The 144,179-nt window shown below is 39.1% G+C and overlaps 3 protein-coding genes across 22 annotated transcripts; 2 read left to right on the forward strand and 1 right to left on the reverse strand.

Annotated features, from left to right (window-relative positions):
* Positions 1-2,970: 2,970 nt before the first annotated feature.
* Positions 2,971-108,084, forward strand: LOC139984633 (uncharacterized). Of its 20 annotated transcripts, XM_071998589.1 has the most exons (24): positions 2,993-28,242; positions 29,867-29,920; positions 31,259-31,600; positions 33,881-34,438; positions 37,502-37,909; positions 38,919-39,428; positions 39,910-41,118; positions 41,653-42,783; positions 43,156-43,851; positions 44,259-45,059; positions 45,579-46,493; positions 47,176-47,655; positions 49,718-50,071; positions 60,083-60,100; positions 60,964-60,996; positions 88,778-88,963; positions 91,616-92,095; positions 92,477-93,286; positions 93,664-94,464; positions 94,839-95,648; positions 96,026-96,826; positions 97,201-98,001; positions 98,376-99,176; positions 99,549-103,012. In XM_071998589.1, the coding sequence occupies exons 1-24, from the start codon at positions 3,102-3,104 to the stop codon at positions 100,508-100,510; spliced, it is 39,102 nt and encodes a 13,033-aa protein (XP_071854690.1). In that variant the 5' UTR covers positions 2,993-3,101; the 3' UTR covers positions 100,511-103,012. The 20 variants fall into 20 exon arrangements, with proteins under 20 accessions (XP_071854703.1, XP_071854704.1, XP_071854705.1 ...); XM_071998585.1 differs by lacking the exons at positions 88,778-88,963; positions 91,616-92,095 and adding an exon at positions 65,195-69,130 and having other exon boundaries at positions 2,996-28,242; XM_071998584.1 differs by lacking the exons at positions 88,778-88,963; positions 91,616-92,095 and adding an exon at positions 65,192-69,130 and having other exon boundaries at positions 2,997-28,242.
* LOC139984461 (uncharacterized) lies at positions 71,780-79,875 on the forward strand. Its single transcript, XM_071998376.1, has 2 exons — positions 71,780-79,506; positions 79,772-79,875. Exons 1-2 carry the CDS (start codon positions 71,919-71,921, stop codon positions 79,873-79,875), a joined length of 7,692 nt encoding a protein of 2,563 aa, XP_071854477.1. The 5' UTR covers positions 71,780-71,918.
* Positions 82,584-86,371, reverse strand: LOC139984462 (uncharacterized). The gene is made up of 3 exons (XM_071998377.1): positions 86,365-86,371; positions 82,762-84,885; positions 82,584-82,713 (listed from the first exon to the last, which is right to left on the reverse strand). The coding sequence occupies exons 1-2, from the start codon at positions 86,369-86,371 to the stop codon at positions 82,973-82,975; spliced, it is 1,920 nt and encodes a 639-aa protein (XP_071854478.1). The 3' UTR covers positions 82,584-82,713; positions 82,762-82,972.
* Positions 108,085-144,179: the final 36,095 nt, after the last annotated feature.

Here is a 144,179-nt window from a genome sequence, read left to right on the forward strand (position 1 = left end):
CTACATCTGGAACATCAGTATCAGGCACTTCTGTTTCTAAGGAACAAAGTACAACATCTGTAACCGGTACAAGTCCTACAGTGACTTCACATGAAACTACATCAGTCTCTGAAACAAGTCCCAAATCCACTCCAGGACCTTCATCTACATCTGGAACATCAGTATCAGGCACTTCTGTTTCTAAGGAACAAAGTACAACATCTGTAACCGGTACAAGTCCTACAGTGACTTCACATGAAACTACATCAGGATCTGAAACAAGTCCCGAATCCACTCCAGGACCTTCATCTACATCTGGAACATCAGTATCAGGCACTTCTGTTTCTAAGGAACCAAGTACAACATCAGTTACTGGTACAAGTCCTACAGTGACTTCACATGAAACTACATCACTCTCTGAAACAAGTCCAGAATCCACTCCAGGACCTTCATCTACATCTGGAACATCAGTATCAGGCACTTCTGTTTCTAAGGAACCAAGTACAACATCAGTAACCGGAGCAAGTCCAACAGTGACTTCACCTGAGACTACATCAGTATCTGAAACAAGTCCGGTATCTACTCCAGGACCTTCATCTACATCTGGAACATCAGTATCAGGCACTTCTGTTTCTAAGGAACCAAGTACAACATCAGTAACTGGTACAAGTCCAACATTGACTTCACAAGAAACTACATTAGTATCTGAAACAAGTCCAATATCCACTCCAGGACCTTCATCTACATCTGGAACATCAGTATCAGGCACTTCTGTTTCTAAGGAACCAAGTACAACATCAGTAACTGGTACAAGTCCAACATTGACTTCACAAGAAACTACATCAGTATCTGAAACAAGTCCGGAATCTACTCCAGGACCTTCATCTACATCTGGAACATCAGTATCAGGCACTTCTGTTTCTAAGGAACCAAGTACAACATCAGTAACTGGTACAAGTCCTACAGTGACTTCACATGAAACTACATCAGTATCTGAAACAAGTCCGGAATCCACTCCAGGACCTTCATTTACATCTGGAACATCAGTATCAGGCACTTCTGTTTCTAAGGAACAAAGTACAACATCTGTAACCGGTACAAGTCCTACAGTGACTTTACATGAAACTACATCAGTATCTGAAACAAGTCCAGAATCCACTCCAGGACCTTCATCTACATCTGGAACATCAGTATCAGGCACTTCTGTTTCTAAGGAACAAAGTACAACATCTGTAACCGGTACAAGTCCTACAGAAACATCAGAAACAACTACATCAGTCTCTGAAACAAGTCTGGAATCCACTCCAGGACCTTCATTTACATCTGGAACATCAGTATCAGGCACTTCTGTTTCTAAGGAACAAAGTACAACATCTGTAACCGGTACAAGTCCTACAGTGACTTCACATGAAACTACATCAGTATCTGAAACAAGTCCTGAATCCACTCATGGACCTTCATCTACATCTGGAACATCAGTATCAGGCACTTCTGTTTCTAAGGAACCAAGTACAACATCAGTTACTGGTACAAGTCCTACAGTGACTTCACATGAAACTACATCAGTATCTGAAACAAGTCTGGAATCCACTCCAGGACCTTCATCTACATCAGGAACATCAGTATCAGGCACTTCTGTTTCTAAGGAACCAAGTACAACATCTGTAACCGGTACAAGTCCTACAGTGACTTCACATGAAACTACATCAGTATCTGAAACAAGTCCTGAATCTACTCCAGGACCTTCATCTACATCTGGAACATCAGTATCAGGCACTTCTGTTTCTAAGGAACCAAGTACAACATCAGTAACTGGTACAAGTCCAACATTGACTTCACAAGAAACTACATCAGTATCTGAAACAAGTCCGGAATCTACTCCAGGACCCTCATCTACATCTGGAACATCAGTATCAGGCACTTCTGTTTCTAAGGAACAAAGTACAACATCTGTAACCGGTACAAGTCCTACAGTGACTTCACATGAAACTACATCAGTATCTGAAACAAGTCCCGAATCCACTCCAGGACCTTCATCTACATCTGGAACATCAGTATCAGGCACTTCTGTTTCTAAGGAACCAAGTACAACATCTGTAACTGGTACAAGTCCAACATTGACTTCACATGAAACTACATCAGTATCTGAAACAAGACCCGAATCCACTCCAGGACCTTCAACTACATCAGGAACATCAGTTTCAGGCACTTCTGTTTCTAAGGAACCAATTACAACATCTGTAACTGGTACGAGCCCTACATTGACTTCACATGAAACTACATCATTATCTGAAACAAGTCCTGTATCCACTCTAGGACCTTCAACTACATCAGGAACATCAGTATCAGGCACTTCCGTTTTTAATGAACCAAGCACAACATCTGGTACTGGTACTAGTGTTACTTCTGGATCCTCTCGTACATCTGTAGGATCAGTATCATATACTTCCCTATCAGTATCAGAGACCAGTCCTGTTTCCACTCCTATTACTTTTAGTGAAAGCACTACAACATATACACCGATGACTACTCCACTGACTTTACCATCAAAGCCAGATACAAGTTCTATTACTTTAATAACAAATACACCTATCTCAGATCTGACCACAAATGTATCCAACCCCCTTCCAACATCAGCTGGCTTGACTACAATTACATCTGCTGCATCAAGCAGCGACATCACAAAAGCACCAACACCATCCATGATTTCAACAACTGCAGTCAGGTTAAGCAGTGTAATGTCCTCATCAGAGGGTAGTACCATCACATCCAAACCAACAGTCACATCAGTAACAAAAAAACCAACCACAGAAGTATCAGCTACACTGACAAGTGAAACTACAACACCAGAGGGAGGTATTTCCACTATTAGCACAAGTGGTAAGTCAACCTTATTTTCTCTAAGTACAATATTAAATTCTGCCTCTTCAGGTATTAGTACAGATTCAAGAACAGAAGAAACATCTTCCTCTTCATTGACTTCCAGTGATTTGACACACAGACCATCAACTCCAGCTAGTTTCACACTCACAGCGACACTAGCTCCCTCAAATACAGGTTACACAATTACACCAACTCCACTGTCCACTCCAACCAGTTCAGTTACTAATGAAGTAACAGAAATGCTCACTAGTAAACTTAGACCTGAGGTAAGTACCACTAATAATGTTCCTTTGATTAGCACAACGTCCTCTATTATAACTCAAACTACTGAAAGACTGTTCCCTCCAGATGCAGTTTACACCGAAATCACACAATCATCAGATGTTTTGGTAACTGCATTACCGTTCCACTCTTATCACACAACAAACCAAGTATCAACCCATAGCACAACACCATTGCCTCACACTCATTTACTCAGTGAAGGAGTCCCAACAGAAGAAATACCTTCTACTTCAAATAATGAAACATCACTATCTACAAGTAAGACATCATCTTCAATATCCAATTCACTCACTGAAATGAGCCCAGAATCTACTGCAGGACCTTCATCTACATCTGGAACTTCAGTATCAGGCACTTCTGTTTCTGAGGAACCAAGTACAACATCTGTAACTGGTACAAGTCCGCATACAACACATGAAGAAACTACATCAGTATCTGAAACAAGTCCCGAATCCACTCCAGGACCTTCATCTACATCTGGAACAACAGTATCAGGCACTTCTGTTTCTAACGAACCTAGTACAACATCTGTAACCGGTACAAGTCCTACAGTGACTTCACATGAAACAACATCAGTATCTGAAACAAGTCCACAATCCACTCCAGGATCTTCATCTACATCCAAAATATCGCTATCAGGCACTTCTGTTTCTAAGGGTTCAAGTACAACCTCTCTAACTGGAACAAGTCCTACAGTGACTTCACATGAAACTACATCAGTATCTAAAACAAGTCCACAATCCACTCCAGGATCTCCATATACGTCAGGAACTTCGGTATCAGGCACTTCTGTTTCTAAGGAACCAAGTACAACACCTGTAACTGGTACAAGTCCTACGATTACTTCACATGAAACTACATCATTATCTGAAACAAGTCCAAAATCCACTCCAGGACCTTCATCTGGAACATCAGTATCAGGCACTTCTGTTTCTAAGGAACCAAGTACAACATCTGTAACCGGTACAAGTCCTACTGTGACTTCACATGAAACTACATCAGTATCTGAAACAAGTCCAGAATCCACTCCAGGACCTTCATCTGGAACATCAGTATCAGGCACTTCTGTTTCTAAGGAACCCAGCACAACATCTGTAACTGTTACAAGTCCTACAGAGACTTCACATGAAACTACATCAGTATCTGAAACAAGTCCCGAATCCACTCCAGGACCTTCATCTACATCTGAAACTTCAGTATCAGGCACTTCTGTTTCTAACGAACCTAGTACAACATCTGTAACCGGTACAAGTCCTACAGTGACTTCACATGAAACTACATCAGTATCTGAAACAAGTCCAGCATCCACTCCAGGATCTTCATCTACATCTAGAATATCGCTATCAGGCACTTCTGTTTCTAAGGGTTCAAGTACAACCTCTCCAACTGGAACAAGTCCTACAGTGACTTCACATGAAACTACATCAGTATCTAAAACAAGTCCACAATCCACTCCAGGATCTTCATATACGTCAGGAACTTCAGTATCAGGCACTTCTGTTTCTAAGGAACCAAGTACAACATCTGTAACCGGTACAAGTCCTACAGTGACCTCACATGAAACTACATCATTATCTGAAACAAGTCCCGTATCCACTCCAGGACCTTCATCTGGAACATCAGTATCAGGCACTTCTGTTTCTAAGGAACCAAGTACAACATCTGTAACAGGAACAAGTCCTAAAGTGACTTCACATGAAACTACATCAGTATCTAAAACAAGTCCACAATCCACTCCAGGATCTTCATCTACGTCAGGAACTTCGGTATCAGGCACTTCTGTTTCTAAGGAACCAAGTACAACACCTGTAACTGGTACAAGTCCTAAGTTTACTTCACATGAAACTACATCAGTATCTGAAACAAGTCCAGAATCTACTCCAGGACCTTCATCTGGAACATCAGTATCAGGCACTTCTGTTTCTAAGGAACAAAGTACAACATCAGTAACTGGTACAAGTCCAACAGTGACTTCACATGAAACTACATCAGTATCTGAAACAAGTCCGGTATCCACTCCAGGACCTTCATCTACATCTGGATCATCAGTATCAGGCACTTCTGTTTCTAAGGAACCAAGTACAACATCTGTAACCCAAACAAGTCCAACAGTGACTTCACATGAAACTACATCAATATCTGAAACAAGTCCAGAATCCACTCCAGGACCTTCATCTACATCTGGAGCATCAGTATCAGGCACTTCTGTTTCTAAGGAACCAAGTACAATATCTGTAACCGGAACAAGTCCAACATTGACTTCACATGAAACTACATCAGTATCTGAAACAAGTCCAATATCCACTCCAGGACCTTCATCTACATCTGGAACATCAGTATCTTCAGTTTCTAAGGAACCAAGTACAACATCTGTAACCCGAACAAGTCCTACAGTGACCTCACATGAAACAACATCAGTATCTGAAACAAGTCCCGAATCCACTCCAGGACCTTCATCTACATCTGGAGCATCAGTATCAGGCACTTCTGTTTCTAAGGAACAAAGTACAACATCTGTAAGCGGTACAAGTTCTACACTGACTTCACATGAAACTACATCAGTATCTGAAACAAGTCCAGAATCCACTCCAGGACCTTCATCTACATCTGAAACTTCAGTATCACATACTTCAATATCACTGTCATCAACGTCTACTTCTGTAAGTGTTACAAGCACCTCTCAAACTTCAGAAAGAACAACTTCGACAGTATCAGAGGAACAAACTACATTGAAGCCTACTGTAACTAGTGTTAAGATTTCAACCATTGGATCAAGCAGCGAAAGAACAGGAAGTGTTACACCATCTACATTTACAGAGTTTAGCTCAACAATCAACCAAACACCATCAACACCGGAGTCCACTACTTCATCGACTGATGAAGGTACCACACCTGTTGTGATTGTTACTGGAAGTGTTAGTCAAACAACTCAAGAAGGTAGTACTCCAACACAACCAACCGTTACTCCCAGTCTCACGTCAAGCTCTCCTTTAACAACCACTTCTGCTCTAACAGTTGGTACTACCCTTCCAGTCACAGTAATTTCATCAGTTGAAACTTCTACACCAGTTCCTGAAGTATCAACTTCAGTTATAACACCTTCAAGTAGTCTTGTTACAACTCCACCTGAAATTTCAACTATCTTTTCAAGTGTGGGTACACCAGCAACACCTGTAAGTTCTACAGTAACAGGCCATACTGATGAAACAGTACCTAATACAACAGGCATTACACCCAGTACAAGTACAGGTATAGTATCTTCAGCAGGACCCACAAGTACAACAATAAGTACATCCTCAAAGAGTGTATCAACTCCATTGTCGACCTCTGCCACAAATGTTCCAACAACAAGTAAAGTATCCACCTCATTTTCAACTGTTACAATAGCAAGTAGTGACACCCCAATATCAACAACAAGTACACTAACAACAGTAACTCATGCTTCTGTTCCTACACATATACACACAACTGAAACTACAACAACTGAGGAATGTGAAACAACAACACTACCATCGGTTACCCCATCTACCATTAGTGAAAGCAGTACATCAACAAATACTCCTTTTACACCCAGTTCAACCATCAGTACTATTTCAAATACACCACCTGTCACAATATCTACAAAAGATACGACACCTAAGGGAACAAGTCCATCCATTCTACCAACGGAGACAGTACCAACAACTTTCAGCACACGAACACCACAAGAAGGAACTACACCAATCACACCTATATCACAGAAACTAAGCACTACATCTATCACAACTGAAACTACAACAACTGAGGAATGTGAAACAACGACATTACCATCGGTTACCCCGTCTACTATTCATGAAAGCAGTACATCAACAAATACTCCTTTTACTCCTAGTTCAACCATCGTTACTATTTCAAATACACCACCTGTCACAATTTCTACAAAAGATACGACACCTAAGGGAACAAGTCCATCCATTCTACCAACGGAGACAGCACCAACAACTTTCAGCACAAGAACACCACAAGAAAGAACTACACCAATCACACCTATATCACAGCAACCAAGCACTACATCTATCACTCAAACAAAACCTACAGAAACATCAGAAACGACTACATCAGTATCTGAAACAAGCCCAGAATCCACTCCGGGGCCTTCATCTACATCTAGAACATCAGTATCAGGCACTTCTGTTTCTAAGGAATCAAGTACAACATCTGTAACCGGTACAAGTCTTACAGCGACTTCACATGAAACTACATCAGTATCTGAAACAAGTCCCGAATCCACTCCAGGACCTTCATCTACATCTGGAACTTCAGTAACAGGCACTTCTATTTCTAAGGAATCAAGTACAACATTTGTAACTGGTACAAGTCCTACAGTGACTTCACATGAAACTACATCAGTATCTGAAACAAGTCCCGAATCCACTCCAGGACCTTCATCTACATCTGGAACATCAGTATCAGGCACTTCTGTTTCTAAAGAACAAAGTACAACATCTGTAACCCGTACAAGTCCAACAGTGACTTCACATGAAACTACATCACTATCTGAAACAAGTCCTGAATCCACTCCAGGATTTCCCTCTACATCTGGAACATCAGTATCAGGCATTTCTTTTTCTAAAGAACAAAGTACAACATCTGTTACCGGTACAAGTCCAACAGTGACTTCACATGAAACTACATCAGTATCTGAAACAAGGCCCGAATCCACTCCAGGACCTTCATCTACATCTGGAACTTCAGTATCAGGCACTTCTGTTTCTAAGGAACCAAGTACATCATCTGTAACCGGTACAAGTCCTACATTGACTTCACATGAAACTACATCAGTATCTGAAACAAGTCCTGAATCCACTCCAGGATTTTCCTCTACATCTGGAACGTCAGTATCAGGCACTTCTGTTTCTAAGGAACCAAGTACAACATCTGTAACCGGTACAAGTCTTACAGGGACTTCACATCAAACTACATCAGTATCTGAAACAAGTCCTGAATCCACTCCAGGATTTCCCTCTACATCTGGAACATCAGTATCAGGCATTTCTGTTTCTAAAGAACAAAGTACAACATCTGTTACCGGTACAAGTCCAACAGTGACTTCACATGAAACTACATCAGTATCTGAAACTAGTCCTGAATCCACTCCAGGATTTCCCTCTACATCTGGAACATCAGTATCAGGCATTTCTGTTTCTAAGGAACAAAGTACAACATCTGTAACCGGTACAAGTCCTACAGTGACTTCACATGAAACTACATCAGTATCTGAAACAAGTCCCGAATCCACTCCAGGACCTTCATCTACATCTGGAACTTCAGTAACAGGCACTTCTGTTTCTAAGGAACCAAGTACATCATCTGTAACCGGTACAAGTCCTACAGGGACTTCACATCAAACTACATCAGTATCTGAAACAAGTCCCGAATCCACTCCAGGACCTTCATCTACATCTGGAACTTCAGTATCAGGCACTTCTGTTTCTAAAGAACCGAGCACAACATCTGTAACTGGTACAAGTCCAACAGTGACTTCACATGAAACTACATCAGTATCTGAAACAAGTCCCAAATCCACTCCAGGATTTTCATCTACATCTGGAACATCAGTATCAGGCACTTCTGTTTCTAAGGAACCAAGTACAACATCTGTAACCGGTACAAGTCCTACAGTGACTTCACATGAAACTACATCAGTATCTGAAACAAGTCCAGAATACACTTCAGGGTTTTCATCTACATCTGGAACATCAGTATCAGGTACTTCTGTTTCTAAGGAACCAAGTACAACATCTGTAACCGGTACAAGTCCTACTGTGACTTCACATGAAACCACATCAGTATCTGAAACAAGTCCAGAATCCACTTCAGGACTTTCATCTGGAACATCAGTATCAGGCACCTCTGTTTCTAAGGAACCCAGCACAACATCTGTAACTGTCACAAGTCCTACAGAGACTTCACATGAAACTACATCAGTATCTGAAACAAGTCCCGAATCCACTCAAGGACCTTCATCTACATCTGGAACTTCAGTATCAGGCACTTCTGTTTCTAAGGAACCAAGTACAACATCTGTAACAGGAACAAGTCCTAAAGTGACTTTACATGAAACTACATCAGTATCTGAAACAAGTCCTGTATCCATTCCAGGACCTTCATCTACATCTGGAACTTCAATATCAGGCACTTCTGTTTCTAAGGAACCAAGTACAACATCTCTAACCAGAACAAGTCCTACAGTGACTTCACATGAAACTACATCAGTATCTGAAACAAGTCCCGAATCCACTCCAGGACCTTCATCTACATCTGGAACTTCAGTATCAGGCACTTCTGTTTCTAAGGAACAAAGTACAATATCTGTAACCAGAACAAATCCAACATTAACTTCACATGAAACTACATCAGTATCTGAAACAAGTCCAATATCCACTCCAGGACCTTCATCTACATCTGGAACATCAGTATCTTCAGTTTCTAAGGAACCAAGTACAACATCTGTAACCCGAACAAGTCCTACAGTGACCTCACATGAAACAACATCAGTATCTGAAACAAGTCCGGTATCCACTCCAGGACCTTCATCTACATCTGGATCATCAGTATCAGGCACTTCTGTTTCTAAGGAACCAAGTACAACATCTGTAACCCGAACAAGTCCTACAGTGACCTCACATGAAACTACATCAGTATCTGAAACAAGTCCAGAATCCACTTCAGGAACTTCATCTACATCTGGAACATCAGTATCAGGCACTTCAGTTTCTAAGGAACCAAGTACAACATCAGTAACTGGTACAAGTCCTACAGCGACTTCACATGAAACTACATCAATATCTGAAACAAGTCCAGAATCCATTCCAGGACCTTCATCTACATCTGGAGCATCAGTATCAGGCACTTCTGTTTCTAAGGAACAAAGTACAATATCTGTAACCGGAACAAGTCCAACATTGACTTCACATGAAACTACATCAGTATCTGAAACAAGTCCAATATCCACTCCAGGACCTTCATCTACATCTGGAACATCAGTATCTTCAATTTCTAAGGAACCAAGTACAACATCTGTTACCCGAACAAGTCCTACAGTGACCTCACATGAAACAACATCAGTATCTGAAACAAGTCCGGTATCCACTCCAGGACCTTCATCTACATCTGGATCATCAGTATCAGGCACTTCTGTTTCTAAGGAACAAAGTACAACATCTGTAACCGGTACAAGTCCTACAGTGACCTCACATGAAACTACATCAGTATCTGAAACAAGTCCGGTATCCACTCCAGGACCTTCATCTACATCTGGAACATCAGTATCAGGCACGTCTGTTTCTGCGGAACCAAGTACAATATCTGTAACCGGAACAAGTCCTACAGTGACTTCACATGAAACTACATCAGTATCTGAAACAAGTCCAGAATCCACTCCAGGACCTTCATCTACATCTGGAACATCAGTATCAGGCACTTCAGTTTCTAAGGAACCAAGTACAACATCAGTAACTGGTACAAGTCCTACAGTGACTTCACATGAAACTACATCAGTATCTGAAACAAGTCCCGAATCTACTCCAGGACCTTCATCTACATCTGGAACATCAGTATCAGGCACTTCTGTTTCTAAGGAACAAAGTACAACATCTGTAACCGGAACAAGTCCTACAGTGACTTCACATGAAACTACATCAGTATCTGAAACAAGTCCCCAATCCACTCCAGGACCTTCATCTACATCTGGAGCATCAGTATCAGGCACTTCTGTTTCTAAGGAACCAAGTACAACATCTGTAACCCGAACAAGTCCTACAGTGACCTCACATGAAACAACATCAGTATCTGAAACAAGTCCCCAATCCACTCCAGGACCTTCATCTACATCTGGAGCATCAGTATCAGGCACTTCTGTTTCTAAGGAACCAAGTACAACATCAGTATCTGGTACAAGTCCAACATTGACTTCACATGAAACTACATCAGTATCTGAAACAAGTCCAATATCCACTCCAGGACCTTCATCTACATCTGGAACATCAGTATCTTCAGTTTCTAAGGAACCAAGTACAACATCTGTAACCCGAACAAGTCCTACAGTGACCTCACATGAAACAACATCAGTATCTGAAACAAGTCCGGTATCCACTCCAGGACCTTCATCTACATCTGGATCATCAGTATCAGGCACTTCTGTTTCTAAGGAACAAAGTACAACATCTGTAACCGGTACAAGTCCTACAGTGACCTCACATGAAACTACATCAGTATCTGAAATAAGTCCGGTATCCACTCCAGGACCTTCATCTACATCTGGAACATCACTATCAGGCACGTCTGTTTCTGCGGAACCAAGTACAATATCTGTAACCAGAACAAGTCCTACAGTGACTTCACATGAAACTACATCAGTATCTGAAACAAGTCCAGAATCCACTCCAGGACCTTCATCTACATCTGGAACATCAGTATCAGGCACTTCAGTTTCTAAGGAACCAAGTACAACATCAGTAACTGGTACAAGTCCTACAGCGACTTCACATGAAACTACATCAATATCTGAAACAAGTCCAGAATCCACTCCAGGACCTTCATCTACATCTGGAGCATCAGTATCAGGCACTTCTGTTTCTAAGGAACAAAGTACAATATCTGTAACCGGAACAAGTCCAACATTGACTTCACATGAAACTACATCAGTATCTGAAACAAGTCCAATATCCACTCCAGGACCTTCATCTACATCTGGAACATCAGTATCTTCAATTTCTAAGGAACCAAGTACAACATCTGTTACCCGAACAAGTCCTACAGTGACCTCACATGAAACAACATCAGTATCTGAAACAAGTCCGGTATCCACTCCAGGACCTTCATCTACATCTGGATCATCAGTATCAGGCACTTCTGTTTCTAAGGAACAAAGTACAACATCTGTAACCGGTACAAGTCCTACAGTGACCTCACATGAAACTACATCAGTATCTGAAATAAGTCCGGTATCCACTCCAGGACCTTCATCTACATCTGGAACATCAGTATCAGGCACGTCTGTTTCTGCGGAACCAAGTACAATATCTGCAACCGGAACAAGTCCTACAGTGACTTCACATGAAACTACATCAGTATCTGAAACAAGTCCAGAATCCACTCCAGGACCTTCATCTACATCTGGAACATCAGTATCAGGCACTTCAGTTTCTAAGGAACCAAGTACAACATCAGTAACTGGTACAAGTCCTACAGTGACTTCACATGAAACTACATCAGTATCTGAAACAAGTCCCGAATCTACTCCAGGACCTTCATCTACATCTGGAGCATCAGTATCAGGCACTTCTGTTTCTAAGGAACAAAGTACAACATCTGTAACCGGAACAAGTCCTACAGTGACTTCACATGAAACTACATCAGTATCTGAAACAAGTCCCCAATCCACTCCAGGACCTTCATCTACATCTGGAGCATCAGTATCAGGCACTTCTGTTTCTAAGGAACCAAGTACAACATATGTAACCCGAACAAGTCCTACAGTGACCTCACATGAAACAACATCAGTATCTGAAACAAGTCCGGTATCCACTCCAGGACCTTCATCTACATCTGGATCATCAGTATCAGGCACTTCTGTTTCTAAGGAACAAAGTACAACATCTGTAACCGGTACAAGTCCTACAGTGACCTCACATGAAACTACATCAGTATCTGAAATAAGTCCGGTATCTACTCCAGGACCTTCATCTACATCTGGAACATCACTATCAGGCACGTCTGTTTCTGCGGAACCAAGTACAATATCTGTTACCGGTACAAGTCCTACAGTGACTTCACATGAAACTACATCAGTATCTGAAACAAGTCCCGAATCCACTCCAGGACCTTCATCTACATCTGGAACATCAGTATCAGGCACTTCTGTTTCTAAGGAACCAAGTACAACATCTGTAACCCGAACAAGTCCTACAGTGACCTCACATGAAACAACATCAGTATCTGAAACAAGTCCCCAATCCACTCCAGGACCTTCATCTACATCTGGAGCATCAGTATCAGGCACTTCTGTTTCTAAGGAACCAAGTACAACATCAGTATCTGGTACAAGTCCAACATTGACTTCACATGAAACTACATCAGTATCTGAAACAAGTCCAATATCCACTCCAGGACCTTCATCTACATCTGGAACATCAGTATCTTCAGTTTCTAAGGAACCAAGTACAACATCTGTAACCCGAACAAGTCCTACAGTGACCTCACATGAAACAACATCAGTATCTGAAACAAGTCCGGTATCCACTCCAGGACCTTCATCTACATCTGGATCATCAGTATCAGGCACTTCTGTTTCTAAGGAACAAAGTACAACATCTGTAACCGGTACAAGTCCTACAGTGACCTCACATGAAACTACATCAGTATCTGAAATAAGTCCGGTATCCACTCCAGGACCTTCATCTACATCTGGAACATCACTATCAGGCACGTCTGTTTCTGCGGAACCAAGTACAATATCTGTAACCAGAACAAGTCCTACAGTGACTTCACATGAAACTACATCAGTATCTGAAACAAGTCCAGAATCCACTCCAGGACCTTCATCTACATCTGGAACATCAGTATCAGGCACTTCAGTTTCTAAGGAACCAAGTACAACATCAGTAACTGGTACAAGTCCTACAGCGACTTCACATGAAACTACATCAATATCTGAAACAAGTCCAGAATCCACTCCAGGACCTTCATCTACATCTGGAGCATCAGTATCAGGCACTTCTGTTTCTAAGGAACAAAGTACAATATCTGTAACCGGAACAAGTCCAACATTGACTTCACATGAAACTACATCAGTATCTGAAACAAGTCCAATATCCACTCCAGGACCTTCATCTACATCTGGAACATCAGTATCTTCAATTTCTAAGGAACCAAGTACAACATCTGTTACCCGAACAAGTCCTACAGTGACCTCACATGAAACAACATCAGTATCTGAAACAAGTCCGGTATCCACTCCAGGACCTTCATCTACATCTGGATCATCAGTATCAGGCACTTCTGTTTCTAAGGAACAAAGTACAACATCTGTAACCGGTACAAGTCCTACAGTGACCTCACATGAAACTACATCAGTATCTGAAATAAGTCCGGTATCCACTCCAGGACCTTCATCTACATCTGGAACATCAGTATCAGGCACGTCTGTTTCTGCGGAACCAAGTACAATATCTGCAACCGGAACAAGTCCTACAGTGACTTCACATGAAACTACATCAGTATCTGAAACAAGTCCAGAATCCACTCCAGGACCTTCATCTACATCTGGAACATCAGTATCAGGCACTTCAGTTTCTAAGGAACCAAGTACAACATCAGTAACTGGTACAAGTCCTACAGTGACTTCACATGAAACTACATCAGTATCTGAAACAAGTCCCGAATCTACTCCAGGACCTTCATCTACATCTGGAGCATCAGTATCAGGCACTTCTGTTTCTAAGGAACAAAGTACAACATCTGTAACCGGAACAAGTCCTACAGTGACTTCACATGAAACTACATCAGTATCTGAAACAAGTCCCCACTCCACTCCAGGACCTTCATCTACATCTGGAGCATCAGTATCAGGCACTTCTGTTTCTAAGGAACCAAGTACAACATATGTAACCCGAACAAGTCCTACAGTGACCTCACATGAAACAACATCAGTATCTGAAACAAGTCCGGTATCCACTCCAGGACCTTCATCTACATCTGGATCATCAGTATCAGGCACTTCTGTTTCTAAGGAACAAAGTACAACATCTGTAACCGGTACAAGTCCTACAGTGACCTCACATGAAACTACATCAGTATCTGAAATAAGTCCGGTATCCACTCCAGGACCTTCATCTACATCTGGAACATCACTATCAGGCACGTCTGTTTCTGCGGAACCAAGTACAATATCTGTTACCGGTACAAGTCCTACAGTGACTTCACATGAAACTACATCAGTATCTGAAACAAGTCCCGAATCCACTCCAGGACCTTCATCTACATCTGGAACATCAGTATCAGGCACTTCTGTTTCTAAGGAACCAAGTACAACATCTGTAACCCGAACAAGTCCTACAGTGACCTCACATGAAACAACATCAGTATCTGAAACAAGTCCGGTATCCACTCCAGGACCTTCATCTACATCTGGATCATCAGTATCAGGCACTTCAGTTTCTAAGGAACAAAGTACAACATCTGTAACCGGTACAAGTCCTACAGTGACCTCATATGAAACTACATCAGTATCTGAAATAAGTCCGGTATCCACTCCAGGACCTTCATCTACATCTGGAACATCAGTATCAGGCACGTCTGTTTCTGCGGAACCAAGCACAATATCCGTAACCGGAACAAGTCCTACAGTGACTTCACATGAAACTACATCAGTATCTGAACCAAGTCCAGAATCCACTCCAGGACCTTCATCTACATCTGGAACATCAGTATCAGGCACTTCAGTTTCTAAGGAACCAAGTACAACATCAGTAACTGGTACAAGTCCTACAGTGACTTCACATGAAACTACATCAGTATCTGAAACAAGTCCCCAATCCACTCCAGGACCTTCATCTACATCTGGAGCATCAGTATCAGGCACTTCTGTTTCTAAGGAACCAAGCACAACATCTGTAACCGGTACAAGTCCTACAGTGACTTCACATGAAACTACATCAGTATCTGAAACAAGTCTCAAATCCACTCCAGGACCTTCATCTACATCTGGAACATCAGTATCGGGCACTTCTGTTTCTAAGGAACAAAGTACAACATCTGTAAGCGGTACAAGTTCTACACTGACTTCACATGAAACTACATCATTATCTGAAACAAGTCCAGAATCCACTCCAGGACCTTCATCTACATCTGAAACTTCAGTATCACATACTTCAATATCACTGTCATCAACGTCTACTTCTGTAAGTGTTACAAGCACCTCTCAAACTTCAGAAAGAACAACTTCGACAGTATCAGAGGAACAAACTACATTGAAGCCTACTGTAACTAGTGTTAAGATTTCAACCATTGGATCAAGCAGCGAAAGAACAGGAAGTGTTACACCATCTACATTTACAGAGTTTAGCTCAACAATCAACCAAACACCATCAACACCGGAGTCCACTACTTCATCGACTGATGAAGGTACCACACCTGTTGTCATTGTTACTGGAAGTGTTAGTCAAACAACTCAAGAAGGTAGTACTCCAACACAACCAACCGTTACACCCAGTCTCACGTCAAGCTCTCCTTTAACAACCACTTCTGCTCTAACAGTTGGTACTACCCTTCCAGTCACAGTAATTTCATCAGTTGAAACTTCTACACCAGTTCCTGAAGTATCAACTTCAGTTATAACACCTTCAAGTAGTCTTGTTACAACTCCACCTGAAATTTCAACTATCTTTTCAAGTGTGGGTACACCAGCAACACCTGTAAGTTCTACAGTAACAGGCCATACTGATGAAACAGTACCTAATACAACAGGCATTACACCCAGTACAAGTACAGGTATAGTATCTTCAGCAGGACCCACAAGTACAACAATAAGTACATCCTCAAAGAGTGTATCAACTCCATTGTCGACCTCTGCCACAAATGTTCCAACAACAAGTAAAGTATCCACCTCATTTTCAACTGTTACAATAGCAAGTAGTGACACCCCAATATCAACAACAAGTACACTAACAACAGTAACTCATGCTTCTGTTCCTACACATATACACACAACTGAAACTACAACAACTGAGGAATGTGAAACAACAACACTACCATCGGTTACCCCATCTACCATTAGTGAAAGCAGTACATCAACAAATACTCCTTTTACACCCAGTTCAACCATCAGTACTATTTCAAATACACCACCTGTCACAATATCTACAAAAGATACGACACCTAAGGGAACAAGTCCATCCATTCTACCAACGGAGACAGTACCAACAACTTTCAGCACACGAACACCACAAGAAGGAACTACACCAATCACACCTATATCACAGAAACTAAGCACTACATCTATCACAACTGAAACTACAACAACTGAGGAATGTGAAACAACGACATTACCATCGGTTACCCCGTCTACTATTCATGAAAGCAGTACATCAACAAATACTCCTTTTACTCCTAGTTCAACCATCGTTACTATTTCAAATACACCACCTGTCACAATTTCTACAAAAGATACGACACCTAAGGGAACAAGTCCATCCATTCTACCAACGGAGACAGCACCAACAACTTTCAGCACAAGAACACCACAAGAAAGAACTACACCAATCACACCTATATCACAGCAACCAAGCACTACATCTATCACTCAAACAAAACCTACAGAAACATCAGAAACGACTACATCAGTATCTGAAACAAGCCCAGAATCCACTCCGGGGCCTTCATCTACATCTAGAACATCAGTATCAGGCACTTCTGTTTCTAAGGAATCAAGTACAACATCTGTAACCGGTACAAGTCTTACAGCGACTTCACATGAAACTACATCAGTATCTGAAACAAGTCCCGAATCCACTCCAGGACCTTCATCTACATCTGGAACTTCAGTAACAGGCACTTCTATTTCTAAGGAATCAAGTACAACATTTGTAACTGGTACAAGTCCTACAGTGACTTCACATGAAACTACATCAGTATCTGAAACAAGTCCCGAATCCACTCCAGGACCTTCATCTACATCTGGAACATCAGTATCAGGCACTTCTGTTTCTAAAGAACAAAGTACAACATCTGTAACCCGTACAAGTCCAACAGTGACTTCACATGAAACTACATCACTATCTGAAACAAGTCCTGAATCCACTCCAGGATTTCCCTCTACATCTGGAACATCAGTATCAGGCATTTCTTTTTCTAAAGAACAAAGTACAACATCTGTTACCGGTACAAGTCCAACAGTGACTTCACATGAAACTACATCAGTATCTGAAACAAGGCCCAAATCCACTCCAAAACCTTCATCTACATCTGGAACATCAGTAACAGGCACTTCTGTTTCTAAGGAACCAAGTACATCATCTGTAACCGGTACAAGTCTTACAGTGACTTCACATAAAACTACATCAGTATCTGAAACAAGTCCTGAATCCACTCCAGGATTTCCCTCTACATCTGGAACATCAGTATCAGGCATTTCTGTTTCTAAAGAACAAAGTACAACATCTGTTACCGGTACAAGTCCAACAGTGACTTCACATGAAACTACATCAGTATCTGAAACTAGTCCTGAATCTACTCCAGGATTTCCCTCTACATCTGGAACATCAGTATCAGGCATTTCTGTTTCTAAAGAACAAAGTACAACATCTGTAACAGGTACAAGTCCTACAGTGACTTCACATGAAACAACATCAGTATCTGAAACAAGTCCCGAATCCATTCCAGGACCTTCATCTACATCTGGAACTTCAGTAACAGGCACTTCTGTTTCTAAGGAACCAAGTACATCATCTGTAACCGGTACAAGTCCTACAGGGACTTCACATGAAACTACATCAGTATCTGAAACAAGTCCTGAATCCACTCCAGGACCTTCATCTACATCTGGAACTTCAGTATCAGGCACTTATGTATTTAAAGAATCGAGCACAACATCTGTAACTGGTACAAGTCCTACTGTGACTTCACATGAAACTACATCAGTTTCTGAAACAAGTCCCAAATCCACTCCAGGATTTTCATCTACATCTGGAACATCAGTATCAGGCACTTCTGTTTCTAAGGAACCAAGTACAACATCTGTAACCGGTACAAGTCCTACAGTGACTTCACATGAAACTACATCACTCTCTGAAACAAGTCCAGAATACACTTCAGGGTTTTCATCTACATCTGGAACATCAGTATCAGGTACTTCTGTTTCTAAGGAACCAAGTACAACATCTGTAACCGATACAAGTCCAACAGTGACTTCACATGAATCTACATCAGTATCTGAAACAAGTCCTGAATCCACTTCAGGACTTTCATCTGGAATATCAGTATCAGGCACCTCTGTTTCTAAGGAACCCAGCACAACATCTGTAACTGTTACAAGTCCTACAGAGACTTCACATGAAACTACATCAGTATCTGAAACAAGTCCCGAATCCACTCAAGGACCTTCATCTACATCTGGAACTTCAGTATCAGGCACTTCTGTTTCTAAGGAACCAAGTACAACATCTGTAACAGGAACAAGTCCTAAAGTGACTTTACATGAAACTACATCAGTATCTGAAACAAGTCCTGAATCCACTCCAGGATCTTCATCTACGTCAGGAACTTCGGTATCAGGCACTTCTGTTTCTAAGGAACCAAGTACAACACCTGTAACTGGTACAAGTCCTACGATTACTTCACATGAAACTACATCAGTATCTGAAACTAGTCCTGAATCCACTCCAGGATTTCCCTCTACATCTGGAACATCAGTATCAGGCATTTCTGTTTCTAAAGAACAAAGTACAACATCTGTAACCGGTACAAGTCCTACAGTGACTTCACATGAAACTACATCAGTATCTGAAACAAGTCCCGAATCCACTCCAGGACCTTCATCTACATCTGGAACATCAGTATCAGGCACTTCTGTTTCTAAAGAACAAAGTACAACATCTGTAACCCATACAAGTCCAACAGTGACTTCACATGAAACTACATCAGTATCTGAAACAAGTCCCAAATCCACTCCAGGATTTTCATCTACATCTGGAACATCAGTATCAGGCACTTCTGTTTCTAAGGAACCAAGTACAACATCTGTAACCGGTACAAGTCCTACAGTGACTTCACATGAAACTACATCACTCTCTGAAACAAGTCCAGAATACACTTCAGGGTTTTCATCTACATCTGGAACATCAGTATCAGGTACTTCTGTTTCTAAGGAACCAAGTACAACATCTGTTACCGATACAAGTCCAACAGTGACTTCACATGAATCTACATCAGTATCTGAAACAAGTCCCGAATCCACTTCAGGACTTTCATCTGGAACATCAGTATCAGGCACCTCTGTTTCTAAGGAACCCAGCACAACATCTGTAACTGTTACAAGTCCTACAGAGACTTCACATGAAACTACATCAGTATCTGAAACAAGTCCCGAATCCACTCAAGGACCTTCATCTACATCTGGAACTTCAGTGTCAGGCACTTCTGTTTCTAAGGAACCAAGTACAACATCTGTAACAGGAACAAGTCCTAAAGTGACTTTACATGAAACTACATCAGTATCTGAAACAAGTCCACAATCCACTCCAGGATCTTCATCTACGTCAGGAACTTCGGTATCAGGCACTTCTGTTTCTAAGGAACCAAGTACAACACCTGTAACTGGTACAAGTCCTACGATTACTTCACATGAAACTACATCAGTATCTGAAACAAGTCCAGAATATTCTCCAGGATCTTCATCTGGAACATCAGTATCAGGCACTTCAGTTTCTAAGGAACCAAGTACAACATCAGTTACTGGTACAAGTCCAACATTGACTTCACATGAAACTACATCAGTATCTGAAACAAGACCGGTATCCACTCCAGGACCTTCATCTACATCTGGAACTTCAGTAACAGGCACTTCTGTTTCTAAGGAACCAAGCACAACATCAGTAACTGGTACAAGTCCAACATTGACTTCACATGAAACTACATCAGTATCTGAAACAAGTCCTGTATCCATTCCAGGACCTTCATCTACATCTGGAACTTCAATATCAGGCACTTCTGTTTCTAAGGAACCAAGTACAACATCTGTAACCGGAACAAGTCCTACAGTGACTTCACATGAAACTACATCAGTATCTGAAACAAGTCCCGAATCCACTCCAGGACCTTCATCTACATCTGGAACTACAGTATCAGGCACTTCTATTTCTAAGGAACCAAGCACAACATCTGTAACCGGGACAAGTCCAACAGTGACTTCACATGAAACTACATCAGTATCTGAAACAAGTCCGGAATCCACTCCAGGACCTTCATCTACATCTGGAATATCAGTATCAGGCACTTCTGTTTCTAAGGAACTAAGTACAACATCTGTAACTGGAACAAGTCCAACATTGATTTCACATGAAACTACATCAGTATCTGAAACAAGTCCAATATCCACTCCAGGACCTTCATCTACATCTGGAACATCAGTATCTTCAGTTTCTAAGGAACCAAGTACAACATCTGTTACCGGTACAAGTCCTACAGTGACTTCACATGAAACTACATCAGTATCTGAAACAAGTCCCGAATCCACTCCAGGACCTTCATCTACATCTGGAACATCAGTATCTTCAGTTTCTAAGGAACCAAGTACAACATCTGTTACCGGTACAAGTCCTACAGTGACTTCACATGAAACTACATCAGTATCTGAAACAAGTCCCGAATCCACTCCAGGACCTTCATCTACATCTGGAGCATCAGTATCAGGCACTTCTGTTTCTAAGGAACAAAGTACAATATCTGTAACCGGAACAAGTCCTACATTGACTTCACATGAAACTACATCAGTATCTGAAACAAGTCCAATATCCACTCCAGGACCTTCATCTACATCTGGAACATCAGTATCTTCAGTTTCTAAGGAACCAAGTACAACATCTGTAACCCGAACAAGTCCTACAGTGACCTCACATGAAACAACATCAGTATCTGAAACAAGTCCGGTATCCACTCCAGGACCTTCATCTACATCTGGATCATCAGTATCAGGCACTTCTGTTTCTAAGGAACAAAGTACAACATCTGTTACCGGTACAAGTCCTACAGTGACTTCACATGAAACTGCATCAGTATCTGAAACAAGTCTCGAATCCACTCCAGGACCTTCATCTACATTTGGAACATCAGTATCAGGCACTTCTGTTTCTAAGGAACCAAGTACAACATCTGTAACCCAAACAAGTCCAACAGTGACTTCACATGAAACTACATCAATACCTGAAACAAGTCCCGAATCCACTCCAGGACCTTCATCTACATCTGGAGCATCAGTATCAGGCACTTCTGTTTCTAAGGAACAAAGTACAACATCTGTAACCCGAACAAGTCCTACAGTGACCTCACATGAAACAACATCAGTATCTGAAACAAGTCCGGTATCCACTCCAGGACCTTCATCTACATCTGGATCATCAGTATCAGGCACTTCTGTTTCTAAGGAACAAAGTACAACATCTGTTACCGGTACAAGTCCTACAGTGACTTCACATGAAACTACATCAGTATCTGAAACAAGTCCCGAATCCACTCCAGGACCTTCATCTACATCTGGAACATCAGTATCAGGCACTTCTGTTTCTAAGGAACCAAGTACAACATCTGTAACCCGAACAAGTCCTACAGTGACCTCACATGAAACAACATCAGTATCTGAAACAAGTCCGGTATCCACTCCAGGACCTTCATCTACATCTGGATCATCAGTATCAGGCACTTCTGTTTCTAAGGAACAAAGTACAACATCTGTAACCGGTAAAAGTCCTACAGTGACCTCACATCAAACTACATCAGTATCTGAAATAAGTCCGGTATCCACTCCAGGACCTTCATCTACATCTGGAACATCAGTATCAGGCACGTCTGTTTCTGCGGAACCAAGCACAATATCTGTAACCGGAACAAGTCCTACAGTGACTTCACATGAAACTACATCAGTATCTGAAACAAGTCCAGAATCCACTCCAGGACCTTCATCTACATCTGGAACATCAGTATCAGGCACTTCAGTTTCTAAGGAACAAAGTACAACATCTGTAACCGGTAAAAGTCCTACAGTGACCTCACATCAAACTACATCAGTATCTGAAATAAGTCCGGTATCCACTCCAGGACCTTCATCTACATTTGGAACATCAGTATCAGGCACTTCTGTTTCTAAGGAACCAAGTACAACATCTGTAACCCAAACTAGTCCAACAGTGACTTCACATGAAACTACATCAATACCTGAAACAAGTCCCGAATCCACTCCAGGACCTTCATCTACATCTGGAGCATCAGTATCAGGCACTTCTGTTTCTAAGGAACCAAGCACAACATCTGTAACCGGTACAAGTCCTACAGTGACTTCACATGAAACTACATCAGTATCTGAAACAAGTCTCAAATCCACTCCAGGACCTTCATCTACATCTGGAACATCAGTATCGGGCACTTCTGTTTCTAAGGAACAAAGTACAACATCTGTAAGCGGTACAAGTTCTACACTGACTTCACATGAAACTACATCATTATCTGAAACAAGTCCAGAATCCACTCCAGGACCTTCATCTACATCTGAAACTTCAGTATCACATACTTCAATATCACTGTCATCAACGTCTACTTCTGTAAGTGTTACAAGCACCTCTCAAACTTCAGAAAGAACAACTTCGACAGTATCAGAGGAACAAACTACATTGAAGCCTACTGTAACTAGTGTTAAGATTTCAACCATTGGATCAAGCAGCGAAAGAACAGGAAGTGTTACACCATCTACATTTACAGAGTTTAGCTCAACAATCAACCAAACACCATCAACACCGGAGTCCACTACTTCATCGACTGATGAAGGTACCACACCTGTTGTCATTGTTACTGGAAGTGTTAGTCAAACAACTCAAGAAGGTAGTACTCCAACACAACCAACCGTTACACCCAGTCTCACGTCAAGCTCTCCTTTAACAACCACTTCTGCTCTAACAGTTGGTACTACCCTTCCAGTCACAGTAATTTCATCAGTTGAAACTTCTACACCAGTTCCTGAAGTATCAACTTCAGTTATAACACCTTCAAGTAGTCTTGTTACAACTCCACCTGAAATTTCAACTATCTTTTCAAGTGTGGGTACACCAGCAACACCTGTAAGTTCTACAGTAACAGGCCATACTGATGAAACAGTACCTAATACAACAGGCATTACACCCAGTACAAGTACAGGTATAGTATCTTCAGCAGGACCCACAAGTACAACAATAAGTACATCCTCAAAGAGTGTATCAACTCCATTGTCGACCTCTGCCACAAATGTTCCAACAACAAGTAAAGTATCCACCTCATTTTCAACTGTTACAATAGCAAGTAGTGACACCCCAATATCAACAACAAGTACACTAACAACAGTAACTCATGCTTCTGTTCCTACACATATACACACAACTGAAACTACAACAACTGAGGAATGTGAAACAACAACACTACCATCGGTTACCCCATCTACCATTAGTGAAAGCAGTACATCAACAAATACTCCTTTTACACCCAGTTCAACCATCAGTACTATTTCAAATACACCACCTGTCACAATATCTACAAAAGATACGACACCTAAGGGAACAAGTCCATCCATTCTACCAACGGAGACAGTACCAACAACTTTCAGCACACGAACACCACAAGAAGGAACTACACCAATCACACCTATATCACAGAAACTAAGCACTACATCTATCACAACTGAAACTACAACAACTGAGGAATGTGAAACAACGACATTACCATCGGTTACCCCGTCTACTATTCATGAAAGCAGTACATCAACAAATACTCCTTTTACTCCTAGTTCAACCATCGTTACTATTTCAAATACACCACCTGTCACAATTTCTACAAAAGATACGACACCTAAGGGAACAAGTCCATCCATTCTACCAACGGAGACAGCACCAACAACTTTCAGCACAAGAACACCACAAGAAAGAACTACACCAATCACACCTATATCACAGCAACCAAGCACTACATCTATCACTCAAACAAAACCTACAGAAACATCAGAAACGACTACATCAGTATCTGAAACAAGTCCAGAATCCACTCCGGGGCCTTCATCTACATCTAGAACATCAGTATCAGGCACTTCTGTTTCTAAGGAATCAAGTACAACATCTGTAACCGGTACAAGTCTTACAGCGACTTCACATGAAACTACATCAGTATCTGAAACAAGTCCCGAATCCACTCCAGGACCTTCATCTACATCTGGAACTTCAGTAACAGGCACTTCTATTTCTAAGGAATCAAGTACAACATTTGTAACTGGTACAAGTCCTACAGTGACTTCACATGAAACTACATCAGTATCTGAAACAAGTCCCGAATCCACTCCAGGACCTTCATCTACATCTGGAACATCAGTATCAGGCACTTCTGTTTCTAAAGAACAAAGTACAACATCTGTAACCGGAACAAGTCCAACAGTGACTTCACATGTAGAAAGTACATCAGTATCTGAAACAAGTCCTGAATCCACTCCAGGATTTTCATCTACATCTGGAACATCAGTATCAGGCATTTCTGTTTCTAAAGAACAAAGTACAACATCTGTAACTGGTACAAGTCCAACAGTGACTTCACATGAAACTACATCAGTATCTGAAACAAGTCCTGAATCCACTCCAGGATTTTCCTCTACATCTGGAACATCAGTATCAGGCATTTCTGTTTCTAAAGAACAAAGTACAACATCTGTAAATGGTACAAGTCCAACAGTGACTTCACATGAAACTACATCAGTATCTGAAACAAGTCCTGAATCCACTCCAGGACCTTCATCTACATCTGGAACTTCAGTAACAGGCACTTCTGCTTCTAAGGAACCAAGTACATCATCTGTAACTGGTACAAGTCCTACAGGGACTTCACATGAAACTACATCAGTATCTGAAACAAGTCCTGAATCCACTCCAGGATTTCCCTCTACATCTGGAACATCAGTATCAGGCATTCCTGTTTCTAAAGAACAAAGTACAGCATCTGTAACCGGTACAAGTCCTACAGTGACTTCACATGAAACTACATCAGTATCTGAAACAAGTCCCGAATCCACTCCAGGACCTTCATCTACATCTGGAACTTCAGTAACAGGCACTTCTGTTTCTAAGGATCCAAGTACATCATCTGTAACCGGTACAAGTCCTACAGGGACTTCACATGAAACTACATCAGTATCTGAAACAAGTCCCGAATCCACTCCAGGACCTTCATCTATATCTGGAACATCAGTATCAGGCACTTCTGTTTCTAAAGAACCAAGCACAACATCTGTAACTGGTACAAGTCCTACTGGGACTTCACATGAAACTACATCAGTATCTGAAACAAGTCCCGAATCCACTCCAGGATTTTCATCTACATCTGGAACATCAGTATCAGGCATTTCTGTTTCTAAAGAACAAAGTACAACATCTGTAACCAGTACAAGTCCAACAGTGACTTCACATGTAGAAAGTACATCAGTATCTGAAACAAGTCCTGAATCCACTCCAGGATTTTCATCTACATCTGGAACATCAGTATCAGGCATTTCTGTTTCTAAAGAACAAAGTACAACATCTGTAACTGGTACAAGTCCAACAGTGACTTCACATGAAACTACATCAGTATCTGAAACAAGTCCTGAATCCACTCCAGGACCTTCATCTACATCTGGAACTTCAGTAACAGGCACTTCTGTTTCTAAGGAACCAAGTACATCATCTGTAACCGGTACAAGTCCTACAGGGACTTCACATAAAACTACATCAGTATCTGAAACAAGTCCTGAATCCACTCCAGGATTTCCCTCTACATCTGGAACATCAGTATCAGGCATTCCTGTTTCTAAAGAACAAAGTACAACATCTGTAACCGGTACAAGTCCTACAGTGACTTCACATGAAACTACATCAGTATCTGAAACAAGTCCCGAATCCACTCCAGGACCTTCATCTACATCTGGAACTTCAGTAACAGGCACTTCTGTTTCTAAGGAACCAAGTACAACATCTGTAACCAGTACAAGTCCTACAGTGACTTCACATGAAATTACATCAGTATCTAAAACAAGTCCCGAATCTACTCCAGGACCTTCATCTACATCTGGGACATCAGTATCAGGCACTTCAGTTTCTAAGGAACCAAGTACAACATCTGTAACCGGTACAAGTCCCACAGTGACTTCACATGAAACTACATCAGTAACTGAAACAAGTCCTGAATCCACTCCAGGATTTTCATCTACATCTAGAACATCAGTATCAGACACTTCTGTTTCTAAGGAATCAAGTACAACATCTGTAACCGGTACAAGTCCTACTGGGACATCACTTGTAGAAAGTACATCAGTATCTGAAACAAGTCCGGAATCCACTCCAGGACCTTCATCTACATCTGGAACATCAGTTTCAGGCACTTCTGTTTCTAAGGAACCAAGTACAACATCTGTAACCGGTACAAGTCCTACTCAAACTTCAGAAAGAACAACTTCGACAGTATCTGATACTTCTGTTGTCAGTGGTACAAGTTTAACCGATACAACACAGGAACACAGCTCATCACTATCAGGAACACCGCTCCCATCTCATGGCCTCACATCTTTTAGCAGTTCTTCTGCCACTGTTGGTGTCACAAGATTGACCTCAAAATCTCCATCATCAGTTTTGGATACATCAAAATCTCCCACATCGGTGTCAAGTACATCTGTATCTCAAGAGCCAAGTACCACATCTCTATCTAGTGTTAGTCCTGAAATGACATCTGTTAGTGGCACAAGCCCATCATCAACACAAGTACACACTACATCATTTTCTACAAAATCTGCTACATCAGTTTCGGGCACACCTAAGCCAGAAGGATCCACTATTTCTGTGTCAGAGTCTGATACTTCCCCAGAAGCAATGTCATCCAAAGACTTTTCAAAATCTTCTTCATCCATTACTTCACATTACAATACAATATCTGCTAGTACCAGGTCTTCATATGACAGCATATCAATAACATCTTCTCAGAGTGCATCATCTTTTTCAAAAGGTGTGTCTGAAAGTACAGGAGGTAGTTCATCTTCTCCTGTCACCAAACACAGGCCTTCTGCCCCAGGGACATTCTCAGAGACAATCTATACCTCTGCTCAGACTTCTCATAGTCTTTCCCAATCCTCACCCAGTATTGACAGTACCACGCTGACTGCTTGGTCCCCTTCTTCCATATCACCCATGACAGACTTCTCCAGTAGTAGTGAAAGTACAAGTCTCACCTCAACTCGCAAAAGTTCTTCTGAGTTGTCCAAAGAGTCCTCTACTTCCCTCTCCCCCTCATCATCTTCTGTTAGCCACTCTCCATCAGGTATGACAAATCTTTGCTTTTTAACTACAGAGATTATTTTAATTATTCATAATTGCTCCTTTCAGATGATTTTTGTCAGGTATAAGTTGTTAAAGGTGGTTCTAATTTACAATATTTTGTTTCATATTTTGTTTTTCTCCTCTTTTGAGAGTCATAATGACCTAGGTGATTGAAAATAGTTTTAAGATTCTTGTTGCTGTTATCTTATTTTGAGAATTTTGAGATTCTTTTACAGCCAACAAGTGATGGTCTACAAATCAAATCTGACCTGTGAAAGATTTCAATCTGACCAATGAGAGCTTCTCTGCCCACTTTATTGCAATGATTATATATATAGTCCCCCTAGTTCTGTAGGCTTGAGCGCCATATCATAAACTGAGCCTTTCATGTGCACGTTGTTTGATCCATGTTTAGTGTGACTTTAGTTCTCTCTGGCCTGCTGCCCCAACCGAGTTTCTCTCTGGCCAATGCATTCAAGTGTAGTAGTAACCCTTTGTTGTGTTCTGATATAATTACAATCTTATTTCCATATGTAGTGTAGTCACAGCAATATCACATAATTTGCCATCATTCAATTCTGTAGCCTCAGCAAGTCATTAGAAAGTTACATCTTTATAAACTTGACTGACCTCTCTTCCACTGTAACCAATTTCATTGTGGTGGTTTGGGTGATCATACAATCATAAACCATTATCAACAGGACTGCCATTCTGTTTCAACATCTTCATTACATCTTTGGAAAGCCAGCAAATGTATGGTTTCATCATGTAAAGGAGCACTGATGCACTCCATCAAACAGTGGCACTGCAGCTGCAAAATCACTTGGTATGAGACAGCAGCCACAAAATATGTCCCAGGCAGCCTGGCTGCAGTGAAGCTGCAGTCCCTACTTTTGACACAATGCCTGGTACACATGTTTAATGTGAAAAGACCACAGGAATTATTCTGTCAATATCTGTGGAATATAGTTTATACAATGATAACATTGTATATTAAGTAACATGCAGATCACTGGAGTTGAATGTTAGAGATATGGTCTCTGTAGCAAAGTATGCCTTGTTAGTTTAGTGAAGGAGCATCTTCATCGGATTAAGACATTCGAGCGTCGAAGGTTTGTATAACATATCACCTTTCAATGTGTGCTTTCAAATAACAGTTCTGAAGAGCATGATATAGTCAGGTTAAACTTAGTTCACCAAAATCAGGAGGTAGAATTATTTTTCAAATTCATATCAAACTAATAGTACTTTGCATTATTTTACAGCTAATCTTGATTGTTTCTGCAATATACTGTCTAACCTGTGGGATAATATAAGAACATCATCATGATACAATTGGAATTTCATCACAGTTTGATGTTGTTTTGCTTTTTTTTTTTTTTAATTCATAGTGTCAGTGGAAGGATTCAATCCATGGAACAAGTCCACTCATATAGCTAAAGTTTAGATTTGAGGATATGATGGTTGCTATGTTGTACCATCATCAATGTTAAACATATATTTTGCCACATACTTTTTCCATAGTTACAGAGTAATTTAAAGTTTTTTTTTCTCATTTCTTTACTTTATTCAAGTTTGTGTAATTTCCCAGGCAATTTATTTGTTTTTCTTTTCTTTGCTTACAGTTAAGACTACCACCATGATGACCAGTAGTCCTACCACTACCATCAGCAATACAAGTAAGTTTTCTTTTATATTATTCATATATAATATCAAGTACATGTGCTTTTTGCAACAGTTTTCTAACTATATTTGATAGACTGATTTCGTCTTAAAGAAGGGTGGCTTTTATGGTGTGCCAAAACACTGATTCATTCCTAGTTTATCTTTATAAATAAAGCACCAAACAAAACTTATTCATACCATAAACAAGCATTTTGACTAGTAATACTAGGATAAAGGGTATACAAAGTATATGTTATGTATCTCCTCAAGTTGCCTCACAGAAACCTGGATGTCACCATTGTAAGATTTGACATAGGCAAATCACAAAACTGACTCCATGGTCGGCATCAAAGGGATGTCAGCTCAAATGAAGTATGGGCTGCATTCTGTTTATTTACATAAGTTTCATACTATGGTGCTTCTCTTAAAAAGTTACCCAGCCCCTCTTACACTCCCCCAACCCCCCTCCACCCATCAGAACAGAGAAAGGCTAAAGAAATTCCCTTGGAACTTGGTCTTAACCTTCTTACATTATTCAAGTTGTGACTATGTTACTATAGTGTTTTTCTGACAACTATTTGACCAACTGGTTTGACTTAACTGACTATGGACTCTGCTGACCATTGGTGTGAAGTTATTTCCTTTAACGAATGTAGAAGTAAAGGTGGGGAATGAGAGGTCTATATATTATTTTATTCCTGAATTAGACAGGTTTAGAGCACTCATCCAAGCAAACAGTCCACCTTAATTTGCTGCTTGAAGCTAACAAATCTTAGACTAACTTCAATTCTAGCATCATGAATGTATATTTATCACCTTTTGGTGACATTATTTTGTTCTTGTTTTAAGTTTACTACTTTTGTTTTTTCTTTCTTTTTCTTTTGTAAAATGAATCATCAGTTTCCTTTTATCAACTGCATGATTGTCAGGCCTGCCTATAGAAAAAGCCCTCCTCAAATTCACTGATAATTTGTTACTTGACAGCATAAACTACCCAAATACTGCCATTAGGATTCATCCATGAGCACACCTAATTAATTGACCAGTCACCTGTATAATTGTAAATACAATTGCTCAAATGGCCAGCACTACATTTCTGTGTGTGAAGACAAGTTTGGCTTGACCACTGAAATAGTACACTATGTGTTTGATCATGAATTTGTTCAGAGGAGCATTCAGTATGGCTAGTATTACCAACTCTGGTTGATATTCAATCACCCCTGTTTTTGTCCAAAAATAGGGGACTCGGGTGGTACTTGCTATGGTCAGGAAAGATCATAATGTGAAATAGGAGTGAAATAAATGGTCCACTGATTAATTAAGCCAAATGATATCTTAATCTCATATTGCAGCTCCTTTGTGCTACAGAGAAGTTTGCGAATATTCAGATTGGCACAGCGACGAAGACTTCAATGGAAATGTTATTACAAATCTGACTTTCCAAGAGACAGAGCTTATCTCAGACCTTACTGAAATTTACATTGACATTTGTACTGAACCGCGTGAAATAGAATGCAGAAAAGTTGACACCGAAGAAGATTTCTCTTCTACCGGCGAAGAAGTACACTGCGACACAACTGATGGACTTACTTGTACTAACAATCCTAATACGACCACTCATTGCTCTGACTATGAGATTAGGGTAGAATGTTGCAGACAGGTGGAAGTTCCTTGTACATCTCCACCATCCTCACGTAAGTTTTCGTATCACACAGCTGTCGATCATCATGTCAATAGGACATGCTGTCGGGCTAATGTGATCATAAAACAATTCAAACAATACGTAGAATTAAAAGAAAGATATGATTCTGTGAAGTATTATTTTCAACCTTTCCCATGTACACTTTTTTTATGTAAGAACTGGCAATGACATTTTGTCACTCTAAAAACCTTTTGAATTGTAATATGCTTGCCCAATTGCTTATTCCAATGCTGAAACAGGTAAGTTTTCATTTGATTTGTGACAAAACAGTTACCCTTTGAAAGATGTTTACGATACTGCTTCATTCCAAGTGTCGTAACTTTTGTTTGGTAAACGACAACAATCACTGAAGGATTAGCAAATCTTATTTTGCAATTCAGTTTTTACTTGGGTGTATATAAAGAACAGGTAAGTTTCAGTGAAATTGTGGAATTATGATTTTTGAATTCAGTATTGCTTGTTAATTTGTGTATGTATTCACATGCCACAAGTTAAATGGTCGTTTGAAATGCCTACTCCATCTTGACTTTAGTTTGAGTTATAAGTTCTGTAATGATTCGAAAAGGCACATGAGTCAATCTCAACTGTATCCGCATATCTGTGGCTTCAGTCGTAAATGCCCATATTTTTTAGTATACTGACAAGTAATCAGTCTCTATATCTATCACGGCGACGCGAGCTGACATTGGGATTTATTGTCACTCCATATAAAAAAAAAATCACTTGGTCAGTTTTTATACCATGTTGAAATGAATTTTTTAGCAGTGATGCAAAAGCCTTTGTATTTGACGGAATTGCATGTATGAACGTAAAGATCCAAACATAGATTTGCTCCACGTTCAGTGCAGGATGCATCTCACAAAGTGACGTTGCCTCAGTCGTAGCCAGTGTTGTAAAAGACATGCACTGATCCACACGGTTCATTTAATCATCAAGTTGCATTCGCCAAGGACTCTGAGTGCTATAGCTCAACGATCGCAATAAAAATCTTTTCTAAATGAAAGGTAAAAAAATTACTGAGTATTCCTCTTGCATGCTTGTTTTCCTGTACATGTCTTTGATATTTATTAGTGTCAGGGTAGAATCAAGAGTGCATCTCAAACATGCACTGCTTCGTTCATTTCTCGTAGACTGAACTATGTGCCAATTTTTATCTCCCATAGACTGCAATGTGTGTTAAATGTAAATTCCCATAGAAGGCAATATTTGTTTAAATTTTATCTCCCATTGACTGCAGCATGTGTTAAATTAAATCTCCCATAAACAGCAGCATGTTTTAATTTATTCTCCCATTGATGGCAATGAGTCTAAAAAATTAAATCTTCCATCTTTTGTTTTTATGCAAAATTGCATCTGTTTGTGTGTAATAGTATTCCATAGCTCCCTCATGAATTACATTTATAAGATGAAGGTAGATATGATAAAGGTACAGTAGATAAGATGAAGCATATAAGATAAAGGTAGATAAATTTGGTTCTGAGGTGGCCTTTTGCCTCCCCCCTCTGCCACTGGTACACAGACCAAAAATGGCTACCAACAATGTTAACAATCAAGTATATTTCCTTGGTTTTTTTTTGATAATCTGGCCATATTTTTAGAATTCAAACACGAAAGAATTCTTTTAAAAAAAAGTAGCAATTTTTGCAGCAGGTTAAAATCTGGAGGTAATGCATATGGTTATGTGAATGAAACTCCTAAAGGCCATATGTATCTGCCCCAAGTGAAAGCAGGTTAAGAACTGCTTTTAGTTTTTAAAAGTGTTTTCCACGGGGGCTCCGATCCTCCAAATTATTGTGAGCCATTTGGTGAAGAGGTACATTAGACAATTAAGTACCTCAGTGTTCATAAATAGTTATGTGTGTCAATAACGTGGTTGTTCAAAAGTTGAGCTTGGGTGATCTGACAGTCTTGTATATTTGGGGGTATCATTGATGATCTTTAAATGTGCTGAATTATAATATGTTGTGGCCAACCATGAGATTCTCAAAGTCAAAACATTTTTCAAGAGCTTGGATACACGGTGAAGGTTTATGGGACTGATAAAATTATACACCATAATTCAGAGAATTAAACTTGGTCAGAAAATTCTCATTCTGCCTTACAAATGAAGGGTAAATTGTAGCATATACAGGCCTATCATTAGTTGTTAACTTCATCTGCTGTAGTCAGTTGAAGTTTTGGAAGTAGGCATAGATAGTAGGGCAACAAGCAATTCTGTGAGTCTTTCAATGGCAGGTCTAACCAGGTTTTTTGGCATAAACATTTCTTTCAGTGACAACAGTTCCTGAGTTCACAAGTGAATCACAAACAACATCTAATGAAGCAGAAACAACTACTCTGTATAGTGAAACAACTACAAAGCTTACATCAACAAGTACAACATCACCACCAGTAGAAGAGACCACTGCAGAGGAGGTAACAACTTACCCACAGGAAACGCCATCTGTCACAAACAGTCGTTCAACAACTCACTCCACAGCAGCACCGACATCACCTACAATGACAGCAACCCCAACAACCAGATCAACAGAAACACCCGAAGAGACCACAGGCCCAGAAACAACAATGGAGACTACAAAAGTCCCCACAGAGACCACCTTTAAGACAGTAGTACCTACAACTGTCTCAACAACATTTGGACATACGCCATCTGTGTCAACATCGACTGTGGTAGTTACACCATCCCCTACCACAACCCGTGGACTGGAAGAGACAACGTCGCAAGAAGAGGTGACTACATCTGGTGTAACTCTGACACCAGAGGTAACACCAACTCAGGAACAAACTACCGTTCCTTCAACTGTCACTTCACCTAGTACAACCAACCATAGTAAGTAAGATAAGACCTAAGGATTAGCGCCAATAGATTTATATCAAATGCAGTGCACACCAGTCTCCACTATACACATCCGGAAGACAGTCATTAATGTAATCAACCCATATATCTCATGTTAGCAGAGTATGAAATGTATTACCTAAAGTAAATCTGCATAATTGCTAATGAAGTTTCATTAAATACAACTATCAAATGGTTTGCATATGTTTTGTGTCATGTTTCCATGCCTCCCTCTCATCTCCTCTCCCCACCCTCCCCAATTCCTCTACTAACATCCCCATCCCTGTCATTAGTGCATAGTCTTTCATTCATAGCTACCTACCCTCCAAACCCCTAATTTTACCCAAATAATGTCAACGCTCACCAGCAACTTTTCCATCACATACCAATCAAGAACTGGAGAGCTTGTAATACTTGAACCTGTAACATTTACCTCACATGCAGGTTCATGTACATTATTTCACGTCTACCCTACCATCCTCTCCCTCCCTGCCATCCTGCCCTGTCTTCCTATGTATGTATGACAGGGTAGTTACTTGTACCTGCACATTTAGTCCTCTAATTACCTACCTCAGGTTTATCAGCCATTTCTTTCTCCCCTCAGTATCTGCTTTCATGGGCTAATAATAATTATCAGCCCCACTGCTGTATCCAAAACTTCCATGTTATCTATTTTTCCAAAGATTATAGACATAAAATGGTTGTACTGTAACAATTATCAGCGATTCTTTGATGATCACTTCTTTGCCGCAACATATTTATTCATAAGAGGTATTTTTTTTAGAGATTACAGGCGTAACAGCCTCAGGGATATCTGTAAAAGCACAACATGTGACACTTAGATTTTATGTGCGAGTTAAAACAGTGCATACCAGGAAGATCGGAAACTTTCCTTTTCATATAAGTAGAGGCAGTGTACACCTTTGCACCTTAACTTGAATAAGATGTTTGTAACTTAACTGTTTATAGACTGACATTTGATATCTGTACTTACAACCCATTATAATTCATGCACTAATTGTATAAATTAGCTCATTCATTCATTGCAAACATGCAACTGCTATCCTATATTGATTGTGGTTTCAGTGCTGGTTTTTGAGTTGTTAAACATTTGAACTTATATTTGGAATTGCTGTCTTAAACTCAGATCAAGAGTTTGTTTGACAATAATTCATTGACATGCTTTGCTCTCTTTTATTTTTTTATTGGCTTGGACCATTTTTACAACTAGTTTGTCTATGATACAATATTTTAACTTCAAGGTGCATAACAGGATCTTGTTGTGACTGGGGATCAAAATATGTTGTAAGATTTTTGCAAGGAGACCTTTCAGTGCAATAAGGTTCCTTTGAGTGTGAGTTTTAAAGCAAAAATCAAGGCTACTAGGCACCATCTTATTTCCTACTTTTAATTGCCAATATTGGCATTGCAATGTATCAAGGTAAGTCCGAGGCTGTAATAGACTTGAGGTATTGCTTATATACTGTCTGCCAGTTTTCAAGAATTCTTTAGGCTAGAGTTGAGTACTACTGTATATAGCTTCTTTTTCTTTTTGTTTAAGAGTTGATTAACAGATAATTATATTTTAGAGATGATTAAAATAGCTTACTTTTAGTGTAGAGTTGATCAATAGTTTATGTTTCATTTGGAGTTGATCAACAAGTAAGTTAAGAGTAGAGTTTGACAGTAGTTCCTAGTCAGAATACCTTTCAGGTGTTTTCTGTTTATTTTCTTGGATGTGACACACCTCATTTACAAATTGCTTTTCATGTAGTGCTTTAATTGTACTAAAAGTGTGTATCATACTTCCTTTTAATTACTACCACTGACCATTACATTGTCTTTATGGTCAAGTTTGTAGCATATTACAAACGTTTTTAGCTTGATACTTACCTGATGCAAATAGAAACCTTGCGAGCTTGGATTTTCAATTTCATAGAAAGTTTTCTGTAATTTTTAAGCCTAATTACATTAAAAATGGTGACAGAGGTCATTTTTGGTTAGGAAAGTTAAGAAATAATACCACAGTTTTGAATTTTAGTATCTTAAAGTGAAGGAGACAATAATTAAAAATACTTCAATGTCTGGAGGAAACCTTTTTTTCTCACTTTTTTGCATCAAATTGTCTGGATCCACCTGGCTACAATTATCAGGAATTAGCTTATCATACATACTGCATTAGTTTAGACTTAGTTTTTAGTTTCCATTTTGCATCACTTTGGAACAGACATAGAGTGAAGTAATTTCAAATATTTGGCAGTAGAATCAAATGTCACGTCATTATATGCATCACTATACAGTCACATCTCAACAGCTTCATCTCTCCTTCATATGGACCAGCAACTGATGCCCAATCCATCACCATTTTCAGAGCATGTCAAATAATAAAGGTTTTAGCCATTTCCATGAAGGAAATTTATCATTTTAGACACGATATTCTTTAGAAGGTAAGATTTTTAATCTTCATTATATTCTTAATTATTAACTTGTAATCATTTTGTTGTAAAATTTACTTTATTAGTTATATACAAAAAATGCAATTAGATGTAGCTTCATAATGTTGTATTTACTAAAACAATTTATAGAGAAAATAACAGGAGAAAAGGATGTAAATTTTGGAAGAAATTTTTAAGTTTCATTACAAAGTATAGCCTCCTTAGAAGATTGTATTGGTAAGTAATACAAATATGCAATAATACATGGTTTAAGTGTTGTATCTAACTAAACATGTTTAGAAAATTATGTGAATAAAGGATGTAGAAAAGGATGTTGGGAATGTGGAGTTTGATCATTCAAGATTATGACGAAGTATTAACCTTATTGGTCATGTTTATAGTACCATTTGAGTAGATGTAAGACCTGCTCAGTCTACCTTCCAACCCAACATGTCGATTTAATTTTAGACGAGAAAGGAAAAAAAACTTTTCTTAGAAATGATTTGAAATTTAAATGCAATTGATATCTATATTGTGAAATAATCATGTTGCACACGCTTTACTTTTTCAATATAAAGAGGAGAAATTGTTGATTATGTCTCATTGTATGCTCATTTGCTAGCTTGCCGTGAGAAGATTTGTGAATGGACCGAATGGTATGACGATGAAAATGGCAGTCCGATAAGCAGGAATGCCACACATGAAATTGAAGATATTCATGAAATTTTGGAAGACAACATGGAGCTGTGCAAGTATGTGGAAGACATAGAATGTCGAGATGTAGATGATCCTGAAACACAATTCAAAGATATCATAGGCCAAGAAGTCTGTTGTGATCTTGATGACGGTCTCGTCTGCGAAAATCTTTACTATGAAGGACACCCATGCTCTAATTACAAAGTGAGATTGTTTTGCTGTAGATATGAGCCATGCTCTGAGACCACGACTCCAGCCACCACCACTCCTACTCCAGTCACCACCACTCCTACTCCAGTCACCACCACCAATCCTCCAACCAAGCAGACTACACGTTAGTTCTTGTTTTCTTATTAGAATTCGTTCCTTTCAGTGCCTGGTCACGTTGATCCATTAAATATATGTTGTTTTTTTTGTGATTCTAGATAAAGAAAATAACTGGATAATTGTTTACCATCATGATTTCCTTTTTGATTGGTTCATATCCTTTCCACATGTCATTCATGGTCAGGGTGAAATCTCATGAGATTTCTGGTGTGAGAGGTGATAGTTGGATTGTGACACTGGAGGTTGTGAGCATTCCTGGGGAACAGAGGGAGTCTGGGGGAATAGTCACAAATAAATTGTTCTTAAACATCCTAATGTCAATCATCCTAACAAACAATAAATTAGATAAATTTCTGATGTTAAATATGCATATTTATTTGTTGCTATAATTTAGTGATTTTCACAGCCAGTTTGCCATGTCATGATGGCATGGGTTGAGAAAGTTGGATTGCACTGCACTCATTGCAACTTTGATTCCTTCTCTGAAACAGTGAGGTTGCGATGTTGGTAACATTTTAGCGAGGCGGTCACAGAAATCAGAGAGCATCCATCTCACAAAATAAAAACAGCACGGGAACCCTTATATTTCATGCTCCTTAAGCATGAGCTGGGTGGCCACTGTAGCAACTATCATCCAGTGTTTAGGGGACCCAACCTATTTACAGTGTATGTGGACTACTAGGGTACTTAATTACTTGCTTGATGGGCTCAGCTGCTTGCCATTTTTCTGCTTGAGTGAAAGATGACATATCAAAGTCACTAATGGGGAAGTGAACAAAATGTACACAATAGTTGTAAGGCATACAATGTGTAATAATGGATATTTCAGCTTTATTTCTTGCACAGTATAATGAAAGCTATGGGGACAATCCCTGATACAGAGCTGAGTCAACGTGTAACATTTGATCAGTGAATACGTCTTAAAGTTTCCTTTGTTCCATCAGGACTTGACATCCAGTTTTATTGTCATTGTTTACTTTATAAAGGTAAATTTTTAATTGAATATCTCATTACAGCTTGTCTTGTCCAGATGTGTGATTGGACTAGTTGGTACGATGATGAAAATGGTGGAGATGTAGATATACTCCTCCCTTACGAAACCGAGGACATCCACTCAGTGATAAACGCTCATCCCAGCATGTGTCGCCACGGTGCCTCAGAGGTCGAATGTCGCATTGTGGACGACCCATCTACCCAGTTTGATGAAATCGTCAATCAAGATGTCACCTGCGACGTGAACAGTGGTCTAGTTTGTGAAAACTACGGTCCCCAAGGCTATTTCTGTTACAATTATGAAATGCGTTTACGATGCTGCCATTATGAGCCCTGTGAAGATGTCATTGACACTTCTCCTCCTGTAAGCACGCCCCCGATTTTTACAAACACAAAACCAGCTCCATCGTCGTCGACGACGATGACAACAACCTTGGAAGAAGAAACGACTCAAGAGGAAGAGATGACGACCAGTGGAACGTCAACCTTGCACCCAACAACAACTCTGATGCCATCTTCACCTCAATCAACAGGTACAAACTGTAAAACTCAGGAAACTATTCTTGAAATCAGAACTTGAAGCAGTCATTCAATGCAACATCCTTTTCCTTTCTTTGAGACTTTTGTGGAATATGATTGTAATTTGTGGCAGATGCATTTTTGTTGAATAAAAGTGACCCTCTGTGAAAGTAAGATGTTATAGCAAAGAAGTCTTGAAACAAAGAAGCAGATTAGTCTATTTTTATGAGATAGATTGCAACGCTCCCCCTCATACAACTCGAGCTCCAATCTCTCCCTTCCCACGACCTTGAACTGCTGTGACTAGGTTAAGATGATCATCTTAATAATATCTTATTATATTTTGGTTCCTCTTTGTTGTGACACAAACCGTTCGAGCGGCTATTATACATGTATGCAGTTTCATTGATGCCAGGTACGAACAATGGTTTGATGCTGTGTAATATTTATCTGTGTGTATTTATCTTCACTTCTTTTACGTTTCTTAAATTGCAGAATGTTACGAAAAAGTTTGCGAATGGACACATTGGTACAGCGATGAAGGTGACAGTGACCACATGAACTACACAGGTTCCAAAGAAATTGAAGATATTAACGAAGTGATTGAATTGAACCCAGACATTTGTGGAGAACCGGAGGATATAATGTGCAGAATTAAGGAATATCCTGATTTCCCATTTGAAGATATCGTTGATCAAGATGTTTGCTGCAACCTCACCCACGGGCTTATTTGCAAGAACCATTGGCGACGTGGTATTCTATGCTATGATTATGAAATTCGAGTGCTTTGTTGTGAATACATTCCATGTGGTGCAACTAGTTCACCAACATCAGAAGTAGTGGTCTCTACAACCACCTTGCCAACTACTTCTCTCTCCACAACAAAACTAACATTGCCACCAGACACAACAGCTGAGGAAACTACAATGGAAGTTACTGAAGTGCCATCAACACCCAGTAAGGGCACTACTACCACAATCACCACTACGACTGCAGCTACCACTACACATCCCACAACAACACAGCCAACACCTCCACCTGAGACAACAGCAGAGGAAACAACTATGGAGTATGTTGAAACAGAACCGACTACCACCACCAAGGCAACAACAACAATGCCAACTACCACACCTGCAACTACACATCCAACAACAACACAGCCAACACCTCCACCTGAGACAACAGCAGAGGAAACAACTACGGAGTTTGTTGAAACAGAACCGACTACCACCACCAAGGCAACAACAACAATGCCAACTACCACGCCTACAACTACACATCCAACAACAACACAGCCAACACCTCCATCTGAGACAACAGCCGAGGAAACTACAGAATTTGTTGAAACAGAACCGACTACCACCACCAAGGCAACAACAACCCTGCCAACTACCACTCCTGCAACTACACATCCAACAACAACACAGCCAACACTTCCACCTGAGACAACAGCAGAGGAAACAACTACGGAGTTTGTTGAAACAGAACCGACTACCACCACCAAGGCAACAACAACCCTGCCAACCACCACGCCTACAACTACACATCCAACAACAACACAGCCAACACCTCCACCTGAGACAACAGCAGAGGAAACAACTACGGAATTTGTTGAAACAGAACCGACAACCACCACCAAGGCAACAACAACCCTGCCAACTACCACCCTGGTCACAACATCTGCTTCACCAGTGGTGACAACAGGTAACAAAATCTTACCATGATTTCTAAGTTTTCCATTTTGTTCATCTTAGTTTATTATAAGCTCACATTTAGAATTAACATTGCCACTGCTGTCATTGCAATTCCAGTTCAATGTGTCCTAGTAGCTCAACAGTGAAATTATTTGAAGTAAACTGCTCTAGACATAGTTTAATGATAGGGTAAAGCAACAGACAACTCAATTGGAAAAAGACATCAGAATTTTGTAACATGAATTATTAACACATTTACAATCTATCAAACATTTGGCAAGAAGGGAAAATACATGTGCTCTTGTCTTCATCCTTAAAAGCTAACAGCAAACAGTTTGCCTAAAGTCACCGTGTAAAGCTCTTCACTGTCACAAAATTAAATTATTCCATTTGAAGATGAAAATTTCTTAACTAACACATCAACATAATTTGATCAACTATGTATATGGTGGTGTGTGGTTAACTTGATTCTCTAGGACACATAGATTCCCAACCTGGTGCTAAGCTGTCATTTGAATATACTGTATCTGCTCTTTCATAACAGAATGTTTCAATACCATTTGTGATTGGACTGGCTGGGAGGATGATGAGAATGGTGGCAAGCTTGACTACAGCCTACCAACGGAGGAAGAAAGTATTGAGGATATTGCACATTTATATCCAGGGATATGTGGTGAAGTCGTAGATATTGAGTGTCGAATTTATGACTTGCCTGGATATTCATTCGAAGACATTGAAGGACAAGACGTGACCTGTGACCTGGAAAATGGTTTGCTCTGTCATCAAAATCTAGCAGAAGGATCAATCTGTTTCAATTACGAAGCAAGAATCAGATGTTGTAGAAGTGTTCCATGTGAGCAGACCACAACTACTTTGCCAACCACTATTCCGACCACAACAGTGGTGACAACTACTGCCACAACAACTGAAGCAACGACAACGCTGCCAACAACTACATCTACCACAACTAGTCCTACCACATCTGCAGCAACAACAACTTCACCAACCACAAGACATCCTACCACCACAGAGCCAACACCACCCCCTGAGACTACAGGAGAAGAAACCACAGTGGAGGTTACAGAAACACCACCTACCACCACAAAAGCTACTACAACAATTTCAACAACTTCTCCAACCACAGTTCCGACAACTACTGTTGTGACAACTATTCCAACAACCACAACAGAGACAACAACAACGCTGCCAACCACAACTGCAGCAACAACAACTTTACCAACCACAAGACATCCTACCACCACAGAGCCAACACCACCCCCTGAGACTACAGGAGAAGAAACCACAGTGGAGGTTACAGAAACACCACCTACCACCACGAAAACTACTACAACAATTTCAACAACTTCTCCAACCACAGTTCCGACAACTACTGTTGTGACAACTATCCCAACAACCACAACAGAGGCAACAACAACGCTGCCAACCACAACTGCAGCAACAACAACTTTACCAACCACAAGACATCCTACCACCACAGAGCCAACACCACCCCCTGAGACTACAGGAGAAGAAACCACAGAGGAGGTTACAGAAACACCACCTACCACCACGAAAGCTACTACAACAATTTCAACAACTTCATCAACCACAGTTCCGACGACAACTGTTGTGACAACTGGGCCTACTACAAATATCCCTACTACAGCTCCAGAAGGTAAATTTCATATTCTTAATGTTGATTGGCAAACTTAATTAAACAATTAAAAAAGAATATTCCGCATTTTTCATTGCAAAACCAATTTCATTCCTTGCTCCCGTAAGTTGATCACAGCGATTTGTGTGTGATGTTATCAGAGCATGTGTTCTTTCTAAAGCATCATATTCTTTCAAATGAGAGATGGAGATGTAATTGATTAGTTCTGGTACCAATGATCTAAAAACAGTAAAGGATTTATTCTCGGTGACAATCCATTAGGACTCATGCTGATGGTAGTTAGGAGGGAGTGGTATCTCAAAACAATTAGTCATTAGAATTTTTTCTTTTTTTTCTGACTAAGACAAGCCATATATTTTCCTTTCTGCACAGGTTGCTATGATTTAATTTGTGAGTGGACTGGATGGGAAGATGATGAAAATGGCGGCAAAGTGGATTTTCAACAACCGACCGAAGAAGAGAACATTGACGATATTCGACAGCTGTATCCGGACATCTGTGGTTATGTTGTAGATATCGAGTGTCGTTTGCATGGATTTCCGACGTATCCATTCGAACAAATAACAGACCAAGATGTTTCATGCGATCTGGAGAATGGACTACTCTGCCATCAGGATGTTTTTGCAGGCGATGTTTGTTATAACTACGAAGCAAGAATCAGATGCTGTAAAAAGGTGCCGAGGAGCTGTGAGACCACAACTCTAAGCACAACAGCAGGAACAACAACAACAGAACAATCAACAACAACTACAGGGGTTACAACTACCATCTCAACCACCACTCGTGGAACCACAACAGCACCGACAGAACCACCAATTGTGACCACGATGGAAGAGACAACTGCGGAAGAGACAACAGTCTACACGTCTACTAAACCGACTACCACAAAACCAACCACCACAGTGCCAACCACGACCACAGAACCAACCACCACTGTAACAACCACAGTGCCAACCACGGTGTCAACCACGACCACAGAACCAACCACCACTGTAACAACCACAGTGCCAACCACCACAGTTCCCACTACATCAACTGAAGCAACAACCACCATTCCAACCACCACTGGTAAGTGTCATTTGTTAATATATGGAGACAGAGTGGCATTATTGTGATGATCATCTTCTCAAATTATGTCTGGAAGTCTGAATTCTGGTCATGTGCAAGACTCACACAGTACTATTTATCACAATTTAAGACCAATACATTTCTTGTTAGGTAATAAATATGCTTACTATGACATACTTTGAATATTAGGAGTTTATATGCAAGCATGTAGTGTGCCCCTGTAGAGGAATAGCTATGTTCCCAGTGAATAGAGTTACGTTTGTCTGATGGAGTCTTACATCTAAGTCATGTCGGGATAGGACAAGCTGATATTTTTGGTACCGAATTCCTTCATCAGGTACACTTGTAGGCTGGAATAAACTTTGCGGCATTTATTTCTTGATCTTGTGTTGAAATTTACTTCACAGCTTGTGTAATGGAAATATGTGAGTGGACTGACTGGTGGGATGATGAAAATGGAGGCAAGGTGGATTGGTTGAAGCCTACAGAGGAAGAAGACGTCGAAGATGTCGTAGATGGTAATCCTGAAGTATGTGGGGGAACTGAAAATGTTGTCGGAGTAGAATGCAGAATAGCTGCTATGCCAGATTATCCATTTGATGATATTGAAGGACAGCAAGTCACATGTGATGAAGGTGGTCTTGTGTGTCACAACGTACTTTACCTAGCATTGTTGTGTTACAACTACGAAATCAGAGTAAAGTGTTGCAGAACGGTCCCTTGCATAGAGGATACAACTACAGTTACAGAACCAACCACAACGATGAGTACAACTGTTTTGACCACGACCACAGTGGTGCCAACAACTTCACCAGAGACGACCACAGTGGTGCCAACAACTACACCAGAGACGACAACTGCAACTACTACAGCAAAGACAACAACGACGACCATACCACCCATAGATACAACTGCAGAATTCACAACAGAAGAAGGCACAACAGAAGAAGCCACAACAACTTTGGCACCTACAACTACAACCCTAGGGACCACAACCCCAGCAACCACAACACCGGCTACCACAACCCCAGCTACTACAACACCGGCTACCACAAACCCAGCTACTACAACACTCGCTACCACAACCCTGGCTAGTACAACACCGGCTACCACAACACCAGCAACAACAACACCGGCTACCACAACCCCAGCTACTACAACACCGGCTACTACAACACCAGGGACCACTACACAACCTCTAACTACACGTAAGTTAATGGCTTGACCCACATGCATATGACTTAATGTTCCGTCAAATTAGAGATTAGAGTCATAAGGCTTGAGGTTATTATTTTGTTGTTTGAATGAAAGTATGAAAGATTGATGCTATTATTGCGTATGAGAGCATCTTTAGCTGATTTTGATAAAACTTTATGCTTGTTAGTTCTAACATCTGGAAACAACATATATTGTTAACTTGTTTGTTAAGTTTCATGTCAAGCAATGAAGTAAGAGGTTTTATGTATAAATCATTAATACTAACAGAGAAAGATGTCTTGATAATGAATTTGTTGATATTAGAATGGATTAATTAAATTACTTGCTAATTAGCCTGTATTTACTGGTGAAAAAAAAGACTGTAGTTTTCATTTGAATAATTGTACTGTTAGTTTGAGTAATAATCTGTCAGGTTTTCAAAAGAAAAAGTGTAAATTAGTGAAGATATTGCGTTTTGAGCTATAAAGTCACATTTACAAGAATTTAAAATGTTATTTCTTTACCAACAGCCTGTTTTGTCAGAGTCTGCGAGTGGACCAGTTGGGAGGATGATGAGGATGGTGCTCCCGTGAATCACAATCTTCCAACAGAGGAAGAATTGGTGGAGGACGTTATAAAACTACACCCAGATGCCTGTGGGTATCCTGGATATACTGTTGATATTGAGTGCCGTATGGTCAGTATGCCAAATGTAACTTTTGAAGACATCTCCGGTCAGGAAGTTTGCTGCGATTTGGAAGATGGATTGGTTTGCGAAAACAGACCGGATGCCCTGTGCCCGAACTATGAGATAAGGCTGAGGTGCTGTAGGCACATACCTTGTGATGAATACAGCACAGTAGGTACAACAACACCTGCCACAACACACTCCACTACCCAACCGACTCTGCCTCCTGAAGAAACAACAGCAGAAGAAACAACAGCAGAAGAAACGACAGTGGAAGTTACCACAACCCTTCCTCCTACAATAAAAACATCAACAGCAGAGCCAACGACTGTTCCAACCACTACGGTCTCCACAGCAGCGCCAACTACCAAACCAAGTACTACCAATGAAGAAACAACAGCAGAGGATACCACTATGGAGGAAACAACCACTACACCCTCTACTGCTGCACCTACAACCACCTTACCCTCCACGGCTGCACCTACAACCACAGCACCTTCTACGGCTGCACCTACAACCACAGCACCTTCTACGGCTGCACCTACAACCACAACACCCTCCACGGCTGCACCTACAACCACCACTCCTTCTACGGCTGCACCTACAACCACCACACCTTCTACGGCTGCACCTACAACCACAACACCATCTACGGCTGCACCTACCACAACAGCACCAATTTCAACATCATCCCTGCCAACTCCACAAATCCTTACCTTCCCAACCCAAACCAATCCTCAACAACAGAAGACAACTGGTGAGTTTCTCGTATCTTTATAGAATTCCAGCTTAAATTAATCAATAATGCTGTAATTATAGGACATAGCAGTCTAAAAATTGTGACTTCATTTTGTATTTCTTTTGTCATATATCTTGAAAATAGAAAAAAATAGTTAAAAGAAGCAAAATCTTGGTAATATATCTGGTTATTTTTTATCCTACTAACCAAAATTTTTGTTAATATGATATATAATATATATATATATATTTGTTAATATCACTTTTTGCCTGACCCTTGAAATAAGATACTGTCCATTTGCTTTTAATAAGGAGAAAGTGTGTGTTCCGTTGGGGCAGCTTAGTGAAGCCTTATAGGAAGAAGTTTTCAATCTTCAAAATACTATTGTTGCAACTGAATACAAAATTAAATCTTTGGTGACAATTTTGAGAACTGTATTTTCCAGATGCCTTCCTTACAGTAGCAAGTTCAGGTGTTTATGTAGTTAGCTGTTTGTCAGGGATGTGGAGAGCCAGGGCAGGTACACGGGACAATATATATCTTCATCCCAGTTTACCCCAGGCCCCTCATTGATCTAATCCACCCAGCCCATTCCTCCCTCTCTTCAGGCCTGCTGTTAGCTGTTTTGAAAAGAACGTTTTTTATTAAAGTACTAACTGTAACAAATATTGTTTATTGATCTTTGTTTTATCGTTGCCAGAGTGTTATGTGGAAGTCTGTGAATGGACAGACTGGGAAGATGACGAGAATGGCGGTAAAGTCGATTACAGTAAACCGAAAGAAGAGGAGAGTATCGACGACATGAAACAGCAAAATCAGGATATTTGTGGAGAGGCTGTAGACATCGAATGTAGGATTCAGTCCATGCCAGATTTCCCATTTGAAGACATAACAGGACAAGAAGTGACTTGCGATTTAACAGGCGGTTTAGTATGTTTGAATGACCTCCAGCAGTTCTCGTTCTGTCACAATTACGAAGCTAGGATTCGTTGTTGTCGAATGGAACCTTGTGGTACCACACCGGTGGTGACCACGACGAGTCCGACCACAACAACTGTGCCAACCACCACCGTGGTGACGACAGAACAGAGCACAACAACTCTTCCTACCACAGTACCCAAAACACCCACCACTAACAAATTAACCACAACGGTGTTGCCAACTACACATGGAACGACCCGTAAGTACGAAATTAACCTTTGCCAAAAGCTGGCTGCCTGCTGTGTATGCGGATTGCTCATACAACAGAAACACTGCATCTTCCATGAGAGCTATTGCCTCCATCACCATCGGTTACTACGGTAACAACCACAACGCCTTACTGCTCTAACCCACTCATGACTCCATGTATATAGAATGCAAAGAATTGCATATCAAATGCATCATCTTGATGAAAACCATGGTAAAGTATCGGACATCTTCAAGAGAATTAGTTGATTGCTTTGCATTGTACACTTAATACATAATATATACTCTATCTGATCACTGTCACGTATTATTCAATCATGCATTCCATGCTCGCAGTTAAATAAATTCACCAATACATCTGTGTACTGTATTTATTCCAGAGTCATGTGTGCTAGTATAGTGTACTGCTTAGAATATTTCCGGGTATGAATTGACTGCAACTAATGTTCAATGATGTGATTTAAGGCCACCCTGTCAAAGGTACTGTAGTATGCTGTAGCATTATGCAGCCTGGCCATTAACCTTCTGTGATCTAGTCACACAATGGGCACATGCTGGGAGTACCTCATTTGTTTGATATTAATTCAGATTTCTGCTATTTTCCTTTTTTTCACGCAGTATCTAATGTTTTTTTTGGGGGGGAGGGGGGGGGGAAAGGGGAAACTTTCATTAGATGAAATAGGAAGTTGCTAGTATGAAATAGTATGCTCATATAGATCATAATAGATCATGAAGAATAAAGCAGTTATGTAGTGCCTACAATAGCATCGGTAAATTTTATTCAAAAGCTCTTTTGCAGTCATTCGGAATTTCAATGCCATACATATATAGATGTATATATATATATATATATATATGTATATTTATTTATATCTACATATTTATATATATGAATATTCATCAACCGTTAAAAACCATTGGTGGAGGAACTTGTAATTGTAATTAACAGTATCAACCGCTTGCTGCTGTGCTGGTTTGCCCGCCGCATCCACACATGTCATTACTCATGGGTTATAAATGAAACTGTTCTTGGGTATCGCTCAAAGATAGGTACCACGACAGTATGCCATTGCACAGTCATCATCGCATATCCTCTCACTCTACCTACAAGACAAACTGGAGAGGCTTGTAAACTTCCAGTGGAACTATACCATTACTACAACCTAACCCTTCTCTCACCCCTGGGCATGTTCATAACTCCTTGCTAGCCTAACAGTAGTTTGGCTGAAAGTCAATGTAATTCATAACAATAGTCATTTGTCATATCATGGGATATGTTATGTACATACATATACTCCTAAACCATCGCATTGCTGCTGCTGGTAATAGCATCTTACAATTTTAATGTTGATAATATGCTATAAATGGAACATTTAATATAATTTATATCCCATAGTGATATTGTTATCTATGATCAATTGATTTACCATCATAAATCTAACAGCATTGTGCTATTCATGCTGAACAGAAAAAAAAATTGATTTAAAATTATTATACAATTTGAATTGCTTTCCATTAAAATAATACTGCTTTAACACAGTATAGATTATCTTGTTACATGTTACATGAAATTATAATCAGAGAATGAGTTTGACACGCTGACAAATGATAGATAGAAATATTCTTGTTTTTATATATATCGACTTTTCTGGGATTGAATGGTTTTGAATGATAATAAACTCATTCTTCATCCTTTGTCGCTTTTATGTCAGCATCAAACGATATTATGATTATATCAATTGAGATTCCTCCCATGAAAGAGATGATTGGTGGGTCAATTTTATATCTAAATCTTCATCTATAATGCTGTCGTTATTATTTAAAATATTGCAAATAACCAAAACAAATCCTAACAGAAACTTTGAACTACACAAGCGTGTGGAAATGACATTGGATTAGTATTTAATTCTACCCCCCCTCTACACTTTTTGCCCCTTCCCATCATGCCTCCCTGGACTGATTTATGTGAAATATTCCTCTTTATCGGCCCGGTAGATACTATATATTTTCTTGCCTTCAAACATTTTCCGGTTACATCATTTGTTCCCGTCCAGCTTGTATTAAACGAGTCTGTAATTGGACGGATTGGTATAATGATGAAAATGGAGGAAAACTCAATCCGTTTGATCCGTATGAGAGAGAGGAAATCGATGATGTCTTAGAAAGCAATCCAGACATGTGTGGACGTCCCGTGGATGTTGAATGTCGCATAGCAGCACAGCCGGGACTTCCGTTCGAAGACATCACCGGTCAGCTCGTCACGTGTGACATAGAGAATGGCCTCGAGTGTCAAAGTGATCTGTCGTCTGGAATGTTTTGTTACGATTACGAAATGCGCGTTCGATGTTGTCATTACGAACCCTGCGGAATCACTACTCCAGAAGTTACTACGCAAGCACCGACCACGAGTGAGTAAATCAGTGTTAATTGTTCATCTGTGAGATTATCAGGTAGGCTAAAATACCACCGCAGCCATAAGATGTATTGGGGACTTATTTTCCCCACGCAAATGGAGAGTATTATGTTTCAATAGAATTGTACCCAACTGGTTATTAAACATCTACATTTACACTGGAGATTGATGTAAGCTTGGTAGGGCAAGTTTAGCATGAATTACTTATTGGGAATCATCCCACTGCTGACACCATGTGTTAAAGTAATTCCACCTCAGGCTGCTCTACTGGTCTCTGTGCTGGTTGTCAGTAATGATCATAGATTGATGGATCATCTATTTGCTAACAGTTGATCAACTGGTGTGTACACTGGAGGTTACCAAATCCAGAGCTCAGTAATACGTAGTACAAAATTCATATCAAAGTTTAGCTTATAATTCTGCCACCACCGAGAGAGTCCCATGGTTTGGTGTAGAAAACTAGTGCTGAACTTAGCAAGGGATGTTAAATTTGTTACATTGTGTGCATGTAATCTCTGAGTGTAAGTAGATGTTGAGGTACAGTTTACTGTAATGTATGCATGTAACCAGAAAGTGGATGAACGAATTAACAGTAATGTAAAAAATATGAAATATTCATATATTGTGGTAGACTAGCAATTACACCCCGTACCATCAAATAAGGTAAGTGTAAACGTATTAAATTTTCTTTGCAATTATAACTTGTGTAAAAGTAAGTTGGCCTGACGTTTCGATCCGTTATAACTTGAAGTGAAGTACTAAGTCAACATATAGGCCTATTTCAATATAATTATAATAATATCAAAATTCTGATTTTGATAAATATTAGAGAGGGAACAGACACTGTATGCACCTTGATGTGGAAGCTTGTATTTTTTTACTATTATCTACATAAACATGTTGACCATATTATTCAATGAGCTGGGCTGACTTTATCTGTGAGTCGTGAATGCATTGTTGTAACCAATCACAGCTTTTGTTTGTTAGCAGTTTTAACTAACAAAAGACCAAACAGGTCACAGTGAACATTTTGGGGACAACCATGGATGTTTCCAGGACACCTGGGGTTAACCTGGGGAATGTACATGAAATCTGACCATCTGGTCAGCTTTTGTGTTGAGTGCATGAAATGGATTATTTCATTTCTCAAGAATATCTAATTTTTTTTATATATTTTTTTAAAAGTTTGACCGGCATTCGACCGGGATACAGGGTACATTTCCTGCTGCAAACACTATGGCTTTATTCACAACCGTGGTGTAGTAGATGCCTATGTGCTGCTGCTGCTTGTGTATTGGTGTTTTTTCAGTATTTTATATGAACAGCTGCATCCTGTAACAGTGAGTTAAGCTGGTAAAGTAGGCCTTTTTTATTTTCCATTGTGGATGGCAGAAACACTTCAGTATACTATTATTTTATTTTTTTAGTCAATGAGATAACCCTCTAGTTGTAGTCAATATTTAAGGCATTAACCCAATCTGTAATCTTTTTCATATATTTGAATACCCACAAGATTGCGAGCCCCCTCTCCTCTGCCTCCTTCAGATCCCCCTCTCCTCTGCTCCCTCTGACCCCCCTCTCCTCTACCTCCCTCACATTTCCCCTCTCCTCTACCTCCCTCAGATCCCCCTCTCCTCTGCCTCCCTCAGACCCCCCTCTCCTCTGCCTCCCTCAGACCCCCCTCTCCTCTACCTCCTTCAGATTGCACTCTTTTCTACGTGCCTCAGATTCCCCTCTACCTCCCTCACATTCCCCTCTACCTTCCGTCCGACCCTCCTGTCTTCCTGTCGGTGTCTCTTGTTTTGAAACATGATCTAACATGGAGTTTGCATTTTACAGTTTAATAGACACATTCATTCCATCTGATGTGACATTGATTCCCCAACTCACTGTTTGTTTAGATTTCGTGTTTGTTTCCTATCAAAGTTTTGCCCTCTTACATCTCCTACTACCTCAGTGAAAAGTCTTGCCACTGTACTACATGTGGCTGCTTATTGTGCATGTAGCTGTACAAGATTTTTGTTCTTTTTGATCCCTTCCTCTGACTCCTATTTAATACCCTCCTACTGCCATCATCCCCTATCCCATCCACCCCTGCTCTGTCACCCTAATTTCCAGCACACCATTCTCCCATACCCATTGTTCCAACAATTTCACCTCCTTTGCCTTTGTGCCCCACCATTCATTGCTGTTGGTTTTAAGTTTTGTCGTCAAATGTCAGACGGACGTGGATCTCATCATATATGATACCTTGCCTGCCCATATATGCAGTTTACATGGTATTGTCCCTCACTCTTTACCTATTCCAATGTATTTTATTCCATTTTTCACTACCCCTTCCATTTCTGCTTCCCAACTTCCAGCCATTCACATTCTAGTAACTTCTTTCATCAGTGCAATATTTTTGCTCATATCCACTCAGCCAATAGTAAAAGTTGTTATATGTTAAAATCAGGGGTGATCGAGGCCAGACTTCTTTTTTAGGTGGGCCCAATCTTTCCAAGGGGTCAGAGAGAACCTATTTTCTCAACAACAACAAATTTAAGACCATCTTTGGAGGGCAGACGAATATTTATGGGATCCTATTCCCCCTTGCAGCCACTCCCCCTTTGTGGCTACGCCACTGGTTATATCTGTTGTATCACTATCCCAAAACAGGTTTGCCTTTCGACAGATCTTTTCGAAACCGGCTGAGTGTCTTTCGATGAATTTCAACATTTCAGGTTCAGGTTTGATTTCCTTACCTGAATGTAAATAATTCTAAATCAATTGCACAAACTTTTAATGAATAAGCAAAATATTCACTTATATCTCAATGGATTTAAATGCAAAAGTCACAACTATTTCCAACTCTGTATTGTTTTTTTTCTGTGGAATTACATGCATCGTGACAGTCTGTCACCCCTTGTTGACAGTTGCATAAAATCCCAAGCACTTAATTGGTGACCTTTTCAATGACTTTAATTCTGTTGAAATAGTCAGATTGTGGCTTGCCTGCGTCTGCATATCTCATAGCCACAGTCAATGTTTGTTTTCTACAACAAATAGCTATAGACTAATAATACATTCAAATAAATTGTCTCTATTTCATTCAACACAGTAAATGAACTCTCTCCCTCTATTGCACTCCACCCTCCCCCCAACATGCCCATAGCTATCTTCCATTTCCAACATTCATCCTGTTTATATATTATTCCATTGTGTTCCTCCATCTATGGAGCATCAGTCACTCATTGTCAAGATTTACGTCATAACTCCTCTGCCCCTCACCACACTCCTTTCCTTTCTCATTTCGTTGAGACAATTTACAATACATCAAACCCTCACTGTAAACATGTTCCCCAGTCTTGAAGGTCCCCTCTTCTCACCTTTGTCTAACTTTCAGTTGATGACCCAACATCAATTTCTCGTCGTAACTTTTTCTTTTGTCCCACACTATATGTTTCCCTTCTTGTCCCTCTGTGTTTACATTTGAAAACTTACACAAAATCAATCCTTAACTTTTTCAACAGTTTTTTTGATATTTTTTTATCCTACTTTCAAGAAAGACTACATTAATGTTCTTATATGAATTATACACTCTCCCTATTTTAGTGTTTAACTTTTTATAGAACATCGATGATTTCACAACGAGTTCACATAAATTGCAACACAGACTATATTACGTACTGTTATCAAAAGTGGAACAATGTGTTTCTCACCTTTCCATTGGGTAGACTAGTGATCTTGAAATGCAATACTCAAAACCAAGTCGCTTTGACCATTGTTTTTTCTTGTTCAAGTATGGCCTGCATTGGTTGTTTTCTTTGTTAGCTTCCATCTGCGATTGGACGCAGTGGTATGATGACGAGGCAGATCTCAACAACACTATGTCCGTAACGTACGAACGAGAATTGCTCCACGAATTGAGGGCGCTTCATACAGAACTGTGTAGTGAACCTAGAGATATCCAATGTTTGGTCAAAGCCAACAATGTTAGCTTTGATGAAACCGGGGAGAACGCCACCTGCCTTCCAAATGTTGGCCTGCGTTGCATGGCTCTCGGTGAAGGAGAGTGTTCAGATTATATTGTGAGGTTCCTCTGTTGCAGATCTACCATCGCAATTGTAACAAAAATATCGACAGTCGTTCCTACCCTCCCGGGGAGCAGTGAGTAAAGCTAAACCTTGTTATACCCCTCAGAGAACAAAGAAACCCTCGTCTCTGTTTCGCTCTCCTGCACGACCTTACCCCCACCATCCCAATCATGCCTGTCAGCTAGGTATTAACACAAATCAGTTTCTTCTTCTTTGATATTTACACAATTACTTTGAACTTGTCTTTCACTTTTTTGTTTCCACATATTTTAGCTATTTCAGTTGCGATAGTTAACTATCTGCTTCTGTTTTCTCATTCCCCCTCATTCTTTCAGATCCCTTTTACAATATCTTCTCAATTTCTCCATTTTCATGAGCAGTGATCAATTTAACGCAAATCAATCGAGTCTCATCAAGCTCAACTATGTTCTCTAGAAGTTTGCTTCCAATGTATTGATGGATTTGACATCAAAGTTCCAGTTTACCCTAGTTGCTTTCAACTCTGCCCCCTACCTTTTGATTAAGTTCACATAGAACTTCGCTTCTAGCAATTTATTGAGCGATTTAACATCAGGTTCAGATTGATATAATGCGCACATACAAGGTTGCATTCAACTCTGCCCCCTACCTATTGATTAAGTTCACATAGAACTTTGCTTCTAGCAATTTATTGAGCGATTTAACATCAAGTTCAGATTGAGATAATGCGCACATACAAGGTTGCATTCAACTCTGCCTTATACCTATTGATTAAGATCACATAGAACTTCGCTTCTAGCAATTTATTGAGCGATTTAACATCAAGTTCAGATTGATATAATGTGCACATACAAGGTTGCATTCAACTCTGCCTTATACCTATTGATTAAGTTCACATAGAACTTTGCTTCTAGCAATTTATTGAGCGATTTAACATCAAGTTCAGATTGATATAATATGCACATACAAGGTTGCATTCAACTCTGCCTTATACCTATTGATTAAGTTCACATAGAACTTTGCTTCTAGCAATTTATTGAGCGATTTAACATCAAGTTCAGATTGATATAATGTGCACATACAAGGTTGCATTCAACTCTGCCTTAAACCTATTGATTAAGTTCACATAGAACTTTGCTTCTAGCAATTTATTGAGCGATTGAACATTAAGTTCAGATTGATATAATGTGCACATACAAGCTTGCATTCAACTCTGCCTTATACATATTGATTAAGTTCACATAGAACTTTGCTTCTAGCAATTTATTGAGCGATTTAACATCAAGTTCAGATTGATATAATGTGCACATACAAGGTTGTATTCAACTCTGCCTTATACCTATTGATTAAGTTCACATAGAACTTCGCTTCTAGCAATTTATTGAGCGATTTAACATCAAGTTCAGATTGATATAATGTGCACATACAAGGTTGCATTCAACTCTGCCTTAAACCTATTGATTAAGTTCACATAGAACTTTGCTTCTAGCAATTGAGCGATTTAACATTAAGTTCAGATTGATATAATGTGCACATACAAGCTTGCATTCAACTCTGCCTTATACCTATTGATTAAGTTCACATAGAACTTTGCTTCTAGCAATTTATTGAGCGATTTAACATCAAGTTCAGATTGACATAATGTGCACATACAAGGTTGCTGTCAACCTGTTAAGTTCACATGAAATGCTTAGTTCACGTAGAACTTTGCTTCTAGCAATTTATTGAGCGATTTAACATCAAGTTCAGATTGATATAATGTGCACATACAAGGTTGCATTCAACTCTGCCTTAAACCTATCGATTAAGTTCACATAGAACTTTGCTTCTAGCAATTTATTGAGCGATTGAACATTAAGTTCAGATTGATATAATATGCACATACAAGGTTGCATTCAACTCTGCCTTATACCTATTGATGAAGTTCACATAGAACTTTGATTCTAGCAATTTATTGAGCGATTTAACATCAAGTTCAGATTGACATAATGTGCACATACCAGGTTGCTGTTAACCTTTTAAGTTCACATGAAATGCTAAGTTCACATAGAGCTTTGCTTCCTGCGATTTATTGATCAGATTAAAATCAATTGCACGTTGACATAATATGCACATACAAAGTTTTCTTTCAACCTATTGATCAAGTTAACATGAAAATGCTTATTTTACATAGAACATTGCTTCTTGCAATTTATTGATCAATTTAACATCAAATTCAGATTGACATAATGTGCACATACAACAAACTTTCTTCCAATTGATTGATTGATTTGACATCAAGTTCACTCAAATTTACATGAAATATTGCTTCTAAGTTTTGCTACCACTTACTTGAACAATTTTACATCTGCAGGCTTTCCAGTCAAGATCACATAGGTTTTCTTGCAAACAATTGTGGAACTTTACATCAAGTTCAAATATAGATTTGCTTGCATTTGATCAATCCAGTTAATAGATCAATTAAACATAAATACTGTCAAACTGTCAAACTTAAATACAATTCAGTTTCCAGTTGATTTGTCAATCAATGTTAGATCTATAGTTGAAACCCTTTTAGGCCATTAGGAAATCTCATCTTTACACAATATCTGGTATGATGCTCATATTGATACTTTTGGGTGAAATTTCAACTTTGGACAGTATTAATTGTAACGTCATACACAAGCAAACTTTCAAAGTTAGTGAAACATCAAAACATCTCCTATTTGTCCATTGTTGTTTGTTTGTTTGATTGATTTTTTTTTTTTTTTACATTCCGTATTAATTGATGCCCACAACAATATTTGTGCTAAAACAAAACATTTTTAATGTGATATGACCTAACAGTAGGCTATATGCAACGACAAATAACCTAGACGCCTCTCTGTAACTCAGCCAATCACTTACAATACAGGCAATACCTTTCACTAGTCTACACCTTTAAGAGAGACGTGGCTATAGCCACGTCTCCCAAACGACCATTCTCTAATGCACCTTACATAATCATATCCAACAGCTTACATGTAAATACTTCAATCACTCGATACATAGAGGTAGCATAAAATTTGCAGTACTTGCAATACTTCAATCACTCGCAACATAGATGTATATATCATGAAATTGTTAGTACATGTTATAGCCTACTTCAATCCCCCCCCCCCCCAAAAAAAAAAAAAAAAAACAGTACTTCAAAAAATGAGTGGACCAACCTCACCTCTTTTCTTTCCCTCTGGTTATTTTAGTCTCACCCTTCCTGAACAACTTTGTCATCCAGAAATTAAAGAAGTAGACTCTATTTACATCTTGCTATTTCTGATATCTCATTTTTCAATTTTGAATGACTGAATGCTCATATGGCTTGCAGGATTCTTGTTTTATCTTCCCCTCGATTCGATTCTGATTTGTTTTGATGCAGGATTTTTGTTTTTATCTTCCCCGCTATTCTGATCTCTTTTCAATTCTCTTTTCATCAACTTTTGCAGATTTTTCGTGTAAAATATTTAGGAAATTTGTAACATTTATGTAGTTCAGCAATCTCATGTTAAAATGGAGGGAAGGGTGAATGGAAGAAACCGTAATGATATGGCAAGCCGGAGACTACATAAAATGTTATTTCACACCATTAAAAGCATGTCCAGGTGCACCAGGAAAACATTCAATCTTGGGAAGGGGAGGAGGAGGGGATTATACACAGGCAGTGCAACATGTGACTTTGATTGGACGGGGGAGGGGGCAGGCAACAAAGGTACATCCAAACGTTTTTCAGTCTACCACAAATTCTAATATTTGAATATTTTTCCGCAAAGAGCACTGTTTGATTCATAAACTGCTCTGCCACCCCCGAGCATAACAGAGCAGTAAATAGTAAACATTGCCAAGATATTGGCCATTCATCTTGATTGGTTTGCCGTCTAATACAGTTATTAGCCAATATCTGATATCTATCATGATGGCTATATTTTCATGTTTAATAACTCTATCGAGTCCAGATAACATCTGTATTGTGTGGGGGGCTTACATATTGAGTAGTGCATTTAACAACAGTTAAATAGGTCACACAGTTTTGATGAAGTAGTAGTGGCGACACAGTTAGAGCCAACGTAAATTCATCTTATAAGCAGACCTCTCAAAGGTGTATATATTTTATTTATTTTTTACAAACGCAAGTTTGATTTTAGCGTTTTCATCCACAGTTCCTAGTACTAGCAACAAATGTACAGTAGCTAGTCAAGATAATATGTGTTCTCTTTTTGTCTTTATTTTTTGCATTAAGTACTTTTATACTATGTACATTAATATATATATAATATATATATATATATTTATATCTATATCTATATAAATACATATAGATATATATATATTTATATCTATATCTATATAAATACATATAGATATATATAGGTCAAATATGTCACCGACACAGGAGTAGTGTAGGTGGCAAAGCCTACAGTGCTATGAAGACCTACGTTACTGGTTTCAAACCTCTGGACAGACAATAAGTGTCCATAGCCTAGCTGGTTGGGGTCAACGCATGTAAAGCGGGAGGCCCGGGCTCGAAACCTTAGCAGACTTATTGCTTGCACCGAGTCACTATCATTCTGTTGAAATGAAGTTATTATTTATGGGTTCATCTCCGAAAAACAGAACCTTGTACCGGAAGTTTTAATTACTGTAATGAATTGTACCTTATCTGATTATCCATATTTTTTTTTTGGGGGGGGGGGTTTGTTCTTTTTTGCATGAAGAGTATATTACAATTCATCACACTGTGACAATTAAAACAGCAGTTTTTTTATCTTTTTTTTATTTTTACTTTTTTTTGAGCAGGCATATTGCAGCATCTTTTATTCTGCAATTTTGCAAAAGTCGAATGACTCTTTGATACAAGTAACTTTCAACCTCTTTGTTGAAATATAGCAGTATGATTTGGTGTTGGTCCAGCAATGCCACTGGAATGCCATAGCAAGCTTCATGTTTGAGCATTTTGTTGTTTGGGAGGGGGATGGGGGGGGACTAATGAAACATTGTAAGGAAAATGTTTAAATTGAAAGTTTTACATATTTTTTTATTTTAATGATAGTGGTATGCACAAGGTAAGGTTTCATTCCCTCTTTGGTCGCCTTTTTTCTTTATAAGTTTTGCTCTCTTACGTATACATGTAAGTCTGTTACAAGATCTGCACATGATATGTAAGGAGTGACAATTTGGTCAACCGACTGAAGTGTACGTGGTGGTGTAAGTCTGTGTGTTTTTTTTCAAGGGACTTGCGACACGTATATGGAAAATAACATATAAGTAAATCAGAGTACAAGGTTTGTATCACATTGACCATATTCCATGATATTTTGTGTTTCTTAGTCAAAATGTATTTAACAATGTCATTAAGGGAGTTGTGTTGGGTGCTGGGAGGGTTGAGGGGCAAGGAGAGGGTAGTGGGGATGTTGCTTATCAAATTTCCAATAAAAAATTGGCTTCTACGACCCCAGTGCCATCCCCTTCCTTTATAAAGTTTGGATCCGCCTCAGGCACTTCCATAACATTCGTGCTCCTACCCTGCATCGATCCGGAGGAATTTACATATCTTTCCTCCTTCGAAAAGCTTGTGCATGTAATTGAAATAAAATGAAAATCTCTGAAGTTTGAAACGGGGACTAAAAAAAATTAGGCTTTCCTTGTTGCACCGCAAACACTGGTTATGCATCTTTTTCTGTAGACGATTGATTCATAGTGTAATATAGTATTCTGACGATTTGACGATGAAAACGTAAACACTTTTCAAGGGTCCATTCATTAGATGGTGTGGGTTTTGCCAAAGGCAGACTTTGCAACTGAAACAGGCTGAACAGGGAAGTGCAGAGAAATGATGTTGTGTAGTTGTTCAATCCAAAATCCCCCAATTTCCCTGAATTTTTACTGGTTTTTATAGACAGTTACTGATACATCTCCTCTTATTTCTTTTCTCCCTACAGCTGCCACCACCTCAGTGTGTAAGTCCTTTCTTCAAATATACTTTCTTTCGTTTCAACACTAGAGTGATTTATTTTTGTAATGTATATCTTTCACTTGGGTTAGTTGCTTGTAACTTCTGTAGGCAAACATTGTCTTCACAGGGAGAAATTATTTATTTGTTTTTCGGGGGGAAGAGGGTGTTTTGGGTGAAGAATGGGGTTGCGGGGGAGGTTGCATGTGGATGACACTGGTCGGTATTGTAGCTAATATCCTATAAACATAATGTATAAATGAGACCAAAAGACATATCACTGAATGGGGAAGGTATTCAAAATGTCATGTTTGAGCATCATTTTGTTTTCTCTTACAGGAAACAAAATGATACTATGAGTAGAATTCTTTAGAATGTATTTTGCTGACCTGTACAAGGTGCAGCTAAACCTTATGAACCTTGAATCATCTCCCCTTGTAAGTTTGTTTGTTTGAGGTAGATCAGGTCCTCCGATACCAAGTCTCGTTGATTCAACTGCCTCACATTTAAGCTCCTATGCATGGATGTTGGTAGCTACAGTAGTTTAGTTTTGGTCGGGACTCTTGCTCGGTGGTGGCTCGCAATTTCAACGACAGCAATGTCGTTTGTGTTCTTTTTACCTGTGAGCTAGTGAAGTGTTGTTTTTCAAAAATGCTACAATCTGACTCACAGTGACCCAAACAAACACCCAAAGATCGACTCCCTTACCCTATGAGGCCTCGACTTTGCCAGTCGCTACAACAGAAGGCACGCAGAGTGCCGGGACCACTTCCTTTGTTACTATGGAAACTACTGAAAACTGCACCGAGGAAACCACCCCCGAGGTTTCAAGTACGGTACCCACTATAGTGATATCTACTTCTCTTACAGCTACAACATCAATATCATCTGAGACACCTTCCGGTAAGCCATTTTTTTGTAATCATGGCATGCCATTTCATGCAACATATACTTAACCATTTTATTCTTTTGTTTTCTTTTATAACGTTCACCCCTGTGAGGAAATACCCGACGTAAATTGTTCAGGTTACGTCTCCATGATATATATTATTATTAGATTGTTCATAGCCACGTGTCAGTGCTATAGACAAAGTGGGGGGTGGACTTGGCAATTGATATAATTTGGGTCTCTCCATAGTTGATCTGGTCTATTATGGGAATACAAAAATGAAGAAAAAGCACACAGAAGATGAGAAAGTCAATAATGCAGTTTTCAATCCCGTCAATTGCATTTCTCAGACTGTTTTCATCTTCCTAGGTGAAATGAAAGTCCTGAACTTTGCTTTCACTGTGTGTGTGAAGAGATTTTAGGGTTTGGAGGAACATATACATGTATGATATGGTACTCCCCCCTCTGTTTGCACAAACATAGCTATATGTTGATGAAAAAGAAACCTTTCAAGTCTTGAGAGAGCAGGTGGGGAGAAGGGATTTGCCAATCGTAAAACGTTCCTTGTATTTGTGGTAAACCATTGGTAGGGATATAGGAACTTGTTAAATGGTACAACCCTCTTGATCAAAACAAACTGTATGTGACAAAAATGGAACAGTTCTGGAGATGAGCAGGACAAGAGAAGTGAAATATTGGTGGAATTAACTGTACCGTTGATATTTGCCAAAGATATCCAAAAAAGGGATTTCAAGATTGCTGATTTCGAGAACTTTCGTAGCCAATTTTGGCCCTTAGGAAATCTTGGGCAAAAGTTAGTAGGCTAGGTGGCATCAATATCCCTCTTATCTCCCACTCTGGCAGCTGATGGTCACAGTTAATTACAGGACTTTTCACCACAAGATCAAATCTACATCTGCATGGGTCTATTGTATGAATCAAAGAAGTGTAAATTTATTGTGAAGCTTAATTGTGCAACTATGTGCAGCTATGGATCCTGATGCTTTGTAGTGGAATGTAGACACAGGTCAAACTGAATGTGAAATCATGAATATAGGTCATATTAAGTCAGCTAGGCCAGGCTGGGGGCGGAAAGTTGTTCAGATGGTGTATCTGATATGTACCCGACTGCTCATTCCAACTAAAGTGACATGTATTTAAATACATTTTACTGCTAATGTATAGTGAAATGTCATTATTAGTACCTCAGATGTCTGGAAATAACACATTTAATTGTCAAAGTGTCAAGGGTCAACTGAAAACAGATTTATAAATTCAAAACTACCACAAGATATTAACATTTGAATTGACAAATGGAGACAGAGTTTTGCTTTTCTCACCCAAAAATGCAGAACTAAAAGTTGAGACATAATTTGCTTCCTTTGTGAGTGCATCATCAGTTAAAAAACTGAAAATAATAAGCAAGAGTAGATGTCTATAACCTAGCTGGTCCAGATATCAATGATATTTTACTGTAAATGTTACATTACCGTTATTTAGCAAGTTATTCACATCTTTATCATGTACCATTTTGATTCAGCTTCATAATATTTGCTGTTTCTTTGTTTTATTCATTCAGTCATTCTCGCCATCTTGCGGTGAATCGAATCATCTTCCATAATTCAGTTACAATTTTCAATTTTATTATTTTTCATTCGCGTCTGAGCTAGTCAAACATTTAGATAAATACAAGAGCAGCCCCACTCTTGTTTTCTTGTTTAATATTTATGACAGTAAATCACACCATCACCTTATATAGAGCTTTCAAATTCTTATTTTCTTCAATTGCAAGATCTTCACTTGCAAGCACTTCACTTGCAAGTGACTATGAATCAGAAGAGATACATGTATACATGTTCTCAACAATTTTGAACATCCATGCTATTAACTAAGGCTTTGCTACCAAACAAATAGAAGTAAAATCCTCTCTATGCTTCACTACACTTACTTTCATATCTACCGGAAGTCTAGGTAGGCAAAAAAAAGTGTTCTCAATTACTGATTACTGGGAGTCATGGAAGGTTTGAGAACAAGTTATCTCCCCCCCCCCCCCATTGAGAGGGGAGAGTGCAGGAGTGGGATAAAGTATACAGAGTATTAAAAGTAAGATGTTCGTTGGCATCTGCAGAAGTGGTTAATTGAGGATCAATTATGTAGACCTAGAAGTGAATGTTTCTCCAACGGCGAAAGGTAAGTAACCATCAAACTCATAGTATTTCTTGTGTCTCTTTTCACAGCATCAACTTTAACACGAGTACAATATTTAATGGTGTTTGTGTTACTTAGGGTTATCATATATATTTTGTGTGGAAAAGTGAGACACCATATCCTAAGGTAGCAGATGCCCTTTTCCCATTGAAAAAAACTTTGGATTTTAAAGATGGCTACTTTCAAAATGGTGTTATAATAAATATTTAGATTTAGATTTATTCAACAGTTATATAGTACATGTTTTTGTAAACATATCTAAAATTTTCATTTTGGCCAGAATTTTCTTGGCAAATTGTGTTAAATTGCTATGCTTTAGTCAAAAATGAACCAGTATACCTCACTTCACTACTTGTAGTCCAGTACACTTGGTCTCCTTGTTGTAACAACTTTATAAAGAGTGACAATTGTCATTCGATTTGCCTTGATATCTGTCAGGAATAGTAAGTAGTGAAAGTTTTTTTTTGGTTAAGCTTGCGTCAGGTTAATACAGTGGAATCTGTGATGGTCACAAAGACCTTTAGCAAATCAGGACAATTTAGTTGAGTCGCTATGAGAAATCTATTTTGTTTCAGACAGGATAATGCTGATAAATCAGGTACATAGTGTTGTTGCAAGCTGTACACAGTCAAATGTAATGCTTTGTAACTTTGCTGAGCTCATGTCTACATAACCTAAATTGGTAAATTTCACCAACGATTTCAAAATACATCTTGCCTTAAAATTAATGAAATGAAATGCTAGGCAATGTCCAAGTTACAGTTTCAGAGGTGTAGTAAAGGCAGGTTGACTCGTGCATCAAGCAAATCTGAAACAAAATTATTAATTGCAGGTCATAAGCTCAGTATACATTGTGGAAACAGAGACAGTTTCGAATATCACAAAGACCTTTAGAGAGTCTAAACAATTTAGTTTGCCGGTGGAACAATTTATATTTGTTTTCAAAACTGGACAATCCTGATCAATCTGGACATATGGTAACCCTGTTTTGCAGCAAGTACATAAAAGACAATATATTACGATCTTCCCTGCCTAAAGCAAAGAATACAAAGACTGAATATCTACCTGAGTTTGTAATGCCAGCCATACTGAAAGCTCCTCCACACAAATTCATGACTAAACACATAGTGCACTATTTTAGTGGTCAAGCCAAATGTGTCGTCACACAGGAAAATAGTGCCAGCCATTAGAGCAGTTGTGTTTACAATCATACAGTGGCTGGTCAATTTATTAGGTGCGTTCAAGGATGAATCAGATAACTCAATGGTCCTGTTAATATCTTCCAAAGATAATGAGGCAGACTGGTACATTCAGTAATTAATCCATTACACAAATATGTGCCGCCCTTTTCTTCCCCTATTGTGGAATCAACTGATTAACAATGATTATACTGGGACTTTGCTTTTATGTGACTGTCCAAGCCAGCTGTAGGATGAGTCATTTTTCCCCACCTTGAAATGTCAGCTGTTTCACGAGTGAGCTAAATCGTTTGATATAGCCAGATGGTTGTGGTTTCTCATGTGTAGGGTTTGTAGACTTTCCATGGTTCGAATCATTATTGCTTTGGTAAACAATTTTATGCAAATCAAGGAAGCTTTAGTGCAGTAATATCTCTAACTGCCTTGGACTCTGAATCTTTTTCCAGAACTTTTCAATTTGTGCCTTCCCAAGATGTTGTTTTGTTTGATTCAATGTTCTTCTGACCAACAGCCATGGTTCCTTGGCATTTCATAACAGCACGCTGGGTTTGTTGTTGTCTTTCTTGGTGGACATTTATGTTGTTTGTGAGCATTTTACTATCATTTCTAATTGGTATTCAATTCATCATACATTTTTTGTGGGTTAATTTGGTGGAAGTTGGATGCTGTCTTTTGTAACTATTTGAAGTCTACTCCAGGTGCCGCCTGAACTGCTGATCGTGGGTAAGTAGAATAACAACCTGTCATTGCATTATTGAACGAAACCTCCTTATTACTGTTTCTGGTTCCACCATATCAACAGCAGCAACAACCATGACTGTTATATCCACGTCAGGGACCACAACTCCGATTGCAACAATCACTTCTGTAACTACCCCACCATTACGAACAACAACTCCAATCAAAACAACAACTGAAATAACTAAAACACCTTCTGTTACCCCTGAACCAACTACACCATACCATTCAACAACTCCAATCGGAACAACAACTGAAATAACTGAAACAACTTCTGTTCCCACTGAAACAATTACACCATTCCAATCAACAACTACAGTCGAAACAACCACTTATGTAACTACCACACCAGTAGTAACAACAACTGAAATAACTGAAACACCTTCTGTTACCCCTGAAACAACTTCACCATACCATTCAACAACTCCAATCAAAACAACAACTGAAATAACTGAAACACCTTCTGTTCCCACTGAAACCATTACACCATACCAATCAACCACTCCAGTCCAAACAACCCCTTATGTAAGTACCACACCAGTAGTAACAACAACTGAAATAACTGAAACACCTTCTGCTACCCCTGAAACAACTACAATATACTCATCAACAACTCCAGTAGAAACAACAACTGAAATAACTGAAACATCTTCTGTTCCCACTGAAACAACTACACCATACCATTCAACAACTCCAGTAGAAACAACAACTGAAATAACTGAAACACCTTCTGTTCCCACTGAAACAACTACACCATACCATTCAACAACTCCAATCGAAACAACAACTGAAATAACTGAAACACCTTCTGTTCCCACTGAAACGATTACACCATACCAATCAACCACTCCAGTCGAAACAACCCCTTATGTAAGTACCACACCAGTAGTAACAACAACTGAAATAACTGAAACACCTTCTGTTACCCCTGAAACAACTACACCATACCATTCAACAACTCCAATCGAAACAACAACTGAAATAACTGAAACACCTTCTGTTCCCACTGAAACGATAACACCATACCAATCAACCACTCCAGTCCAAACAACCCCTTATGTAAGTACCACACCAGTAGTAACAACAACTGAAATAACTGAAACACCTTCTGCTACCCCTGAAACAACTACAATATATTCATCAACCACTCCAATAGAAACAACAACTGAAATAACTGAAACATCTTCTGTTCCCACTGAAACAACTACACCATACTATTCAACAACTCCAATCGAAACAACAACTGAAATAACTGAAACACCTTTTGTTACCCCTGAAACAACTACACCATACCATTCAACAACTCCAATCAAAACAACAACTGAAATAACTGAAACACCTTCTGTTACCCCTGAAACAACTACACCATACCATTCAACAACTCCAATTGAAACAACAACTGAAATAACTGAAACACCTTCTGTTACCCCTGAAACAACTACACCATACCAATCAACAACTCCAATCGAAACAACAACTGAAATAACTGAAACACCTTCTGTTCCCACTGAAACGATTACACCATACCAATCAACCACTCCAGTCGAAACAACCCCTTATGTAAGTACCACACCAGTAGTAACAACAACTGAAATAACTGAAACACCTTCTGCTACCCCTGAAACAACTACAATATACTCATCAACAACTCCAGTAGAAACAACAACTGAAATAACTGAAACTTCTTCTGTTCCCACTGAAACAACTACACCATACCATTCAACAACTCCAATCGAAACAACAACTGAAATAACTGAAACACCTTCTGTTCCCACTGAAACAACTACACCATACCATTCAACAACTCCAATCGAAACAACAACTGAAATAACTGAAACACCTTCTGTTACCCCTGAAACAACTACACCATACCATTCAACAACTCCAGTACAAACAACAACTGAAATAACTGAAACACCTTCTGTTCCCACTGAAACAACTACACCATACCATTCAACAACTCCAATCGAAACAACAACTGAAATAACTGAAACACCTTCTGTTCCCACTGAAACGATTACACCATACCAATCAACCACTCCAGTCGAAACAACCCCTTATGTAAGTACCACACCAGTAGTAACAACAACTGAAATAACTGAAACACCTTCTGCTACCCCTGAAACAACTACACCATACCATTCAACAACTCCAATCGAAACAACAACTGAAATAACTGAAACACCTTCTGTTACCCCTGAAACAACTACACCATACCAATCAACAGCTCCAATCGAAACAACAACTGAAATAACTGAAACATCTTCTGTTCCCACTGAAACAACTACACCATACCATTCAACAACTCCAATTGAAACAACAACTGAAATAACTGAAACACCTTCTGTTACCCCTGAAACAACTACACCATACCAATCAACAGCTCCAATCGAAACAACAACTGAAATAACTGAAACACCTTCTGTTCCCACTGAAACGATTACACCATACCAATCAACCACTCCAGTCGAAACAACCCCTTATGTAAGTACCACACCAGTAGTAACAACAACTGAAATAACTGAAACACCTTCTGCTACCCCTGAAACAACTACAATATACTCATCAACAACTCCAGTAGAAACAACAACTGAAATAACTGAAACATCTTCTGTTCCCACTGAAACAACTACACCATACCATTCAACAACTCCAATCGGAACAACAACTGAAATAACTGAAACACCTTCTGTTACCCCTGAAAAAACTACACCATACCAATCAACAACTCCAATCGAAACAACCCCTTATGTAAGTACCACACCAGTAGTAACAACAACTGAAATAACTGAAACACCTTCTGTTACCCCTGAAATAAGTACAATATATTCATCAACAACTCCAGTAGAAACAACAACTGAAATAACTGAAACATCTTCTGTTCCCACTGAAACAACTACACCATACCATTCAACAACTCCAATCGAAACAACAACTGAAATAACTGAAACACCTTCTGTTACCCCTGAAACAACTACACCATTCCAATCAACAACTCCAATCGAAACAACAACTGAAATAACTGAAACACCTTCTGTTACCCCTGAAACAACTACACCATACCATTCAACAACTCCAATCGGAACAACAACTGAAATAACTGAAACATCTTCTGTTCCCACTGAAACAACTACACCATACCATTCAACAACTCCAATCGAAACAACAACTGAAATAACTGAAACACCTTCTGTTCCCACTGAAACAACTACACCATACCATTCAACAACTCCAATTGAAACAACAACTGAAATAACTGAAACACCTTCTGTTACCCCTGAAACAACTACACCATACCATTCAACAACAACAATTGAAACAACATCTGAAATAACTGAAACACCTTCTGTTACCCCTGAAACAACTACACCATACCATTCAACCACTCCAGTAGAAACAACAACTGAAATAACTGAAACACCTTCTGTTCCCACTGAAACAACTACACCATACCATTCAACAACTCCAGTAGAAACAACCACTGAAATAACTGAAACACCTTCTGTTCCCACTGAAACCATTACACCATACCAATCAACCACTCCAGTCGAAACAACCCCTTATGTAAGTACCACACCAGTAGAAACAACAACTGAAATAACTGAAACACCTTCTGTTACCCCTGAAACAACTTCACCATACCAATCAACAACTCCAATCGAAACAACAACTGAAATAACTGAAACACCTTCTGTTCCCACTGAAAGAACTACACCATTCCAATCAACAACTCCAACCAAAGTCACTTATATAAATACCACACCAGAAGAAACAACAACTGAAATAACTGAAACACCTTCTGTTACCCCTGAAACAACTACACCATACCAATCAACAACTCCAATCGAAACAACAACTGAAATAACTGAAACACCTTCTGTTACCCCTGAAACAACTACACCATACCGATCAACAACTATGGAATCTACTACTGGAACAACGGAACAAACGTCAATGTCTACAAACTCTTCTACTGCAGTAACGACAGTGTTTACTATGTCAGGTAGGTGTCACATACTTTGTCACTAATAATTCTTGCGTTACGTATAATGCAGACTCCAACATCTTTTGAGGCAGCAATGTCTGTTTGGTTTGCAGTTTAATACCGCAGTTGAGCTGCGGATGTCAACCAAGATCGAAGATCTATCGTCTTGTACAATTTGAGTAGATATGTGATAAATATTCTGGAGAACGGTTGGTCTTATGATTAGTTGTGTCATTGTATGCCGGGTGCCATGTCTTCCTGTTACACATTGAGTATTAAATATTAGATGTTTTTTCAAATAAATGGCTCCCAGAGATTGCAATTGAGTCGTGGGTCTGTGTAAAAGTTTCCGTCGTTGTTCCCTTGATTTCGATTTATATTTATTGCTTGCACACTTTCTCTTTTAGTGTTGAGTTATATGGTAGAATAACGCTTTTTAATTGCCTCAGTGGCGTTCACACACTAAATCATCAACGTATTGTGGTTTCTTAGTCCGGATAGAAGTTATCACTAGCTAAACTCTACCCATCGCTGGATAGCTGACAAGTTGTCCATTTATGGCACCATCAATTTTTCGTATCATATCAGCAATGTAATTTTGCTGTGAGAGTTTTCGTCACTTGTAAACAAACCTGTTTACTCAGTAGTAAACAATTTTTGTACGCTGCTCCTGGGAGACCTAAAGTGGGCTCAAATTGCCTCGTCCAACCCAATTTTTGCACCTCGTGTACTATCGTGCTCTTCAACATCCAAGCCACACACACAATAAAACAGATTTGCTTGATGACATATCAGAAAGATGTGAATGATACTTTTCCGCATTTTTCCAGATGTAGACTCTAATAGGAATATGCCACCATTTAGTGCAAAGGTTAGTGTTAAAGTCAGTTAATTAGGAAGGACAGATGTGAGTCACAGTGACAATGTTATCAATAGCTGCTAACAGACAGAGCTCTTTGGGTTTTTTCATTCTTTAACATTGGCATCTGTCTCTGGCTGATGCCAGTCTACAGCAGGCACAGATCCAGTGGAAATATGGCAACCGCCCGCCTCCCCCATCCCCCTGCCCCTTCCACCCCATTAGCACAACTGTTCGTAGAGCTAATTATAAAGAATGCACCCCTACGTGGAAGTCAGCTCCAATGATCCCACAGGATCCTCATGTGCCTGCTCTAGAGACATGTATATGGTCTTGTTGAGTCTAGGATACTACAACCATCTTGCACTTTATGAAACAACTCCCATGTCCACCTACGTAGGAGTCAGCTCCAATGATCCCACAGGATTCTCCTGTGCCTGCTCTAGAGACATGTATATGGTCTTGTTGAGTCTAGGATACCTCAACCATCTTTCACTTCCTCCAAAACTAGGGTTACCATATATTTGTCTGGATTTCTCTGGATATATCTTCTTCAATCCGCCTTAAGTGGTGGTCTGAGGGGGATTTACAACAAATGAAAAATTGTCTGGCAATAGTTAGGTATTCTCAACAAAGTTGTAAGAAATACATTTGAAAACTTTCTTGATGGGGATTTGCAATAAGAATGGCAAATTGATGCTAGTTTCAGTCATTTAACGGTTTTCTGTCTATTTCAAATTTAAGAGTATATAATGATAGGATTGAGGGAAACAGAGGGATTCTTTTTTATTCATTTCCCCCTTTTCTAGACTCTTTTGATGTGGTTAACCTCAAAAGTAATACAGAGTTCATTTGGGTTCATGAAATTGACATCCCACAGTGATGGTAGGATAGGTCAAATTTGATTTAGACTGATATGAACTGCATTGCAATATTTCTTAATTTAAAGCATGCCAATTTCCACTTGAAGTTTACTTTGTTTCTTTTACAGCTGTTTAATATCTAATGCAAAGACATCTTCACATTCTTTTCATGAATATTGTTCCTGCAAGATATTACTTTATACGTATTTTATGTACTGTACCAAAGCCTCTGCTCTGCACGTGGTTCCATTAATGTTTCTATATTTTGTTTTGTTATAAATGAACAGAGTTTTTCCTTGCACGAAATCTTTGGTATTAATATTAAAACCAAAAAGGAACTTTTACAGGTCATTGTGCTTTCATTTATTTTCTTTGTAGTTTGAGGTAACTTCTTAATATTTTGCTCTGTTAAGAACTTATTCAAAATACCTTAAAGGGATAGTCTGATAGGAGGAAATGGGATAATTGTATGGTTAGAAGATGAATATTTCTCTCTGCTAGTTGTAGACACCATCTCAATATCTTATTCCTAACTTGAGATATTGTCAAGTGAATGTGACCCACATTGACCGGCTCACTCCACAAACCTTACCTGCAATGGACAACAGTAGGTAGTCTGTGATGTAAGTTCAACTGTTCTGCAACGGCTTTACTTACTAACATTCTTGTAAGTGTATCCTTGAAAACGTGGTACACTTTAAAAGTTTGCTTAGCTTTCAAGGTTCTATGTTGTTTAAAATTTTATCAAAATGCAATTTTTTTTTTCTTTACATAGAAAAGTTATTTTCCTCTGTGATTTAAGTCATTTTTAAAGAAATGTTAATATTATGGAAAGCATTTGCACCTGTATTAACATACAGCGCTGGAATGCCACTTTAATGCCATATCAGGTTAGGCTACAAAGGTAGGTCAAGCTTTCAAACACTATTCACATTTTGCATACCTTTGTATTGAGACAGAATGCATAGCGACGCAGACAACTGAACTGACTAAAGCACTGACTTCAGAGCGGACACCAGAGGTGACATCGTCCGAGGAAACTACAACTCTTACTGCAACCCCACCAGAAGAAACTACCACAGAAATGTGTCCCAGCACTGAAACTACAGAAATCACAAGTACACCAACTCCTTCAACAACACCTACCACTACCCCATCAACAACCCCTACAACAACACCAAGTACAACACCTGCCACTACCCCATCAACTGCCCCTACTACAACTCCAAGTACAACACCTACCACTACCCCATCAACTACCCCTACAACAACACCAAGTACAACACCTACCACTACCCCATTAACAACCCCTACTACAACTCCAAGTACAACATCAACTGAAGTCACTAGCACAGAAATCTGTACCAGCACTGAAACTACAGAAATCACAAGTACAACAACTCTTTTAACAACACCTACCACTATCCCACCAACAACCCCTACAACATCACCAAGTACAACACCTACCACTACTCCATCAACTACCCCTATAACAACTCCAACTACAACACCAACTGAAGTCACTAGCACAGAAATCTGTACCAGCACTGAAACTACAGAAATCACAAGTACACCAACTCCTTCAACAACACCTACCACTACCCCATCAACTACCCCTACTACAACTGTAAGTACAACACCTATTACTACCCCGTCAACAACCCCTACTACAACTCCAAGTACAACACCAACTGAAGGAACTACCACAGAAATGTGTCCAAGCACTGAAACTACAGAAATCACAAGTACACCAACTCCTTCAACAACACCAACCACTACCCCATCAACAACCCTTACTACAACTCCGAGTACAACACCTTCTACTACCCCTACAACAACACCAAGTACAACACCTACCACTACTCCATCAACTACCCCTACTACAACTCCAAGTACAACACCTACCACTACCCCATCAACTACCCCTACTACAACTGTAAGTACAACACCTATTACTACCCCATCAACAACCCCTACTACAACTCCAAGTACAACACCAACTGAAGTCTCTACCACAGAAATCTGTACCAGCACTGAAACTACAGAAATCACGAGTACATCAACTCCTTCAACAACACCTACCACTACCCCATCAACTACCCCTACTACAACTGTAAGTACAACACCAACCGAAGGAACTACCACAGAAATGTGTCCCAGCACTGAAACTACAGAAATCACAAGTACACCAACGCCTTCAACATCACCTACCACTACCCCATCAACAACCCCTACCACAACTCCAAGTACAACACCTACCACTACCCCATCAACTACCCCTACTTCAACTGTAAGTACAACACCTATTACTACCCAATCAACAACCCCTACTACTACTCCAAGTACAACACCAACTGAAGTCACTAGCACAGAAATCTGTACCAGCACTGAAACTACAGAAATCACAAGTACAACTACTCCTTTAACAACACCTACCACTACCCCATCAACAACACCAAGTACAACACCTACCACTACCCCATCAACTACCCCTATTACAACTCCAAGTACAACACCAACTGAAGTCACTAGCACAGAAATCTGTACCAGCACTGAAACTACAGAAATCACAAGTACACCAACTCCTTCAACAACACCTACCACTACCCCATCAACTACCCCTACAACAACTCCAAGTACAACACCTACCACTACCCCATCAACTACCCCTACTACAACTCCAAGTACAACACCCACCACTACCCCATCAACTACCCCTACTTCAACTGTAAGTACAACACCTATTACTACCCAATCAACAACCCCTATTACTACTCCAAGTACAACACCAACTGAAGTCACTAGCACAGAAATCTGTACCAGCACTGAAACTACAGAAATCACAAGTACAACTACTCCTTTAACAACACCTACCACTACCCCATCAACAACACCAAGTACAACACCTACCACTACCCCATCAACTACCCCTATTACAACTCCAAGTACAACACCAACTGAAGTCACTAGCACAGAAATCTGTACCAGCACTGAAACTACAGAAATCACAAGTACACCAACTCCTTCAACAACACCTACCACTACCCCATCAACTACCCCTACAACAACTCCAAGTACAACACCTACCACTACCCCATCAACTACCCCTACTACAACTCCAAGTACAACACCAACCGAAGGAACTACCACAGAAATGTGTCCCAGCACTGAAACTACAGAAATCACAAGTACACCAACGCCTTCAACATCACCTACCACTACCCCATTAACAACCCCTACCACAACTCCAAGTACAACACCTACCACTACCCCATCAACTACCCCTACTTCAACTGTAAGTACAACAACTATTACTACCCAATCAACAACCCCTACTACTACTCCAAGTACAACACCAACTGAAGTCACTAGCACAGAAATCTGTACCAGCACTGAAACTACAGAAATCACAAGTACAACTACTCCTTTCACAACACCTACCACTACCCCATCAACAACACCAAGTACAACACCAACCACTACCCCATCAACTACCCCTATTACAACTCCAAGTACAACACCAACTGAAGTCACTAGCACAGAAATCTGTACCAGCACTGAAACTACAGAAATCACAAGTACACCAACTCCTTCAACAACACCTACCACTACCCCATCAACTACCCCTACAACAACTCCAAGTACAACACCTACCACTACCCCATCAACTACCCCTACTACAACTCCAAGTACAACACCCACCACTACCCCATCAACTACCCCTACTTCAACTGTAAGTACAACACCTATTACTACACAATCAACAACCCCTATTACTACTCCAAGTACAACACCAACTGAAGTCACTAGCACAGAAATCTGTACCAGCACTGAAACTACAGAAATCACAAGTACAACTACTCCTTTAACAACACCTACCACTACCCCATCAACAACACCAAGTACAACACCTACCACTACCCCATCAACTACCCCTATTACAACTCCAAGTACAACACCAACTGAAGTCACTAGCACAGAAATCTGTACCAGCACTGAAACTACAGAAATCACAAGTACACCAACTCCTTCAACAACACCTACCACTACCCCATCAACTACCCCTACAACAACTCCAAGTACAACACCTACCACTACCCCATCAACTACCCCTACTACAACTCCAAGTACAACACCAACCGAAGGAACTACCACAGAAATGTGTCCCAGCACTGAAACTACAGAAATCACAAGTACACCAACGCCTTCAACATCACCTACCACTACCCCATCAACAACCCCTACCACAACTCCAAGTACAACACCTACCACTACCCCATCAACTACCCCTACTTCAACTGTAAGTACAACACCTATTACTACCCAATCAACAACCCCTACTACTACTCCAAGTACAACACCAACTGAAGTCACTAGCACAGAAATCTGTACCAGCACTGAAACTACAGAAATCACAAGTACAACTACTCCTTTCACAACACCTACCACTACCCCATCAACAACACCAAGTACAACACCAACCACTACCCCATCAACTACCCCTATTACAACTCCAAGTACAACACCAACTGAAGTCACTAGCACAGAAATCTGTACCAGCACTGAAACTACAGAAATCACAAGTACACCAACTCCTTCAACAACACCTACCACTACCCCATCAACTACCCCTACAACAACTCCAAGTACAACACCTACCACTACCCCATCAACTACCCCTACTACAACTCCAAGTACAACACCCACCACTACCCCATCAACTACCCCTACTTCAACTGTAAGTACAACACCTATTACTACACAATCAACAACCCCTATTACTACTCCAAGTACAACACCAACTGAAGTCACTAGCACAGAAATCTGTACCAGCACTGAAACTACAGAAATCACAAGTAGAACTACTCCTTTAACAACACTTACCACTACCCCATCAACAACACCAAGTACAACACCTACCATTACCCCATCATCTACCCCTATTACAACTCCAAGTACAACACCAACTGAAGTCACTAGCACAGAAATCTGTACCAGCACTGAAACTACAGAAATCACAAGTACACCAACTCCTTCAACAACACCTACCACTACCCTGTCAACTACCCCTACAACAACTCCAAGTACAACACCTACCACTACCCCTTCAACTACCCCTACTACAACTCCAAGTACAACACCAACCGAAGGAACTTCTACAGAAATGTGTCCCAGCACTGAAACTACAGAAATCACAAGTACACCAACGCCTTCAACATCACCTACCACTACCCCATCAACAACCCCTACCACAACTCCAAGTACAACACCTACCACTACCCCATCAACTACCCCTACTTCAACTGTAAGTACAACACCTATTACTACCCAATCAACAACCCCTATTACTACTCCAAGTACAACACCAACTGAAGTCACTAGCACAGAAATCTGTACCAGCACTGAAACTACAGAAATCACAAGTACAACTACTCCTTTAACAACACCTACCACTACCCCATCAACAACACCAAGTGCAACACCAACCACTACCCCATCAACTACCCCTATTACAACTTCAAGTACAACACCAACTGAAGTCACTAGCACAGAAATCTGTACCAGCACTGAAACTACAGAAATCACAAGTACACCAACTCCTTCAACAACACCTACCACTACCCCATCAACTACCCCTACAACAACTCCAAGTACAACACCTACCACTACCCCATCAACTACCCCTACTACAACTCCAAGTACAACACCCACCACTACCCCATCAACTACCCCTACTTCAACTGTAAGTACAACACCTATTACTACACAATCAACAACCCCTATTACTACTCCAAGTACAACACCAACTGAAGTCACTAGCACAGAAATCTGTACCAGCACTGAAACTACAGAAATCACAAGTAGAACTACTCCTTTAACAACACTTACCACTACCCCATCAACAACACCAAGTACAACACCTACCATTACCCCATCATCTACCCCTATTACAACTCCAAGTACAACACCAACTGAAGTCACTAGCACAGAAATCTGTACCAGCACTGAAACTACAGAAATCACAAGTACACCAACTCCTTCAACAACACCTACCACTACCCTGTCAACTACCCCTACAACAACTCCAAGTACAACACCTACCACTACCCCTTCAACTACCCCTACTACAACTCCAAGTACAACACCAACCGAAGGAACTTCTACAGAAATGTGTCCCAGCACTGAAACTACAGAAATCACAAGTACACCAACGCCTTCAACATCACCTACCACTACCCCATCAACAACCCCTACCACAACTCCAAGTACAACACCTACCACTACCCCATCAACTACCCCTACTTCAACTGTAAGTACAACACCTATTACTACCCAATCAACAACCCCTATTACTACTCCAAGTACAACACCAACTGAAGTCACTAGCACAGAAATCTGTACCAGCACTGAAACTACAGAAATCACAAGTACAACTACTCCTTTAACAACACCTACCACTACCCCATCAACAACACCAAGTGCAACACCAACCACTACCCCATCAACTACCCCTATTACAACTTCAAGTACAACACCAACTGAAGTCACTAGCACAGAAATCTGTACCAGCACTGAAACTACAGAAATCACAAGTACACCAACTCCTTCAACAACACCTACCACTACCCCATCAACTACCCCTACAACAACTCCTTCAACAACACCTACCACTACCCCATCAACTACCCCTACTACAACTCCAAGTACAACACCAACCGAAGGAACTACCACAGAAATGTGTCCCAGCACTGAAACTACAAAAATCACAAGTACACCAACGCCTTCAACATCACCTACCACTACCCCATCAACAACACCTACCACAACTCCAAGTACAACACCTACCACTACCCCATCAACTACCCCTAATACAACTCCAAGTACAACACCCACCACTACCCCATCAACTACCCCTATTACAACTCCAAGGACAACACCAACTGAAGTCACTAGCACAGAAATCTGTACCAGCACTGAAACTACAGAAATCACAAGTACACCAACTCCTTCAACAACACCTACCACTACCCCATCAACTACCCCTACAACAACTCCTTCAACAACACCTACCACTACCCCATCAACTACCCCTACTACAACTCCAAGTACAACTCCTACCACTACCCAATCAACTACCCCTACTACAACTCCAAGTACAACACCCACCACTACCCCATCAACTACCCCTACTTCAACTGTAAGTACAACACCTATTACTACCCAATCAACAACCCCTATTACTACTCCAAGTACAACACCAACTGAAGTCACTAGCACAGAAATCTGTACCAGCACTGAAACTACAGAAATCACAAGTACAACTACTCCTTTAACAACACCTACCACTACCCCATCAACAACACCAAGTACAACACCTACCATTACCCCATCAACTACCCCTATTACAACTCCAAGTACAACACCAACTGAAGTCACTAGCACAGAAATCTGTACCAGCACTGAAACTACAGAAATCACAAGTACACCAACTCCTTCAACAACACCTACCACTACCCCATCAACTACCCCTACAACAACTCCAAGTACAACACCTACCACTACCCCATCAACTACCCCTACTACAACTCCAAGTACAACACCAACCGAAGGAACTACCACAGAAATGTGTCCCAGCACTGAAACTACAGAAATCACAAGTACACCAACGCCTTCAACATCACCTACCACTACCCCATCAACAACCCCTACCACAACTCCAAGTACAACACCTACCACTACCCCATCAACTACCCCTACTTCAACTGTAAGTACAACACCTATTACTACCCAATCAACAACCCCTACTACTACTCCAAGTACAACACCAACTGAAGTCACTAGCACAGAAATCTGTACCAGCACTGAAACTACAGAAATCACAAGTACAACTACTCCTTTAACAACACCTACCACTACCCCATCAACAACACCAAGTACAACACCTACCACTACCCCATCAACTACCCCTATTACAACTCCAAGTACAACACCAACTGAAGTCACTAGCACAGAGATCTGTACCAGCACTGAAACTACAGAAATCACAAGTACAACTGCTCCTTTAACAACACCTACCACTACCCCATCAACAACACCAAGTACAACACCTACCACTACCCCATCAACTACCATTTTTACAACTCCAAGTACAACACCAACTGAAGTCACCAGCACAGAAATCTGTACCAGCACTGAAACTACAGAAATCACAAGTACACCAACTCCTTCAACAACACCTACCACTACCCCATCAACTACCCCTACAACAACTCCAAGTACAACACCTACCACTACCCCATCAACTACCCCTACTACAACTCCAAGTACAACACCCACCACTACCCCATCAACTACCCCTACTTCAACTGTAAGTACAACACCTATTACTACCCAATCAACAACCCCTACTACTACTCCAAGTACAACACCAACTGAAGTCACTAGCACAGAAATCTGTACCAGCACTGAAACTACAGAAATCACAAGTACAACTACTCCTTTAACAACACCTACCACTACCCCATCAACAACACCAAGTACAACACCAACCACTACCCCATCAACTACCCCTATTACAACTTCAAGTACAACACCAACTGAAGTCACTAGCACAGAAATCTGTACCAGCACTGAAACTACAGAAACCAGCACTGAAACTACAGAAATCACAAGTACAACTACTCCTTTAACAACACCTACCACTACCCCATCAAAAACACCAAGTACAACACCTACCACTACCCCATCAACTACCCCTATTACAACTCCAAGTACAACACCAACTGAAGTCACTAGCACAGAGATCTGTACCAGCACTGAAACTACAGAAATCACAAGTACAACTGCTCCTTTAACAACACCTACCATTACCCCATCAACAACACCAAGTACAACACCTACCACTACCCCATCAACTACCCCTATTACAACTCCAAGTACAACACCAACTGAAGTCACTAGCACAGAAATCTGTACCAGCACTGAAACTACAGAAACCAGCACTGAAACTACAGAAATCACAAGTACAACTACTCCTTTAACAACACCTACCACTACCCCATCAAAAACACCAAGTACAACACCTACCACTACCCCATCAACTACCCCTATTACAACTCCAAGTACAACACCAACTGAAGTCACTAGCACAGAGATCTGTACCAGCACTGAAACTACAGAAATCACAAGTACAACTGCTCCTTTAACAACACCTACCACTACCCCATCAACAACACCAAGTACAACACCTACCACTACCCCATCAACTACCATTTTTACAACTCCAAGTACAACACCAACTGAAGTCACTAGCACAGAAATCTGTACCAGCACTGAAACTACAAAAATCACAAGTACACCAACTCCTTCAACAACACCTACCACTACCCCATCAACTACCCCTACAACAACTCCAAGTACAACACCTACCACTACCCCATCAACTACCCCTACTACAACTCCAAGTACAACACCCACCACTACCCCATCAACTACCCCTACTTCAACTGTAAGTACAACACCTATTACTACCCAATCAACAACCCCTACTACTACTCCAAGTACAACACCAACTGAAGTCACTAGCACAGAAATCTGTACCAGCACTGAAACTACAGAAATCACAAGTACAACTACTCCTTTAACAACACCTACCATTACCCCATCAACAACACCAAGTACAACACCTACCACTACCCCATCAACTACCCCTATTACAACTCCAAGTACAACACCAACTGAAGTCTCTAGCACAGAAATCTGTACCAGCACTGAAACTACAGAAATCACAAGTACACCAACTCCTTCAACAACACCTACCACTACCCCATCAACTACCCCTACAACAACTCCAAGTACAACACCTACCACTATCCCATCAACTACCCCTACTACAACTCCAAGTACACCACCCACCACTACCCCATCAACTACCCCTACTTCAACTGTAGGTACAACACCTATTACTACCCAATCAACAACCCCTATTACTACTCCAAGTACATCACCAACTGAAGTCACTAGCACAGAAATCTGTACCAGCACTGAAACTACAGAAATCACAAGTACAACTACTCCTTTAACAACACCTACCACTACCCCATCAACAACACCAAGTACAACACCTACCACTACCCCATCAACTACCCCTATTACAACTCCAAGTACAACACCAACTGAAGTCACTAGCACAGAAATCTGTACCAGCACTGAAACTACAGAAATCACAAGTACACCAACTCCTTCAACAACACCTACCACTACCCCATCAACTACGCCTACAACAACTCCAAATACAACACCTACCACTACCCCATCAACTACCCCTACTACAACTCCAAGTACAACACCAACCGAAGGAACTACCACAGAAATGTGTCCCAGCACTGAAACTACAGAAATCACAAGTACACCAACCCCTTCAACATCACCTACCACTACCCCATCAACAACCCCTACCACAACTCAAAGTACAACACCTATTACTACCCCATCAACTACCCCTACTTCAACTGTAAGTACAACACCTACCACTACCCCATCAACTACCCCTACAACAACTCCAAGTACAACACCTACCACTACCCCATCAACTACCCCTACTACAACTCCAAGTACAACACCCACCACTACCCCATCAACTACCCCTATTACAACTCCAAGTACAACACCAACTGAAGTCACTAGCACAGAAATCTGTACTAGCACTGAAACTACAGAAATCACAAGTACACCAACTCCTTCAACAACACCTACCACTACCTCATCAACTACCCCTACAACAACTCCAAGTACAACACCTACCACTACCCCATCAACTACCCCTACTACAACTCCAAGTACAACACCTACCACTACACAATCAACTACCCCTATTACAACTCCAAGTACAACACCAACCGAAGGAACTACCACAGAAATGTGTCCCAGCACTGAAACTACAGAAATCACAAGTACACCAACGCCTTCAACATCACCCACCACTACCCCATCAACTACCCCTACTTCAACTGTAGGTACAACACCTATTACTACCCAATCAACAACCCCTATTACTACTCCAAGTACATCACCAACTGAAGTCACTAGCACAGAAATCTGTACCAGCACTGAAACTACAGAAATCACAAGTACAGCTACTCCTTTAACAACACCTACCACTACCCCATCAACAACACCAAGTACAACACCTACCACTACCCCATCAACTACCCCTATTACAACTCCAAGTACAACACCAACTGAAGTCACTAGCACAGAAATCTGTACCAGCACTGAAACTACAGAAATCACAAGTACACCAACTCCTTCAACAACACCTACCACTACCCCATCAACTACGCCTACAACAACTCCAAATACAACACCTACCACTACCCCATCAACAACCCCTACTACAACTCCAAGTACAACACCAACCGAAGGAACTACCACAGAAATGTGTCCCAGCACTGAAACTACAGAAATCACAAGTACACCAACGCCTTCAACATCACCTACCACTACCCCATCAACAACCCCTACCACAACTCAAAGTACAACACCTATTACTACCCCATCAACTACCCCTACTTCAACTGTAAGTACAACACCTACCACTACCCCATCAACTACCCCTACAACAACTCCAAGTACAACACCTACCACTACCCCATCAACTACCCCTACTACAACTCCAAGTACAACACCCACCACTACCCCATCAACTACCCCTACTTCAACTGTAGGTACAACACCTATTACTACCCAATCAACTACCCCTACTTCAACTGTAAGTACAACACCTACCACTACCCCATCAACTACCCCTACAACAACTCCAAGTACAACACCTACCACTACCCCATCAACTACCCCTACTACAACTCCAAGTACAACACCTACCACTACCCAATCAACTACCCCTATTACAACTCCAAGTACAACACCAACCGAAGGAACTACCACAGAAATGTGTCCCAGCACTGAAACTACAGAAATCACAAGTACACCAACGCCTTCAACATCACCTACCACTACCCCATCAACAACCCCTACCACAACTCCAAGTACAACACCTACCACTACCCCATCAACTACCCCTACTTCAACTGTAAGTACAACACCTATTACTACCCAATCAACAACCCCTATTACTACTCAAAGTACAGCACCAACTGAAGTCACTACCACAGAAATCTGTACCAGCACTGAAACTACAGAAATCACAAGTACAACTACTCCTTTAACAACACCTACCACTACCCCATCAACAACACCAAGTTCAACACCTACCACTACCCCATCAACAACCCCTATTACAACTCCAAGTACAACACCAACTGAAGTCACTAGCACAGAAATCTGTACCAGCACTGAAACTACAGAAATCACAAGTACACCAACTCCTTCAACAACACCTACCACTACCCCATCAACTACCCCTACAACAACTCCAAGTACAACACCTACCACTACCCCATCAACTACCCCTACTACAACTCCAAGTACAACACCAACCGAAGGAACTACCACAGAAATGTGTCCCAGCACTGAAACTACAGAAATCACAAGTACACCAACGCCTTCAACATCACCTACCACTACCCCATCAACAACCCCTACCACAACTCCAAGTACAACACCTACCACTACCCCATCAACTACCCCTACTTCAACTGTAAGTACAACACCTATTACTACCCAATCAACAACCCCTATTACTACTCCAAGTACAACACCAACTGAAGTCACTAGCACAGAAATCTGTACCAGCACTGAAACTACAGAAATCACAAGTACAACTACTCCTTTAACAACACCTACCACTACCCCATCAACAACACCAAGTTCAACACCTACCACTACCCCATCAACAACCCCTATTACAACTCCAAGTACAACACCAACTGAAGTCACTAGCACAGAAATCTGTACCAGCACTGAAACTACAGAAATCACAAGTACACCAACTCCTTCAACAACACCTACCACTACCCCATCAACTACCCCTACAACAACTCCAAGTACAACACCTACCACTACCCAATCAACTACCCCTACTACAACTCCAAGTACAACACCCACCACTACCCCATCAACTACCCCTACTTCAACTGTAAGTACAACACCTATTACTACCCAATCAACAACCCCTATTACTACTCCAAGTACAACACCAACTGAAGTCACTAGCACAGAAATCTGTACCAGCACTGAAACTACAGAAATCACAAGTACAACTACTCCTTTAACAACACCTACCACTACCCCATCAACAACACCAAGTTCAACACCTACCACTACCCCATCAACAACCCCTATTACAACTCCAAGTACAACACCAACTGAAGTCACTAGCACAGAAATCTGTACCAGCACTGAAACTACAGAAATCACAAGTACACCAACTCCTTCAACAACACCTACCACTACCCCATCAACTACCCCTACAACAACTCCAAGTACAACACCTACCACTACCCAATCAACTACCCCTACTACAACTCCAAGTACAACACCCACCACTACCCCATCAACTACCCCTACTTCAACTGTAAGTACAACACCTATTACTACCCAATCAACAACCCCTATTACTACTCCAAGTACAACACCAACTGAAGTCACTAGCACAGAAATCTGTACCAGCACTGAAACTACAGAAATCACAAGTACAACTACTCCTTTAACAACACCTACCACTACCCCATCAACAACACCAAGTACAACACCTACCACTACCCCATCAACTACCCCTATTACAACTCCAAGTACAACACCAACTGAAGTCACTAGCACAGAAATCTGTACCAGCACTGAAACTACAGAAATCACAAGTACACCAACTCCTTCAACAACACCTACCACTACCCCATCAACTACCCCTACAACAACTCCAAGTACAACACCTACCACTACCCCATCAACTACCCCTACTACAACTCCAAGTACAACACCAACCGAAGGAACTACCACAGAAATGTGTCCCAGCACTGAAACTACAGAAATCACAAGTACACCAACGCCTTCAACATCACCTACCACTACCCCATCAACAACCCCTACCACAACTCAAAGTACAACACCTATTACTACCCCATCAACTACCCCTACTTCAACTGTAAGTACAACACCTATTACTACCCAATCAACAACCCCTATTACTACTCAAAGTACAACACCAACTGAAGTCACTACCACAGAAATCTGTACCAGCACTGAAACTACAGAAATCACAAGTACAACTACTCCTTTAACAACACCTACCACTACCCCATCAACAACACCAAGTACAACACCTACCACTACCCCATCAACTACCCCTACAACAACTCCAAGTACAACACCTACCACTACCCCATCAACTACCCCTACTACAACTCCAAGTACAACACCCACCACTACCCCATCAACTACCCCTACTTCAACTGTAAGTACAACACCTATTACTACCCAATCAACAACCCCTATTACTACTCCAAGTACAACACCAACTGAAGTCACTAGCACAGAAATCTGTACCAGCACTGAAACTACAGAAATCACAAGTACAACTACTCCTTTAACAACACCTACCACTACCCCATCAACAACACCAAGTACAACACCTACCACTACCCCATCAACTACCCCTATTACAACTCCAAGTACAACACCAACTGAAGTCACTAGCACAGAAATCTGTACCAGCACTGAAACTACAGAAATCACAAGTACACCAACTCCTTCAACAACACCTACCACTACCCCATCAACTACCCCTACAACAACTCCAAGTACAACACCTACCACTACCCCATCAACTACCCCTACTGTAAGTACAACACCTATTACTACCCAATCAACAACCCCTACTACTACTCCAAGTACAACACCAACTGAAGTCACTACCACAGAAATCTGTACCAGCACTGAAACTACAGAAATCACAAGTACAACACCACCTACCACTACCCCATCAACACCCCCTACTACAACTCCGAGTACAACACCTACTACTACACCATCAACAACCCCTACTACAACTCCAAGTACAACACCAACTGAAGGAACTACCACAGAAATCTGTACCAGCACTGAAACCATCCCCTCAAGAACCCCTAGCAGTACTCTGCCATCTACCTCAACTGCAACTCCAGCTACGACTCTAGGTATGAAATAATTTTTCAGTAAAGTAGAAATGTAAATACGTTTTTGTGGTTAATAGCATTCTCTGAAACATCTGTAAAATACAATAATTGAAATAGAAGCTGTAGTTGAACTTTTGTGCCTTTTTTGCTGTTCAGATAAGGTATTCTGAAAGCATATATTCTAAATCATGAATCCAAAAGAAAGAAGTAATGCCACAGTTGTAAAAATGTTTCTTTTTCTGTGGGGGAGGGGGGGGGGTTAGGTTGGAGGGGAAATGGAGTAAATAAGAAACATCAAGAAGCCTTATTCAACAACCTAATATACATTGGCAATACTCTCTTCTGTACAATTCTCCTAATGCTATTGTGATACTGCTATGTTTTTCTTCAGTTAAACTATCAACAGTCAGCTGTGCTCACAATGCATTTAGTCCTCTCCTTGCTTTTGGAGGGGGGGAGGGCATTCTTTCACTTTTTGAGGGAGGAGGAAGGGGAATAAATCAGCTCGTCAATGACAAAAAGTTTGAATGTATCCTGGAATATTTGAGTGCAAACAATTTGCTGTTCAGAGAATCTACTGTCTGTTCTCTTATAAAACACTTGTTACGGAAATTTTCATTGTTGCTTTTACAAGACAATGACAGTTATTCGTACAGCTAGTAATTGAACATAACATATATCATCCTTTGCTGAAAATCAACAGCGACATCGACTTTGACTGTTACCATGGAGACGACTCCTGAAAACTGCACTGAGACTCCCTCCGTCACAACATTTACACCGACCATTACGGAGGTCGTGACCACGACGACCTATACAGAAAGCACGCCAGAGACAACATCAACTGAACCTACCACAGTGACCTTGAACTTCACGACACCGACGACCTCTGGTAAAGTACTTCTGCAATACTGCAGTGTTATGTTTCAATGTTGGCCAGATAGCAAATCATGTGAACCAGCTGGTGCCTAACATACGGTCCGAGCGAATGTTGTTACATTGGCCTTTGACCCTAAGCTTCATATGATCCTGAAACCAAAAACAAAACAAACAAGGATTTGGAGGACCTTTTTTTACTTCCTCCTCTGTCCCAAATTGGTTGTTCGAGGGTAAGTGTCCGATAGCTTCAACTCAGACCTGTTGTAGTTTTCGAACGCCCAACGATCATAACAGACTCTACAATCTCAGTCTAATGGCCTTCCTAGCATCAGGTGAGTATTTTGACAATAATGTTTTCTTGAGTTAAACTCCCCTTTTTAGTATACATGTGAGAGGTAAGTAGCTTCTTCAATGGATATGATTAAACCTGTAAGCTCTTTGTTGTAACAACATACAATTTTTGAGAATGCTAGTAATGATTCGGCAATTAGTAGTTGTTATGAAGACTACAAAATAGTGCAGCATATCAGATTCAGAGGATCATGAATCACTTGATGATACTATTTCTATAAAGCCTGTGATGGCTATGATACTACTAAAGTAGGAGCCTATGAAGGTTATGATACTATTAAAACAGGAGCCTATGAAGGCTATGATACTATTCAAACAGGAGCCTATGAAGGCTATGATACTATTAAAACAGGAGCCTATGAAGGCTATGATACTATTAAAACAGGAGCCTATGAAGGCTATGATACTATTAAAACAGGAGCCTATGAAGGCTATGATACTATTAAAACAGGAGCCTATGAAGGCTATGATACTATTAAAACAGGAGCTTATGAAGGCTATGACACTATTAAAACAGGAACCTATGAAGGCTATGATACTATTAAAACAGGAGCCTATGAAGGCTATGATACTATTAAAACAGGAGCCTATGAAGGCTATGGTACTATTAAAACAGGTTGAAATAGGTCTGGCATACTTGGAGTTTATGCACTCCTGATGGAATTATCTGTTCAGGGGTAAGAACCATCAAGTATCAATATTGCATTGTAAGCAAAACAGTAATACCAATATAATGAAGTGCCAACCCTGTAAATCCTTAGTTTGGTGGACAAGACAACATTACAACTATCTGTTTCTTAATTATAGCCTGTAGGTGTATCACTGTGTCCTGCAGTAGATAGGCCTATGTCTAGGATATGTTGGGCGATATTTTGTGCACTTGCCACTATCATATCGGATTAGGGTTGTAATGGCTTAGTTTTCCAAGTACATTGATTTATACTACAAGACAAGGCCATCAAACCCCTTTATGTGTAAAGTGACAGTTTCTTCATAAATTCTGAAAGAGGTATTTGAGTTACTATGTTAAATCCAGTAAATGCTGGTGAACAATTGTCTTCTTTCCATATTTGTACTTTAAGTTTTCACATTTTGTGTACTTAATTGATAATTTCTGTTCAATATTGACTACAAATCTGCGAGAGGAAACAACAAGAGAGCAGAATGTTAATTGTTTACAACTGTCAACCAGCTGCTCAACTGATATTTTAATTGCCACATCTCACCTTTCACAATAAATCGAGAAGACAGCTTGAAAGAACAATTCACTACACTCTGTAATGTATAGTACATGACAACCCTATACTATATATAGATAGATAGATATATATATATATACATATATATATATACATATATATATATATATATATATATATATATATATATATATATATATATATATATATATATATATATATATATATATATATATATATATATATAGAACTATATATATACATATAGAACTGATATGGGAAGTGCAATCATTTAAAACAACACCAGTTTCCTGATTTCAACAAGAGCAACATATGACTGAAAATCAATAATATAACACACAGGAGACAAGCTGCTCTACATTTGTTTTATACCACATCTTTAGAAACAGCAACTTGTTCTCCTGAGGAAACAGTTTCCACTGTAGGTCATACCAGCAAGTCGCTGACCCAATCATTGCATACATCGACAGAAAATAATGAAACACCTGGTACGACAATAAACAGCTTCTCGCCTCATACGAGTCAACCTATGACATCTGCCACTAGTTCTGAACAGGCAACTCGAGAAGGTAATTATCTCTCGCACACACATACACGCACATACACCGCTCTTTTGATATATGTACATCATGGATAGCATTATTTCCTGTACTGTATTGTCCATCATTTTGAAGACAAAGCATTTGTTGCCACACGTTCACATCACAAGGTGAAGAATGTTCCTTAATACAAAGAATACAAAAGTCAACTTGTATTACCACTGATAATGGCTATGATATACTTTGATATACTCTGGCTATGATATAGTTTGTGTTGATGTGTGTCCACAATTACAACAACACAAACACAAAAGAGTAATTCTCAAGAGCTGTTTATGGTACCAAATTTTGCTATGTACAGAACCCCTCCCCCCCCCCCATAATAAACAAACCCCAGAAATTTACAGTACAGTTGATACACTGATTTTTTAGCTTTTCTGACAATAAATCCAGACAACCGTGGCTTGGAATAAAAATTTCAGGATATACTTTACTGGGAGATTAGCTGGAGTATGTCCTTGCTCCCTTGTTGTTTTTGTGTCTGTGTTAGGTGTACAGCAATATGATGTCAGTTCCCAGGTGATGGTGGAGGAGTGGATGGACTTTCATTGGGCACACTCTAGCAAAAAAAACAACATATATTTCAAGAAGGGATATCAGAAATATCTGTATGTATACAAAGAAAGTCATGATAACGATAACGTTCTCGACAATTGCAGTATATTTTTTCCCGCTTCTTTTCTGGGCCTTAGGCGCAAAACCCTCGGGAATTATTATTGTATAGTAATAAGTAATAAGAGCAGATGTCAGTTTTTTTCCCCGTCTTTCCTTTTTTCTCCTTCTTTATGATGGTGAGATAATAAAAGCCTAGATTTCTCTCCCCCAATGATATTAAACATACTAGTCGGTAGATCGTGGCATGCAGCTTAGATTTCGGATAGAGCTGGTAGGGGTAGTTAAGTCATCTGTGTGCATGGTTTATCGATGCTGTTTTAATTGTAGGAGATTTTACACTCATAGAAGAGGAGTACTGCCAGTGGGAGGATTGGTGTGACGATGAGAATCTTGGCACTGAGTACCTGTACCAAGATGAGATTGAAAACAAAGATAGCTGCGGCCAAGACATATGTCTTCTCCCGATTGAGATAGAGTGTGTCTCCACGGTCAGTAACCAGAGCTCTCAGGCGTACCCATGGGTGACCTGTCACCCATGGAGAGGCCTCTATTGCAATGCCACTGCCTCTGCCAGTGGGTATTGCGAGAATTTCATGATAAGATTCAAGTGTTGTTACCTAATCCATGTGACTCGTTCAAAGCATACAGCATCTATGAATACCACATCAACTCTGGGTCCATCCACTACACAGCCACTCACAACCAACCCACCCACAACAGCTACACCAGGTAAAAAGTGTCACAGTCTCTCAGCACCTCCCAGCACCACACTACCAACTGTATCCCCATCCCTCTTCTCTTCCCCTTGGCACCTCAATTTCTGTCTCGGTAACGACTATAGTTTCCAATATGCATGTTATTTGACAGAGCTGGGTAAATCTGTTTTGTGTGTGTGCTAGCATCGAAAGCCGTACCAAGTAATCCCTGTTGCTTTTTTTTTATATCCTGGGGTCTTTGTCTTCTTTGAACAGCATTTCTTAGAGATCCTTTCTTTTATAGTATATTTTAGTGAGGCGCTTTTAAATCTGGTGCAGCACTAAGCCTACCCCCTTTTGCAAGGCAATCTACACACTGAACATCGGTCTTGTCAGTCTTAGTAGCACAGACTGCAAATACCTCATGGTGGTTATGTCGGATCTATTGTAAAAACACCCACTTTGATATAGCTTTGTTTCACTTATCTGTGTCTACCTCTGATCTCTACTGGCCCTTTCTCTTTTGTCTTTCTTGTTTAATTGCATTGTTTATTTTCTGATGTTTAAAGGGGTATGATGTGAGAGAAACAGGCAATGGTTTCCCCAAAGTGAGCTTATATTCTTTATAGGGAGGGTTCGAAAATATAATGTGTATAGCTTTTACAAATTTGTTGTTATGTTACAGACGATGTTCACTGTTTTAATAAGAGGGGATATTTATGTAGTGCCTAACATGATTAAAGTAGCTGTGAGATAGGGGTGTGGGTTGCGCCTTGATCTAGAGAGATCAGTATTCCAGTGATGTAGTGTGGGTTCTAGGGAGATCAGCATTCCATGCATAGACTGTGGGTTGCACCCTAATCTAGGGAGATAAGTATTCCAGGGATGGAGTGTGGGTTGCACCCTAATCTAGGGAGATCAGCATTCCCTGCATGGAGTGTGGGTTGCACCCTAATCTAGGGAGATCAGCATTCCATGGATGGAGTGTGGGTTGCACCCAAATCTAGGGAGATCAGTATTCCATGGATGGAGTGTGGGTTCTAGGGATAATCAGTAATCCATGGATGTGGTTTGGATTCAATGGTGATGTTCATTCAGTACCCACACTGTAACATAATTGCTGTGATAACCAACCAGAATGTGATCAGAGTGTGAAGCCATTACCTTACTATTGGGTAAACGGTAAATTTCATCAAAGAAAGCACGATCATGTGTCGACATCTTTTAGCCAGGATCCTTTGTAAGGTAACTGGTAATGGGAGAGTACAACAAATGAAATCATTGTTTACATTCACATCAATTTACTAAACAGGAACGGATACGTCGAATCCATACAAGACCACAAGTGCATCAAGCCATGCTTCTACAGGAAAACCTATTACCACTGTTGCAGAACACTCCACACAATCACAGGGTGTACTCACAACTCAGGGAGGAACCACCATTGCATTCCCCACACCGGGAATACCGTCCACCCATTTAACACCATCTGTTATTCAAACAACTACACCTGAAATCACACCAATTTCACACACAGTAACACCAAGTGTATCAACTTCAACTGAAACAGGAAAACCCATTACAACAATTACAGAATTCTCAACTGAAACACAAGGTTTAGTGACAACTCAAGGAAGTACCAACACTGTGTCTGGAATAACAGGAACACCATCCATACACCTAACACCATCTGTTATTCAAACAACATCACCTGAAATCACACCTAGTTCACACACAGTAACAGCAAGTGTATCAAGTCCTCTTTCGACACCAGAACAGGTCACCACACCAGGTAATACATATCACAAGCATCTCTAAACATCTCTCTCTACTTTACTTATCCAGTGAATTTGTGAACAAAACTGATGACTTCCGAACACAAGTGGAAATGCTGTTGAGATTTTATTGATATCATTAAGTTGTTAATATTGATTTTTCATTCGTAAAGAAACTACAATTTTATTATTTTTTATCATGATTCATGTTTTGAACATCAAGTGAATTATAAATAGTTAACTAATGTTCATCAATATAATTTTGAAATAGGTCTTTATTATAATGGGGCCTTTTTCTCTCTCATGGGGACATATTTATATTCATGAAAATGACACATGAAAGAGGAATTTGTTCTTACTTGTTGCTCATTATCTTTTCCCTTCCTTAATAATATTAGGTCCAACTATTTGCTATGAAAATTGCTACTGGACAGATTGGTGTGATGATGAGGACCCAACCATCAAATTTTTATTTACTGATGAAAATGAGGATAGAAACAGTTGTCAAGAAGAAGTTTGTGAAACTCCTGTTGAAATTGAATGCCAAACTAGTGATGGCACTGTGCCAGTTAATGAAGCCACTTACCCTTTGGTTTCCTGTGAAGTACATACTGGATTACATTGTGATGCTTCTTTGCAAGGGATCTGTTCCAATTTCAAAGTCAGATATAAATGTTGCAACCAAACCTGTTCACCAGTTTCACATATCCCAGAGGAAACTTCCACAATCATGCAAACATCAAAAGAGATTTCAGAGGGAGTTAGTACAACTTCAGCTACACCTGAAGCAACAAGTGGGCAACCTACAACATTTGTACATCACTCCACACAATCACAGGGTGCAGTGACAACTCAAGGAAGTACCAACACTGTGTCAGGAACACCATCCATTCATCTAACACCATCTGTTATTCAAACAACAACACCTGAAAACACACCAAGTCCACACACAGTAACACCAAGTGTATCAACTTCAACTGAAACAGGAAAACCCATTACAACAATTACAGAATTCTCAACCGAAACACAAGGTTTAGTGACAACTCAAGGAAGTACCAACACTGTGTCTGGAATAACAGGAACACCATCCATACACCTAACACCATCTGTTATTCAAACAACATCACCTGAAATCACACCTAGTTCACACACAGTAACAGCAAGTGTATCAAGTCCTCTTTCGACATCAGAACAGGTCACCACACCAGGTAATACATATCACAAATATCTCTAAACATCTCTATCTACTTAGCTAATCCAGTGAATTTGTGAACAAAACTGATGACTTCCGAACACAAATGGAAATGCTGTTGAGATTTTATTGATATCATGAAATGCTTTATATTGATTTTTTATTTGTAAAAAACTCCAAAGTTATTACACATGATTCATGTTTTGAACATCAAGTGAATTCTAAATAATTAAATAATGTTCATCAAAATAATTTTGAAATAGGTCTTTATTATAATGGGGCCTTTTTCTCTCTCTCATGGGGACATATTTATATTCATTGAAAATGACACATGAGAGAGGAATTTGTTCTTACTTGTTGCTCATTATCTTTTCCCTTCCTTAATAATATTAGGTCCAACTATTTGCTATGAAAATTGCTACTGGACAGATTGGTGTGATGATGAGGACCCAACCATCAAATTTTTATTTACTGATGAAAATGAGGATAGAAACAGTTGTCAAGAAGAAGTTTGTGAAACTCCTGTTGAAATTGAATGCCAAACTAGTGATGGCACTGTGCCAGTTAATGAAGCCACTTACCCTTTGGTTTCCTGTGAAGTACATACTGGATTACATTGTGATGCTTCTTTGCAAGGGATCTGTTCCAATTTCAAAGTCAGATATAAATGTTGCAACCAAACCTGTTCACCAGTTTCACATGTCCCAGAGGAAACTTCCACAATCATGCAAACATCAAAAGAGATTTCAGAGGGAGTTAGTACAATTTCAGATACACCAGAAGCAACAAGTGGGCAACCTACAACATTTGTAGTTCACTCCACTCAATCACAGGGTGCAGTGACAACTCAAAGAAGTACCAACACTGTGTCAGGAACACCATCCATACATCTAACACCATCTGTTATTCAAACAACAGTCACACCAAGTTCACACACAGTAACACCAAGTGTATCAAGCACAACTGAAACAGGAAAACCCATTACAACAGTTACAGATTTCTCAACTGAAACACAAGGTTTAGTGACAACTCAAGGAAGTACCAACACTGTGTCTGGAATAACAGGAACACCATCCATACCCCTAACACCATCTGTTATTCATACAACATCACCTGAAATCACACCTAGTTCACACACAGTAACAGCAAGTGTATCAAGTCCTCTTTCGACACCAGAACAGAGCACCACACCAGGTAATACCTATCACAAATATCTTAAACATCTCTATCTACTTTACTAATCCAGTGAATTTGTGAACAATACTGAGGACTTCAGAACACAAATGGATATGCTGTTCAGATTTTATTGATATCATTAAGTTGTTAATATTGATTTTCATTCGTAAACAAACTACAAACTTATTACACATGATTCATGTTTTGAACATCAAGTGAATTATAAATAGTTAACTAATGTTCATCAAAATAATTTTGAAATAGGTCTTTATTATAATGGGGCCTTTTTCTCTCTCATGGGGACATATTTATATTCATTGAAAATGACACATGAGAGAGGAATTTGTTCTTACTTGTTGCTCATTATCTTTTCCCTTCCTTAATAATATTAGGTCCAATTATTTGCTATGAAAATTGCTACTGGACAGATTGGTGTGATGATGAGGACCCAACCATCAAATTTTTATTTACTGATGAAAATGAGGATAGAAACAGTTGTCAAGAAGAAGTTTGTGAAACTCCTGTTGAAATTGAATGCCAAACTAGTGATGGCACTGTGCCAGTTAATGAAGCCACTTACCCTTTGGTTTCCTGTGAAGTACATACTGGATTACATTGTGATGCTTCTTTGCAAGGGATCTGTTCCAATTTCAAAGTCAGATATAAATGTTGCAACCAAACCTGTTCACCAGTTTCACATATCCCAGAGGAAACTTCCACAATCATGCAAACATCAAAAGAGATTTCAGAGGGAGTTAGTACAACTTCAGCTACACCTGAAGCAACAAGTGGGCAACCTACAACATTTGTACATCACTCCACACAATCACAGGGTGAAGTGACAACTCAAGGAAGTACCAACACTGTGTCAGGAACACCATCCATTTATCTAACACCATCTGTTATTCAAACAACAACACCTGAAAACACACCAAGTCCACACACAGTAACACCAAGTGTATCAACTTCAACTGAAACAGGAAAACCCATTACAACAATTACAGAATTCTCAACCGAAACACAAGGTTTAGTGACAACTCAAGGAAGTACCAACACTGTGTCTGGAATAACAGGAACACCATCCATACACCTAACACCATCTGTTATTCAAACAACATCACCTGAAATCACACCTAGTTCACACACAGTAACAGCAAGTGTATCAAGTCCTCTTTCGACATCAGAACAGGTCACCACACCAGGTAATACATATCACAAATATCTCTAAACATCTCTATCTACTTAGCTAATCCAGTGAATTTGTGAACAAAACTGATGACTTCCGAACACAAATGGAAATGCTGTTGAGATTTTATTGATATCATGAAATGCTTTATATTGATTTTTTATTTGTAAAAAACTCCAAAGTTATTACACATGATTCATGTTTTGAACATCTAGTGAATTATAAATAGTTAACTAATGTTCATCAAAATAATTTTGAAATAGGTCTTTATTATAATGGGGCCTTTTTCTCTCTCTCATGGGGACATATTTATATTCATTGAAAATGACACATGAGAGAGGAATTTGTTCTTACTTGTTGCTCATTATCTTTTCCCTTCCTTAATAATATTAGGTCCAACTATTTGCTATGAAAATTGCTACTGGACAGATTGGTGTGATGATGAGGACCCAACCATCAAATTTTTATTTACTGATGAAAATGAGGATAGAAACAGTTGTCAAGAAGAAGTTTGTGAAACTCCTGTTGAAATTGAATGCCAAACTAGTGATGGCACTGTGCCAGTTAATGAAGCCACTTACCCTTTGGTTTCCTGTGAAGTACATACTGGATTACATTGTGATGCTTCTTTGCAAGGGATCTGTTCCAATTTCAAAGTCAGATATAAATGTTGCAACCAAACCTGTTCACCAGTTTCACATGTCCCAGAGGAAACTTCCACAATCATGCAAACATCAAAAGAGATTTCAGAGGGAGTTAGTACAATTTCAGATACACCAGAAGCAACAAGTGGGCAACCTACAACATTTGTAGTTCACTCCACTCAATCACAGGGTGCAGTGACAACTCAAAGAAGTACCAACACTGTGTCAGGAACACCATCCATACATCTAACACCATCTGTTATTCAAACAACAGTCACACCAAGTTCACACAAATTAACACCAAGTGTATCAAGCACAACTGAAACAGGAAAACCCATTACGACAGTTACAGATTTCTCAACTGAAACACAAGGTTTAGTGACAACTCAAGGAAGTACCAACACTGTGTCTGGAATAACAGGAACACCATCCATACCCCTAACACCATCTGTTATTCAAACAACATCACCTGAAATCACACCTAGTTCACACACAGTAACAGCAAGTGTATCAAGTCCTCTTTCGACACCAGAACAGAGCACCACACCAGGTAATACCTATCACAAATATCTTAAACATCTCTATCTACTTTACTAATCCAGTGAATTTGTGAACAATACTGAGGACTTCAGAACACAAATGGATATGCTGTTCAGATTTTATTGATATCATTAAGTTGTTAATATTGATTTTCATTCGTAAACAAACTACAAACTTATTACACATGATTCATGTTTTGAACATCAAGTGAATTATAAATAGTTAACTAATGTTCATCAAAATAATTTTGAAATAGGTCTTTATTATGATGGGGCCTTTTTCTCTCTCATGGGGACATATTTATATTCATTGAAAATGACACATGAGAGAGGAATTTGTTCTTACTTGTTGCTCATTATCTTTTCCCTTCCTTAATAATATTAGGTCCAATTATTTGCTATGAAAATTGCTACTGGACAGATTGGTGTGATGATGAGGATCCAACCATCAAATTTTTATTTACTGATGAAAATGAGGATAGAAACAGTTGTCAAGAAGAAGTTTGTGAAACTCCTGTTGAAATTGAATGCCAAACTAGTGATGGCACTGTGCCAGTTAATGAAGCCACTTACCCTTTGGTTTCCTGTGAAGTACATACTGGATTACATTGTGATGCTTCTTTGCAAGGGATCTGTTCCAATTTCAAAGTCAGATATAAATGTTGCAACCAAACCTGTTCACCAGTTTCACATATCCCAGAAGAAACGTCCACAATCATGCAAACATCAAAAGAGATTTCAGAGGGAGTTAGTACAACTTCAGCTACACCAGAAGCAACAAGTGGGCAACCTACAACATTTGTAGTTCACTCCACTCAATCACAGGGTGCACTGACAACTCAAGAAAGTACCAACACTGTGTCAGGAACACCATCCATACATCCGACACCATCTGTTATTCAAACAACAGCCACACCAAGTTCACACACAGTAACACCAAGTGTATCAAGCACAACTGAAACAGGAAAACCCATTACAACAGTTACAGAATTCTCAACTGAAACACAAGGTTTAGTGACAACTCAAGGAAGTACCAACACTGTGTCTGGAATAACAGGAACACCATCCATACACCTAACACCATCTGTTATTCAAACAACATCACCTGAAATCACACCTAGTTCACACACAGTAACAGCAAGTGTATCAAGTCCTCTTTCGACACCAGAACAGAGCACCACACCAGGTAATACCTATCACAAATATCTTAAACATCTCTATCTACTTTACTAATCCAGTGAATTTGTGAAGAAAACTGAGGACTTCAGAACACAAATGGAAATGCTGTTGAGATTTTATTGATATCATTAAGTTGTTAATATTGATTTTCATTCGTAAACAAACTACAAACTTATTACACATGATTCATGTTTTGAACATCAAGTGAATTATAAACAGTTAACTAATGTTCATCAAAATAATTTTGAAATAGGTCTTTATTATAATGGGGCCTTTTTCTCTCTCATGGGGACATATTTATATTCATTGAAAATGACACATGAGAGAGGAATTTGTTCTTACTTGTTGCTCATTATCTTTTCCCTTCCTTAATAATATTAGGTCCAACTATTTGCTATGAAAATTGCTACTGGACAGATTGGTGTGATGATGAGGACCCAACCATCAAATTTTTATTTACTGATGAAAATGAGGATAGAAACAGTTGTCAAGAAGAAGTTTGTGAAACTCCTGTTGAAATTGAATGCCAAACTAGTGATGGCACTGTGCCAGTTAATGAAGCCACTTACCCTTTGGTTTCCTGTGAAGTACATACTGGATTACATTGTGATGCTTCTTTGCAAGGGATCTGTTCCAATTTCAAAGTCAGATATAAATGTTGCAACCAAACCTGTTCACCAGTATCACATATCCCAGAGGAAACCTCCACAATCATTCGAACATCAAAAGAGATTTCAGAGGGAGTTAGTACAATTTCAGCTACACCAGAAGCAACAAGTGGGCAACCTACAACATTTGTACATCACTCCACTCAATCAGAGGGTGCAGTCACAACTCAAAGAAATACCAACACTGTGTCAGGAACACCATCCATACATCCGACACCATCTGTTATTCAAACAACAGTCACACCAAGTTCACACACAGTAACACCAAGTGTATCAAGCACAACTGAAACAGGAAAACCCATTACAACAGTTACAGATTTCTCAACTGAAACACAAGGTTTAGTGACAACTCAAGGAAGTACCAACACTGTGTCTGGAATAACAGGAACACCATCCATACACCTAACACCATCTGTTATTCAAACAACATCACCTGAAATCACACCTAGTTCACACACAGTAACAGCAAATGTATCAAGTCCTCTTTCGACACCAGAACAGAGCACCACACCAGGTAATACATATCACAAACATCTCTAAACATCTCTCTCTACTTTACTTATCCAGTGAATTTGTGAACAAAACTGGGGACTTCAGAACACAAATGGAAATTTTGTTGAGATTTTATTGATATCATTAAGTTGTTAATATTGATTTTCATTTGTAAAGAAACTACAAACTTATTACACATGATTCATGCTTTGAACATCAAGTGAATTATAAACAGTTAACTAATGTTCATCTAAATAATTTTGAAATAGGTCTTTATTATAATGGGGCCTTTTTCTCTCTCATGGGGACATATTTATATTCATTGAAAATGACAAATGAGAGAGGAATTTGTTCTTACTTGTTGCTCATTATCTTTTCCCTTCAATAATATTAGGTCCAACTGTTTGCTATGAAAATTGCTACTGGACAGATTGGTGTGATGATGAGGATCCAACCATCAAATTTTTATTTACTGATGAAAATGAGGATAGAAACAGTTGTCAAGAAGAAGTTTGTGAAACTCCTGTTGAAATTGAATGCCAAACTAGTGATGGCACTGTGCCAGTTAATGAAGCCACTTACCCTTTGGTTTCCTGTGAAGTACATACTGGCCTACACTGTGATGCTTCTTTGCAAGGGATCTGTTCCAATTTCAAAGTCAGATATAAATGTTGCAACCAAACCTGTTCACCAGTTTCACATATCCCAGAGGAAACCTCCACAATCATTCGAACATCAAAAGAGATTTCAGAGGGAGTTAGTACAATTTCAGCTACACCTGAAGCAACAAGTGGGCAACCTACAACATTTGTACATCACTCCGCACAATCACAGGGTGCAGTGACAACCCAAGGAAGTACCAACACTGTGTCAGGAACACCATCCATACATCTAACACCATCTGTTATTCAAACAACAGTCACACCAAGTTCACACACAGTAACACCAAGTGTATCAAGTTTAACTGAAACAGGAAAACCCATTACAACAGTTACAGAAGTCTCAACTCAATCACAAGGTGTAGTGACAACTGAAGGAGGTACCAACACTGTGTCCATAGCTTCTGGAACACCATCCATATATCAAACACCATCATTTAGTACATCAACCAATAATATTACTCCAAGTACATCCACAGACCATACAAGTGCCTTCATTAATGCTACTGCAGGTTTGTACTTCTTTTGCCCTACCTACAAAGTGCTAGCAGTACTTGTTAGTATTCTGTGTGTGTGTGCCCAGGGACGTCTATTGCCAGGTCGTTATATATCTGCAGGCCCCATTATGTTTTCATTGTTCATGAAGTGTATAAAAAAGAGAGTTCAATCTTACATAGCTTGGGCCCCACGGTCATAATTCTCCCTTAATCCCTATATTACCACGCCTGCGTGTACATTATTGCGTCTCCGCTGGGGAAGCTATCAAAGTACAGATCTGCAAAGTTGGTTTTCCAAGGTTTGAATCATTTTTACATAGTCTGGCTCCCTGGTGTAGTTCATTGATAGCACTCACGCTAGGCCCAGGCAGTAGCCCCCATGACCATGATCAACCTTTGACCTATATGACACTTAACAAAAAAAAAGGGGGATAAGTTGACCTGAGGCAATATTAATTATTTCAATACTTTGGTATACAACTAGAAATTGTTCAAATAATCTTCACAAAAAAGATCAAGAAAAACTGCCAGTCACCAGTGTTGATCAGATTTGTCAATTAAAGCAGAAACCAAGTCATACTTGGTGTAAATCCTTCCTCTGGTCCAAAGTCATATGATATCCAACAAAACTGTATGTAGCAGTTGCAGATTCATGAATTGACCTCTCATTTCTATGGTAAAATACTATTAGTTGTCAGTTTATTATATTTTACATGACTTGGTTGTCCAGCTGTAAATAGTTTTGTGCACTGACTGAGACAAACTGGTCCAAAGTCATATGATATCCAACAAAACTGTATGTAGCAGTTGCAGTTTCATGAATTGACCTCTTGTTTCTATGGTAAAATGCTATTAGTTGTCAGTTTATTATATTTCACATGACTAGGTTGTCCAGCTGTAAATAGTTTTGTGCACTGACTGAGACAAACTGGTCCAAAGTCATATGATATCCAACAAAACTGTATGTAGTAGTTGCAGATCCACGAAATGGCCAGAAGGTTATTTTCATAGCATTTGTATATGAAGTGTAAGAATTAATCAACACCAGCTATATAACAAGTATCGTACTACTGAGTGTTCTGCACCAGTCGTTTCTATGGCGATATAATGATTATTTGTCAGTTTATCGTCATTAGGATCTGATTGGACAACAAATATCAGTTGCATCTGAGGCTGTATGGGTTCAACTAAAGTTTGGGCTTAGTAGTAAGTAGTAAGTTGAGTCTCGTCTATCCGACATGCTCAGTGATTAACCTCCGCCACGTATCACGATCTTGCGCAAGGTTTATTGCTTCAAAATTGTTAATGTTTACGTCTTGAAATTGCGACTTTATTTTTCCAAGCAAGGTAGTCACAGGCCTTCCTACTGGTTTAGCAGTATGTCTCAATGCTTTCCTTAAAGCATCCTTTGCTGGAGTGTCCTCCTGGAGTCTTGCTACATGACCGAAAAATCTCAATCTTCTATGTGCAACTATGGATGACCAAGGTGTTGGGTTGGTTTCCTTGTAGAGCTCATAGTTTGATAACCAATTGTTATTGGTCCATCTAATGTTGAGAATATTACGAAGTAGTCTCCTTTGTAAATTGTCAATTTTGCGAATCAAGATCCTTCGTTGTGCCCCACAGTTCGCAATTGAAATTTGAGCTTAAAACCAATATTATTCCTGTGCAATTTGTGTTAAGACTGTAACTATAGGGTCGTAGTGATTTCAACATAAGAACTTGGAAAGCTAGCCTCTTACATTCTGATTTAAACAAAGAACTGTTTGTTGCATTGAACTTATTGGCAATAAATTCGCTAGCAGGATAATTTGATAGCATTTGTTTTGAGAATTACATGACACCCAGTACATGATACCTGCTTCTACCATATGTGCCTACCATAAATACATACAATATGTCTGCTGATGTGTTATGGTCCATTAAGACTGAGCTACCATATGTATGTATCATGTTTTGTGTATTACATGAAACCCAGTACATGATACCTGCTTCTACCATATGTGCCTACCATAAATACATACAATATGTCTGCTGATGTGTTATGGTCCATTAAGACTGAGCTACCATATGTATGTATCATGTTTTGTGTATTACATGAAACCCAGTACATGATACCTGCTTCTACCATATGTGCCTACCATAAATACATACAATATGTCTGCTGATGTGTTATGGTCCATTAAGACTGAGCTACCATATGTATGTATCATGTTTTGTGTATTACATGAAACCCAGTACATGATACCTGCTTCTACCATATGTGCCTACCATAAATACATACAATATGTCTGCTGATGTGTTATGGTCCATTAAGACTGAGCTACCATATGTATGTATCATGTTTTGTGTATTACATGAAACCCAGTACATGATACCTGCTTCTACCATATGTGCCTACCATAAATACATACAATATGTCTGCTGATGTGTTATGGTCCATTAAGACTGAGCTACCATATGTATGTATCATGTTTTGTGTATTACATGAAACCCAGTACATGATACCTGCTTCTACCATATGTGCCTACCATAAATACATACCATATGTCTGCTGATGTGTTATGGTCCATCATGTCTGAGCTACCAAATGTATGTATCATGTTTTGTGTATTACATGAAACCCAGTACATGATGCCTGCTTCTGTTTATCACTCTTAGTAATGATACCATATTTATGCTATATGCTGCACCATCTTCAACTTTAGAAACACCATGTCCAACATCAATATCAATTTGTAATTGGACCCTGTGGTGTGACAACGAAGGAAGTGACAAACCAATATTTCAGGATGAACTTGAGAACAAGAACTCCTGTGAGGAAGATGTTTGTGAAAATCCCATTGAGATCGAATGTGTCACTAGCATGGATGAAGTACCCTCAAGTTCCTTCCCTGGCGTCACCTGTGATGTGCATAACGGGCTGTACTGTCCTTCAAAACAATTAGGAATTTGTCCTGATTTCAAGATCAGATACTATTGTTGTAACAACCCTTGCGTATCGACCAATGGCACTACTACAACCACTACCATTCCTAGTACGCCCTCAGTCCCTACCACAACACCAACTTTGGGTTCAACAACTGGCCCCACCAGACCATCTTCTACTGTACTCACAACAGTAGGAACCACTACGGAGGAAACAACACCATACTCCACTACTAGTGTAACCACACAACCCACTAATGCTACCACCACACTCCAAACTACTACTGCAGAAACCACAACAGTAACTGAAGGTAACTTAAATTATGACAACTTTAAGCAGTTGGGTAGCAGGTGATTTTCAATCTTCAACACACTAACCGCTCCCTTATTTCTCTACTCAGGTTAACAATCTCATTCTGGTTATAACTGTCCTTGCTCTTATAGTGGCTAGGACCAGCTCTTTAAAGAATTTCATCATGTGTGTTACTGGGTTATTAAACACCTCAATTCATTCATTTGATGTCATGCATATATATATATTTTTCATATATATAAATATATTTATATATATATAGATGATGATGATAAGGAACTGAGACTTATCTTCCAAGGTCAGCCTTTTAACAACCATTTCAATTGTCAGTTTCTTCCTGCAGAATCATTGGAGCTGTCTCCATGACCCAATTTCAGTCCTTTTCCTTTCCCTGCTTTGCAGTCTACTGGAGGAGACTGCATACAGACTTTCCCATCATTTAATATTTACCTTGAACCGTAATGTTGTTAACTCGTTATTGGCTTCTCCCCTCCAGAGCCTTGCTTGCCTTGTGAGATTCATCTACTGCCAGCAGACTCCTACACAGTTGACGGCTGTATTACTGAACCCATTTCTCTCCCAACGTGCGGAGGCAGCTGTCCGTCATCTTACAGCTTCAAAAAGGTAAGACACGTTACCCGAGTAAACTTATCGAATCTGATGATTATGTCTTCGCAGATGACGATCCGTTAGAAATTATTGCAACGATTGCGACATTTTCAAGACCTGCCTTGATCATAATCCTGTGGAGATAATTGGAATCCAACATTTTTTTGCAGGTTGGAGGAACAGAGGCACTACTACTCCCTTATTCTACCTCCCATCACCCCACCACCTCCCCCCCTTATTCCCCATCACAGCCCTCAGAAAGTCAAGGGTAGGAAATACAAGTTGGAACACTTTTGTTCGTTTTCAGTTATATTTGTCACATTCACAGATATGGCGAGAATGAACTTTCTTAGCTTTTGGAATAATCCTTTCGCAAACATAACCTCCCATGCCCAATTTTTATTTTTTACCCCATCCTAACCACGCCCTATCCTAACCACGCCCTATCCTAGCCACGCCCTATCCTAACCACGCCCCATCCTAACCACGCCCCATACTAACCACGCCCTATCCTAACCACGCCCTATCCTAACCACGCCCCATCCTAACCACGCCCCATACTAACCACGCCCTATCCTAACCACGCCCTATCCTAACCACGCCCCATCCTAACCACGCCCCATACTAACCACGCCCTATCCTAACCACGCCCTATCCTAACCACGCCCTATCCTAACCATGCCCTATCCTAACCACGCCCTATCCTAACCACGCCCTATCCTAACCACGCCCCATCCTAACCACGCCCCATACTAACCACGCCCCATCCTAACCACGCCCCATCCTAACCACGCCCTATCCTAACCACGCCCTATCCTAACCACGCCCTATCCTAACCACGCCCTATCCTAACCACGCTCCATCCTAACCACGCCCTATCCTAACCACGCCCTATCCTAACCACGCCCTATCCTAACCACGCCCTATCCTAACCACGCCCTATCCTAACCACGCCCCATCCTAACCACGCCCTATCCTAACCATGCCCCATCCTAACCACGCCCTATCCTAACCATGCCCCATCCTAACCACGCCCATCCTAACCACGCCCTATCCTAACCACGCCCTATCCTAACCACGCCCCATCCTAACCACGCCCTATCCTAACCATGCCCCATCCTAACCACGCCCTATCCTAACCATGCCCTATCCTAACCATGCCCCATCCTAACCACGCCCTATCCTAACCACGCCCTATCCTAACCACGCCCTATCCTAACCACGCTCCATCCTAACCACGCCCTATCCTAACCACGCCCTATCCTAACCACGCCCTATCCTAACCACGCTCCATCCTAACCACGCCCCATCCTAACCACGCCCTATCCTAACCACGCCCTATCCTAACCACGCCCTATCCTAACCACGCCCTATCCTAACCACGCTCCATCCTAACCACGCCCTATCCTAACCACGCCCCATCCTAACCACGCCCCATACTAACCACGCCCTATCCTAACCACGCCCCATCCTAACCACGCCCTATCCTAACCATGCCCCATCCTAACCACGCCCATCCTAACCACGCCCTATCTCGACATCCTCCTTTTTATCTACTTTGTTCTTCCTTGTCACATGAGCTAGATTCCCATATAAATATAACATCTAACTGCTTTTGCCCTCATGTATGCTATGTTTTTTTTCTGGAAAAAAATTGCATAGCAGAAGTCTTGCATAACTAGCTACAACAAAGTAAAGACCATTCCATTCTTTGCACTGAGTAAATATTTCTGTAAGGTGTAATGTTGTAGCGTGCAGTATCCCAGCACAGTTTTCTGAAGCATGGTGAAGACCGTCATATGTGCTAAAATATTTCACATAATGCTTTATTTCGGTTAGTGATCATAACTGTGAACCAATTTGTACCAGACCCCCAGTAGCATAATAGGACAGTCGGAAAATGTGGCCAAGAGTGAAGATTTATTTAAATTGTAGCATCAAGTATGGGACTTTCATTGGTTGCATCAAGGCTGGTTTAAAAGTTAAATAGACTATATGTGGCTGAAGATGTTCCATTTTCCCCATTTAAAGTCTGCCAAAAACAGGAAAGATAAAGCCAAAATGTGCAGCACTTTTTTCAAATTTTAGTTGGAAAATAGTAACCTTGCAAAATAGAAACCCTGTAAAGTGTAGGATTCGAAATGCTTCAAATCAAGTGAAAATGGAGTGTTCTGTTTTAAAGATTTTGGGGTTGTAACTTACATCGTGGAGATTTGCAACAAATTAAGTAGCCATTTTACACTCTCTGATTCCCTGCCTTTCCTTCTTCCCTCTTCACCTCCCCCCTTTCTCTTCTTTGCACCTTCATTTGATTATTGTTGAATAATTGTTTGGCACTGCTATTTTGGTTTGATGAATCCTGGTGGCAGTTGTAGTGTTGATGAAAGCTATCTTTCTCTTGCCAATCACCTTCTTCTTTCCTTCCCTCTCCCATTCCCGCTCTGCCCCCTCCCCCCCCCTCTCCTCTGCTCTCCACCTGGTGATTTGTTGAATATATCTTTAATACTACGCCCATTCAGTAGTCATTTTCTATTTAAAAAATCTCAATGGAAGTTTTGCTGTTGATCATAGCTGCTGTTGATCATAGCTCTGTCCCCTATTCCCTTTCAACTCCCTACACCTTTCTTTTCACTTTGTTGGAATTTGTTGAATAATATCTATGTTTTACTGATGCTGATTTCTCTTGTTGTAGAATCCCAATGGCAGTTTTAGCGTAGACCAGAGCTGCAGTTGCTGTACCGTTGCAGATTCAACGCCCTTGCAGGTGGATGCTACGTGTAACGGTGCTCAAGGAAAAGTCACCATTGACCATATCACAGCCTGTAGCTGTAATGCAATGACTTGCACACCCTAAATCCTGGTGGCAACACACCCTAGTTTCGAAATACAAAGACTCTCAAACTGCTAATGAAAAATCATGCTCTTAAAGTTATGTTAAATTATGTTTAATATTAAAAGATAGAAAGATAGATTTATTCAAGAGATAATTATTTAACCTTTTTTTTTTTTATTGATTAATTCTTAAAGTAATCAGTTCGTTTTTCTCTCGTGTTCATCAATGTCATTTTCTTTCAAAAAGCATTGCACATGTTTCAACACCCTTCTCTTTTTTTCCTTTTTTATTTCATCTGTAAGTTTGTGAGCACAAGCTCACTATAACAAAACGTTCATTAATCAATCTCATTCTATGATCTGATCTGACAATGTTATCACTTAATATAGGTTGACAACACACAATCAACAGAGTCACGGGCTACTGCAAGAAATTTTACAACTTTAACCATTCCAGATGTTTTTTTAATTTCTTTTATTTCTGTTAGTATTTTTTATTCTTCTTTTTTGGCTCTGTGGTTTTGTTTGTTTAGGATTTTTGGCTAACGTCGATGACTTTGAATATACTCTCAACTGGCTCAAAAGTATCAATCAAACTGTTTTGCTCCATGCCTTAGAGTTAGAAAAAAGTCGCCTGTATTGAAGTAACTCAAGAAAAATAAAAACATTGATTTAGTGACAGCACAATGCAAGAATTAAGCACTCACCCAGGAGACATCTAGATATTTAGTTTACGACATTTCAACGTTTAAATGAAATAGTTTCCATTTTCTTTTTCTAGTTCTTTGTTGTAGTTTAAAGGTTTTTAAAATTATTCTATATTATTAAAGAACATAGGGTGGTCTTTAGAACTACGTTTTAAAAAAAATAAGATCACTATCTGGAAAATTGAAATGTTCAGTACACTTTCGTATTTTGTTTTTCTCCCTAATAGTTATGTGAGAACCAAAGTAAAGCATAATGAAATAGTTATGCTAGACTTGAAACCACCAAAAATGATATCATAAAATTTTACCTAAGTTGATAACTTATTGTCAATCTCTTTCTAGACTTTTCACTCATGTTGAATAAACTGCTGCTCTATGAAAATAACTATGATTTCTTTGGAGTCATCTCTTGCTTTTATTCTGTTCATAGAGCTAGAAGTTCCACCGTATGGCTTAGTGAACAGGGGAATATATATCTGTATACACACACACACACGCATATATATATATATATATATATATATATATATATATATGTATATATATATATATAAATATATATATATATGTTAATGTATATGTGTATATAAATATATATATATTTATATATATATATATATGTATATATATATATGTATATATAAATATATATATATATATATTTATATATATATGTATATATGTATCTATGAAAATCGTAATGAGTTGGAAAAACTTCCAGCCTCCACCGGGATTCACACCCGGGCCTCCCGCTTTGTACGCGGTCACCCTAACCAACTAGGCTATGGACGCTGATTGTATGTGCAGAGGAACCGGTAAGGAAGGTCGTAATTCCACTGTAGGCGTTTGTCACCTGTATCGAACAATACTCTTTCTGTTTTTGGTGACATATTTTGCCTTGCTCTAGAGATCAAACATGATGATAACCAACTTGAAAATCATTTGTGATTCCTAAAGCCAGATCTCGAAAGAGATACTTTGAACAGGCTTTATGTGAATGAAATGGAGGTAAAGGACAAAGGCAAATGAATATATATAAATGAAAATCGTAATGAGTTGGACAATCGAGAACAGTGAAAAAACTTCCAGCCTCCACCAGGATTCGAACCCTTGGTCTCCCGCTTTGTACGCGGATACCCATACCAACTAGGCCATGGACGCTGATTGTGTGTATATATATATATATATATATAAATATATAGTTACATATATAGTTATATATATATATATATATATATATATAGGCTACATTTATAGGCTATATATATATATATATATATATATATATATATATATATATATAAAATTGAAATTGTATGAGTTGGAAAATCTAGAACAGTTAAAAAGAACTCCTAGCCACTACCGGGATTCAAACCGGGGCCTTCCGCTTTATATACGGACACCTTAACCACACTACTAGTTGGAACAGTAAAACCACAACCTGGCAAATAATGTGAATAAAGTTATTGCCGATGACTGTGTAAAATCCAGGGATGTTATAATTTAGTTTAAAACATCCTATCAGATAAAATCAATGTTGTATAATAACGCCTATACCCAGGGTACAGGGCATGTGATCAATACTGTTCAAGTACGCTAAACGGACGGACAGAGGCGAATTTGAGCTTCATAAAAGTCTTCGATACAACGCGGCATTAGATTAATCATGTGATGACTGTGCATATTGTGCATAATTTACAATTACTTCGTACAAAACACGGAATAGCGTAAGGCAACGATGGTCAAAGCAGTTCTTGTGTACAATCTGCATAAACCATAGACTTTGATCAACAGTTATGTATAGGAAGGTACACAAACAATTTGACTATATGCTGAATAGGGATACAACTGACAGGCAATGCGATGTCGAACCAGGGTATAACACAACAATGGTTCAAAGGAAACATGCACTGGTACTTAAGGTAGTATACGCCCATTGAAAGCCCCATTGACTAACACACTAAATCACAGAAGTAATGTGGTCTCTACGTCTAGATCGAAGTTCTCACTAGCTAAACGATACCCATCACCAGACAGCTGACAAGTTGGCCTTTCATGGCATCATCAATTTTCTACATCATGACCATGTAGATATTTTGCTATCCGAGCCGGAAGTTTTCGTAACTTGTTCCAAAACAAACCTCTTCACTTGCTGTTCCTTGGAGACCTAAAGGGGTCTTCAATTGCCTTAATTGACCCAATCTTTGCACCACATGTACTTCCCTTCATGCTCTTTAACATGCAAGCCACACCAAAAAAACAGACCCTGATTGATAACAGGCCAAAAAATATGTTTTCCTACTGCATTTTGGAGTTTTTCCTAAGATTGGAGAACATCCGGGCGGATTGATATAGACTCTAATAGGAGTATGCCACCTTTCAGAAGAACCAGTTTGGTTTAGATTTAGATTGGTAACTGGTTCCACTAATGAAGCAAGTGTTCAGCGATTCCATTTCTCTGCTTTTACGCATTGTTTCAGTCTGTTTAAAACAAGGGGAATTATTAAATTATGAAAATGCGGAGAGGGATAGAAGAGACTGTCTAGACGTGAATATATAAGTGCAGTGATTAGGGTTTTGGGGTTAGGGGACCGCCTTCAGAAAAACAAACTTTTGGATGTCAAACGGTGCTTTGGGGACATAAATATACTATACATTACGTTTATATAGGTAGCTCTAATTGAAAGGTTTTGCTCGTAAATACTTTAAGTTTTAAAAAGGGGTGATGGAATACAAGACTAGATCAAGATTAGATGGTTGTTTGTAGTTTACTATACTCAAAAACTACAATGAAGGGAGGATTATTCCATTGGCGTACACAGGATTACAAAAGGAGGAGGGCTGGGGTGGGTACAGATTTACCCAGAGTGATTAAAGAAGGGGTTTGAAACTTTATGTAATATCAGACAGGTATGATTTCATTAAGGAGGGTTTTAGGAACTTGGGTCGATGAGGCCGATTCCCATATTGGGTGCTCCCCACAAAGAAATCTGACATTTAAATAGCAAAGTGGGCACCATGGGTCATATGTACACTATATTTAAGTACTTCTATCATAATGGTCCAGGAGGAAGGATGTGCTCATAAATACTTATAACATTCCTTGTAAGAAGTTGAAAAAGTGTCTCGAATATTTATTCGTTTAAAATATTAGAAATGTTTACCGTGGACTATATCATTAATATTTACCCTAGTCTGCATATCATTAATATTTACCATATTCTATGTATCATTAATATTTACCCTAGTCTACATATCATTAATAATTACCAGTCAGTATATCATAAATATTTACCCTAGTCTGCGGGTCATTAATCATTACCCTAGTCTGTTGATCATATATATTTACATAAGTAAATAGGTATTTACATAAGTATTTAAAACCGGTGCTGTGGCCGAGTGGATAAAGGCGGTGGCATTTGAAGCAATGAGGCTTAGCAATCGGGACGTTCGGGGTTCGATTCCCGGCCGGGTCGCGAATTTGTTTTCCCAAACAGGTTTGCAATTACGGAGTTTTCGGCCAATCAGATTGCTCGTGACGTCAGCATCAATAATGACCATCGCTTGGAAGTTCGAAGACATATACTGAGTTACACACTGAGACTTGATTGAGTCTAGTTACGGGGTTTCCCTTCAAACGCCCTAACTTCACTTTTAATGCTTGGATTACATGTTGACCTTACTTATGATACATACGCTACATTCTATTTGGTCGTGTATACGTTATCCACGATTCGTGAGCCGTTCTATTGAAATCAGAATTCGTTTCGTGGAATGGGCAGGCCTACACTAAAATCAACTTCACGAAGCGAGTTCACTAGTCTTGAGTGATTATCTCTTACGTAACATACAGAGGTCGGTCTCCCATGAGATCGTCTAGTTCACCACTTAGTGTCAGTGTTTAACTTCACCTTGCCGTGGAAGGACCGTCTACAGCGGTTCTCCCGGCTCCTTAATAGGCTTTTAGTGTTATGACTGTTAGATAATTCGGTGCTTTCCTTCCTGGAATGCAGATTGTCTATATGTTTATATACTGTTACGTAATCCTGGCGTACTTCGTGGTTCGCTATTGAGTATTGAAAGAATAAGAAAAATATTTGTTGTTTTGTTCTGCACGGCAATGTAGTACTAGTAGTGTATACTGTTGGAACGTTGGTATAGTTCTTTTAACCTCTGCCTCTGAAGGTAAACGCCTCGCTACAATTCGTCTCGGGAATCGTCTCGGCTATTAACGTTAGTGTGTGGCACACTGACTTTGAATTCGTGCAGTTGAACTTGGTGAGTTCTTGTTGTGTTGCCCATTATTTTGAGTCAAGCGTTGGTTAAATCGCCGGGTGCGATTACAGATTAGAGGCTATAGGCTCTACGCTTAGCCTATAAAGCAATTTCCGGGTGAGATTGCAGCAGAAAGTTAACGTTAAGATTTAGCCTACCTGAGGCTGTAGCTAATACAATAAAACGTGCATTTTAATCTCCGGGTGAGATTGCAAACGTGTTCTCCTGTTCCGGGTGAATAGGGAATTTAAAGCAAAAGTTATATTTAGACTATCTACCCCTCTTGAATGGTTTAACATTCAAAAAACATGGCTAATACTTGTGAGGATGATATTATGTCCCTTATTGACGAGGATGAGATGTCTGGGGTTTTGGATGCGCCAGGTGGCTCAGGTACATCCCGATTAATTCCCTCAACTGAAACTACTCAAAGTTTTGATATGAAAGATGCAATTTTAGCAATGCAGAACCAAATTCAAGTATTGAGTAACAAGGTGTTAGGGAAAGACACAAATTCAAAGCTACTTGAGTCACAAAATGAAAGCAGCTCCAGCTGCAGGAATTTAGACCTTGAAGCAGTGTATGATTTGTTGCCTGAGGACTCGATATATGAGGTCAACAATTCACCCTTGTCTCTGGAAGGGGCAAACCCAGTTACTGCAAATAACGATGCATTGTTTCAGGACCTTGTGGCGTTCTTAGAACTAGAAAAGAAACCAGGAAAATCTGTCGATGACAGAGTTAAAACATTAGTGGATAATGTATTAAAACAACGCCTGGCAGAAACCAAGCTCAAAGGGTTATTGGTCAAATATGATATGCCAGCTAATTTAGAAATGCTGCAGACAACTCAGATAAATGAGGTCATTTGGAATGGCCTTCGTAACAATACAAGAGCGTCAGATGTGAAGCTCCAAAAAATGCAAGTTTGTAATATTAAGGCAATTACAGCATTAACAACCTTAATGGATGACATTTTGTCAACGAGAGAAAAAATGGGCACTCAAGCAACGCTTATTAAGATCACAGATGCGCTGGTGTGGCAGTAATGAGTGTCCGGGCGTCCGTAGGACACTTATTACTAGGAAATAGTGTCTCATTTGCGTGAATAGTGTCTCAGGGACACTTTCCCTTGCTTTCTACGCCACCGTGGAAAGTGTCCGGGTTCTCTTTAAAGAGATTTAACGTGGTTCTGTTGAGTCACAAACATTTCTGGCCCTATCTACGTTCCCTCATTACTTAAATGGAGGTAATTTACTAGCAAAGACCAGGTTGACAATGTTATATATCGGTCAGCATGCACCCTCAAAACTCGGTTAAAGCATAACTTATACTTCGAGTGTCGACTGTTGTGGGAAGAGGCGGCAAAATGTTATTATTATCATGGAGACTACACTCCAGAGGGACGCTGTCCGCTCTATTTCGATCGTCGACTGTCATAAGGCTGCATGATGAATGTTAAACCCATCTTCCGAACTAATTAGTCATGTCTGTCTGACTCTGCTGCTTATCAATCGTTACTACCATTAGGGTAGTTGTTTGGAAGGTCGGAATTTCTAAACGTTGGAGAAAGATCAACCATGTAGGTCGAAGGTAAATGTATTTTAACCGATACGCGGCGGCGATAGTTCCCCCGCCATTCGGAGCATGGAGGTCAAATACGGGGTCAGAGTCGATATATTTTATTCAGTACGAGGGAAATGTGGCAATGTCCCGCGCTCTGCATTCTAGGTGTGAAAAAGTTTTGATTTCACGCATGCGTATTTGCATTCTACTGTAAAAGTATCTATAAGTCGAATGTACATGTCATTTTAAAGGTAGTCTGTGTAGGCCCCAAAGTTGTATTGTGATATGATTTCTAAAAGTTTTCAAAAAGGCTTTTCTTGAGGTATTTATAATCTCCAAATTTTTCTCAGACATTGTAAAAGAACATACAAAAGGACAGAATGTCCCAGTGTGGTAAATTTCCTACAGGGTGGTACAAAAACAGTTTAAGAATTTTCACCAAAGGTTACCATATTTGAATATCTGGCATATTTGGAGCAAATTCAACATGCCTTTAAGCTGATTTTTGTTGAAAATGAATGATATAGCTTAGAGGCCTTTATGCCCATTAACAATACACTGTAGCAACATACGTTTGTGAAGTTGATCAACACCAGTTGTGCATGGTGAGAGATTCGTTGGGAAATACCTTCTAATGTGATTCGTTCGTTGACACGTTATGAACACACGAAAACTCCTTACACTAACCCTCTGCTCCTATACCATATGTTTTTATATTGCTTCCCAAGTACCCTTTCCAACCAGCTAGGCATTGACCAATCTTAAAATATATCACATGAAAAGGAATTCCCAAGTATTTCACCATAGTTCACATCCACAGCCTGTCGAAAATTGAATAAACAGTAGTCTACCTTATATATGATTGCCTAACCAAAAAATACTGCTAAAAATGTGGACGCCAAAGCATGGTTTACTTTGATTTATGTAACCTTTTTCCATGTGAATGTCATTTTGTCTTGAGATCCTCGAAATTTCAAAAGTTACTAGATGTGAGGCTATCTGTTATTGTCAACGGTGTTCAAGCATTTGCATTAAAGTAGAAGGGAAATTTGATTATTTGTATAAAAAAAAGGTACTTGAAACAGCTTGTAATAAAAGTGAAGAAACAGATACAGTTGTTCTATGTCACAATAGATGTGGGATGTTGCAGGAGTTTTGCACAACTTTTGTAATTTTATAGTAATGTATTTATCTTATGCAGCAGAGATCATGAAGGAGCATTAAAATTGCAATATTTTTTAAAATTCAATGTTTATTTCTATTCATTTGTCTTGTTTGTCTGTCCAAATAGTATCATGCAAGAAACCATAAATGACCATATAATTCAGCAGTTTATCATGTAGTGAAACTGGTCTGAAATTCCTCCATAAATCCTGCTATTAAGAAATGCAAGATAAAAAGGCATACTCCAAACAAGCCTTGCTGTCCTGATGTTTTTGCACTACGTTTTCATGCAGAAGAGCTAGTAGGACACTATTTTCCTATTTGTTCCGTGCTTTTCTTTCATCCTGTCCGCGCGGACAGAAAATCACCACACACGGACGTTTTTTCCTAGTTGATACTGTCCGTCCGGACAGATAATACTGTCCGCCGGACACAATTCCCCCCGAGAAAGATGTCCTACGGACACAATTCTCGGGGAATAGTGTCCGTGAGACGCCCGGACACTATTCCCTGTCACACTGGCACTATTGGGCAGTGCGAACATGGAACTCAACCATTTTCGGCGTGAGTTAATCAGACCAGATTTGAGACTAGAGTATAGAAATCTGTGTAACCGGTCAAATCCAGTTACTACAATGTTGATGGGTGATGATGTATCCCAAAAATTAAGAGACATAGCTGAGGCTAACCGAGTGTCCGCACGTATAAGTACGGCAAATCGGGGGAGAGGCAGAGGTTCAAGGCCACCTTACACACGTGGTACATTTCGTGGCAGAGGATTCTCTAGAGGGTCTGGTCATTTTTTAGACCGTGGCATGATGGGCAACAAACGTGCCAGAGGACAAATGACCCACTACCGACCCCCGAAACAACCAAGACATTAGATTGTCGAGGTAAGGAATATGTTGTTAATGATTTTCAGTTAATATCAACAGAAGCCATAGGTGGTAGAATAAAAAACTGCTTGCCAAGGTGGCGGGAGTTGACATCTGATAAAACTATCCTTGAGTGGGTAACAGGATACAAAATCGAATTTAAGGACCAAGAGCCATTTCAGTTGAGACCACCGTTACAACCAAAACGTACAATAGCCGAAATGAGTATTATTCAAGATGAAATAGAAAAGTTACTCTCCAAATGTGTAATAGAACGGGTGACACATACCCAGGGGGAATATATTTCAAACATTTTTGTTATTCCCAAAAAGATGGTTCAAATAGAGTTATATTTAATCTCAGAAGATTAAATTTGCATATCCGGTATCACCATTTCAAAATGGATTCCTTGGCATCAGCTTTAAAGTTAATGCATAAGAACTGCTATATGGCTTCTGTGGATTTAAAAGATGCATACTATTCGGTTCCAGTATATAATTGCTTCAGAAAATTTTTGCGTTTTCGATGGAAAAATGAGCTGTTTCAGTTTACTTGCTTGCCAATGGGCATTACGTCAGCCCCAAGGGTTTTTACGAAATTGCTGAAACCCTTGTTTGCCTATTTGCGGAAACAAGGAGTTGATTGTATGGGGTATATTGACGATTCATTTTTACTAGCGAATAGTTATGAAGACTGCTTAAGTGCTGTTCAGCAAACAGTCAGCTTATTTCAAGAGCTAGGTTTCATTGTTCACACTAAGAAATCAATATTGAAACCATCCAGAGAACTAATTTATTTAGGGTTCATGTTGAACAGAAATGACAGTTCGGCCAACATCAAACAAGATAATTGAGGTTCTGGGTCATATTTCCAGGTTAAAACAGAAATTCACACCTTCGGTGAGGGAGGTAGCAGCTGTTATTGGCTACCTTGTGTCTCTCTTCTCAGGGGTGCGACATGGCCCCCTCTTTTATAGGTTTTTAGAGAGGGAAAAAACTTCGGCTCTCCAACGTAATTTTGGTAACTTTGACAGTCCAATGTTACTCTCATCCCAAGCATTAGAAGAGTTATCTTGGTGGGAGGAGCATTTGAAAGGGAACTACCGGGAAATTTTGATTCCGGACCCACTTCTAATCATTCAAACTGATGCATCCCTATTTGGGTGGGGTGCTGTTACACTTAGGCCGCATGCGCAAGCGTCGGGCGTGTGGAACCCACAAGAGCAGAGTTTACATATAAATGTACTGGAATTAAAAGCTATTCTACAAGCGTTGAAAAAGCTGTGTTTAGGCTCCAAGGATATCCACATTCGTATCCAGTCAGATAATACAACAGCTGTAGCATATGTTAATAACATGGGAGGCTCGCATTCCATGCAGTCTAGTTTGGTTGCTAAGGCTATCTGGTTATGGGCAATTGAACGGAATATTTGGATTTCTGCTGCCTTTTTACCAGGGAAAGACAATGTAGTAGCGGACAAATTATCACGTCCACAGAAACATCATACCGAGTGGATGTTGCAACCAAAGTTTTTTGGCGATATTGTAGCTAGGTTTGGATACCCTAGCATAGATTTATTCGCATCAAAATTTAACAAACAAATAGATACATATGCATCATGGAAGCCAGATTCAAAGGCATGTTTTGTGGACGCCTTTTCGGTAAATTGGAAAGACTTTTATTTTTATGCCTTTCCCCCTTTTAGTCTCATTGGCAAAATGATACAAAAAATAAAAATAGATGAGGCATATGGAATTGTTATTGTGCCAGATTGGCCTTCCCAACCTTGGTTTACAACTTTGGTGTCTCTTCTTACCGCAAATCCAATTATTATTCCACAGAGGTTGGACATGCTGGTACTTCCGGGAGATACATTTCGACATCCGCTTTGCCCCAAACTGCGGCTTCTGGCTTGCCGCTTGTCGGGGAGGCACTCCGAATGCAAGGATTTTCACCAGAATCTAGCAAAATTATCATTTCATCATGGCGAAAAGGAACACAAAAACAATATGCAGGTTTCCACAGAAAGTGGGGACAGTTTTGTATTCAAAGGGAGGTGGATATGTTTCGACCGTCTTTGACGGATGTAGTAACATTCCTTACCCACCTATTCAATTCCGGACTCGGTTATAGTTCATTGAACACCGCACGGTGTGCTCTTTCATCAATAATTATGAGGGATTCTGATAATACCATAGGCAACCATCCTTTGGTATCAAGATTTATAAAGGGAGTTTATCATCTAAGACCGCCTTCATGTCGGTACGATAACATTTGGGATGTTTCAATAGTGTTAAGGTATTTAAGAGGCCTGCATCCTTTAAGTTCACTTTCTATGAAGATGCTAACACTGAAACTGGTTACTTTAGTGGCACTAGTTTCCGCTCAAAGATTACAAACCTTGCAGCTATTAGATATCTCCACAGTGCATGGGGATGGCAGTACTTTTGTCTTTACGATCCCTGACCAGATCAAACAATCACGACCTGGATCTGGTCCGATAAAAGTTGTACTAAGAGACTTTCAAGAAGATCAATCGATTAGTGTTGTGAAAGTATTAGAGTTCTATCTCAAACAAACAAAGAACCTAAGAGGTAGTTGCTCAAAACTATTTATTAGTTATGTAAAACCGCATGCTGCAGTTTCTCGTGACACGCTTGCAAGATGGATCAAGCTGGTCTTGGATTTGTCCGGAGTTGATACGAAACATTTTCCGCTCATAGTACAAGAGCCGCATCAACTTCAGCCGCCTACTCTAGGAGTGTGCCGATCGAAGAAATATTAAAAGTTGCTGGATGGAAGTCAGAAAAAACGTTTGCGAAGTTTTACAATAAGGAGGTTCTCCATCAAAACGAGACATTTACAAACATCCTGTTAAGTTAATACTATTATTACGCCTGCTATCGAAGAGGCACATTTGTGTTGCGTGCATTGAACACATGCTAAGATTCAGTTACTAAAACAATGTTATCCTTCTGTTCGTAAGCTTCTGTTCACAAAATGACAGAACAGAAATTATTCCCTTCACTGGTGCAAAAGGAAAGAAAGTATATTGTTAATAACGTTCTCAAATAACTAAAAGAAATTCATATTATTTGTTGTTAACCATATGGTTTATTGTGTTTACAAGTAAGTACACAGTCATTGAGCAGAGTGAATCACTCTAGTCAAGTACAAAATAAAACAAAGAAGACACAGAAAATTTGTTGATCTACGAGTTATTCTCCTTGCTTCGTGTTCACTTCAAGCTTTAAAGTCTCATGGGAGACCGACCTCTGTATGTTACGTAAGAGATAATCCTAAAATTAAATGAGACTTCGCAGAAGTTGAAATTTGATTAAGATTATCTCGTCGTAACATACAGGGAGAGGGATCACATGCCCTCCCTTAGCCCAACCCGTTTTGGTCGGATTTGGTTTCGAAGTGAACCCTCATCTTTAAAAGACTGACACTAAGTGGTGAATTAGACGATCTCATGTGATGAATTTTAGGATTATACAGTATAGTAAACAGTATGATATATTTCCGTCACTGCACTGTGTAAATCGTTATTATACATATAGGCCTACAGCGCATGTGTGATCCCCCCTGTACGAAACTTTCACTGTGCGATGTTATCGATTATTGCCTTCACAGAAAACTTCGATCAAAGTAGATCATACAATACTAGTGTGCTAAATATGTCTAAACCTATTCCAAACATATCTACATATACAAAGCTTCAGGTTATTTTGAACGGATATATCTTCGTTGCAACAAATGGATGCAGAACCTCGAAGTTAAGGTTTCTATGGTGATAACGTAACTTTCCGACCAATCATGAACGACTTTTTACACATAATTGCAAACCTGTTTGAGAAAAAAAAATCGCGTCCGGGTTTTTCATCCAAGAGCAATCTACGGTTTTTCCCATCTGAAATGACTTTCTAAATTGAAAAGATTCTAAATTTGAGTTAAAATGTTGAATTGGAAGCTACCCGACGTGTAAGTTGTAATTCACAAGCCTTTGCGGGCTTATTTATATTTACCCTAGTCTGTATATAATCAAGGTTTACCCATATTGTATCATTTATATTTACCCTAGTCTGTATATATTCAAGGTTTACCCCATATTGTATCATTTATATATACCCTAGTCTGTATATAATCAAAGTTTACCTCATATTGTATCATTTATATTTACCCTAGTCTGTATATAATCAAAGTTTACCTCATATTGTATCATTTATATTTACCCTAGTCTGTATATAATCAAGGTTTACCCCATATTGTATCATTTATATTTACCCTAGTCTGTATATAATCAAGGTTTACCCCATATTGTATCATTTATATTTACCCTAGTCTGTATATAATCAAGGTTTACCTCATATTGTATCATTTATATTTAGTCTGTATATAATCAAGGTTTACCCCATATTGTTTTATTTATATTTAGTCTGTAAATATCTATAAACTTACAGTTAATGTGTCTTTAATTGTTACTTCGGTGTGAGTATCGTTAACGTTGACCTCAGACATATCATTAATATTTAATTTAGTATACACCTTTAAAAACACTAGGGCCAGGTTTTTCAAAAAGTGGGTGCAATCAGACTACCACCAGGTTTTTAGGTACCCATATTTCCTCACCATTAGGGAAACGTTGATGTTTCCTTTAGTCTAGGGTCAAACCATGTTTCCTAATTTTTAAGGTTATTGTTTCCTAGGAAGTGGTGAAACTTAAGTTTTGCTTACTTCCAATGGTTAGCTGGTTTCCTCTAGTTAGGGGTTTAACACTCCCTAAGTTTGTGGCGAAAACCGAGGTTTCCCCTATTATGCGATAAACTACACTCATTTATTAGCTGGGAAATACTACAACAATTCCTGAGGTAAATGCACGTTTCCTCACCATCTGGTGGTAGCAGAAGCTGCTACCGAGAAAGTGGGTTCACCTATAGGTTACACCAATTAGTAGTGTAAATGAACCCAGTGCTTTTGATAAAAGTAAGAAAGGATACCTTTTCAAATAACTTTGTTTTTTTTCACTAATTTGAATAGATGATTTTATTAGTATTTTATGAAATAAAAGATTGATGATGAAGAAACTTTGTGAAATAACATCATTAAATTTCCAGAAAGGCAATATAATAGTCGAAGTGTTGTCTGTCATTATACAACATGTTTGAAATATACACTTAGATTAAAATTATGCAATAACTAGCCATACAGAGTCAAGTATATAAATCTGACACCACTGCCTACCCCCCCCCCCCCTTTACACACTTGAATTAAACTATGCAATAACTAGCAATACAGAGTCAAATATATAAATCTGAAACCACTGCCATTGTCCCAAAGACACTTGGATTAAACTATGCAATAACTAGCAATACTAAAAAAATATATAAATCTGACACCACTGCCCCCCCCCCCCCCAACATAGACACTTGAATTAAAATATGCAATAACTAGCAATACTAAATAAATTATATCAATCTGAAACCACTGCCCCCATAGACACTTGAATTAAACTATGTAATAACTAGCAATACTAAAGAACGCATATAAATATGAAACCACTGCCCACCCCCACCCCCAACATAGACATTTGAATTTAACTATGCAATACACTAGCAATACACAACAAAGTATATGAAGCTGACACCACTGTACCTAACCTCACCATAGAAACTGTGGTTAAAGAATGCAATAACTAGCAACACACAGTTAGATATATAAATCTGACACCACTGCCACCCCCCCTCCATAGACACTTGGATTAAACTATGCAATAACTAGAAATACACCATCAAGTATATACATCTGACACCAGAGTCCCACCCCCCCCTACCTTCGATACTTGGATTAAACTATACAACTACAAACAATTCACAATCAAGTATACAAATCTGAAACCACTGCCCCCCCCCTCCCCCTATAGACACTTGGATTAAACTATGCAATAACTAGAAATACACCATCAAGTATATACATCTGACACCAGAGCCCCCCCCCCCCCCATCTCGATACTTGGATTAAACTATACAATTACAAGCAATACACAATCAAGTATACAAATCTGACACCACTGCCCCCCCCCCCCATAGACACTTGGATTAAACTATGCAATAAACTAGCAATACACAATAGAGTATAGAAATATGACACCACTGCCCCCCCCCCCCCCAATAGGCACTTGGATTAAACTATGCAATAAACTAGCAATACACAGTAGAGTATATAAATCTGACACCAGTGTCCCCCCTCCTTTAGATACTTGGATTAAACTATGCAATAACTAGCAATACACAACAAAGCATCTAAAGCTGATACCACTGCCCCCCCCCCACCCTCACCATAGAAACTATCATTAAACTATAGTACTATATAAATCTGAAACCACTGCCATTGTCCCCAAAGACACTTGGATTAAACTATGCAATAACTAGCAATACTAAAAAATATATAAATCTGACACCACTGCCCCCCCCCCTCCCCAACATAGACACTTGAATTAAAATATGCAATAACTAGCAATACTAAATAAATTATATCAATCTGACACCAGAGTTCCCCCCCCCCTTAACCTTCGATACTTGGATTTAACTATACAATGACAAGCAATACACAATCAAGTATACAAATCTGACACCACTGCCCCCCCCCCATAGGCACTTGGATTAAACTATGCAATAAACTAGCAATACACAATAGAGTATATAAATATGACACCACTGCCCCCCCCCCCCCCCGCACAACAACACTCGGATTAAACCATGGAAGAACCAGTATATAAATCTGACACAACTACCCCTCCCCCACCATCTCCCCGCATAAACAGTTGGATTAGACCATGTAACAACTACGATGTACATGCAGAATAATTTCTAAATAAATATGTATGTTTCAAGCGTATTCTTGGTATATTCAATATTGTGGGAATAATTGAGCCCAAAAAACAAAGAGCTTGCAGCGGAAATAATATTTGCAGTGTCAAAAACAACGGTTGCTTCAGCAAAACAACATAGCAACACTTTGGCTTCATCACATCTCCAATAACCGTAAGCAATGGATCGATCTGCATTTTCAGCTGCGTCCACAATGTAATCTTTTCTTGTCTCTTACTGCAAAAGGAAAAACGAAATCATTTGTCTCAGAACTCTAGTTTTATACATTCATTTCCGTAATACAATTGTTGATTTAAGGCTGGCTTATTTCATTTAGTAAAAAACCAAGTAGATTCTAAAACCAACTGTGGGTTGGTAAAGGGGTTGGGAGGTAAACTGAAACTCAGATGCCCAATTTCCCAAATGGCTTTTCAAAGTATTTGTTTTGTTAGACAGTTAAGAAAGTCACTTTTCTGTACAATGAGTCAACTAAGGGGTTTCCATCACAGGTTTGGTATTTCAATAATTCTATAGTCTGTAACAAGTTGTAAGAGCATCAAATCAAGCACAAAAAAATTCTCACCTCGTAAACTTTGACTAAACTCTCCAAGGAACAAAAGGGTAGCAAAAGTCTTGTTCTCAATCTGCAAGTGTTTCACTACTGTAGGCTGATTTCTTGGCTTGCTTCTGGCTTGGGATAGGATTTTGCTTGCTACCTTGCTCAAGGAAGATTGGAAGGTTTTGTGAACTTCTGTGTCTGTAAGGCATTTCAATTAATTTCCAAGTTTACTTGATGAAGCAATGCAGGATAAACCTCGTAGGATTTGGAAAACCAGTGGGTTGGAGTTAGTTCTTTGAGCATAAGTAATTTCCATTCTTCGAGTCATTATAGCTATGTTTGGAGTGGCATTCTTCCATTCTTTGTTCATAACCTCCACATCCTCTTTAATAGTTTACCTCTCCTCGCTTTGCCTACTGCAAAATGAAAGTTATCATCATTAGTCTTACATACAGGCCGTATCTTCTAAAGCGCACGATCATTCGCATGCACATACAAATGTCTAAACTATTCCCTGTTGACTAATGACCTCATTTTCCAAACTGCTCACCTTGTAAAATATAACTCTTATAATCATACCAAAAATTCAACTACATGTACCCTACTTTCTACCAATGTCATCAAACTCTTTTGGACCAGTATTGATCACAATGAGTGTGTGCACGACACACTAATCAAAATTCATGATATGAGCTAAATAAAATAAAGTATGACATCAATCCACCTTATCATTGTTGAGTTAGCGCAATTGCTAGCCATATTATGTCGGTTTATGAATATTCATTGAGCTGTTCATAACACCCAAATTTGGACCCTAATTCTTTACCAGTGACAAGTTTGATTGTAATCAGGTATACAATTGCCAAGAAATCAATATTTTAAAGGACTTGCTCTACCCAGGAAAAAATTTACCTCAAATTTACCGCGGTAACATACCACAATTTTACCACGGTAAACCCGGGGTAAAACCGCGGTAAATTTGTTGTACATTACCGCGGTGTTTTGGCCCTATGGACGCAGTAAACCGCGGTTTACCGCAGTAAATTACCACAAATTTACCATAGTTTTACCTCGCTTTTACCCCAATTTTACCGCAATTTACCACGCTGTTACCATACTTTTACCGCACTTTTACCACGCTTTTACCCCAAATTTACCACAGTTTTACCGTTCTTTTACCCCAATTTTACCGCATATTTACCACGCTCTTCCTTAGTTTTACCTCAATTTACCATGCTTTTACCACAGTGTACCATGGTTTTACCCCAAGGTTACCATGGTTTTACCGTAGATTTACCACACTTTTACCCTAAATTTACCACAGTTTTACCGTTCTTTTACCCCAATTTTACCGTATATTTACCACGCTTTTTCCTTAGTTTTACCTCAATTTACCATACTTTTACCACGCTTTACCGTTCTTTTACCCCAATTTACCATGGTTTTACAGTAGATTTACTACGCTTTTACCTTAGTTTTACCTCAGTTTACCAGGATTTTACACTAATTGTAGGACAGTTTTACCTCACATTAAGCATAATTTTGTCCTAATTTCAATCAGCATGTATACCATAAATTTCTTTGAATTTCACCCATTAGAGTATTGTATCATAATTTGGCTATATGCCTTTACCCTTATTGTAATGGGTGTATGCCTGACATGTAAGTCCACAGTTGTAGCATGCAACAGTTTTTAATTCATCAAATCCATGGAGGTTTCACACATGAGAAAGCTTTGTTGAATTTCAATAACCCTAGCTGGTATGACTCCTGACTATCTTCTTTAGACTTAACTGGTAGTCCAGATTGGACTTTTGATCTCCAATTGTCCTCAAAAACTTGGTTTAAATGAAGAGAGTACTCTGTAGATATGATATGATACACCTCGTATTACGCTTCCACCCGAAGGTGCTTCAGCAGACTAAGGAAATCCTTAGTCGGAAATTATTGAGGTTCCAAGTTTTTGTGCGTGGAAGGACACCGGCGAATCTCGCCTTCTCTTTTCGAATAGTGCCCTGAAGTAACGAGGCAGGGGTGTGTAGTCCTGCTCCCGGGACCGCAATTTAACGTCCCCTCCGAAGGACGTGAGTACCGCTTTCCACGTGTAGCCACTTTCCTACCACGAGAAAGGAGAAAGGAGTACTCTGTAGATGATATGATATGATACACCTCGTATTACGCTTCCACCCGAAGGTGCTTCAGCAGACTAAGGAAATCCTTAGTCGGAAATTATTGAGGTTCCAAGTTTTTGTGCGTGGAAGGACACCGGCGAAACTCGCCTTCTCTTTTCGAATAGTGCCCTGAAGTAACGAGGCAGGGGTGTGTAGTCCTGCTCCCGGGACCGCAATTTAACGTCCCCTCCGAAGGACGTACTCTGTAGATAGATACATAGACTTGTCATGTCATTTAATGGACCTGACAGAGAATACCCAAATCTGAGGACACTGATTGGTCAATTTTTGTGTGTTCAGTGTTGAGGCACAGAAGATATGCCTTATGTGTGCTAGTTTATATAGTTCTTTTTTTCATTTTAAAGGCTTTTAGGTTCTCCCTCATGATGAAAAAAGAATTATATGTTGTCTCCTCTCAAATTTATCAGGGATTACATGAAGGAATTCTCTATGTATATATCTACTGCTTTTTTTTTAGGAAAAGAGATGCATACTATAACATATAAGAATAGCAGTTGGTCTCTCTTCTTAATTCAACTCATATCCACAGGTAATTTATATTGCCAACATTAAGATATGAGTAGAACATAAGCTGGCAAAAGGTTTGTCTTATCAGTATTGCAAAAATATGGGACAAAATCATGCAAAAATTGCTGTAAATGTACCATCATGTTTCATAGTGTGACCCATATATGTTCTACTGTGGTAAAATCATGGTACAATTATGGTAAATTTACCATAGTATAATTGCACTGTATAGTTTTACCCTAATTTTACTGTGGTTAATCATGGCACAATTGTAGGAATTTCACCTATGTAGTTTATGGACCATATAAATTTACCCTACTTAATGACTCCAGTAATATCATGGTAAAGGTAAATTTACCGTAGTAAATGTACCACACTTTTACCCTACTTTTACCGCGGTATACTACCATGGTAAAACTGTGGTAAATTTACCGTAGTAAATGTACCGCACTTTTACCGCGGTAATACCATGGTAAAGCTGTGGTAAATTTACCGTAGTAAATTTACCGCACTTTTACCGCGGTAATACCATGGTAAAGCTGTGGTAAATTTACCGTAGTAAATGTACCGCACTTTTACCGCGGTAGTACCATGGTAAAACTGTGGTAAATTTACCGCAGTAAATGTACCGCACTTTTACCCTACTTTTACCGCGGTAATACCATGGTAAAACTGTGGTAAATTTACCGCAGTAAATGTACCGCACTTTTACCATACTTTTACCGCGGTAATACCATGGTAAAACTGCGGTAAATGTACCGCAGTTTATTTTACCACAATTTTACCACACATTTACCCCATTTACCATACATTTACCATAGTTTACCGCGGTAAAATTAGGGTACATTTTTTGCTGGGTAAGCCCTTCCAATTTATTACCATTCATGAGATTGGTATCAAAATAAATATGTATAACATACTCACCATGATCACCTTGTGTGATAAGGCATGACAAGGCAGTTAAAACTTTTATTACTGGTTCTGTGTTGCAAACGTTCTTGGTGAGATACTCTGTTTCTTTAAATTACTAGTTGGTGGGCTCTCCTTACATTATTTCCTTCCATCCATCTGTACCAGTTCCCGATATCTCTTTTAGGGACTTATTTTTTGAATTCAGCTCTAGAGCAGTTTGTTTCCTTTCAACTTTGGTTGGACTATCTGTTTATTTTGAAAGTTCATGTGCAATTGCATCCAGCAAGTCCCTTCTTTGATCCCAAAGGACAGGTCTCTCATTTTGCAATGCCTATTTTAGTAATGAGAAACATTTTTGCACTGGAATGACAAATTTATCTGGCCACTTTCCTTTTAGACTGGGGAGGGTCGAACCTACAATCATCTCCTCTGAGCTGGTTGAGGAATCATCTGATTGTAATACGTTGGTTGTATCATCATTTAGTGTATTATCAGTAGGTTCAGGTGTTGGCATTTCTTTGATATCTAATGCACTTTCAGAGGAACGTGAATTTTAAATTAGACCGGTCAAAACAGTTCTGTGAGATATTTGCTCAAAACTAGAAACATCAATCCAAACATCCCACTCCTTGTCGTAATTTTGTAAAGTAATGTGCGCCTGACTTGTTCCAATTAGCTACCTGAATTACTTTGACGATATCATCTGATTCCTTAACTGTGGTTATCTTTTAGTTTTCATTGAACTTGACTGAAAATTCCTTTTCCAAATTAAAATCCACCAAGAAAATGGGATCCTAATTTATCCCCTGCAATGAAATATCATCGATTAAGACCTTTGGTTGACTACAATTATCCCTTCACTTTCTAGAATATTTAAGTTTTTACAAAGTGAACCAATTATGTAAGGTAGATTGTCATTGGTAAAATCCTTTCAGAGGCAAAGTTGTAACAGGAAAATTGAATCAAACCCACTATTTTCTTGTACACCAAATTTTTCAATTGAGAAATAACTTGCAGCAATCGTATGGTTACCCCTGTGTTGCCCTATGGGATTAAATACCACAAACTCATCAAAAAACAGTATGACTCTAATCTATGTTTTTACACGATCTACCATCTGTGTTTCCCTTTAATTCATATTGTGGTATTTCAGACGATTCAATATCAAGAATTTTGGCGAGATTGTCATTAACATCTCAGAGAATCTTTATTGTTTTTAACAAGGAACGTAGTGTAAGCAAATTATGTTTATATTTCGACCCAGGTTACACGCGACTGGTTCTACAAACTGGAATTTGTTTTTGTCATATTCTCTCCGTTTATAATCACTCTTTAAATGACCATATGCATCTTAAAATAAAAATTTGATCATTCACTTTTTTGCATACATTTTCAACCAAGCCTCTATGTCAAGATCAGCTGTCTCTCAAAATACGCAATTACTAAGTAAATAGTAAGATTATTTGAAAGCTGAAAGAGTTAGGTAAGGTCAGCTAAAATCGTTAGACTGTTGTTGCTGGAACAAGATCCACAAGATCTAGTTTTATTAAAATAAGTACTAATATATCTGTTAGTATTTTTTATGACATTGGCTTGAGCAGGTTCTTCATCAATATCACATCTGTAGAGTTTGCATCATTTACAGACCACGTCTTTTTTAACTTTATGTCATTTTTGTGATGTCTGCTAACTTGTTTACGTAAGGAGTTACGTAAGCTTTGTATGGAATAACAGTATATTTGTATGGACATTGAACAACATTGTATTGGTAAAGTTAACTTTCAGGTGTTCTATTACTTGTTTAGAAGATGCTACTTTCAAATTACAGGCAGGAAATATGATCTGACTGAATTCAATACTTAACTTAAAAAAAGTGTTCTCAATGTTTACGATTAAGGTGGGACCGAGTGATGCTAAATTTCTTAAACTTTGGAGCAATTTAAGTCAACATTTCACACAAAAATTGATAACCCAAGCTGTGATTTTGAAACAAGTTAACACAAGTTGCAACTATGAAATATCCACCCCCCATCCCCCCCCCTCCCTCGTTGCCTCACACCGTAAGAAATTTATGACATTACCATCGGCCATCTTGTTTTAAATTTTGGTCAAGCATCAGTGCGATGTCTTAACTCCTTTACTAGGCTAACACTGTAGTAGCATGATTACAGCAGCCTATATGGAAAATGCTGCATTTGTTATCGTTTTTATTTCATGCTTAAACCATGCTCTAGTTAATCTCCTTCTCAGAATCTCTAATGCTTCCTCTTTAATTTAAATTGATGTAAAGCATGTTTAAGATGCACAAAAACTGCAGAAGTCATGACTAGCATAGCTGAAAGGTATTACTGTTAGCCTGATAATGTATTGTTACTTTAAGCCTTGATCTAGGCTATGTGGTGTTGTGACTTCAACTTTTTTCAGAATATGGTGTAATTGGAAACTAATATAGCCTAGCCTAAAGTTAAATCAATCCTGCTGCTAACATTATGGGTTTTATTTTTCCATGAGTATCACAAGTACAAAAGTTGTAAATTTGTAAGGTTAGGTTTGAACTGAAATTATGATATAAATATCTATCAATACAACCATAGGCCTAGGCTAGTGTCAAACTCAAAGGATTGAAAGTATTTTACGAGTTTTTTCGATGAATTATAATAAAGCTTAGGCTGGGCAATTTGTGTATTGTTTTAATGCACAAGTGCACGAAGATTTGTTTACTGATGATAATAAAGCCTAGTTTGCGACTATTTCGAGCCCTTACTTAGGCTAGGCTTACAAATATTAATGTATATATATGAATCACCAATATTTACCCATACTGAATTATTAATACATACTCTAGTCTGTATATCATCAATATTTGCTCTAGTCCGTATATCATAACTAATTACCATAGTCTATATTGTTAATATTTACACAGGTTGTTTTCATTACTATTTATGTGTCTTTAACATTAACTTGGGAATGAATACCATATATTTAACCCCATGCTGTATCATTAATGTCTGTATATCATTGTTATTAAGTTCTAGTCTGTCTATCATTATTAATTGTATTATCCTGTGTGTCATCAATATTTACCCTACTTTGTTTATCATTGATATTAAATCCTAGTCTGTATATCATTAATAATTACCTTATCCTGTGTATCATCAATATTTAACATATTCTGTATATCATTAATTTTTTCCCTAGTATGTATATCAATAAAATGTAGCAAAGTTAGTGTATCTATCATTATTATTGTTGTCCCTATGTCATTAATATTAACCCCTTCCTATCTATCACCAATTTTACCCCTGTCTATGTATGATTAATATTTTCCTTATTCTGTGTATCATTAATATTAGCAATCCAGTGTATCATTAATGTTAACAATGCCTTTGTACCTGTATCTCTAATATTTACCCCTATATGTGTATTATTAATACTAAACTAAGTATATGTGCACCATTAATACCTACCTGGTTCTGTGCATCATTAATACCTACCTGTTTCTGTGTATCATTTATATATTTATTCATAGCGTTGTATTATTCAAGATGAGAGCTCTTCGGTTTTGCAGTTCTTGGAGTCCACATTTTAAATGAAAATGACGCCACTCATGCTATTGGCCATTTCACATTGTTCGGGTGCAAACTTTTGCGCAGACGGAAGCTCCCCTCTCGTCACACAACCAGGTACATTTCAACCGATTAAATACTTACATTGTGACTAACTCAGCCTATGCCAGACTTTTGAAGTACTAAGAAATTGCTTGTATCCCAAAAGAAACAATAATAAAAACAGGAAAAAAAATATATATTTTGTTTTTTTGATTTGTTTTGTTTAGTTTATCAGACTAATGAAGTAACACAATTAACTACGGTAAATCAGACAATGCATCAATAAAGGTTCGATAAACGAAGACGTGCAGTTAATTTTAACTTTAATTTTTTATTAAATAATGATAAAACTGTTAGCAAACAGATTATCCACTAAAGAGCCTGTGTAGGAGAATGTGTAAAGTAAGTTGGCCTGGCGTTTCGATCCTAGCAGGATCTTCTTAATTTTCTTTAGAAGGTATTAACAACAATTCTGACAGGAGGAACCTATCATGACTATAATGACAATACACATTATATTCATATCTTCATTTAACCCCATAACCATTACTACCCTTTCCTGCTTAATCCCATTTTGCTCAACATATCTCGGCCATGTACTTCTTCTATACTATATGACTATCTCATGATTACGTCGATAATTGAAAGTTAAATCCAAGTTCCGATTCGATGCTGTATACAGTAGTTGTAATTCAGAACCGGGCAGGCTGTATGGCTAGTCACATCTACCCTAAAATGAAAGATTTAAAGCAAAAGTTGAACTGATAACGAAACTTTATGCTCAAGTTACACTTACAGAGTGCGATGTCGGAGGGGACAGAACGTGAGAATGAGTGGGAACGGAAGAGCAACATAAGTGAATAGATGTTTGTCTCTTTTGAAAACAATATTTACACTAATCAGATAGATATTTTAATGATAGAAAGTAAAATATATAACAAAAGAAAACCAGAATCTAGTATTTCGCTTGCAAATTTGGTCTAGTGAAAATATGTAATTTAGTGTACTGTGTTTCAATGTTGCACCTTCATGTTTGATTTGATCCAAGGATGCATTAAAGAGGCATCCTTGGTGCAGATTAAAATTTTTCCGTCACAGAGAAAGTGACAGCAATTTGAAAGTGACCTACAGGTAGGTGATAACCGTCATTTTTATATGATGTGTATTCATGATCGTTTGTAACTGGTTATTGTCTGCTATCAGCTATTTGCTCACCGTTCTTATCCATCAACCCAATATATCCATTTTGCCATACATTATTACAGCTGTAACTTTAAAGAAACAATTCTTTCTTGTTTAACACCTTGCGCATTTGCTACATTCCTGGCAAGTTCATTTTATTACTACTTTGCATCATGAGAAATACAGTAGATAACAGCTAAATTTATTTTATCTAATGAACCAGCTAATTCTATTATATATTTTTGGATAATTTTATTTTGGATAATGAACCAGAACCGTATCAAGGTATTCTTAATTGTGGGCACCAACAGTATTGGAGTTTAGTGACTATAAAACTGCAAAGTTTACCTAATGGTGGGGGCACACGCGAGCGAATCTTAATTTCCATAACGGGGAGGGGTCACGTTGTCACCCCCTTCCAAGCCTACGTGCCGCAGCATATTTCCAACTTCAGATATACTATTCCTTCTTTTCCACTTGCGCCCTGTTTAATCAGTATTGTGCATTTCATACCTCGTTACAAAATCATTTACAATGAACATATCATACAACAGCATGCGGGATCATAGTTATGAGTACAGTCACATCAATCAGCTTCCCATTTTTGCAAAGCATTAAGTGACATCGGTGGATATACACCGTCGTCTTGAACCCACAGATAGGTGATAACAGTCATTTTTATATGATGTGTATACTTTATCGTTTGGAACTCGATATTGTCTGCTCACGGCTATTTGGTTACCATTCTTACCCATCTACCAACTATTACCTTTTTTCCATAAATTCTCTGGGTAACAGCTGTAACTTAAATGAACAATTCTTTCTTGCTTAACAACTTTGCGCATCCGTTACATTCTTGGCAAGTTCATTTTATTACTACTTTGCATCATTAGAGTAGATCACAGTAGAGGTTTTATTTGGATAATGAACCAGAACCGTATTAAAGAATTAGGAATTTTAATGTTAGTATTAATTTAGTAATGAAATGTCTTACCAATCTCTTCTATGAAGAAGAAAAACAGATACAAATAGGATAGCGTAAAATAAGAACGTCAATGTAAGGAAACTTTATTACTACTTACTACTTACTAAGAAGTGATCCCAGTATTGGATTTTAGTGATTATGAAACTGTATAGTTTACCTAATGGTGGTGGCACACGTGAGGGATTTCCATAACGGGGAGGGGTCACGATATCACCCCTTTCATAACATCTTGCCGCAGCCTATGAGTCTGAAATTATTTCCAATTTCAGATAGCCTATTCTGTCTTTCCACTTGCGCCCTGTTTATTCAGTATTGTGCTTTACATACCTCTTTACAAAATCATTTACTTTGACTTATTATTTCGCAACTTGTTTGAATAGGTTTGATACCTATTCTGAAAACTTTTTCATCGTTTGGATGTTCAGTTATTGTATAACTATTATATTGGCAACACGAACTCAACGGATGTTATCTACATTGCATGTAGTAGTCTGTATATGCAGCTACTGCAAGAATTTTAATGTTTGTATTAAGAAATTAATGAATCTGTCTTACCACCGTTTTCTGTGAAGAAGAAAAAACAGAGGCAAAGAGGATAATTAAAAGAAGAACTTTAATGTTTACTTCATACGACAAATCTCTTTTATAAAGTTATCAGCATGTGGGATCATAGTATACTATTATGAATACAGTCACACCAATCAGCTTCCCAATTTTCAGAGCATTAAGTGACATCGGTGGTTATACACCGTCGTCTTGAACCAACAGATAGGTGATAACCCTCATTTTAATATGATGTGTATTCATGATAGTTTGGAACTTCATTTTTTCTCCTGTCAGCTATATGCTCATCATTTTACCCATTTACCAACTATTTCCATTTTGCCAAACATTTTGTTACAACTGTAACTTTAAAGAACAATTCTTTCTTGTTTAACAACTTTGCGCATCCGTTAAATTCTTGGCAAGTTCATTTTATAACTACTTTGCATCATGAGATGATGGGGGAACACCCGAGGAAATCTTAGTTTCCATAACGGGGAGGGGTCACGTTATCACCCCCTTCCAAGCCTACGTGCCGCAGCATATTTCCAACTTCAGATATACTATTCCTTCTTTTCCACTTGCGCCCTGTTTAATCAGTATTGTGCATTTCATACCTCGTTAAAAAATGATTTACAATGAACATATTATTTTGCAACTGGTTTGAATAAGTTGATACATATTCATGAAAACTTTTTCATCGTTTGAATGTTCAATTATTGTATAACTATTATATTGGCAACACGAACTCAGCGGATGTGATCATCACTTCATTTACTAGTCTGTTTATGCAGCTATTGCAAGAATATTAATTTTAGTATGAAGATAGTAATAAAATGTCTTACCAAGGACTTTTATGAAGAAGAAAAAACAGAGACATCGAGGATAACGAAAAAGAAGAACGTTTAATGTTCATTCAACAAATCTCTTTTATAAAGTAACCAGCATGCGGGATCATAGTATACTGTTATGAGTACAGTCACATCAATCAGCTTCCCATTTTTGCAAAGCATTAAGTGACATCGGGGTATATACACCGTCGTCTTGAACCCACAGATAGGTGATAACCGTCATTTTTATATGATGTGTATACTTCATCGTTTGGAACTCGATATTGTCTGCTGTCGGCTATTTGGTTACCATTCTTACCCATCTACCAACTATTACTTTTTTCCATAAATTCTCTAGGTAAAAGCTGTAACTTAAATGAACAATTCTTTCTTGCTTAACAACTTTGCGCATCCGTTACATTCTTGGCAAGTTCATTTTATTACTACTTTGCATCATGAGATATACAGTAGATTACAGCTAAAGGTTTTAGTTGGACATTAACCAGACCCGTATCAAGGAATTCTGAATTGTGGGCACCAACAGTTTAAGAAGTGAGTCCAGTATTGGAGTTTAGTGACTATAAAACTGGAAAGTTTACCTAATGGTGGTGGCACACGCGAGGGAATGTTAATTTACATAACGGCGAAGGGTCACGTTATCACCCCCTTCCAAGCCGACGTGCCGCAGCCTATTTCTAACTTCAGATATGCAATTATTTCTTTCCCACTTATGCAATCTTTATTCAGTATTGTGCATTCCATACCTTATTACAAAATCATTTACTTTGACTAATTATTTCGCAACTTGTTTGAATAGGTTTGATACATATTCATGAAGACCTTTTTTCATCGGTTGAATGTTCAATTATTGTATAACTAATATATTGGCATCACAAACTCAACGGATGTTATCTTCACTCCATGTTTATGCAGCTACTGCAATAGTTTTATGTTTGTAATAAGATAGTAATGAAATGTCTTACCAAGGACTTTTATGAAGAAGAAAAAGCAGAGACAAAGAGGAAAACGAAAAAGAAGAACGTTAATGTTTACTTCATACAACAAATATCTTTTATAAAGTAACCAGCATGCGGAATCATAGTATACAACTATGAATACAGTCACATCAATCAGCTTCCCATTTTTGCAAAGCATTAAGTGTCATCGGTGGATATACATTGTCGTCTCGAACCCACAGATAGGTGATAACCGTCATTTTTATATGATGTGTATACATAATCGTTTGGAACTTGAAATTGTCTGCTGTCAGCTATTTCGTCACCATTCTTATCCATTTACCCTCTATTACCATTATGCCATACATTCTGTTACAGCTGTAACTTAAAAGAACAATTCTTTCTTGTTAAACAACTTTGCGCATCGTTACATTCTTGGCAAGTTTATTTTATTACTACTTAGCATCATGAGATATACAGTAAATAACAGCTAAAGGTTTTATTTGGGCATGAACCTGACCCGTATCAAGGAATTCTGAATTGTGGGCACCAACAGTTTAAGAGAAGTGATCACAATATTTGAGCTTAGTGACTGTGAAGCTGGAACGTTTACTTAATGGTGGTGGCACACGTGAGGAAATCTTAATTTCCATAACGGGGAGGGGTCACGTTATTACCACCTTACATCTCTTCGTGCTGCAGCCAATAAATCTGAAATTATTTCCAACCTCATATATGCTATCAATTCGTTTCCACTTATGCCATGTTTATGCAGTATTGTGCATTTCATACCTCGTTACAAAATCATTTACTTTGACTTATTATTTCGCAACTTGTTTGTATAGGTTTGATACCTATTTATGAAAACCTTTTTAATCGTTTGAATGTTCAATTTTTGTATAACTATTATATTGGCATCACGATCTCAACGGATGTTATCTTCACTTCATGTACTAGTCTGTTCATGCAGCTACTGCAAGAATTTTAATGTTAGTATTAAGATAGTAATGAAATGACTTACTATCGACTTTCATGAAGAATAAAAAACAGAGGTAAAGAGGATAATGAAAAAGAAGAACGTTAATGTTTACTTCATACCACAAATCTCTTTTATGAAGTTATCAGCATGCGGGATCATAGTATACAATTATGAATACAGTCAAATCAATCATATCTATTTTTTTAGAGCATTACGTGATATCGGTGGATATACATTGTCGTCTCGAACCCACAGATAGGTGATAACCGTCATTTTTATATGATGTGTGTACATAATCGTTTGCAACTTGAAATTGTCTGCTATTTGCTCACCGTTCTTATCCATCTACCCACTATTACCAATTTGCTATATATTATGTTACAGCTGTAACTTAAAAGAACATTTTTTTCTTGTTAAACAACTTTACGCATCGCTACATTCTTTGCAAGTTCATTTTATTACTACTTAGCATCATGAGATATACAGTATATAACAGCTAAAGGTTTTATTTGGTCATGAACCAGACCCGTATCAAGGAACTCTGAATTGTGGGCATCTACAATTTAAGAAGTGATCACAATATTTGAGCTTAGTGACTGTAAAACTGTAAAGTTTACTTATAGTGGGGGCACACGTGAGGAAATCTTAATTTCCATAACGGGGAGGAATCGCGTTATCACCCCTTCCATCTCCTAGTGCCGCAGCCTAAGAATCTGAAATTATTTCAACCTCAGATATGCTATTCTTTCTTTTTCACTTATGCCCTGTGTATTCCATATCGTGCATTTCATACCTCTTTACAAAATCGTTTACTTTGAACAATTATTTCGCAACTTGTTTGAATAGCTTTGATACCTATTCATGAAGACCTTTTTCATCGGTTGAATGTTTAATTATTGTATAACTATTGTATTGGCATCACAAACTCAACGGATGTTATTATAACAACATTTACCTGTCTGTATATGCAGCTACTACAATAATTGTAATGTAAGTATGAAGATAGTAATGAAATAACTTACGACGGTCTTTTATGAAGAAGAAAAAAACAGAGGCAAAGAGGAAAAGAAAAAGGAAAAACGTTTATGTTTACTTCATACAACAAATCTCTTTTATGAAGTTATCAGCATGCGGGATCATAGTATACAATTATGAATACAGTCAAATCAATCATATCTATTTTTTTTAGAGCATTACGTGATATCGGTGGATATACATTGTCGTCTCGAACCCACAGATAGGTGATAACCGTCATTTTTATATGATGTGTGTACATAATCGTTTGCAACTTGAAATTGTCTGCTATTTGCTCACCGTTCTTATCCATCTACCCACTATTACCAATTTGCTATATATTATGTTACAGCTGTAACTTAAAAGAACATTTTTCTTGTTAAACAACTTTACGCATCGCTACATTCTTTGCAAGTTCATTTTATTACCACTTAGCATCATGAGATATACAGTATATAACAGCTAAAGGTTTTATTTGGTCATGAACCAGACCCGTGTCAAGGAATTCTGAATTGTGGGCACCAACTATTTAAGAAGTGATCACAAAATTTGAGCTTAGTGACTGTAAAACTGTAAAGTTTACTTAATGGTGGGGGCACACGTGAGGAAATCTTAATTTCCATAACGGGGAGGAATCACGTTATCACCCCTTCCATCTCCTCGTGACGCAGCCTATAAATCTGAAATTATTTCAACCTCAGATACGCTATTCTTTCTTTTCCACTTATACCATTTATTCAGTATTGTGCATTTTATACCTCTTTACAAAATCGTTTACTTTGACTTCGTTAGGGCGCCGCTCAGTGGCGACCATCGCAGGTCATTTCCCTCTCCGTTCTTTCATGTATTTGTTCGTGAATTCTGTTTGTGACACATTATATGTTGTGTCAGTATGTTGTCAATCACAAAGAGGATAACCATGGCTGTTTTCCTGAGATTTTTGGTTCTGGTGTCTCTATTTCGGAGGATTTCAAGTTTAGAAACAGACGTTTAAACCCACAACCTGGCCTATAAACGACTCGAGCTCCTAAACCTACGCGGCGCCTTAGGCGGAACACTGTCTGCCGGGTTTGATGATTTCCCACAAAAAGTAAAGCCACGCAAGCGAGGTATGAGGGGTGGTATCAAAACTTGGGTAAGGAAAAAGGGAACAAAACCACCAATCCCAACAATTATTCTCGGAAATGTCCGTTCATTGCCCAATAAGATGGAGGAGGAACTAGAAACATTGACGAGATACATGAATAAATATCGGGACTCATGCTTAATGGCCTTCACTGAAACATGGCTGACTGACAATATCCCAGATAGTGCCGTCGAAATTACACAATTCAATCTAGTTAGAGCTGACAGAACTGGAGGATCTGGGAAAACAAGAGCAGGGGGTATATGTTTGTACAATAATAAAAAATGGTGCCTAAACTGGTCTGTAAAACATACTCTTTGTACACTAGACATTGAACTTGTCACCGTGGGACTCCGCCCCTTCTACTTTCCCCGGGAGTTTCCACAAATATGAGTAACCGCGGTGTACATTCAGCCACGAGCAGATATTACAGCGGCTAGTGACAAAATTGCTGGAAAGGCCCATGAACTCGCCAATGTGTCGCCCGAAGCTCCGATATTTATAATGGGGGACTTCAACCAGTGCCACCTTAACAACGTAGTGCCAGCTTATGAACAATATGTTGACATCCCAACAAGGAATGATGCCATTCTCGACATGTGTTATGGGAATATCCCTAAAGCGTACACAGCTAAGCCCTGCCATCAGGTCGGGAATTCTGATCACAGAAATGTCCAGCTGCTACTGGCATATAAGCAGAAGCTGAAAAGAAGTCGACAGGTTACTAAGCAACGGTACGCTTGGACGGAGACAGCAACAGATGAGCTGCGAGCCACCCTGGAAACCACCAACTGGGATCTATTGTTCTCATCGGCTAATTAACTTGACGAGGCGATGCACATTGTCACTAGCTATGTTATCTTCTGTGTCGACACAATCAACCCTCTTCACAACTACAAGATCTATCCGAATAACAAGCCGTGGGTCACAAAGGAACTTAGAGATTTACTTAACGAAAAGAATGAAGCTCCGATGGGAGGTAACAAAATAAGGGTGAAAAAGGTACAGACGTGCATCAAACGTAAAGTCGAAGAATGTAAACAAACATATAGAGACAAATTAGACAGAAACTTTACTGAAAATAATTCTGCTGGTGCATGGAAAAAGATGCAAATGCTGACTGGATACAGACAGAAGTCGGTGACCCCGGGTCAGATGTCACACAAACTTTCGTGGAAGAGTTGAATGTATTTTATTGTAGATTCGAAAAGGACTTTACAACTGAGAACAATATAGTTATGAGTGGGTTGATAAGTGAATTAATGGAAATGTGTTCAACAATGATATTTGCATTACTGAACATGAAGTAAGGGTAGTGTTTGGATCATTGAAGACCAACAAGGCTCAAGGCCCTTACAGTTTATGCAATAAGATCCTTAAACTCTGCAAAACTGAACTGGCCGGGACTTTTACAAATCTCTTTCAATGTTCTTTAGACAACTGCTCAATTCCACGACTGTGGAAAACGTCATTAGTAATATCCATCCCCAAGAAAAAGAATGCAACTGAGCCTAATGATTTTCGGCCCGTCTCACTTACCTGTAATGTCATGAAATATTTCGAAAGACTTATAATGAATCGTATTCTCAGTTTTACAGAACAGTTCATTGACCCCATGCAGTTTGCTTATAGGGCTGGGAGGAGGGTTGATGATGCGGTGTTGACATATCTTCACAAAGTGTACTCTCATTTAGATAAAGATAGACAGTATGCGAGAACTACTTTTATAGACTTTTATAGTGCATTCAGCACAATTGTCCCACACTTACTTACAGCTAAATTAATCGCATACGGTGTATCCTCTCGTATATCCCTATGGATTCATGATTTCCTTAGAAATAGACCTTAGAGGGTGAAAGTAGGCGATTATCTACTCAGGGGAATTGATTTTAAGTGTAAAGGTGCGCCTCAGGGCTGTGTCCTCTCCCTCTGGCTTGTTCCCATGTATACCAGCGACTGTCAGAGTATGACCAGTGAATGTAGCGTCATCAAATATGCGGATCATACTGTCATTAGTGGTTGCCTGTCAGATGACATTGACTCATACGCCACCACGATTGCAAGGTTTGTCCAGCGGTGCGATGATCATTTGTTACAACTTAATGTGTCCAAAACTAAGGGGCTGTCAATAGATTTCCCTCGCAAGCCAGTAACCTACGCCCCATCTATGTTCATGGGGAACAAGTAGAACAAGTAGATAAATATGAGTTCTTTGCAACCATGCTGAGTAACAAAATTTACTGGTCTAGTTATACCACAATTATCCACAAGAAAACAACTCAAAGGCTGTATTTCTTGAGAAAACTGAAGAACCTCAGAGTGGATAACATGACTTTGTTCTATAAATCCCTCATTCAAAGTGTTTTGATGTACAACATTACTTGTTACTTTGCCAATGGTACAAAAAAATGATGTGAAGATGCTCGAGCAACCTAGGAAAGTTGCTCAGCGTGTAATCGGTGCTCAATTACCACCGTTAGAGTACCTGTACCATGAGAGGTCTGCTATAAATTGAAACATATCATGCAAGACCCAACACACCATATGTTTCATCACTATAATTACAATCGCTCTGGACTGCGTTCATGCCAACCACGTACACTTGGGGGCCGCTACAGATACTCATTTGTGCCTAACTGAATTGATATATTTAATTCACAAGTGAGAAGATAAGTTTCTTTATTTGTAGGACTTGCTGTATATTTGTTGTATTACTGTATGTGTATTTCAGTTTATTGATACTTATACTATTGCTATTCTTTCTCTTTTTTTTTCTTTTTTTCGTTTACGACCTGTGTAAGCCGAATTTCCGATTGTGGACAATAAATTCAAATTCATTCAATTCAACTTGTTTGAATCGGTTTGATACTTATTCATGAAAACTTTTTCATCGTTTGAATGTTCAATTATTGTATAACTTTTATATTGGCATCACGAACTCAACGGATGTTATCGTCACTTCATGTACTAGTCTGTATATGCAGATAGTGCAAGAAATTATGTGAATGTTTGTATTAAGATAGTAATGAAATGTCTTACCAGCGTCTTTCATGAAGAAAAAAACAGAGGCAAAAGAGGAAACGAAAAAGAAGAACGTTAATGTTTACTGCATACAACAAATCTATTTTATAAAGTTATCAGCATGCGGGATCAGAGTATACAAATATGATTACAGCTACATCTACCAGCCATTCATTCAACGATGATTCATTCAATCTAAAGCAGTGTCACGTAGATGCGTATCGTCGCAGTGAATTAAAGTGGGAAGCATCAGAGGTTTATTCTTCATTAATTGGGAACCCAGAATTCATCGACCATCCTTTTGCAATTTATATCATTTTGATTCAGTTGTAATTTTTTAGAGAATTCCTTTTTTACTAGTCTTCTCTCCCGCTAAAGTCAAAAGAAGTTTATTTTTGTCTTTAATCTGGATTAAGACGAATAACTGGAGTGTATCTAAGCAACAAATTGGATGTGGACTTTATTTCATTTTCGTTCGGTTATTTGACATAAGAGACATTCGAAGTAATTACATTTTTTCTATTTCGATATTGAAGTGTGTCGGACTATTCTTAGCAAACTCGGCGTGATATATGTTACGAGGAGAACCTCGCCAAATGTTTTTGGACTGTCGTTCAGCACCAAGTATGTTACTCTATTTTTAAGACTTACATTTAAGTATCGTTAAACTATCATATATATTTTGCTCAATATTTCGCAAGTTATTTGAAAAGGTTTTTTGGTAATTATTGATGTACGTCATAAAAACTTGTCCATCTTTTCATTTCATGAAGATTGTTTCATCGTTTGTCTGTACATTGACTTAGTTTGAAGGTTTCCTGTTTTCAGCATGAATTACACTCCATCAACTGTGACATCACCTCATGTGTGTATAATCGGTATATATAGTTACTGCTTTAATTTAATTGTAAGTATTCAAGTTAAAATGAGCCGTATTACACTTTGTTCATATGGGATAGCGCGCTCGTCAAACACACACGCAGACACTCAAGGCATCTCATGATCTGATGCTGAGCGTGCTATTAACGATCGATGTACATATTAATTTTATGAGAGACATTAATACTCTCAACATTAAAATATCCAGAAAAGAATAACTCAGCATGTGATAATTTTTCTAAACTTAAAAAATATGGTTTTCGCTCTTGTTGAAGGCGCCACATTGGGATGGCAAAGATTGTTCATGAATAGATGATTGGATAAAGGCAAGTGGTATTTTTTTTTGCAATTTGCAATTTATCAGTGTCTTAGCATTCTTTTTAGAGTCCTTCGATAATGGGAATATAGGATATGGTAGTAAGCTTTATGTGGAGGGAGGAAGATAATCAGGGTACGGACCAGCCGAAAGTCATAAGCCATTGCATGTCAGAAGGCAGACCCTTCCTATACCGATTGGGTACTTACCCATGTGCTTGTCAATTGCGCTGAAAGTGTTTCACCCCTAACCTCCAATTGATATTTCCTGCCATTTTATCTCAGTCTAAGCAGGGAACAGGTCTGAGCATGGTGACCATGAGTAATTTGCTAGAACTACTTTCAGGGCAGAATATGCTAGTCAGTGTAACCTGGTTCCCCTGTGTTGTTCAACAACCGGTGATTTATCACATTGGCCATGGAGCTGTTTGCATAGTTTAGTTAATTAAACACAGTGCATACATACAACAGTGTACCAAAGACTGATGGCAGCCCTCCACTGAAATGGTTTTCATTTCGCAGATTATGAGCCATTGCAGCACTGCTGCTCCAGTTTCCACATATAATGCATCATGACTATTTGGGCTTAAATATTCTTTATATTACAATAGGTACGCAATTTAAAAACTGTTATATGTAGGCCATCTGGGCATCAAGATAGTGGCTTAGATAGCTCTATGTGAATCTATTGATATTACCGTAAGTAAAAAACACTTTCTTACCCTGACATAGGTCTAAATGTATTGGAAGCATAAGTATAAAAGAAAGACTCGGAGGAGGATATGGAAATGAAGAACGAAGGCTAGACGGCTGTGTGTGTGTGTGGGGGGAGGATTGATATGTCATAATATTACTAAAGTCAAATTCTATTTGTTAAAGTATTCTTTATCATATGTATTATTTTACAATTACAGCCAACTCAATCTTAGCGGTTGATTTTACATCATGTTTTATTTGCATTAAACAAGAGAAAAAGCCTTTTCAAGTTCAAAATGCCGTTCTCGAGATATATGAATACATGTTGCACCAACAGTGGATGTTTAGTAAGCAGGTGTGATGTTACAGATGCGCAACTACGTAAAATGTTTTTCTTGATGTGTTTTTCATGTTTATACCTTGAAATTCAAACGGTGTTATTCTCACTACAGTGGTTGCAAAACTTTTATAATGTCAATTCAAATAAGTACAAACATATTGAAGCAGTCACTCTAAGTCAGAAAATTAAAAATTGAATTGCTTTTGCGTAGTTTGTACACGATGTATAAACTTTAATGACTATATCTCAAAAAATACATTCTTTAAAGGAATTATCATCTACACTTATGTGATTTTAATGAGGGTCGTTTTTCCTTCGAACAGTGGTAAGGCGACTTCTTTGGATCACAATAAAAAAATATTTTACCACTATACTGTAGTTTAGATTTGAAAATCGCTACGCTTCACATAAATGTCTGTGCAAGCAGTTATTGCTATAACTATTAATTGAAAGAAAGTGTCTTACCAACTCCTGCAGAGGAAATATTATTAAATATGTTAAAATAAAAAGGAGAAAGAGGGAAACAACCATCACCAAATATAAACTACGTTACTCACATGTAATATTCTATATCACAAACATTTTCTAATTAATATAATCAACGCGCGGGATAAGATTGTTATCACCTCTCACGGAAGTCAATTACGTTCTTATATACTCTGACTGTAAGTGGGTCCCTTTATATTACCGTTCACAGCGTTATACAGCCTAGGCTACAAGAGGGTCCTTGATGGATCTGAAGAAGTATTGGTCGAACTTCATTGGCTGTCACAAAATACGTCGTGAGGTTTGAACAGCGCATTGCTAAATGAGTCCCGTGTATTTAATTATGCATTTAACTTCAGTGTGCATAATATTCATTATATTTTCTTATCATTATCAATGTTAATGACATATATACATATATAGCTATTTTTTGTTACATTCGTTCACACTCCTAAAACCATTTTTGAATTAATCGCCGTACAAACTGACTTACACACTTCTTGAAACTTTTTCCAACGTTGACTTTATCGGTAAATTGATGTTAAATTTGTTAGTATATGTTTCAATATGATGTCACTTTCTTTAAACAACTATATTATTA

The sequence above is a fragment of the Apostichopus japonicus genome, chromosome 17 (assembly GCF_037975245.1).
Source record: "Apostichopus japonicus isolate 1M-3 chromosome 17, ASM3797524v1, whole genome shotgun sequence".
NCBI lineage: Eukaryota > Metazoa > Echinodermata > Holothuroidea > Aspidochirotida > Stichopodidae > Apostichopus > Apostichopus japonicus.

Coding starts and splice junctions, on each gene's coding strand:
- LOC139984633 (XM_071998584.1), top strand. CDS start 3,102: ATGCTCACTAGTAAACTTAGACCTGAGGTAAGTACCACTAATAATGTT. Junction 47,656..49,717: donor AACTACACATGGAACGACCC/GTAAGTACGAAA, acceptor GTTCCCGTCCAG/CTTGTATTAAACGAGTCTGT. Junction 95,649..96,025: donor AGAACAGGTCACCACACCAG/GTAATACATATC, acceptor TAATAATATTAG/GTCCAACTATTTGCTATGAA.
- LOC139984461 (XM_071998376.1), top strand. CDS start 71,919: ATGTGTCCCAGCACTGAAACTACAGAAATCACAAGTACACCAACTCCT. Junction 79,507..79,771: donor TGAAACTACAGAAATCACAA/GTACAACTACTC, acceptor TACAACTCCAAG/TACAACACCAACTGAAGTCA.